The sequence below is a fragment of the Microchirus variegatus genome (assembly GCF_963457635.1).
Source record: "Microchirus variegatus genome assembly, chromosome: 7".
NCBI lineage: Eukaryota > Metazoa > Chordata > Actinopteri > Pleuronectiformes > Soleidae > Microchirus > Microchirus variegatus.
This window is the reverse complement of record NC_139808.1, coordinates 13,557,790-13,701,968: the sequence shown is the minus strand read 5'-3', so window position 1 is coordinate 13,701,968 and position 144,179 is coordinate 13,557,790. Positions and strand designations below refer to the sequence as shown.

The following is a 144,179-nucleotide window of genomic DNA, read 5'->3' as shown; positions in this document are numbered from 1 at the left end:
CATCTTTCTACACACACACACACATACACACACACACACACCCGCACACACACATACAGGCGTAACATCTAATCTGTGTTTTCTCTCCGCTCGCTGCAATAATACCATGGCCTAATTGTCTCTGACAACGTAGCCAATCCAATTCCAGCCTGTCTCGTCCGTAATGCCTCTCTGTGTCTCTAATTAGGTCCAATCAGAAGGAGTGATATTTATCGATTCACCTCATCCCTCTTTCTCTCTGTCCCTTCCACACACACACACATTGACTTTCTCTCCTTCACACCGGTCTCCCTTCATTCTTTCCGGTGTGCCTTTCTGAAGGAGACTGTGTTCTCTCTTTAGCTAATTTTAGTATGAGTAAAATAATTATGATCGATGCAGGTGCCTCTATTTTCCTTCAAAGCCCTTTAAATAGATAACTCTCCCTCCTGCAAAAGAGGCTTGAAGCTAATTACCATGCTAAGATGAGTAAGGAGAGAGGCCTTATTGAGCCGTTATCAGTTCACCTGCCCCACAGCTTTAAACATCATATTAGATATCTTAATCATTCAGTCTGACAGTAGCAGGCATAAACTTTCTTATTTTCACGACAATTTAATGTTCCTTACTCTTTCCCCCCCGCCCTCCTTGTCCTTTTCTCTTTTTTTCTCTCCAAGAGATACACAGCTGCCAAATACGTGTTGCGAATGCTTGATGCTTTAATTCATCCAAACAACCTTTTAGCCCAGCTCTGAATAGAATGCAATGTTTTAAGGAAAGTCGTGCATGCGTTGTTTTGGGAGCATTGATGTGCCAGCCTCATCTGCAGTGACATTGGAGCTGTGGGTTGTTTCGGAAAATGTCTGGACAAACTGTAGTTTTATATATATATATATATATATATATTGCCAATTCTGAACTTCAGTCAGCGGCAAATGTTTTTCTCTTTCCTTCCTGTTCATTCTTGCGCATTACATTTATGTGAGAACACAGACATCAAATAGAAAATACTTTTCTGTGGAATATCTCTGTTGTCAACCAAGGTTTTATTTCGATTAAATTTATTTGTGTGTGTTGTTTTGGAGCTCAGAGCGGAGTTTGGTGCAAATGCACCTGTTCCCTCAGCGAGTGCAGCTGCCTCTCTTATGACATGTTTGTACACAAGGTAAAATAAAGTCAGACTTGATTTAAAGTTTGTATCTATCAAAAAAGCCTTCTCAGGGTATTGAGTGTTTTTGTGTGGGAGAGTGCTGTGTGGGCATTTGATTCTTTCCAAACTTCCCAGTGCCGACCGTCTTTCAAAACACGATGCAAATTTAATAATGTATTTGTGGGTTTTTGTGTTGCAGCATTTGCGCTGTTCATGTAACTTGTTCCAAATCATGCAAAATTCATGTCTCCCCATGTCTTTGCATTAACTGTGTACAATCACATCATCTGAAAAATGTGCATAAGTGAATGTAAAATGAATGTGATTTTGTTCCAATCTCAACTCAACTATTGTTCCGGCTCCTGGAAAACCCAAGCTGGTGCAGACAAATTTAAAACACAATACTTCAGAACAGGAGTTACAGGAGTGTGTTGGCGCCTGTTATACACACTGATGGGGTTTCTTATTTTCAACATTGTACCTGCGAGAACATTCATATCCCTCTGATAGCCGTCCAGGACTGTAATGAGTAGAGTAACCCTTTAATGTATTTCTGCAGGATGATACAAAAGAGTCATGTTGTTGACCTCCGCGAAGGAGGTATATGTTCTCGCCGGAGCTCGAAAAGTCACGGACGGATGTGGATGAAACTTTCAGTAAATGTGGACCATGGACCAAGTGATTGAATTTTGGGCATGATCCGTAGACTGCACGCATGCCGGTAGGGTTTTTTTGTAGGCACTGAGCTGCCTTGGCAGAGGTCTGCGCTCTCCGAGTGCTTTTCTAGTTTTATAATAAAGCAGCAGGTTGCTGTCAACAACCTCTAACTGGGTCTCTTCTCAGACTTACTTACTCCTTCATACAGAGGTGAGTGAGGAGCAGTACTTGCTGAAGCTTTGACCTCCACATAACCCGACTTTAAGACAACAGAATGATGCTCTCTGATCTCTGCAGCACACCCCAAATCTCTCTCTCTTTCCCACTCTGCTCTGTGCAGTGTGTTTGTGTACCTGCAAACTGAGAGACTGCTTTGATCAAGTCCAAGCCCCCAGGGCAAACACTCTGTTGTCTGTGTACACACATGCACGCTCCCACGCACGCACACAGACACACAAAACCAACAGTCACACGCCCATTCATGCACCCATCACAGAGAGTGTGATGATGAGAGAGTTAGAAGGGGGGGGGGGGGGGGGGGGGGGTAGAAAGGGAGAGCGAGGAAGACAGCAAAGACTTTGATGTGCTCAGAACTTTCAGTGTTTTCAAACATCACAACACAGCAAAATGTAAGCGAAGAGGCTCAACTGAAATACAATTGAATGATGGTTGATTCATTCTTTAGACCTAACCAATTATAGCAGGGACTGATGGGGGGGGAAAAACAGAGGGGTTGGGCATGGCATCTCATCGTGGCATGTTCTTCATGACCCAGCTCTTGATCGGCCCTCAAACTGACAGACATCCTCTGCCAGGCTCTCAAAGTGAGCACCCTGCAACGGTGATTAGCAGTTTTTCTGTTAGACTGCCAGTGTGTGTTTGTGCATGATTATAAGTGTGTGTGCTTAGATACTTGGAGAGGTTCTGAAGTGCCCTGGCTCTGACCTCTCTTCAGCAAGCCAGCAAGCAGATGGCACTCAAGTGGTTTGACTGCCGGTGGATGAAGCGGGGATTAAGGGTGTGGTCGACACAATTAAGTGCCAGGTTATTTCACTCTTTCACAAATCCTTTTAAAAGAGGCATTTTTACTTGGGTGATTTAACTGTCTACTCCATGAACCAGTTGCATGTCTACCCCCTGCTGCGCCGCAGACATGATTACGGAGGTCCCATTTCTCTCTGTGGATCATCTCCGACTCATCATCTTGAGCATCCGCTTGAATATCATCCCTGCATCGTGCTCTGCTATCTGTTGCATCAGCCCCAAAGTGCAGATGTGTCATCTATTCCCCACCCCGATGCCTCGGCTAATGTAAAAATGATTTTGTGTCCAAGTAAATGTTTCACATTCAGGACATGGATCACTCTGGGGGAAAGCAGAGTCTCCCTGGGCATTTTTTTCTCCTGGCTGGTAAAACACTTCAAAGTTCCAATCAGAAATAATGATCCCCAGTGCTGTTTTGAGTTTACATGACGGTGATTCGGTGCTATCTATTTGCTGTGGAGAAATGCTTCCTCCCAGGTTGCAGGTTATTACCTGACAACACAGGGTGATGAGGAATGAAATATGGCTGTAGCTTCCACAGTGGATCTAGGTCAGGCTAGTCCGAGACGGAGAAGAACATTCTGGTACGAGATGAGCTGTGGTGCGACAGGGGGGTAGGCGAGGCCCAGAGAACATGGGATTTTTTTATTTTATTTTTATTTTACTTTATTTATTTATTTAAACATTTTTCCTGCTCAGTTACGCAGTTGCAGTCTGAAGGCAGTTGGAAGAGAGCCAGTGTATCCTGCAGAGAAAAAGCAGGTGTCTACTGTATGAATGCGTGCTGAAATAACAGACTACAATCCTTCTTGCTCATTCTTACATCCTATTTTGGTGGACTGCTTTGTCTTCTGACAATTAGCAATGAAGGGAGGAGGGTTTTCTTGTAGCGGCCAAGCTTTTTGTGGATATAACACTGTGCAGATAAAATGACATTGTCTCTGTGGATATTTCTGGACTTTTTGCTGACATTGTCCCCTGGGACAATGCTAACATCGTCCCCAAGGGACGATGTTAGCATTGCCTCCTGCCAGACAACTCATAACTTGAATATAATTGACCTGAGTTCCAACCTCAAACTGTTCCGCAACGGTTTTGCATCATATGCAAATAAGTGAAGGCCTCGTTAAAAGATGGTAAATCTTTGTAAAGTGGGAACATGATGCGTAGGCTATAATGCTCGTGTGATTAACATTACACACTTTCTTTTTTAATTACTGATATTTGGAACTTTTGTACAGAAAATATATGGTGACATATTTGCTCCTTACTTTACATGAATAATACATGGATTATATGAAGGTAGATTTGCCCCGAGTTTGCAAGTAGGAACTCTGACCTGGGATGCCATTCCATTGAATTTTCTTGGGTGATTTGGGTGAATCTTTTTTTTCTTATAGTAGGAGGATGAACATTTCCAAGTTCTGAGTTGTCTGTCAGGACGCAATGTTGGCCATAGTTGACATTTAGCGTACAGCTAATCAGGAGAAATCTATTAGGATTTGTGTTCCATGAATGACTGTTCAAAATGTTCAAAAGCAGCCATTTGAGAAAAGAGAACTGACCTGCAGCTGCCACTTTTCAGTCAGCAGATCACATCTGTCCAATTCCTTCTTGAAATCCATACAGACTTGAGACTTTTCTCCAAAACCCAACTGAATGACAACATTACAGGAATGGTAACTAAACAAAACAATCATGGTGATTTATATGCAAGTCCTATAATACGTTGTCATTACTATTCCTGTGCCTTGAGTCATGATGCTTCAAGATGTACAGATGTCATTTCAAAGATGTAATTATCCAAATGAGTAAGAAATAAAAAAGTAATATAGGTAATATAGGGTAAACCAATTTACATTTTTACAGCTGGTGCATAGTGAAGCATGTGATATGTATGATTTTTGGATTTTGACCAATATTGATACTGACCAACACTGATTCCCATGGTATTGCTTCTCTTTTATAAAGTTATTACCACAGTATCATCAACTATTAACATTGTGAATAACAGTTTGATTCCACATTTTGTGAGGGCCGCTGCCATTTTGGGGCTCTGTAATTTAGCTCTAGAAGTCATCTCCCTCTAATTGTGCTGTGTTTACATTTGTCTAGAGGTGTAAAGACACACAACAGTGAGCTGTAGCCCAGTTGCAGTTGGTTATCGTTGACTCCTGGGTTGCATCCATCTGTCACAGTTTGAGTTGGTCTACCACATGGTTGATTAATAAAAGATGCAGAATGCATGGAGTTTTAATTATGCAAATATATCAATATGTTATTTTTTTTTCTGTTAAGCAATGTCCTTTAACATTGACACAGTGTGTCTGTATGTATTACATGTGATTTGTATACATTTTACCATGTACAAAGTTTGTCATTTATCTGTTTAGATGTAGTCATAAATTCAGTATGTAGTCAGGGATACAAATGCACAAATAAACATTTTGCATTTGTTGTATTTGTTGTATTTTCATGGGATTTTGTCAATCATGTGCATATTTGCACAACGGAAGTCTCGAAAATGTCTTGTGTATTCACTGTGAGGCAAAAAGAAAAAAAAGAAAAGAAATGATGAAGTAATCACTGAGTGATTATTAAAATATTCTGTTGCAGCACAATAGCTTGTGCAATTGGATTTCTTTTTCCAGCCAGTGTGGGATCTCTTGGCAAACACAGATGCAGCTTTCCTGCCTAATTAGGTCGATCGATATGTTATACCTTTCTATTTCTGTCATCTGTTGTGATGTTCAGATGCATATGCTGCATCACAGGTTTCAAAGCCATTCGCCCAGCTGTGGAGCAGGGAGAAGGCTGAGGATGTCTCTGCCTTGGCTGACAGCTTTGGTCCTGACTTCATTACAGATGGCGAGTCCATCTGCAAAATAGCACAAATAGTCTCTTCAGATAACACTTGCACATGGCACTTGCACATGGAACGTGAGTTCGGATGAGACAATTCCAAATTAGGAAAACGTGTAACTGTTGAAAGATTATCTCTGTCTACATGATGCATGTTTGCGTTCCAATTTCCTCTGAGTTCACAGCTGACGAGTTCTCTAACTGCCCATTGCACCGTATTGCACACTCAATAGAGACTGCAATTAACCTACGTGAAAACCCCTTTATTTAGTTTAAATCATTTAACTGAAATCATATCATACATTAGAGACTCAGAGATTTCCCTCAGCACACCTGGCTGTGTGTAACCAGCCAAGGGACGTCACGTCCCTTTCAGGGTTCAGAGGTCAAGTAATTGAAGTGGAAATAAATGCCTGCATTCCCCAGCTTTAAGAGAAGTGGAAAGGAAAAGAACATTTCAAACAAATAAATAACATTTTCAAGGTGCCCTCCCTACTTCACAGCTGTGGATTGATCTAGCCGGTTTAACGCAGAGAAGGAGGTAGAGAATGGGAGCGACAAGGAGCTCCTCACACTGACTTGCTCTCTTTTATGGTATTGCGACTTTGTCAGCTTGCTGCCGAAATGCGTCGGAGCCATTGAGGCTGGAACTCTGTAGTCCGTCCAGAATAGAAGTGTAATCTACTTCACACACAAGGTGGGATACAGTGTACACTTTCATACACTCACATCAAACAAACGTTTAAAATGATTTCTTTTTAAGTTCAGTTAGTGCGGGAGACTTCGTCACAGAAAGTGAAAGGTAGCTGGGGCTTGCATTTCATCTGTGCAAGAAGCCTCGGAGGAAATATGTTTCACAGTTTTCTGGGACAATGAAAATGTAGCCGTCATAACTCGTTTATGAGTGATATTGGAATAAAAAGAGTTCAATTAAAACTGTTTCACAACACAGTCGCCAGAATCACATGTTGCCATTGTACGTATGTTTCTGCAAACCATAGAAGTCTGAACTGAAATTACATGACTTACAGTATTTACATATTTAATTAGGTGCATATTTAATTTGAACCACTTCTGGCACTTTTGGCTGAGATGCGTAATTGAGGATGATGATGGGTTTAGGCACAAATAGCACCTGTTTAGGGCTAGAATAAAAATCGGGATCAAGATCCTCCATAAGAAAAAAAGTGGAGCAGCAACTGTTGTGGAAATTCTCTGCTGCTGGTGAAGAATGAAATAGAAACTTCTGCCTGGCCAACAAGGTTTTATTTTCTTTGCAAACAAAAGGTCAATCTGCACACGAGTGATCCTAGCTGGAGAAAGACCCAGAGCATAGTGGGCCCTCCACATTTATACCTGCGCAACTGCCCTTTCACATTCCTGCAATAGAAAAAGGAGTCTCCCTTTCCAGGCCGTGTTTTAACACCCATTTGTCTATTGCAGGTATCGGGGAGCCAAATCACTGCGGATGTCGTAGGAAGGCGCAAGTTCAGTCTAGACATCCTAATTACACAATATACAATACACCAAAGGCCCTGGTATTCTGTGTTGGGCAGGTATAGGGTGATGGGCAGTTGTAGCTCTGAGACAAAGAAATTGAATTTACCATTAAACAACAGCATGGAATGCCATACAATTTGCAACTTGAAAAGACAGAACTGTGGTCCGCTACTCACTAGCCTCTCACTCAACAACTGTGACTCTTGCCTGAAATACCTGAGAACTGATAAGACTTATATGCCAAAATGTAACAGTGAAGTATTTTCTTCTGAACAAAAAAATGTAACAATTCTGGGAGACCAGGCTTATCAGAATTCAAATTTCAAACAAAACAAAATGAAAACAAGTAAAGAACAAGTTATAATAATGTATTTACTTATTTTACTTTTTAATTTTTCATAACAAAGCATTATGCAATCTCGAGAAAACAAAACACAATTTCGATGGATTTTTCCTTGGCTACAACCCTGATTAAGTGATGCATTTGGCAACAATCCCACTCAAAATCTCCTCACTGCTTTCATATGAATCTGGGTGCCATTTTCCCTGAGACTGTTCTTGTGAGCTATCTCTGATGTGTTATGTTATCTCCTTGGGATACATGCATAGATCAGCTTAATACCAGGCCACTGACCTTGGAGACCTATCTTTGGAGTGACATTTCTTTCACTGCTTGGCCTTGGACAGATACATTTCAGAGAGAACAAAGACCCTGTTTCTCATATCCGCTGTGGCTCTCGTGGATGCAGCACACCCCGGTCTCTCCAAATTGTTTTTATTTTTTGTGGCAATCCGTGCCCTTGGCTTCTATGAGCCTGCATGGGCAGAGTGGGGTTTAGTGTGGATTGGTATGATTATGGCAATTGGTAGCCTAAACTCAGACTCCAGCCAAGGTGAATGACAAAGGGCTAACATTCAGGAATAAATATTGGAGAAAGCTTAAATTAAGTTAATTTCAATTATTCCACACAGTCGTTTGTTTTTATTGAGAGTATTTTTTTGGTATTACTGACCGGTAACTCCATAATAAGCTTTCAACATAATGTAGATCAAGTGATCTGAGACAGAACTAGATTACTAAAACACCTCAAAATAAGGATATCTGGCCCTAGACGAAACTGACCAACTGTAGGGCAGTTTAGAGAGAGAGGCTCCTCCTTTAACTTCATATTCAAGTAAAACAAGACAGTGAATAAACAAGACAACTCTTTTGGGTTCCCACCCTCTTGATCAACTCTGATCTTAACTTGGAGGCCCTGTTCAGACATGGTATTAAAGCTCCCATAGAGTGGTCTTATCGCACACATACTGTATGTGAGTTATGGAGGTCTACTTACTTACATACATCAACTTGTTTTTATGGTCAAAAACTTCCTAGTTGCTGTAAACGAGCTGTAAATGAGCCTCCTCACTGAAGGCCCCAGAAGACAGACTGTGGTTGTGATTGGCCAGCCAGCGTAGAGCCTTTTCATCTGTCTTGTGATTGGCCAATACTTGGAAGTGACGTAATTAGGACATCAGCTCTCAGCTCCCCCCTCCGGAACGGTGGATGCACTGCTACTCATTATCAAAACATTGTTTTAACAATGTTTAAAAATGGGCTTCGTCACGACTCCCCGTCGCAGTCCCTTTTATGATTTTGACCCGGAGTCAGACCCAGAGTCAGTCAGTCTTCTGCGGTTCAATGTACGCAACGGGATGTGCCCGAAATAGTGTCCGGAGCAGGAGGATCTGCTGTTCAGGAGAAATGCTGTTTATGTAACCAAAACAGGTTTTTTCAGAGATCTCGCTGAGCCCGAGATTACAATAAAACACACCGTTCTCAGCAGTGGCTGAGCTGTTTGTTTCGAACCTTCGGGGTTTCATAAACAAACAGCGTTAATTGGTACTTCCGTTCTATGGGAGCTTTAACATATCCTCAGTGATCCGAACACATGTAGATACAGTAGCTCTAAGTATGACTGTTCAAGCTTGGCATCCAAAAACCACACAAACAACAACTGTGGGTCAGAGGACATCAGCTGAGGAGGTGAGCTCTAATAAGTCTTGAGGAAAAATGTGTCCTCAAACCACATTCAAACGTGATTTGCGTGATGGATTGGGAGCATCCAGACCTGTACTTGGTGCAATACTTGGTTGTCTGTTAGTTGTTCAAATAACATGGTTCTCATTTAACAACCTTTCTCCTTTTATGCAGTAGAACAATAACATGATTATATGATGAAAAAAAAGTACGTTTCTGAACATTTGCATATCTCTGTGATTACACAGTGTGCTATCACAGCTTGAGCTCGTCTGCTTTAATGACAGTTGACATACATTAATTGTACGTTCCTCAGTTATGGAATACAGGTGAAACTGAGAGCTTTTATTAGATGTGAGTCCTTGAATTCAGATTAACCCTGCACTTGCTAATGATACTGAAATTCATATATTGTCAACGGTATCATCTGATGTCATCTGATTGAGGTATCGCATGCTGAGGAGGTTTTTTTTTTTTTACTTTTTGTAATCATGTTTCAAACAAATGGAAAGAAAGTGGATACAAAAAATAAATAAGTAAGAGGGTATTTTGTTGGAGATGGTGTCATTTGGGTCACGTGTGTAGGTGTGTGATGTCAGTAGGGAAGGGAGATATAGATTGATCAAAACAATATTAGGTTATAATAGTATAATATTGGTTATAGTATTGGAAATAATAAATAATGTCAGTGGTGGTGATACAGATAAAGTTAAAATGCCATACAGTAGAAGGTGATAGAAAAAAACAATCACAAAACAGTGTCAATGGGCGCCTATGTTCTTAGCCGGTTTAAAATTCAAAAGCAATAAATGTTAGGGTTTGAAAAAGGAGAAAAAAAGACACAATTCTTCATCAATTATTTGTCTAAATGCAGCAGCAACACTGCATTTCTTTAGCTGTGTGGCCGACAGGTAAAGTATTCAGTTATATGAATCTCAGCGGAGCCATTTAGACAAGCGTGATGTGCCATTAAAGGGTGTTAGGTTATGTTATTACTCCGAAGTAACGACACACACCGGGTCTTATTTACCAAACCTATTTTACTGTGTATAAGCGCTGTCTCTTTACAAACACTGAGACAACACTGACCTTCACAACACATCTTCCATTTTAATTGTCAAAAAAATTCTGTTTCCTGTCAATCAATACATGCACAGAGATGTGATGACAGTTGGTCACTTTGGTCCAGAACAAATGTCTTTGCCAGCTGCTGCTGCTCAGTTATCAAATCTGCTGAAGGCTCCCAAAACAATACTCATAATAATGATGGTTATCCTTACTCTCGACCTTACTGTCATGAATGACATGGTATACACTCTTAGAAATAAAAGTGCTAAGTCGAACCATTTAAGGTTCTTTGGCTTGTCCTCATAGGATAACCCCTTTTGGCTCCAGGTAGAACCTTTTTGGAGAACCCTTTTAAAACACTTTATTCAGGAAAGGGGTTTTAAAGGGTTCTCTGGATCAAAATGGGTCTTACTGGAACCATTAGTGTTACCAAGAACCCTTGAAATGACCTTTTCTTTGGGAAAAGGGTTTTTCAGAAGCAAATGGTTCCAGGTAGAACCTCAGCCCTTGTAGAAGGACCCTTTTGGAACCTTTATTTCTATTTTGAGTGTAGGCTACACTTTCAGTTAGTAAAACAAAGAGAATAAGCCACACATGACATAACATCCAAGAGAATGTGTTCCTCTCGCTTTCTTAGAGGACACACGTTTGCTTGGAGGGATAATTAGTTTTTTTGTGTTATGGGTAACTGTTACACTGTCATAACATCCATTAATATTAACTTTTGAAAGCTATATGTGTTATGATATAAGGAAATTCACATCAGATCATGCATGCAGGGAAAATGCTGATGGGGGAAAAAAAAACAACAACTTTGCCTCGGTGTTGTGATGAAATGGTGATTCAGAAACTCTCATTAGACTTCAGTGAGGTTCATTCTCTCACCCTTTGACCTCTTCCTCAGGTTCCTCCCCAGTGTTGCGCATGGAATACGGATGTGTTTGCGCGGTAATGTCATGGTACAACATGAAAGTTAGCTGGATGAACTCCCTATCAACCCTATATATATATGTGTGTGTGTGTGTGTGTGTGTGTGTGTGTGTGTGTGTTGACTTTGCTGTGGTTCTTTCAGGTGTCTGCCTGCCTTTGCCTCATCTCTGTACCTCGCTGAGAGGAGACTTTGAATTAGTCTAATTATCATTGCCTGTGTCACGGAAACATGAGGAGGAAGGTGTCGTCCCCAGGAGGCTTTCATAGATTTAACACAGTATCTGTGTGTGTGTGTGTGTGTGTTTGTTTATGGTAATGTGCGTGTGCGAGTGTATCTTTTATGAATTGCCACAGCTGTGTTAGACAGCTGCTCGAGGGGCTGCATTCAGCCGAGGCACCTCCCCTTTTGTTGCTGCTGAAAACATGGCCTGTCTTTCCCCCGCACACAAACAATATTTTGGGCGCAGTCTATCGCACACACTCAGGGCTACACATAATTACAGAGTTCAGCGCTTACATTTAAGAATATGCAAATTCACTGTGATCACCCCTCAAGAACAGTTGTGCGAGGATGATGGCAGCAGCAGCAGCAGGCGATTGTTGGAGTGCATTCAGACCTGTGTGTTTTCGTCGTTGTTGTTGTTGTTGATGATGATATTTGCTGACGTTATGAAGACCACTTCGTCTTCAGCCTTGGGACAGTGTTTTTGACAGGGCACCAGAGAGAGTGCAGCGATGAGGAATCCTCCCTCTCTTGTAGCAGTTGTGTGACATTAGCTGTGGGGCAATGGTGAGCTGCTGTGCACTAACACCAAAGGAGTTCTTTTTTTTTAAAACCCCCCTGCTGTGATCAGAGACCTGCAGACTCAGCAGACAGCGCTGTCATATTGTGGCCCGGGAAAAGTTCATAATGTTCACACTACAGCAGCCACTCACACTGGGCCCTATATGAAAGAGAGGCGACATAAATTATCTCACCGTGGCGGAGTGTGAAGAGCTCTTTTGGGTCATGTGCTGATGTTGAAGTGAACTCGTAAGAGCTGCATGAAAACTGCATTAATGCCCAGAGACTTTGTGACCAAGTTAATGAAAAGGAGGTTCTCTCTCTTGTGTATAGCTGCTGGTTTTCAGATATGAAGTCAAATGCATTCACAATATTTGAGGTGGAAGGATGTTTGCACACTTGCTGTCTATGAATTATTCAGAATTATACCTATTTTATTCTCACATGGGCTAATTAGTAAACACTTAAAACATTTCATAAATGAATGGTAAGTGAAGTTGCAACTCTGTGATGTCAGGCATTGATGCTTGAACTGCCATTGAAACCTCAAATGTAGAATTTTGGCCACCATGTTGGTTTCTTTAAAATCAGGAGTAACCATATTTTGAAAAGATATATGTGTGTGTGTGTGTGTGTGTTTGTGTGTGTGTGTGTGTGTGTGTGTGTGTGTGTGTGTGTGTGTGTGTGTGTGTGTGTGTGTGTGTGTGTGTGTGTGTGTGTGTGTGTGTGTGTGCTTATCTACTACACATTCACCTAAACCTCCATTCATGTACCCCAACATGTCCCAATACATGCCATTTATGTTCCATTTGACTCACAATTGGACCATCATATATTAGTGAGACATCATGTCATTTTGAAGATGAACTGAAAGTGGAGATTGAGATTTTGAACTCTCCAGTAAAATGTTTATTGATGTTATAAATGAAATGAAAAATAGTCCCACTTTGTCATAAACTTACATACAAATCAGCCGTGTTGACCCCCGAGGTTAAAGGTTTCACAGGTTTCACATAATTTGGCAAACATGATATGCAATGAATGTATAGTACAATTTGTGTATATTCCATATGCCCTAAATATTTCACTCATGTGCATCCTGCCGTGATACCAATTTTCAGGTGGGACCATGCTGTTGTGATTTACGCAGCTATGAAGAATATCTATGTATTTTGGAAATAACTTTTTTAAAGGAAATTGATGGAAACAGGATTATATGAACCATATTTTCAGGTCCAGATATTGAATCCCTATGTCTCCTCTTTTTCATGATGAATTCAAATTTCAGGTCTGTCCCTATATATACATATAGGGACAGAGGGGGGGGGGGGAGGGGGGGTAGAGAGATTGTAAGATTTGTCACTGGGATTTTTTTTATTTGTCCCATGTTTTCCTGCAGACTTATCAAACCATTACCTGCAACACACTGATACCGACTTCTCTTCTACCATCTGTTATTTATATTCACTACTGGGCTGCAAATGACATTATTATCAAGTAATCCCTCTGTTATTTTCTTGATTACATGATTGAGTTGTTTGGTGCAGAAAATGTCAGAAAATAGTGTTTTCCCTGGTGTCCTAATGAACATGTCTGTGACATGCTTTGGTCAATAATGTTTCCCAAACCTCAGTGACAATGCTCTCAAATATGTTCACACTCAGTTAAAGGTGCATTATGTATATAAATCTAAAGCAACTGGCCATAAAATCCTCCTAATATGTCACAGAGACTCAGGAATAATGTTCATATAACAAACTGAACTCACCAACAACAACAGTACAGCCAGAATATTTGCATTAAAAAAAATATTTTGCAGACTGCAACTCATGTTTATGTTTTGAAATCATGTTTTGGCATGTGGCGCCACCTACTTCTGTCTACCAATCATTGCAGTCAGTAGAGTCTCAGCTGCCGAGCAACCACGGGTTGCCAAAAAACGAAACCTAAAAGACCTCTGTGTTTTGAAATTGAATGTAGTAACCGTTTTTGGCCACATTCTTACATATGGCACATTTATGTGAACTCTGAACATCCTTTAATTAAACTCAAATAGACTGATCAATTTTCAAAATAGTTGATTAATTCAGTAGTTCATTACTAAAAGGATAATCCTTGTGCCTTTATTTCGGGGGGGATATATTTAATATTGACAGTTCAGGGAATTCACAATAAAAGTTTGGAGTTTTGTATTGCACACATCTCAAATAAAGGCTGTATACGTTTGACTTTTGTGTTCCATCACACACTGTCTGCTGGTGAAAGGTGGGAGGGGAATTGGGGAAAACTCAGACAAAAGTTGAGATGAGACCTAGAAGCTGCATGTCCACGTCAGCCGCATGCCTTTCTCTCTTTGGTCTGACACTGTCTATTGTTTGAGTGGCAATATGCTCAATTTGGTCCACTTTACTTATGTTTCACACAGACATACACACAGACGCCACTCCCACGCGCCGATGCAGACACTCACACATACAGATGAGGCCGAGTCTCCTTTCCCTCCCAGTTCTAAAAGCCCTTGGCACTGCTTGTTTACCCTTCACTGTGACAGCTGTGTGTGTATCTGTGCGGTTGCGTGTGCGCGTGTGTGTCAATCTGAGGAAGGAGATATTGCGTGTCAAGTGCTCTCCAGGGCTAAACTATCATTTCTGAGTGTTATCACACCATCCTACTTCCCAGGGGCTGGCTGTCTTTCTCTCTGTCTCTCTATAACACACACACACACACACACACACACACACACACACACACACACACACACACACAGACACACACGCTCACACACACATAGGAGGAGCTCCAGACAGTGTTAGCCCAGTGAGGCGTGCAGTCAGAGAGAGGAGACTGGAGTAAGCTGACCAGTTGGTGAGCACACGCAAACACACAGACACACACACAAAGTCTTTCAGACAGAAAAATCATAACAGTCATGCAATGGGCCTATTTAGACACACAGCACTGCGAGACCTCTGACCTACAACTAACACGCAGAGTACAAATTCAAGTGTTACAACACTGATGTGCATGGACCATGAGTAATATATATATAAATACATACTTATATATTTGGCGGCAGTGTATTTCCCCCTGTGTCCCTTAAAGGATGAACCATATATGATGGGCTGAGGGATGGATAAATATATATATATATATATTTATATTTTATATACATATAAACAGGATAAAGTAGAGCTCCATTCATAGTCTAGCGCATCTCAGAAACTCTAACCAGAGTTGAAGTAGAGTTGAAGTCGAAGCAGATGCTGACAGTGCTTTACAGTGGAATCCAACTCTTTCTGCTCACAATGGTGAAGTTGAAATTATGACAGTCACATTCTCCTGATTCCATCATTTTGCAAGGCGATTCAAAATGATATGCATTTAAAAGTAATAATAATAATGATAATGAAAAATTACAGTGCCCATTTGAGAACTGTTGCCCTTTGGTGAGTAAGGTTCCCCCCTCAAGCTGAGACTCAGAATGCTGTGATCTCTCACCAACTTCCCATCAGTAAATCAGTAGTGCTGGATTTTTCCATTTTACCTTGTACTTTTTTTTAATTTCTTCTTTTTTTTAAAAAAAGATTGAAATCAAATAAAAAACTAAACACAAAAAGTAAGCTTTTCCTCACAGTTCACAAGATATTATTATTACTTTGTTAGCTAAGAAAGGCAAACGTTCCAATTGCTGTTCACTCAGAAAATTAAATGTATAAACTGTAAACGCCGGTACAGAGCACCCTTAGAGCCTCAGAGCCAGAGTGGGGAAGTTTTAAAGCAAACTTTGGTGTTCCTTCACAATAACTTTTGCGTTCCTTCACAATATCTTTTGTGTTTGTTCCCCTCGGCTCTCCTTGTGCCTCAGGCAGCCCTGCCCGGGCATGCACGGCACTTTCTCCTTGCGAGACCTCCCTGGAGCGCCGTAGACCCCCCCGTTGCCCCAGGCCAGCACTCATATTCCAGCCGGAGCGCCATAGCCACATGGCCAGCTCCACACTCCTCTGCGGCTCTCCAACAAATGGAGGAACAAATAAACGGCTACAATATACGGAGCCCAGTTCCCTAGCAATAGATAGACTGGGCCGCATGAGTGATTGAATGAGAATGAGAGGTTGACTTGGGGAGCCAGGAGTTCAGGGGAGGGAAGAAACATAAAAGTTATTACAAGGGAACACAAACGTTCTTTGAGGGAACACAAGACTTTTGCAAAAGGAAAATAAAAGAATTGTACAGGAAAAATCAAAATGTCACTCGAAAAAATGTCCCACCCTGACCCAAGGCTCTGTTTGTAGGTAACTACAACTAAAACATTGTTTCCCCCAATGATGTATGTTGTCTAGTGCTGGTGTAGCTGAATCACTTCCCGCAGTCAAGTGGCAACCCCCTGTGATGTCACATACCCATTTGTAAACTCCGCCAAATGGGAATATAAGCCACATTATTTATATATTTCGGTTATAACTGTGTTTGTTTGCTTTTTAAACCAGAAGTAACTATATTAAGAAGAGCAGTAAGTGCAACCAGGTTTCTAACAGACAACCAGGTACCCAATACATGCAGTGCTTTATCATCCGTTTGACTTTTGGCTCATGGTTACTGTCTTAAAGGAGTCATATTATACCCTATTTCTCCAAGTGAACCTAGTTCTCTGGTGTCCTAATGAACATGTCTGTGACATGATTTGGTCAAAATACCATGAGGATGAAGCACCACAGCAGTTCAATCACTGCGCCAAAATAGCCCTGCAGAACGCTCCGTTTAGTAGTATTTCTTCAGGTCCACCTTAAAAAAAAAAGTAAAACAAAACTTAAGGGACAGGAAATAACATCAGCCACAGAGGCTACTAGGAGCTAACAGCAGTTAGCATTTGTAAAAGTGATCATGTAAAAATGTTTTCACACTTTGACGACTGATAGGGCCTCCAGATTCCCACATATAAGGATTTAAATGATTAAAACGTTGATTTTGCATAATATGTGCCCTTTTAATCCTATAATGTTTTACTGATTATTATAAATCAAGTGTGTCATGGCCATTAAATATGATACAGGTTTCAGGCACTTCCACATTGGCTTCACTTTCTGGACCTGGTGACTATGTAATTTAATTACATGGCATGAAACAGACTTGCAGTAATACTGTCAGTAGAGTATCAAAGTCACATTAATAACACATTCATTTCAGGAAAGAAAAGAGACCAAGGAAATGATTATTTCATTGAAGAAATAAAATAACGGATCTCACGGTGGAGCCTCACCATCTGTCATTATATCACATCAAGGGTGAACAGCATAATCATTGCCTGTTTCTCAAACAACCACGAAGCCCGAGCCAAGAGATGAAAGGTAGAAAAAGCCCTACTGATTAACATTATGTTATCAGCTCAACAGTCTGCCCACTGTTTATTGGCAAGAAGGTCTTAATCCTGCTTTTAGCAGTCTGGAGGAGATGGAGGCCTTTGTGTTTTTTCTATCATGCCGGGTTCCAGGCTTGCTGAGTTTACTCTTCCTGCTGAATTTTTCTTCTTTTCCGACAATAATGACTTATCCGCAGCAAGCAGGACTGGAGTAATGCAAACAACATGGCTATTTTCTTTTGTACTCCAATTTAACTAACACTCGTCATAACTGCTGTGCATTGTCTCAGTGAATCCAAGTGAATCTGGCAACTGGGTTAAAACACTCGTTGACCCACGCACTCATGCGAAGTCACCAGTCTCAGCAAAGTTGCAGCGTAAGTGGGTTCTCTTCGGGAGGGACTGATGAAGCTCACTGCAGAAAAATAGCAGGCATTCAGCTCAGCATCAGACTGCCACAGAGAAGCACAGATGCCACTGTTTGTCCACGGACTCTGCGCACGCTGTTTGTGTGCATGTGTGTGTGTGTGTGTAGTTGCTCGGAGGTGTGGCAGATGCCTCTGTTTGAGGTGTCCTTGAACAGTGTCCCTAATCACCAGTAAGCTTTGCCTTATTTGCCCACTCCTATGGCACCCCAATTAGCAGCAAACCAATACCAGCTACGACCTATACTGGAACCACTGTGAGAATGTGCCGCACCTCTCTGCTCCACCACTTAAGGCATTAAGACCTTGGGTCACCGCTGTTTAATGGCTGTCACCAAGCATTTAATTATACTGCCGCTAAAGCTAATGGAGTGGCTGCCACTCTTATTTGTCGGAAATAAAGTGATGTGGTCACATTTTCTGGGGTTAGAGGGACGATCTGATTGGTCTGCATCCGCTCATTTATCCATCCATTCCTCAGTGTCCTATACACTGCAGAGATCAGATTGTGAGGAAACAATTATAAGTCATCTGAAAAGTGATTCCCCACAGGGGGAAGCAGGTGTAGGGAGGGGGATGTGCTGAGGCTGCAAAGTCAAAACAAGGGCATTCTTTTCATCATATTCACACACTCATTACCAGTAATTAACATGTCAGTCTCTTCCTATACTTCCTTGGGCAAGTGGGAAGATTAACAGCACATACTGGAAAACTAATTCAAGGTCCACACTAATACGGGAATTATTTGCCACATTACTTTCTTCAGTATTACCGATGTTCCCTTGAGACCTCATAATCGGGAATCAAGAAAATGTTGAAACGCAGTGATTTATTTTCTACCGAGAAAAACTATGTTAAGGAGAACCTGAGCACTGTTTGTGTGTCGACTAAAGGTGAAGGTGACAAGGTCCAGGAATGAGAGGTATGGACATACTGTATATAAGATAACAAAGCCTTCTTGCTCTCCTGAAGCCAACGTGAACATAAAAATATATCAAATGATCACAAGGGGGCAATTCCGCTGGTTGCAAAAAGAATTGGAATGGAAGTCTATCGGAAAATGTGTCCCCTTCCCACTTGATTTATAATGTGAGTAAAGGTTTTCCTGAGGAGTTAAAAGTTTCAATCACTACTTCTATTCCCATTTAGAGTAAAGTACACAATAAAGTATATAGTCCAAAAGGTTCCTTGTTGCAGGTTTATAAAACTTCAACATGGCACCGTTCAAATTGTAAATCTTGCGGCTTCAAAAACGGGAGGTCAGATTCCAAAGGGTGACATCACATGCCTGGTCACATTAGATAGACCACATGTCAACGGGGAGAGGGGGGTGGTTGCTTATCATTCATAAGTATCTGAGCATTTATATCACATAGAATTTACATTTTTAAGACTTATATTTGAGTATATATATTCTTGCAAGCTTTGACTGGTGAACATGGGTGCTGAATGGAAGCGGGCGGTGCCTCACAGCCATTTCTGACACATCCAAATTCAGTGTGCCCTTTCTGATATTATCCATCTAATGTGGTGCATCCTTCTGTGACCACAAAATAGGATACTGAAATGTTAATTATGGGCTAAATACATATCTTTATACTGCACTTTATTGTAAATGTGGTGGTATTTTTTAATGTTGTATATTGTCTTGCGCTTCATTTGTTTATAAGGTCCCCTGACTCCAAGTATAGCTCCTGTTTCATTTACCCTTCTGGTCACTGTATTGCCCAGTCATCTTTTTTTTAAAGACATGAACTAACAGCAATCTCAGCAACCCCCACCACACCCAACAAGAAAATGTCTGACTTTGCAATGTACATCTTTATATTACATGTGCCATCTGTAAAACATGTCAGATCATCATCACTTGAACGTGACATATAGAAGCTGCTGGGGAAAGTTGCTGACTACGATAAAGGAATGCACACTTTCTGAAGTTCGTGTACAGTCACAAGATATTTTATTTACAAAACCAGGAAGTTTCCCTTAGAGCATAAACAATACCAAGTCGTTTTTTTTGTTTTTTTTTCAGTGAAGACAGAGTGAGTGAAAAAGTTCAGCTAAGCACTGTCATGGTTTTAAAGTTTTCATCACTGATGCCTCAGCGAACAAAAATCATCATCATCTGTGTTGGATGTAACAGTATCTTTCTGTGCCATTTTGTATCCGGACATGAGTTTATGTATTATGTTTTGTTACAATTGCTCCATATCAGATAATAACATGTATTATCTGATATGGAGCAATTGTAACAAAACAATTTCCTCCAGGATAATAAAAGTATTTTGATTCTGATTCTAATTTACAACACAACCTGAATCACGTATACACACATATAACACCTCAAAAATACAATGTCATATGTGGATATATGGTTATTTGGCTTTTATGCACAACTGTCCATCGAACCACAGCTTCTTTTTAAGCGAGTGATGACACATACTCATTTTGTTAGGGTTATAACTTTTATAATATTTTATCTGGCAAACAAATGTGATAATGTGATAGGATGTTTGGGCACCTGAGAAGTGGCGTTTGTGCTTCGATGATGGTGCTGTGTGACAAGTCATATTGGTGAATAATACACTTCCATACACCAGAATCATTAGGATAATGACCAAAGCTACAAAAGCGTGTAGAAAAAGGAGTTTGCTGTAATGTGATATAATACAGTTCATTGAGCAAAACTTCAAAGTCAGACATTAATATTAGCATTAATGAAAGGATGTGGGTATTGCTTTTAGCAGCGATATAATTTAATAGTGATGTGAAAATATTGTGATGTCACAATATGTTCTATTTCTTCCTTTAAAAGCTCGTATTATAAGTCTTTATCATAAAAAAAAACTTTTTTGCTTTGGTTTATTTATGACATATTATTCTCTTGAACGTTCTGTCCCAGTGCTGCTGCTGCTGCTTGCATGTGTCTGTATGAGAATGCATGTCTGTTTTCGAGAACTCGTGACTTTGTCGCTGTCTGAACTTCGTCCATTCACCCTCACTGTATGCTGCACAGTGGGGGGAATATATTTCATTCATGAACATTCTCCCTCCTCTCTGCTCATCAAAAGCATGGCAGTCACGAAAATGAGTCATGCAGTCGCGTGCATGCATGCACGCATGCAGGCACTGGAATTTGAATGCATGCATATCTGAAGATTTATCTGAAGAACAGATGAATACAGAAAAGTTGTAGCACAATGTCTGTGTAAGCAAGATGTGATCTTCCATGTAGCAGGTTGTGTGTTTCTGTCTCTGTGCGTGTGTGTATGTACTTAAAATTGCTCATTAACACAATGTCACCCCTGAGGATAGCTTCCATGTCCTGAAGTCATGTTTTAGGGGCACACACACACACACACACACACACACATCTGGGCCAGTGCTTGCGTGCAGCACTCTTTAACCCCACATCATTCCAGATTAGACTTACATCCATTTCATGGTCAACGACAGGAATACCAGACACACACACACACACACACACACACACACAGTGTTAGTGAGCTCAGCTTGATGCATTTTTCAATGAGATATACTGCCTTAAAGCGTGGTCGACCAAATGGTTGAGTAGTACCTTAAATGGTTCAAAACGTAAATGCATGAAATGATTTGAATTATGGACATAGTTTCTAGTTTCTAGAATCAAGCAACTACACAACTTTTGTGGTGTAAATCCACAGCTTCAGAATGTTTTTTATGACTTGTAATTGTCAAAAGTTGGAGCTCTTTCATTCCAACTCTGCACCTGAACTTCGCTCACAGTGAGGGATGTGTGACTTAATGACAAACAGTGACTCAAACTGCCAGAATCGGCTCCAGCACGCTCAAGAGTAATGCTAAACTGAGGGTGAGATGAAATAATTACGAGTCATGAAAGAGACAGCAATCGTCTCTCATATTCAGCGAGGAAACTAACTCATGGTTGGTGCTTTTGTGTGCAAGGTGGGAGTAGAGCATGGGGATTATATAATGCCGCTTGCCGCTGTGGACGGAGCAGTTGCAGCTAGACTTTTTCACATTATTTTCATGAAAACAGTTAAAGCTGCACACACACAGCAGATTTGACACTTGTGTCCACAGAGGGCAGTGTGCAGAACACATTCAAAGTATTTCCATTTTTTCATGCACAATCACTTGCATGCAACAATGCTAAGAAGTCAGAGATGCTAACTAGTAGCCTGTAGGTTGCTGTATGTGGTACATTTAACAGTATATGCAGGGACTGACGTTTAGCAATGGTGTGTGTTGTTGTTGTTGTTTTAACTTCAAGGCAGTGGTAACTGATCTGTTTGCCACTTGAGGGCAGCAGAACAAGCTAATACATTTCAGCTGCATGTAGGTTTCCATTTGTAGTTGCAATCCTGGTAGTCTGATAAAAGATATAAGTAATATTTTCTATTTTCAATGCCTGTTGTTTGGTGCTGAGCTGTTACTTTTGCAATGGTTTTGACCAGGCTGCTGCTGCTGCTGCTGCTGCTGCTGCTGGAGAAGTGACAGTGACACAGTCACACATGAAAGTTGCAGGCAGGAAATAGCTGAACATTTCCAAAATGTCCCTACAACAACTCAGTAAATTAGTCATCTATATGTCACATAATATAAATAGGCTTCTGACGTACAAGCTTCAGTAGCCCACGTTGGCTGAACTCTAGTGATCAGCTTGATGGAGGAAGACTGGGATTCTGCTGATGTTGGTCAATTTTATTTTGGGAGCGATTAGTCCCCCTATTTGCATACGGGTAGCGCCTGATCTCCCTGGCACTTGTTCATTCATCCATATGCAATACATCTGGAAAGGAATAATTTTCCTTCCCCCTAGCTTCGGGGCTCCTAGTAAAGAAACACAACACCTCAAGAATTGTGTGGTGCTTGTGTTTAATGTATGAATTATATGCATGAAGACGTTTTTTGTTTTTTTTTACAGTTGATTTGACTTCCAAATTAACTGGAGGATATGAAAGGAACGGGTCAACGGGATCTGTACTTGGGGGGGAAAAAAGGAAGGCTTCAAAGGGTTTCTTATTGTTCTCCTGAGGTTCGGCGAGAAGAAAAGGTTAGAAAAGACAAAGTTGATCAAACGGATAATGCGACCAAAAGATGACTTGATCGCCGAATGAAATTCATTGCCTAATGAAGTGGGAACCTGTTTGCTTTGAACTGGTTATCCAAATACTTTATATACTATTTAGTTCAAGTAATAACTGTATTTGGATTAGATTTGTGTTCTTTTCATGTTTACATACTCTTTTTAATGGAACATAAAGTCAACTTCTGATTCAGACTCTCATGCTCTAGATATCAGATATAGGATTGTGGCCTGGCTTCTTTTCATAAAACAGTCAAACAGTTTTCAAGCCCCGAGAACAGACGTTTGGAAATGCTGTCCCATGTTAGTAAGACAACATGGCAGAGACATGTGCGTCATGATCACATCAAAATCTAAGGTCCCATTCTTTCTTCCGATTCTTGCCATTTGGCCCACGCCATTTTGAGGTTTTTTACAAATCGAAAACTCACAGACATCACCAGCAACCATGTACTTGTTGTACGATGTCATTATTGTCCAAGTTGTGTGTGCTGTACCTCATTTATCCATTCTTTGTTCATTTCCCTCTAAATGGGAACATCATTTACAAAAAGTACACCTTTGTTCTGTTGACAAAGAGCTGGAACTAGTGATTGAGACCGTTTACTCCTCAAGAAAATGATAACTGATGTAATCAATCAGGTTGATTTCTATTCAAACAGAGGGTTAGGGTTAGAGTGGTGATTATTTAACATTCTTACTTCCACATGACTTCTTCCAGCAAACCTGAATGTGTAGTTTTTTCTGACATTATATGGTCACAACATTTTCTTGGTCAGTCAGGACATTTTCTTGCCCGAAGTGTCCACTCCTATCAGCGCTGAATGTAACATAGGTAATGAAAAAGAAGCCTTGCTGATCTCCTTCATGTCTTTTTCCACCAGGTTACATGAGAAGGTGATGACCCCTGAAAAGCCACTATGGCCCAAAATCACATGTTTGTGTTTGCCTCTGCCATAGAGAGAACATCTCTTTTATTTCTAAAGCTATGAGGTGTCTCAACGAATAAAATGAAGCATAAAACACACCTCTTACAATAAATGTGACAAGTTATCACGCTCAGGTGTCGTATTATTATTATCAAGTGGCTATTGAAGCTTAGTTAAAAATCTTAAAAAATATATACGATTCCGAGAACATTCTCTTTTCACGATTGATAACATTTCAACTTCTTTCATCACTTTCCTGCCATTGTATTTCTCCCCCCATGAAAATGGATAAAAGATGGAGGTCAGAGATTGTGTGCATGAGAAAATGTTCACTGTTACTTTCCCAGACTGAAAATATTAAAATATCACTGCTTGTTAGATTATTCCATGAGTTCCAAAGGATGAGGGAAAAAACACACCCACTACTGCAACTATTTACACATATTATTATCATATAATATGTGTAAATATATATAAGTTATCTTATATATTATAATATTATTTCCTGTAAATCAAAAAAAATATTGCCAGACATATTACGGCCACATTGCACTATTGTAACTTCTCCGAGAAACTGCTCCATTTGGCACATTTTCCTTTCCCTGAACCTACTTCTCAGACAGCAGCGGGAGTGTTTGTATACGCCGTGAACCACCGGTGGAAAGATTGATGGGGAAAGTGGGACACAAAAAGCACACATGCACGGCTATACAGTGACGTGCTGATACATTTAAATATCTACAAACTTAGGCGCGAAAGTTGCACGCGTGACATGCAAAGTTGCTGACAAGGCAAACTCTGCAGGAAGTTACAGTGTCCATCTGTCTCCATAAACTACACGAAACGCGAACTCCTTTCCCGTCATGTCCTGCTTTTACTTGAAAAATGGAATAATCATTTTGTTATTGCAACTTTGGTATGAGCGCTCTACATCTTCTGCACGGAGTCCATCACGTTGCATTCGACGTGTTAAGCCCAAACCAAACACTGGTACCAGAGAAGGGTTTTTGTATTTGTTCCCTGAAGATCACCCACAATGAACATAGTCTCTGAATCTGAGGAAAGCAAAGCCAACTAGGAACTCCATTGTTTCTGAAAATAAGTTTGATTGTATATGTCTATTTTATTTTGTATAAGTCTGTGTGGGGTATGTTTAAGGATGTGCTGTTGGTTTAGCTGACAGCTAAAGGTCACACAAATTCACTTTATTTCAGAGAATCACGGGATGTGTAATATTTAATCTAGCTTCATGGTGAAAATAGTGGCTAACACTGTTGCCTTACAGCAAAAAGATCCAGGTTTCGCGACCTTTCTGCACAGAGTCTGCATGTTCTCCCCGCGTGAGACGACGAATAAATTAGTATGTAACCTCACCGCGAGATTCTGCCTCCAAATTCTCAGAGGCAAATTCAATCACAGCAGGTGTTGCACATTTGAAAGCACCACTGTCTTAACACACAGTGTTCAAGGTCAACAACCTATAAAAAGGCAAACCGGCACAGAACAAAGGAAACGGGTTGGACTCTCAGCAGATTCCAGGTGCGGATGATCAAAGGAGGAGGAAACACACGAGAGCAGGAAGTGATATAATAATCAGCTGACAAAGAAATGAATCTGACAATAAGACAAGTTACTTCACCTTCTCTTGTTGTATTTGTGACATTCAATGACATTCTGAAAATTCCAAGGGCAAAGTTAAACCATATTAAGTACAATATTAGGACACTGTAAATTAACATTTTTTCTTCTTTCTTCGTCTTTCTGTAATTAAATTGCTGTAAAGACAAGAGAAATTCATCAAAACAGAACCTAAAGGAAAACAGGGCAAATGTGACAATAAAGAATAAATAAATAGAGTTTTAGTTCATTGAAACATTTCCTATGATTTTGTTTGCAAAGAGAGCAATTTCTCTTTCAAATGAACATTACCTTTAATTTAAATCGATCAAACATTTACATTCAGCTTGTCCAACATTCGTATATATTTGTAATACCTTTTACTAAAAAAGAAAAGTTGTTGTTGTTGTTTGTGACTTGCTTGCAGAAGATGACACGTCCGCTTGTTTTCCTCTGCCCCTGCGCTCAACAAAACAACACACCATTCGATGGAATTCTGTCGCAGAAATTCTTATAATTGTATATAATTAGCATTGCATTTTTTATTTTTGCTGAGTAGTTTTTTTTTACGCATTTGTACTCGTCTCCTTCCTTTCCTGAACTCCTCCATTCTTTCCTCACTGGAAAGAGTTGGTTTAGTCAAGGCGACAAAATGCCGTCGGCACTGCTCGAAAATCAGGTTTCCCATTAAGCCCTGGAAAGTTGAATCTGGGGGCAGAGTGTGTGTGTGTGTTGCTCTATTTTAAAAAGGTTCTTAGCAGAGAGAACCAGTTTAACACCACTAGCCTTTGAGCCTCAGTTCAAAATATTGCATGAAAATACTTAGCGACTATAATTAAATTTACAGCAAACATGCTGTCTTTGATTTTTTTTTTTTTTTTTTATGAAAAAGAGCTAATACATTTTTTTTGGGGGGGGAAACCAAACATTCCACACACCTGTCACTGACCAGACATCATCTGTGTATATCATAAATAAGCAAGTAGCTTTTAATCCTCACACACATAATGATGATGGCTTTGCCCTCTAGCACTTTGGACTGCTGTTATCTGGTCCTGCACATCCAGCTTTTTAAATCTCTGCAGAGTTTTTAAAAAAATGACTGCGAGCACCAGCAGTCGTGGACGACACATCGTGAGATGACAGAGTCAGGGGCTCCTCTGTCTTCTGAGGACGTCTCCTATTATTTTTGGTGCAAAATAGCATCCTGGTTTATTGCAGTTTGCAGGTTGTGCCAACCCTTCATGTTTTTTTTTTGGTTTTTTTTAAGGCGGACCTAGACCGGAAGTTCCAATTAAAGCGTTTTTTTTAGTGTGTATCTGCATCGTAACCTCGTTTATGAAGCCCTGAAGGTTAGAAACAAACAGTTCAGCCACTGCTGAGAACACTGTGTTTTATTGTAATCTCGGGCTCAGCGAGATGTCCCTTCTGCTTACGTAACCAGCAGTTCTCCTGAACGGCAGATCCTCCTGCTCCGGGCACTAGTCCGGGCACTTCCGGTTGCGTACATTGAACCGCAGAAGAAGAAGAATGTCCGTTGTGGAGGTGTTTCACGAGCGACAGTGTCTTCTGACTCTGGGTCTGACTCCGGGTCAAAGTCATAAAAGGGACTGCGGCGGGGAGTCGTGAAGAAGCTATTTTTAAACACTGTTAAAACAATGTTTTGATAATGAGTAGCAGTGCATCCACCGCTCCAGAAGGGGGAGCTGTGCTTCTGAGAGCTGGTGTGCTAATTATGTCACTTCCGCGTATCGGCCAATCACAAGAAAGTTGGGAAGGCTCTACGCTGGCTGGCCAATCACAACACAGTCTGTTTTCTGGGTGTGAGATTTCAGTCTGAAACACTGAGGACTGAGGACAGCGTCAGTAAGGAGAGATTTACAGCAACTAGGAGGTTTTTGACCATAAAAATAAGTTAATGTATGTAAGTAGACCTCCATAACTAACATATATGTGGGACCACTCTATGTGAGCTTTAAGAGAGACTACCATGGTTCTCAAACTGTGGTACGTGCACCACCAATGGTCTGAGAGCTTACTCTGGTGGTACTTGCAGGAAATCAGAAATACTGTTTTACTGTATATGTAGTGTGTGTGACCGGAGTGTGTTTAGAAAATGAAATAACAAAATTAAAATAGATCAAATAATTAGAGTCACCTTATCTCTAATTTCACTATACCAGTGTGTGTATATGTGAAGAATGTTGTGGAGAATAAATCTGCCAACTGTGAAAACTCCATAGCCGACTTCGCTCGACTTATTTACACCACTGTATTTCAACGTCGGCGATAATGGTGTTAGACTTTTCTCAGGTGGTAGTTGATATAAAAAGAAGTTTGACAAACACTGGCTTTCTACAATCCCCAAAGCAATTTGTGGTAACCTTTCCCCAAAATGCAAAAGGAAGGTTAGACCAGAGCAGCTCTCTGGGCATTAATACACTTCCTTTACCGCACTTTGACGCCACCGACCAGTGATGGATATTTTCTCTGTTCATTTATTGAAAAAAAAACAAAAAAACTTTGAATGTCACCTTCTGTGTTTCATTTTCCTCCCTTGATTTTGTTCCAATCGTTCCAGACTTCTCATCAGACTAAGCATGCAGTCATGTTGGATGACTCCATGAAGTTGAACTTGTGGGTGTCTGTGTTATTGCCCGGAAAGGAACTCTATAGGCTTATATCGGACAAATGAACCTTGCTGAGTTGCAAGTTCAAAGTTTATCCATTTAATTTTCCACAGGCCGTTTCAAACCGTTGATTATTTTTTTTTCGAGTCCAAAGTTGTCTGCTGCAGCTTAACAAAACACATGTGGCATCATCTATGAGGCAAAAGTGAGGTGACTGGGAGGTCGACTCCTGCCTCTGCCTTGATAGGGGGATTTCAGCGCGTGTCGAGGAAAGAGAGGATGAGCAGGAGGCAGAACAGAAGCAGCAACTCTACAGACCAGATGTCTGACAACATTAAGATCTTCTAAACTTGTTGGCTAGTTTGTGTTTGTGTTGTAAAGAAGGGGTCCCAACAAAGAATCTCCAACTATTTCAATAATTGATTATAGCATTCATTATTGTGATTATTAATTTAAAAAAAAATGAAAACAAGGTCACTGGTTTTCAGCTTCTTTAATGCAAAAGGTTTCTTTATTGTATTTATTTAGTAGACAAACATTTGAGGATGTCCTCATTTTTTTTTTTTTTACATTTACTGCCATTGATAATAAAATATCATATGATAATAAAATAAAACAATAATAAAATAAATAAACTTTGCAGTATTTATTTAATTTTACAGCTCTCTCCATTATTTATCAATATATTTCTATATTGCATTTTAGTGATAATGTGTTTATTCTTTTAGAACTTAATTTACTATATTTTCCATATTGCACATGGTGTTGTTTATCATATAGAGTTGAGTATACACGGAGAACAAATTATTTAATTACTTAAGTAAGAATTTAGAATCTTTATTTTATTGATTATTTTTTCTGTTTATTTATTTATTATGCTTTTATATATTCACGGCAAATGCCAAACAGTAATCAGAAGAAGCCAAATAAGGAAAGAGAGAAATAAAACAGAAAAAAAACTGAATGTAAAATAGGAATGACACTGGATATAAATGACAATATAAGTTTTTTTTAAAAATGCCACTCAAAGATAATTAAAAGCACATTTTTGGAAATGTCTTTGGATGTGAAAATCCATCCAAAGACAATTTAAAAACAAAACAAAAAAAATACAAAAAAGCAAAGAAAAGGTTAAAGCCAAATGCCTGTTTCTTTATATACCGTATAAACTCAGTGGTTAACCAGGACCCACAATGGATTCATGTGCAGCCCCTAAAGCTGCACTGTAAGCTATGTAAAGGCTGACAAGCATCTCGTTAAAAATGTAGTTCCATGCTGGGGTTATGGTGCTACGGTCACAGTATGGACTGGAAGAGATGTAGTGTTTACTCCTTCACTTTCTAACGCTGGTGAAGATCACAGTGTGCACACAATGTAACCGACTCGACACTATTTCAGAATCACACGTTTAGCAAAAACACACGTTTCACCAATCGCACGCTTTGTACAGTGAAACGGCAACAAAGAGCATAAGTAAAGCACATTTTGCACGCCCTCTCACTTTGAGAAAGAAACAACATGCAGTTGCTAAGAGTCTGGTCACATAAGATCACAGATTTAATTTGGTGTTGCTGAAATGTGATGCTTAACTCTAAATGAAAACTCACATCAATCACGCCTGTCGTGTGGAAACTACTTCAGTATCAGCCTCCTCGGGGAAAAAAAAGCTTCTGTTTTAAATATTTCATGGATCTTAACATACTTTCTACAGTGAGGTCATTTATATCAGTTGCTGATTTACAAAAAGCGTTGCAGGCTTTATCTCTTCCTCGGCTCACGCACAGTATCATCCAGCGCTCCCTCCAACCAACTCCTTCCTGTTGGAACAAATCGCTGCTGCTCAGCTTATTACCTGGACAAAGAGGTATGAACACATCAGCGCCGTGCTCGCCTCTCAACACAGGCTTGTGTGCATTGATTTTGAAATTGTATTGCTCATTTTTAAGGCCTCAAATGGCCCCGTTTCTACAGTAATGCTTCTCAGAATATTGACCCTGCTGATGATTCCGGCTTCTAAACAGGCTCTTTGCTGTTAGAGCCACCACGGAATTGAAACTGTCTGACCACAGAACTCAGACAGCTTTGTATACGTTTGACAGTATTTTTTCAATTGACCCTATTACTTATATTCTGACTCTGTATGGAGTGAGTATGGAGGACAGAACCTGTAATAATACATATATAAATAAATAAATAAATACATACATAAATAAATAAATAAATAAATACATGCAGGTGAACAGAAATGTAGAAATAAATGTAAAGCATTTATTTATGTAGTTATTTATTTATTTATTGTTACGTCAGCCTGGACCTCCATACCAGAGGCTTGGTTATTGTTTTGCACCACATGTCCAAAATAACTCGAAAACACACAGGTGGATTTTCACCATAAAGGGGGGAATTTATTGTTAAAAATGTGAATCACAGTTACTTGGGAGAAAAAGAAGAAAACAAGTCAAGGTCATCACAAATAATACTAAAAAATAAAAAAACACTTTTCCCAAGTCATCTTGGCAAAATAATATCGGACAGTAAGACACAAGCTGAAGCTTAGATCACTTAAACAATGATTCTGATTATAGAGTTACATCATCATGATATAACCATAAAGTCAGAAAATGGTATAGTCGTAACATTTGTGTTCAATATAGAGATACAATCTTTAGATTGTTTTTAATCATGATGATATGATTACGAAATGGCATTTCAACATCAAAATGGTGAAGTCTCATGCTTTTTTATTGTTTTTTGTTTTTTTTCCTACTGTTAGTTTTATTTCATAGAGATCATTACGACACATCAGCACAACACATAAAACACATCAGCCCCCATTCAGACAGCCATTTTGGGGCGCACGTCCCTCTTGAGCCCTATATTAAGACAGGATTACCACAGCAGAGGGAGGAAATATTCACTGCACTCGTCTGTAATTTAACTCATTGTCTTGAATTACATTTTAATGACATTTTCAAACAATGGACGACAACATGGTATGGTTTGCTATATTATTCCAACTGACGAAGCCAAATACTTCCATACCCTGGGGAAGACGAGATGTGTCAGGGAAGTCACATCATCAGCAGTATTTCTCCAGACCCATATATGAAGCACATGCCTTTAATGCGGCCAAACCTAATATAATTAAAAATAAGACTTAAAAGGAACACAAATACCCCCTTCAGCTGCCAAAACAAGATCCAGTATGATTAACTTTTGTGGGATTCTGTTCTCCTGATAGCAAGTTTCACACTGAGCAAGGAGAATATCCAAAAAAAAGTAGGACAGCTCCGAAAAAAACCCAACATAAATCCCCCCAAAACTCATAAAGACACAGCTTGAAAAGGGAAATTAAATTAGTAATTGACTGGTGCATTTAATGTTAATCACCTCAACCCACCTACAAGGGAATAAAACCCACATGGTGTGCATGTGCTTGTCGTGCACTTGGTAGACCATGAGGGGGCAGAGGATGATAGCAGCTTGTTCCAGTGTCGAGCGGAAGTAAAAGTTTATTTTAAGAATTTCATTTTACTGTCAGATAAGAATTTTTTTCGGGGAGCAATAATCTCTGCTGTGTGCCCAGATGACGACTGTCTGACTCTTCCTGAAGATTGAAAAGACAGACTTTTCTATCCTTGATCCTCCACTCGATGATCACTGATGTTGTATCACGCGACGCAGCACTCTCCTTTGTTTCTCATCGCCGTGCGAGGTTTCGTTTGTTATTTTGCTGACCATGTGAACCACCACATTCTCCTAAAAGTCCTGCTCCATTCTCGTGTGTCCCCGTACCAAGTTTTCCTTTCACTTCTTTTCATTAGCCCCGGTCTCTCCCTGTTCTTTGTTTTGTCCCTTCCTCTGCAAGTTTCCTCTCCTATCTCTTCACTTCTAACCATGTTTGCCCCCCCCCCCCTCCCCAGACTTAGTGCTGCCCCCTTTGGCTGTGTCGCAGGAAGACTGGGTTTATCATCATTATTATCGGCATGTTAATTCCAGAGCCTTATCTTCCTAAATAAAGTGTGTGGTTTTGTCTCTTTGTGCTGACATCCTCAGGCTGCAATTGAATTGTGGCTCATTTCTATCTTGCTCCACTTAACAATCGAAATGAACCACTTCTTTTTTTTGGGGTGGGGGGGGGGGGGGGGGGGGGGGACTAGCGCTATAGCGTAGCTTGCATCAGCTCTGTGGAAGCTAATAGGGGTATCAGCAGTTGCCTGCATTGGAGAACATCAAAGCAAGCAATTCCCTCTGAACACAAAATCTGAGTGCATGCAGCGGGCATGCGTGCAAGAAACACACACTCAGGCATTCACATACACACACACAGACTCGGGTGCATACAGCGGGCATGAGGGATGGGGTAGGCACTTGTTTTCACAGTATTTCCATATATGTTAATCGCATTCTTGTTATTGTGCAGAAACAGCCGGTGGTGTAATGAAGTGATGAGCTGTCCTGGCTGTAGGGAGGAGGACAGATAGACAGACAGGGTTATAAAACAATTCTGTCTAAATTTGATTTGATTCTTTTCTTGTTTTCCCCACTGATATTGATTTTGCTCCAAAAACAATACCCATACGGACTTCATTTGATTCTGCTCCATAAAAAAAAAAAAAACGACTGCATGGGAACTGGGTCATTGAAATACGGACGCTGGAAAGATCATACAGCAAAGCCACATGAACAGAGTTTATTTTGAACGAGCTCAGCTTTTGACCAGCCAGCGAGTGTATTATTATGAAGTGTGACAGGAGCAATCCCTGCTCCTTTATCTCCGCGCCACTGTGACAACCAAAACACATCAGAGCTCCCAAAGTCCTGTAATCATATTTCTCCCCCTCACCATTTTGTTGTGTAATTTCATTTGCTCAGTAAGCAGCGACCGTGCGCCGTTCATTATCCTCTGAATGATTCATAATGAATTATGTTTGTGATTTCCGCTTCGTTATCACATCTCTTTGATGTCAGGGAACGTATACGTTGAACAGACAGAGGTTAATGTGCTTTTGACATTGTGTTTTCCTGCTTGTGGTGTCTCATTTTAACAAAATCTGGCGTATATTCTTTTTTTTTCTGTGTGTTTCATGATTTGGAGGCACTTAAACCTGATGGAGGCAACATATTTTTGGATTTTGGACACTGAAGAGGGCTCTGTCTCTGTCCTTGTCTACTGTGAGGGTCGCTGGAGACAAGTCCAGCTGACATAGGACAAAGGGAAGGATATAGCCTGGACAGGTCACCAGTCACCATTCACTGTCACACTCATACCATCAGTCAATTTAGACTGTTCAATTAACCACTGTATGTTTTTCCACTGTGGGAGGACAGTGGGGTACCCAGAGAAAAACCCACGAACATGGGGAGAACATGCAAACTCCACAAAGGAACGGTCAAACTGGTGACCTTGCTGTGAGGCAACAGTGCTAGGCACTCCTCTACTAGGCTGAGCTGTGGTGGCTGAGAACTTTGAGCATGATGAGGCTACGACTGAGGAGATAAGAGGAACTTTGAGAAGAATCCAGACAGATTAAGGAACAAGGATGTGGATAAAGGATGAGAATTAAGGAGAACTTCGAAATCTGATAAGAGAACTTTGAGCTGTGCCGTAGAACTTTGGACTGCAACGAAGAAGTAGGATGAGAAGACTGAGAAGTGTGCGTGTCTGTCCTTGCTTAATGGCTCAGTATTCATTGACCTGACTTGTATATTTTTTTAGTAATCCCTTCTTAGCCCAAATTTAAAGCGATATTATATAACCCCGTCTCTTGAGTTAGTAGTTTTATAACCAACTTACTAAGTCATCCACCAGGGAATCCTGCGCAAGCGGCGTCTATGAGCCGTTTGGTCTTCGCACAACTTTATAGACACAGCTGTGTCTGAAACTTCTGCATTGAAGTCTCGTCAGTTTTTCACAGTTTTCTCTATATGGATCTTCCCCCTTGTGTCTACCGTCATAAAAACTCAGTGCTGACGCTGAGCAGGGGGGGGGGGGGGGGGCAGAATTTATGTAAAAATAACTGCACCTGAAATTAGCTTCCCCTGTTTCACGACCGGCAAATGCCGCTGGTGGGAATAACTCCTCCCACCGATTGTACAAAATGAATGAAACGCAATAAAACACACAGTCAACTGAGAATAGAAAGAGACACAGACTGTCAACTGAAGGTGGTGGCTTTTCCTGAAATGACAAACAAAGCAACTGAGCAGGGAAACGACCACCTGTCTATGTAAGCTGATTGTTCTCAGCTGCACTGAGTAACAAGGAATCCCATGATCTGGACTCTGTCCACAGCAGTAAGGAACTCTGCACCTTTATTAGAGTGAGAGTGTAGAGGGGTCTTCTTCTTTTAAGTTACATAACTGAAAATGTTTACAGATTATATCTGACATAAAAAAAAAAAATGTTTTTATATATAATTACTATTTGGATTGGATCTGTTTATTCATTTGGTGTAAATCACCAATCTCCAGTGGCCGTACTACTGTTGTGTTGTTTGCAAATGACATGTTGTAAGATTGACTGTGGTGACCCAATTTAAATGACTGTTTTATATATTTTATATTATATACACACACACAATACAGTATTTTACCAAAGAGCTGACCATGCAGGAAAACCCTGCTGGTTGTAACTGTGAGCTTAAATGACAGATTAACTGCAGATACAGTTGTAGAAGTGACTTTAATTTGCAGGGTGGATGAGATGAGATGAGTGGCTGCTCCAGGTGAGAGGCAGCTCAGCAGCTGATCAAGACGTCAGCCAGATGTCTCCCTGTGGAGTTATTTCAGGCAGACTGGGAGGAGACCTCAAACAAGCTGGAGGGATCAGAATATAAACTCAAGCTGACCTGACAACACCTCAGGAGTCCCCAGGAAGACTCGGAGGCATTTACTGTTGGGGATAGTGATTAGTCTGCTGCCATGTGAGCAGAAATGGATGGATAGGTGAATGAGTGTGTAATGCACCTGAAAATACTAAAGAAAAAAAAAAAATCACTATACTGTCAGCATATAATGGTTCATTGGTCAACTAACTGCTGGATTTCAGTTGTTGCTATTATTGATTTATCACATTTTAGCTGCTATGTTTTACTATTTCTTCCAACTTAAGCTTTCTTGTTCTCAAGCCTCAGAACCAAAGCAATGTGTTACACTAAACTTTTATGGTCCGTAGGGGAACTGCAGAATTGGGTGATAATTCTATTTACGTTCATCATGAGCAATTCACATCACATTACTCAGTTATTTGAACCATCCACCCATCCATTATAAAGCTTATCCTTTGAGGGTCACGGGAAAAGCTGGAGCATGTCTTAGCTGAAATTGGACAAGAGGCAGTGCACTCCCTGGACAGGTCACCAGGGAGTATAAAGACAAACAACCTTTTCGCTCACATTCATACAATCGAGTTAGGCCCAATCCCAATTCACCCCTACCCCTTGCCCCCTTCATTTGGAACTGAGTTTCAAAGGGTAGTGGTCAAAATTGAGCTCTTAGAAAACAGGAAAACCCTTCGGGGATCCGATACATGATTATGTCAGGAAACAGCACAAGAAACGGGTTAATCTGGGAAAAATCTCTTAGTCCTCCATTTAAAGTGTGCTCCTAAAAAGTTTGAAGGACTAGTTAACCTTCACACTCCACCCTACCCCCCTCTACCTCCATCCGAATGTAGACGCCCTAAGCCTGCAAGTTAAAGCTCACATAGAGTGGTCCTGTTGCAAATGATGTTAGTTATGGAGGTCTACTAACATACATTAACTTGTTTTTATGGTCAAAAACCTCCTAGTTGCTGTAAACGAGCCAATAGAAATCCTTTTTTCTGACGGTGTCTCCCAGCCGCGAGATTTGAGACTCAACTCTCTCACCAAGAGTGATTGGCCAGTACCCAGAAGTACACCCACTCTCAGAAGCGCAGCTCCCCCCTCTGGAACGGTGGATGCACTGCTACTCATTATCAAAACATTGTTTTAACAATGTTTAAAAATAGTTTTGTCACGACTCCCCGCCGCAGTCCCTTTTATGATTTTGACCCAGAGTCTGACCCAGAGTCAGAAGACATTGTCGCTCGTGAAACACCTCCACAACCGACGTTATTCTTCTTCTGCGGTTCAATATACGCAACCGGATGTGCCCGGACTAGCAGGACGATCTGCTGTTCCGGAGAACCGGTGTTTACGTAACCGGACCGGGTTTTTTCAGAGATCTCGCTGAGCCCGAGATTACAATAAAACACAGGGTTCTCAGCAGTGGCTGAAATGTTTGTTTAGAACCTTCAGGGCTTCTTAAACAAGGTAAGGACGCAGATACACACTAAAAAACAGCGTTAATTGGAACTTCTGGTCTAGGTCCGCTTTAATGTGCAAAAGGGAGACGAGTGATAGGACACGGGGTGAAATGGGATTGCACCTAAGGCCAGGTTCACACAGATCCATGCAGTGCATAAGGGCAGCAGTGCTGATCTACTGCACCTCACGCAGGTCTATGACTCACACCAGGTGCATGTCTCCGGTTCACCTACCATGGAGCTGCTGTGCAGCCTCCGCTCTTTTTACATTTTTTGAAAATCGTTCAATATACCTGTACTTTTAAATATTCTAAATTCTCCTCTGTACTTGGTGCTGCACATATTATTTCACAATCAAATTTTGAATGGAATCATGGAACGAATCAGGGAAAAAACGCTTCAGTGCTTTTATTTTGAAAGAGGGTTAACAGGACATGCTCTGAAACTGTGAAGAAAGATTATTTTCGGTGGATGTTTTTGCAGTGAGCTGAATAATAGAAGAGCCTATCACCCAAAAAGAGCCGCTTGGGTCACTCATGGGAGACGCGTAGCCAGTGAGCCACTGTTAGCTCATGTGTGCTGAAATGAACACAGAGACACGAGACACGGCTGTAAAGCATGTCTTTAGACTGTGAGAGGAAACCAGAGTCCGAGGAAAAAACTAGAACAGAGAACTCTTTTGCTGTAAGGCACCAGTGTTAATCACGACCTCGCCGCGCCGCTCTCGTTTGATCCATTGTTAATTAAAAAAGTTTCAAGAAAGTAGCTTTTAATTATTGATTAAAATGTAAGCCTCCGCTTTATCAATATCACAGGCACAAAACTACCCTTCTGAAGTTCGCGAGAAAGATCTTTTGATGAGTACACATCTTCATATCTTCTTGTTACGGCTTTCATGACACGAACGCAAACCCAAACAAACTCAGCAGGCCGTCGTCTTTCTCCTCAACTGATCGGGAAATTGGGCTAGTATCTCTGGGAGTGTCAAGAGTTTAGACTCCGTCTTAAGGATTCCGTTTCTTCTGTTTTATTGATTGTCTACATTCAGTGGTTTTACATCAAAGCTTAATTTCAGGCAGATACTATAGCAAAGTATTTATTGCAAAGTAAATGATAGTGGCTGGTCAGATAGGTGATATGGACCGATTAAACTGTCATAGATGGTCAGCTACAAGTCATTCTCAAAGATAATCTTGATGATACGGGGTGAATGTCACCTCTGTCTCCCGCTGGTTTCAGATCTGTGCCACAAAACGACAGAATTCTACTCGACGACTTGACTTTCGCGTCTGATTATCGAACTCGTATGTTAGCCCAGTGCTGCCGGCCAAATGAATATTCAGTGAGAGAAACATCATCCAGCAGCGGAGTCTGTGATTGAAATCTCCATATTAATAAAAACGACTTCATGCAATTCACGCTGTGCAAACACACAAATAATTGGACTGGTGTTATCTGTTACCATGTGGCAAACATTTGCACAGTCATTATTGTTCATTCATCTGCATAAATATGTTATTAGGTAAACACTTATGTTGGTGACACTTGGAGAGCGCGGTGAAGGAAAGCTGTTGTAGCTACGATCTACAGGTTCAACAGACTCTTTCCTCTTTATCTTTATCTTCTCCCTTTGTGTTGAAATAACAACATGACCTGACCACATCTACACAGAATATTTAAGACTCAGCACTACTATGTTGAGACACGAACTTTAGCGTCCGTGTTCCTTTTTGAATTGACTTCTTTTGTCCGTTAGTGTGTACCTCATGAATTATATATGGCGTATTTACAGAGCAGCAGCATTAAGTTACGAATATATGCACAAGATAATAGTTTGTGCAGAATGATGCATGGGCAATATTTTCTGATTTGCTGTGACAAACACCGCTTCGGGTATGATTTAGCCGTTATTAGGGCCCCCAGCACAAATGGCAGGGGCCGAAATGGAACCTATTGTTATCCTTCAGATTATTATTATCATACCCGGGGCTTTACAGTCATTTTTGAGGGGGTTAACGTGCATAAACAAACTTGACACTGTGCACAGAGGTCGATAATGCAATATTGGCATAGGGCTCTTGCATTGCACCAGGGCTCTATAGCGAAACTTGGAACTTTGTAATAGCCCAGGGAATCACTTTGTCATGTCAAACAAAAAAGGATGGGATGTGTTGTTTCTGAGTAGCAGTGAGTATAATCTTGTAATACATGTTGAAAGGCAGTCAGACTTCTGTTTGGTTTAGAATGTAATTAACACAAATAGCTGTGAAGATCACCATCAGTTTATTTGAAGAATGCACTAATTGACACAAAACATTGTTTCCTTGTTTATTTCAAAGTCACCTAAAACCATCTATCTGGTAGAAATAAAACCTCTGTCCCTCTTTAAACATTTCCAGAGATCATTAATTTATTTGCCTCCATGTTATTATTGTTCTTTACTTTGTAAAGGCAGAGTGGCTTCATGCCGAACCAAGAGCCTTAGGCTTATACAACAGTTTACGATTGAATACGGAGCATTGTTTTTCTTGAATGGCTTATTAATCATATTTAGTTTTCAACAGCAGCAGGTCAGCGCAGTAAAATCCAGCTGGTGATTAATTTGCTCACTTATTTTACTTCCAATTCTGACAAATAATGTGATTTAAATAGTGGTGCTGAGAGACACAACACTGCATATATAATGATCAAAGAAAGGGGCAGTGACAGGAAAAGTGATCTGACAATTTCCCCAGTGACACATTTGATAAAAAGATGGACATACAACACCTTTGTACATATGTGTTATCCCAAGGTTGTTCACAAAGACTTTGGAGATTTACACTGATCCAAAGTTGTGTTAATGAATTTACTCTATAGTATTGCCAACATGACATTAAATACTTGAGTGTTTAAATCTGTTGGTATTGTCTGCTTTGGTGCCCGTTGTGAGGTGATAAGAGAAAGCAAATCCGTGCATTATTGCTGGCGTTATGCTCATTTCACAGCCGAGCGCAGAATATACAGGCGGCACAAGGATACGGACGTACCAGAGGCTCTGAGTGTTCCTGACCACAGATACTAACAGCAATGGCCACACTTCTCAGAGAAGTCAGTCAGGGGACAGTGTAGATTGTCATTAGTGATGGGGGGCTTTGTGTCGTCTTGGGGACAAGGCTGCAGCTGATAATTGGGCGTGGGACTTGATGGCAACAAAGCAACACGGCCTTGGTAATGAGATTAATGATGTTGTGTTAGGTCTTGTTTCACCAAGGAGAGGATTATCTCCTAACAGCCTTCCTAAGGTGAAGGAAAGGACAATTACTCAGACATAGAATCATCAGGCTCATTCCCTATTCAGCCTGAGCCTGAAATGATGTTTCAGAGCCAGGTCAGGCCTCATTCACACACACACACACACACGCACAAAGCAATTTACTCAAAAACTGCAATGAGAATTTAGGGATGTCAAAGTCAATTGTTTTCAACCCATGTTGCAGAGAGAGCATAATGGCGCCACAAAGTTCAGATGGACTCCTGATCAAACACCTCGAGGTGAATATAAATATGCTTTGTGTGTATGTGGCCAAAACCAGAGAGAGCAGCGGTGGTTTGCTCTGTCAGAAGATGTGTCTCAGACGAATATCCCTGAGCTCTAGCCGTGCTGCACACGTGAAAAATATTCATTACAAAAGACCTTTGGACCGTGTGAAGCACGAGGCTCATGATGCACCACAGCTCCAGTGAATCTCTCACCAAAGCCTTTTGAAGGTCCACATGTGCAGAAGCACACGCTTGTGGATTTCAGGGAAACACACACACGGGGAAACTGAATGCATCAGGGAATCAATAAATGAATAGATTTTTGTTTTGTTTAGTTTAACAGGAATTATGTTTGTATAGTCTAGTACTGGATTCAGCCCTCAATATAAAAAAAATATCCTTTGTTAAGTCATCACAGCACTAGTGCTTGTTACAAAAGCAAAATATTTAAAGGTTTTCTTGTTTAGTTCTGTTACAGCCTTGAGGACTGAGTTGATCCAAAAGGTGAGAGACTCTCAAGGTTTATTTTAAGAAAAACTAAAGACTCTTGCACTGGAAGATTATGTGAAGAGTGACAGGAGGCAGGAACTGAAACCTGGACCTCTCCGATCACACTGGGCGGCAGTTCTCTGGCAATGGAAGTCTGAGCTGGCTTATATAGTATGAGGAGAAGATAGGAGTCAGGTGTGTGGATTGCAGCCAGGTGAGCCTCGTTGCACTCAAGAGAAAGTAGGTCAGCCCCGCCTCTGCCACTCTCTAGACCTGCAGGAGAAACAAGGAGAAGAAACCAAACTTCCAAACCAGACTATCACAAGTTCTCTACTTTCTCAGTGTCTTGAAACATCTATAATTACCTTCCTTTTCTCTCAGTTTTAGACTCCACCACTCACCAGTGACTGTGTATACATGGCAGTGTATACACAGTTCTCTTGTCCCAGAGCCCATGCTGACGATTGTAGAGCAGAGCCACGAGATTTAAATCAAACATGACCGATTGAGAGTCACTCTCACTCCAACATGACATCTCAGCTGTTTCAGAGCATTGAATAACTAATAAAAAAATTATCTTGAACTTAAAGACTTGGCCATCCATCACTGTGATTTTTGACACACTCAAAAATAGATACCTAAAAGTGTACAAATGCTTGTCGCTCGGGTTGAACCTGTTTTTGTAACCCCTTACAATACTATGGTGCACAAATGTACCTGCTGAAAAGGTACAATTCAAATAAAATGACCAATAATTATAATTTAACCAGTTACCATAAAGTAACCATGAATAAAAAGCTAATGTTAGAAAAAAAAAATGCAAACATATGCACATTAACTGTGCAGTGATAATGCAAATAACATTTTAGGTTTTTTTACATTTTAAAAGGAATATGTTTGCCTGTAGCCTTGGTGTACACAAACTTGGGTACATTTCTGGTAACCCAAAGCACAATATTGCATTAACAAGGGAACCATTTCCAAATATGTACCTACAGGTAGAGGAAAGTTCCTGTTTTGAAATGTTGACTATCTTTTGGAATGTAATTGGCATCTAATTTGGATTTTTAGTTTGATCCATGTTACGTCCTCTAACGTCAAGCTCACATTATATGAGTTTCAGAGTCGTAGGATCACTGTGCAGTTTATGCATCAAGGTATTTTCATTTCACATTTGCTTTTTGTCATATTCTTCTCCATCCTAATACACAGAAAGTGGTCTTACTGTTTCCTGAGAAAACACAATGTCAGTTGCGTTATGTAGCTTGTTGCCTAAAGGGCTGCTCTGGGCAGTTTTTGGACAAGAAAACCAAAACAAAGAGCTAAAAGAGGCTAACATGCTTCATGCAGTTGCAGATTTGCAACAATGAGTGCCATCTTTTAACATCCCGGCATTAACATAATATGCCTGTATTCATCAGCACAGCTATGAAACAATCATAAAACAATGATCATTTTGTTTGCATTCAGCAGCTACAGCTCCCATGTGGTTTGGGGGAAGCATTCGTTAACAAGTGAAAGCTGGTGGAGCTGAAGGGCAGGATTTTCACTCTGCTGTATAATAAATGGGCTGAAAATCACTGTTGCAGTCACACACAAACGTTCCTTTATTGTGTATTTATGGACAGTTTGCACATTTATGATTTATCATAGCAACAAGGATGATGCATCAACTGTAATAAAACCCTCTCAGAGTTGTATCATTTGGAAAATAAATAAACATGAATAAACAATGAAGAGTGAATAAATCCGGTTGGTGTAGTTATTTTTTTTTTTCTTTTTCTTCTTCCTCCCAGTGACTGAACTTGCTGTATATATTATAAATCAATACATCTAGCAAAAGCATATCCTAACTTTATAAAATATGTTTTTTTTTTTCTTCAGTTCAAGTCCAGTGTCTTCAAAATCACCCTAAGGAAAACAAAACTTGAAAGCAGTAGTGAAATGTCACTATAATACATAAGAAATATGAGGTTCCTCGCTAATAAAAACTGACATCAACCATCTAGAGCAAAACCTACCGAGGTGCACAAGAAAAGACATTCTCTTGATGGCACAGAGTGGGGTAGAAATCAGGGGCTGATTATGTATTTTTTTAAGTGAGCCTTTAGATATTAACATTCAACTTACATGTTCGTCTTCACCTTCTTCATCAACAATGAGGCAAACAGTGTCACATTTCTTCAGAAGTTACACTTTATTTTACAGTCTGTGTAGCTTATGTGCATTGTATTTCCAGCATTCACAGGTAAAAATGTGTTCAAATATGAACTCTGGATTGCAAGAAAAAAAAAACAACAACTTCCAAATCATAAACAAGCTTGTGGAGCATGTTGTTCATAAATGCCCAGAGAGTAACGAACCCCTCAAATATTAAAAAAATATTATGCAGATGCTGAAACACTACCTTGGGGCCACTACCTTAATTATGTCTATTTTGGTAGAGGGCTAAAACAATGCACATCATATTAATATTGGGATTAAAGTTTAAGGAAATTTAAGGACTTTAGGGGTAAAATGTTCTTCATACTTCTCCAGGAGTGGCAGTTGTGGGCTGCTTTAGGCTAAAATGTGATATAAAGGGGTTATTGTGGAAAAAATATACTTTTTTGTTGTTATTTTGTTAAATGATGGTCACATCAGAGGCTTCAGCCAACACTGTTTACTTGGTGTAAGACTTTAACAATCACTGTCAATAGATTCTATTTCATTTCAAAACAGAAATGAGTTTTTTTTTTTTTTGCAAATCTTTAGCAACTTTAGCTTTTAATATTTTCTTTTATAAACCTGTGACTAATTTCAATTATGTACATGTATATATATCACCTGCCAAATCAACAGTGTAGTAAAAGCTAGAGTTGCTGCTGACTAAACTATGGTAACAAAACTTGAGATTCAGAAATGATCATTTTGGCCATCATACATAGTTTTATACAGTATTTGTTATTAATTTCAAAAATGCAAAAATGTATTTCTTTTTATGACGCTAATCAGCCTGATAACATAATATTCTTATATATTAGACAATATATTCATTTTGTCTATTAAAATATATCTGATATATAAGAACAAAATAATAATTAAAAAAAGGGTTTTTAACTGCTCATCTCATATTCTTCACTTCACTAACCATTAGTGCTAATGAGCGAGGGGTATCTAAAAAAAAAAGGCAAAGAACACATTTTCATCACTCAAGTTGAAACTGAATTGAAGTGTAAATTGAACTGCATTTAAAATATACCGTATGAAATGTACTATAAATTAGAGCAAATCTGGAATACATTTAAAATAAGAGCGCGTAATAAGCAGCTCCCCCAAACACAAGCGTACAAATGCACCAGATACATTTTTTATGATAATGTAATGAAACGGCCAAAATAATTTTGTATGCATATCTAAATACATCTAATTCAAATACAGATTCCTTTTGGGTCACTGTTACAGCGAAGGAGTCTGAGTTACTTACAACACGACTGAATTTCATTAATTAATCTCTTCTTCCTCTTCGTCTTTTTTTTTCTAATTATTTTAATCCGTAGGAATTTGATATGACGTTTTTTTTTGTAACATCTAACTTTTGTTTGAGTTGTGGCTGCGGCGATATTTGTGACACGACTGCAAAGCCTCCACAACTAAGAGAGATTGTAGAATAAAGTGCACTGTAACTGAATTATATACATTTTCCTGGCACAGCAGCTGAGCGCCGTGCAGCCGCAGACGGGGCAGAGGGTTCCAGGGCTCTCCTGGGGTTCATTCATCAAGGCTGGACCTTGGAGAAAATGTGCCTGTTGATGGTATTAATAGCCTGTGGTGATATAGGTCTTCTCCACAGCAGAAACGGTCTGGTAAACCGGGTGAGCCCCATCTCACTTTTCTCCTTTTTTTTCTTTTGATGTTTGACTCGAGCTTAATTCTCCCTCTCCTCGAGCTTTTTTACGACAGGAGAGGAGGCAAAGTGTCGTCAGTACATCCCCACCCTGTACGTCACGCCATCATATTCTCTTGCAATTGCCCAGTTTCCGAAAAAATCATATTACTCACGATTGATAAATTATCTTGTAGGCAAACATTTTAAAATAACCTGTGATCATTAAGGCAGTCTTTCCTTTTATAAACAAGACATTTAAATTCAGAAAATGTAATCAGATAAGGGGAAAAAAAAAATGTCACACATGTCCTTAAGAAGTCATGTTTACTCGCTCCATACTTAAATCCTTCTCATGTTGCGTTCCTTAATCTCTTGAGGATAAATAGTCTCGTAAAGTTCCCACAAACATCTTCTTTTCCCTTTTATCCAATCATTTTGTTTCCCATGGAGTCCTGCTAGACTTAAATAGAAGCCTGGTTTTCTAGATTTGAGGACCAAAACCTCAGAGGTTGGGAGTTATACGTGCACCGACGGCACGCTCTTGTTGAGGACCTGCACCCTCATCACCTGGACGCTGGTCATGATCTTCTTCTGGTGGCCCATCAGCGTCACACCGAGCCTCTGGATGTCCCTGTACAGCAAACGCAGAAAAGTCTCTGTCACTGATACAGTGTGTGGTTTTACCCTCAAATTCAGAGGAAAAAAAACAATTTATAATAATAATAATGCATTATATTTAAGGCGCCTTTCAAGACACTCAAGGTCGCCGAGACACTCAAGACCTAATCTGATTAGCATTAAAGTGTTTGCGGTTGAACAAATCCTTTGCATTTCTAAATTGTGGCTTACATTTACTGTGGTTCAAATGTAAAGAGTCATTAATGTATAGAAATATAATATACTTTCAAAGTACATTTTACCATAATTAACTTATGTGACACTCTAATGTGCAGCATCAATTCTATGATGATGAAAACACGTAAAAACAAGTCTTTTACCTGTGAAAGTTAGTTATTCACAGTTTCACCAGTTCACCTGTTCACACCAGGTATTAACATTCACATTTGGGGGGGTCATCTGGGACATAACTGTGTAAATAAATGATTATTCAGCTGACCTCCTCTAATGATTTATTATGTTATTGTGTTTGTACTCACTGATTCAAATAACTAACTATGTAGCTATAGACAGGAAATGAGAGGAGAGGGAGAGAGAGAGAGGAGGCTGTGGGGCAACAAAACATGCTTCTGCAGATTTTTCAAATTAAAAGCCCTCTGGTTTCTCCAGGTGTTACGATCTTCACCTCTAAGTTATTTGGCCATTCTTTTATACTCTTATTATTCCCTGTTTTGTTGTGATATCTTATAACCTGTGTCCCCGCCCGAGGTTCTACCTGTCTTTGTCTAATTTTTCTACTTTTTGTGATTTAAAGCGCCACCCTGAAGTGTTTTGTCCCTCTTAATCTACCTTGTGCTTCTGTTGTCTTCCCCTGGGTTCATTGATGCTTCTGATCCCCGGTGCTTTTCTCACTGTTCCTAAAAGCCTTGTACTGTGTGTGCATTTTGGTTCCTGAGATCCTTAAATCTCAACACCAGAGACAAAATCCAACTCGTCCCTCATGGGCTACTTAGATCAGATCAGTAAACCAGAAACAATCTGCATTCGCTGAATTTTTTTTTTATTGGATTTGGAGGAAAAGGCAGTTTACAAGCATGGAGAAACTAGGATTCACTTATGTTTGTCAGTCAAACTGTTAAAGCCCTCAGGTGGGGCTTGTTAAGATACTATAGAGCCCAGTAGTTAACCTCTGCGACTGTTAACAGCTCACTGTCACCTCCGAGCTGTTATCACTCTCTATCACAGTCGGTCCTCACCCTTGGTTCATGCTTATGACGTGTCCCAGAGTGTGGTAACCCCCTGCAGCAAAGTGATCCTTGTAGCGGCTCATCTTAATGGTGTCCAGCCACTCGTCTACTGAGTTACAGCTACTGAAGTCAGGAATAGCTCTCTCCATCAGCGGAGGACTCTTTAAACTGCGGCAAAGAGAGAGACAGATGGCGATAGATAGAGAGATAGATAGATAGAAAGAAGGAAGAAGATGAACGAGAAGACAAGAAGGAAAGTTGGAGGGAGTCCGAAAACAAGAAAAGAGTCAAAATGTGAGCAAGATGGAGAGTAACTGGGGGAAAGGGGGCTTTGAAATGCACTAGTAAGGGAGGCAGAAAATCAATAGCAGTTAAAATGATGGAGAAAAGGTGGCGGCTGAGGTTGTAAGATGGCTGCTTTGAGTAGATTAATAAAGGGAGAAATCCTTAACGCTGCTCCTTCTCCATGGTCTCCCTCACCTCACAGAAGCACATTGCTACGCACCACTGACTCCATACGACCTGGGCTCTGACCTGAGAAATTTACACTAGTTCAGCCTCAGTCTTGGTGTTGTCAAAAAAAAAAAACCCTGCTCCCACATTTACCACAGTTGAAAGTCAATATCACAGCAAGGCTTTTTTCTTAATACACAATGCATCTACTGTATCAGAGATAAGCTCATGGGAACATAAACACAACAACTTGGCTTCTTCTGCCATAAAAGTTTGAGGGAAACTTTACTCTGCAACTGTATCCCATGGTGCTCACATTTGATAGCAGCGGGATGAGACTAGATTTGCTTTGTCTCCTACACTGGGATAGTTTTAGATAATTGTCCAGGTCCACCTTCTCAGCCCCTCATAGGCAGAGACTTGCTTTGATTTGCAGCTTAATCCACTAATCACATGAACCAATATTTGACTAAATGCTGAAGAACTGTCTGGCAAAATTAAATCAAACGACTCCTCAGCGTGCAACACCACGCACCCGTGTAGCGTAACTGCAAATATGGATCCATTCAGCGACCCACCCACCTGCAGAGCGTTTCCATGGACTTCAGGTTTTCTGGGTTGCGGATTAGCTTGTCGAGAACAGTGACTATCTGGCAAAAGCGCGGCCTCTCATTGCGATCCTTCTGCCAGCAATCCAGCATGAGTGTGTGTAGAGCACCAGGGCAGCCCATAGGTGCGGGCAGCCTATAGCCCTCCTCCACAGATTTGATCACCTGCATGTTGTGGAGCAGAAACATGAATGAGACACAGATGAGTGGAAAGCAAACTGGAGTTTGGCTATGGACAACAAACAGCGCTCACGTCTCTGTTGGTGAGGTTCCAGTATGGTCGCTCCCCGTAGGACATCACCTCCCACATGACCACACCGTAGCTCCATACGTCACTGGAAGAGGAGAACTTCCTGTAGGTAATGGCTTCTGGGGCCGTCCAGCGGATTGGGATCTTCCCGCCCTTCAAGGAACATAAAGAAGTTCAACCAGGATGTATTAAAGGAGTCATATTATATCATATTTCTCCAAGTTACACTAGTTCCCTGGTGTCCCAATGATCATGTCTGTGACATGCTCTAAAATACCATAAGGATGAAGCACCACAGCAGTTCAATCACCCTGCCAAAACAGCTCTGTTCAGAACGCTCTGTTTAGTAGTATCTCTTAAAATAAACTAACAGCAGTTAGCATTTGGAAAAGTGATCATTTGCAGACTCTAGCAGGCACATTGCTGTCATATATAACATGTATCCACTGGACAGATAAATCCTCTGAGGCTGGAAGTTTGTGTAGAACTCTGTGCTGCACTGTGGAGCCAAGAGTAGAACTCTTCACGGACTTCTGGTTTTCAAATTTTGTTGCCCTCGCCAGCACTCTCGCATGTTTTAAGGACAAAGCGGAGTGCCGCGAGACAACAATTCCAGGAATTTAGCACATTGTGACGTCTAAATGAACACGGAAGTCAACATCACGTGTTTTATCTCCTGTACTTAAGACTAAGGAGGACCACAAAAACATGAGTGAGTGTTCTTTTTTCTCACTTTGCCGACTGATAGGACCGACAGAGTCCCAAATATGAGGATTTAAATGATTAAAATTTGATTTTGCATAATATGGGACCTTTAAGACATCCTGCTACACAGTGAGGTGACACTTTTCCTCACTATATTCTGTATTTTTTGTTATGTCACAATCCCACTGAGAGAGGTATCACGTGATGTGTGCGTGCATGAAAGAGTTGCATTGCTCCAATCTAACCCAGAAACTATGAAAAGTCCAGTGAAAGCATAAAAGTATTTAGATTCTTCTCATTATCAGAAAAAAAATGATAACTCACAATTTACGACAATGTTACAAAAACTTTATTGCAAGTGAAAGTGCAATCAGCTAAATGTCGATACAATATCATGAGTAAGCAGAACAGCTCTGCACGCAATGTTATGTCATTAGGTAAATTATGTAATTATTGCTTTATTATGTAAATAGTATTTTAACTGCTTTATATTCTGTTGAGCAGCTTCAATGTACGAACGTCCATCCATCCATTATCTGCATATACAGAGGGGGTAAGTGGAGCCAATCCCACAATGGCTCCAATTTGAATAAAGAACTGTATTGTTGCTGCTGCATTGTTGTACCAGTGCTAACCAACACACCACAATGGTACATAAGTAGTTTTTCATGTTTTCAACATATAGCTTTTATTGACTTAAAGGAGTTATAAATCCTCTGTGGCTGGAAGTTTGTTTGTTTATCTCTGTGCTGCACTGTGGAGCCAAGAATAGAACTTTTCGCGGACTTTGCGAACTTCCGGTTTTCAGGTGCCGTTGCCCTCGCCAGCACTCTCGCATGTTTTACGGACAAAGCGGAGCGCCGTGAGACAACAATTCCAGGAATTGAGCGCATTGTGACGTCCCAATGAGTGCGGAAGTCAACATCGCATGTTTTATCTCCTGTACTTAGACTGAGGAGGACCACAAAAACATGAGTTTTTTTTCGAACTTTGCCGACTGATAGGACCTCTAGAGTCCCAAATATAAGGATTTAAATGATTAAATAGTTGATTTTGCATAATATGGGACCCTTAAAAGTGAAAGTTTTCAAAAATAAAAAACAATTCCAAAAATGTGTACCAAAGGTACTTTACCTGATGTACTTAGTTACACTGCACTACTGTGTGAATGTCCACCAAAGCAGAAAGTTAAACGCTGCATTAAAGACTGAAGGAAGCCAGTGTGGACAAGCATTCGGGACAAGAATAGACTTGCAAATGTTTGCAAGTATGTGAACCACTTACATTATTTTGACATAAAACTGACACTTAATTAGGTTGACAAATGGATACATCACTCCTAAAACAAACACACACTCCCTGTGGGTAATTTTAAACATCTGAAGGTTACACTTACAATGCAAACCTGCTCTGTCCTGCTCAACAATAAATCCAGCAAACACAGGCCACTGGAATTCACTAGCCTTAATTGTTTAACATTGTTTGTAACAGCTGGTAGATTCTTCAAAGTGACTTTGCTGCCACTCTGATTCCACGCAATAAGCAGCATTATTTAGTTTATTCAAATGTGCACGCAGCCATGTGAGTCTTCAGCTGATATCGACCATTAATTTGAGATGTACTGTAATGACACCACGGTGTCTGTGATATCCCAATCTACAGCTCTGATCCCCCTTCACATTGTCACTGAGCGATGCTGCACTGTGTGGCGGCTGCTGTAATCTGATTGCTGTGCTTTAACAGAGTGTAACAAACAAATTTGTCAAATGCCACTTTCCATCAGTGTACTGTGGACTGATAGCATTGCACTCTGGAGGCGGCAGCATCTGCCTGTTTTAGTTAAGACCTAATATATCTGTCTCCATCAAGCTGCAGCTTTAATATCAGCCTCCTTTTTAGCACTCAGGACTTTAGCAAACAGGATTTTACATTGCTCACACTGAATAGAGTGTGTATATCACTGCTGTACAATTGTATCATGTCTTTCCTTTTAAGTTTGTGGCTGCTTAAATAATGATAATATAAAGTGCATTTAAAGCTGTAGCGTGTTACCTCTAAACATAAATACATATACGAGACTGATGCCTTGCAACAAATAGACCTGGGTTCACAGTTTGCATGTACTCCCCGTGTGTGCATGGGTTTTCTCCAGGTACTAAAGTTCCCTTCCACAGTCCAAAAACATAAAGTAAATTTCCCATCGATGTGAATGGTTGTTGGTCTCCATGTTTAGCCTTGTGATGGATGGCCAGACATGGTAGACAATAGATGGACGGACATTCAAACTATTGTCAAATGAGTTCAAACAATGCTGATAGAGCCTATCAGCTCGACACAACGCTCTCTCTACTTCTTCAGAATAGCCATGTTTACATTTTGTGTTACCCGGAAACATTCACAAGCTGCAGAACAGACATGATTTATGTAATGCCAAGACCGACCATCATTGCATTAGTAAAGTGAGACATCTGCACACAGGTTAGAGTATGATTGAAAACACCAAGAAGCACCCATGAAAAGCCACAGAGAAGGATCATGAATGTTGTGAATGAGGATATGAACCTGATCAGGTTAGTGAACAAAAGGCTGTAACTATAACTTTGACATCTAATACCTTTTACTACAAGTAGAAGGGTACAATCTAAGGGGTCCGCCTCCTTCAGAGACTACATTTGAAGGCTGAATGCCACAAGCTGTCTCATTTTAAAGGTCCCTTCAAATAAGTCCTTATAACTGCCCTAACCCTAACCAACAATCAAATGATTCAGTGTATGCAGAGATGGATTTTTGGATTTTAAGTATGTAGATGTACAGAACAATGACGAAATGTCAGACAGACACCCTTTTAACTACCAGGCTTCAATAGAGAGAAACAGTGAATGGTACATATCGTGACACTTTATTTATAAATTAAAATATTCATGTGTTACATTATATTCTGTTATTGATCTGCACTGTGTCCAGAGGCAGCTTTTTGGGAAATTGCCAGTCGTCCAAACTGTCTCATTTCACTTCAGCATCCGTGGACTATAAACAATGAAGGTAACCTGCCTTCATCAGTCACAGAGACTAGCTCCTTTGAAGGAGGCAGCCTTTGAAGTGAAAAACAGCTTATACTGTATAGGTCTTCTGTATATACCTCCTCCACAATTTTATGGTTTGTGTTGCACTCTCTCCACTGGCTTCCTGTTCGTTTTAGGATGGATTTTAAAATGTTATTGTTGGTTTTTAAAGCTCTTAACGGTTTGGCACCATCTTACCTCTCAGAATTTCTGCTTCTTCACGCTCCATCCCGAGCTCTGAGGTCTAATAACAGGCTGCTTTTAGATGTGACAAAATCCAGACTAAAAACCTGGGACCTTTTCTGTAGCTGCCCCTAAACTTTGGAACGGTTTACCCATGGAAATTAAATCTGCCTCCATCATTGGACATTTTAAATCCCTTTTAAAGACCCACCTCTTCTCCTTAGCCTTCACTTCAGGATAAGAATAGTCAACCCGGACACTTCTATGTAGTTTTAACCATTTTACTATTCTATTATGTCACTATTTTATTATTTTACTTCTTCTGTTGTTATTGTGCATATCTTCATATTCTTTATTACAAGTAATTCCTACCCACTAAACATGACCGTATCTCTTAAAGAACTGGGAATGAATTTGTGTGTGTCACTGCGTCAATGCTTGCCTCAATGTGAAAACTCACACTGGTGGTGTATGCAGCATCGGGGTCGTCCTCCAGCACTCGGGAAAGGCCGAAGTCGGAAACTTTACACACCAGGTTGCTGTTGACCAGAATGTTGCGGGCAGCAAGGTCTCTGTGGATGTAGCCCAGGTCAGACAGGTAGGTCATACCGGCTGCGATGCCACGCAGCAACCCAACCAGCTGGATGATAGTGAACTGGCCATCGTGCCTCTAAAGGGAAGGGGCGGAACGAAAAGACAAAGACAATTCAGACATGGGGAGGTGGTGAGAGACATTTCCAGTGACAGTATTGCAGCAAAAAAGATGAAGAGAATGACAATAGATAAGATTTTAATTGAGATAGTCAATAGAGTAAAGATAAGAGAATAAAACACGGCAGGGACTCACTTTTAAGTTATAATCTGTAATATTTTCATATAAGCACGTAATGTGGCTGTGTGACTTATGTCACATCCACCTACGGTATAGTTAATTTTAGGAAACTGTCACGTGACACACGAAACCACCAGTGGCTGATAGTTCCCTCCATGTAACAATCCTTTTTTACACAGGAACAGGTGTGTGAATATCACTGATTTTTACATTCTGACATAAATTAAAGACACACACACTCATCTGAACCTAGTTATGAATACAACAAGTAACCAAAGACTGAGGAGGAGACCAGAACATGCTGTTCAAGTAAAGGTATCAGTACTAACCCTGAGGAAGGAGTCCAGCGAGCCATTCTCCATGTACTCAGTGATGATCATCACTGGTTTGCCTGGATAAAATAAACAACAACAAGCTGGATTATTCCTACATTTCTTTGAATATTTAATTATTTAGATTATATGTATGTGTATTATATGTAGATTTGACACAAATATACTCTGAGTCGCTCATTTATGTGTAGAATAATTATGTTCTGTTTAGTTATTGATCTACAAATGAATCAATCCCTTTGAGAATCCATAGGCCTGTCATAGGGACAGTTTGTAGTTTCTTAAAAAAAGTAAAAAAGTATTACACAAATGGAGCATGGACCATGAGCATCACACCTAGTAAAGGATTGTTGTGAAGTTTATTACAAATATTCCTTTTGACAGGGTTTATAAGCTCAACTAAGACATGTTACGCAGCAATTTATTTTTATTTTTTTTAAATGAGGGGTCTTCTCAAATTTTATAGCATGTATTGTGAGATTTACAGCAAAATAGATGTTCATAATTATCACTGACCATATTTGTAATCTTTATATGATTCTTTATGTCAAAGTAATAGCACCCTGGCAATTCAGTGCTATGTATCCATTAATTTATTGTGAAATATTTGCAGAAGTGGCAGATGCAATGCTTCATACCACAGAGTGCTGGCATTTATGTCTGAGCAGACATATGAAAAAGAAAAACACCCTACGTATACATCCCATGTATAGCAGCAGGAGTGATGCAGCCATCTGCGCTCTCCACTGTGTGTGTTTTTTTTTTTTTTTAATTACACAACATTCTAAGTGCAATAATTGAAATATGCGCTCATAGAAGACAAAACCACCACCAGGACGACTCAGTTTCCCACATTGCCAATACAGTGATCCATATCACACAAAATGCCATAATTGCTGGGGGTAATAAGGTACTTCCCCAGAAAAAAATCATAAAAATATGTAATGTGTGTATTTATTTTTAGTTATGCTGCTCACACAGACAAACAAATGCCGTAACCTCATTGACAAGGGTTGATATACTAAAGAGATAAGTGTCTTCCTCATCACACTGCAACAAACGCTTAACTCCTTCCTGCATGGCTTCATGGTGGTTGCAGAGACATATCCACCCCTACAGTCATACAGACGTTACATTAGTGAGACTTCTAAAAAAGAGAATGGAGGTTGCATATGAAATGAGATCATATAAAATGATTTCTGGTTGATATACACCAGAAACTCAAAAATAATTGTATAATAATACTCATGGATCTTCTAAGTGGAACTGTAGCTTGACACAGTGCAAACTGGATCACCTGCTGCTTTCAGATCACTGTAAAACGTCTCCATAATGGAAAGCTCCCTCAGCATGTGACTGCCTACTAACTGTCACACATTACAGAGTTCAATAATCTTTATTCTGCCGAGCTGGTAATGAAATTGAACTGTAACTAAAATGAAAGGGAAGTGGAAAAGATGAAGAAGGGTAGATTAGTGTTATACGTACTCGATAAATAGGGCAATATAGGAAAAAAGCCATCTGTAGCATGACGTCTACACTCGGAATAAAAGCTCTATTGTGTTTTATTCCATTCACAAAGACATTCACATAGAGGTGGCATACTTTGGGTTACCACTCCTTCCAGGCGGATGACGTTGGGGTGATCAAACTGAGCCATGATGGACGCCTCAGCCAGGAAGTCCCTCTTCTGCTTCTCTGTGTATCCTGCCTTCAGAGTCTTCAAGGCCACTGGAATGTCTCGTTTCCCTGGGAGCCTCATTCGGCCATAACACACCTCCCCAAATTCTCCTAAACACAACAGCAGGCCAATTCAGCAAATTACTGTACATTCATCTTTAAACATCTTGTACATATCGTCCAGTACAAAACATATTGTTTGCGTTGCTGCACCTGCAGCCCCTCTAAAGACACAGCTGCAATGAGAATATGAGTTAAGTTATTTTACTTGGTTAGATAAGAGGAAACAAATCCACTTAGAGGCTGTGTGTCCACTGCATCTGCAAACTCGGAACTAAGCTAATCAGCCATCCATCATTTCTCATTAACTCTTATCTTTAACTTGGAAGAAATGTAATTGTGCTTGCTGTTATTTGCTTCCCTCAGCTTTGTACTTCATACTTGTCATTATGTCTGTAGCAGCAGTGTATTGTGGGCCTGACACAGTGTTAGTATTCCCTGCCAGTTGGAGGAGCTTTGAGTGACAGCACCACACAACGCTCTGATTCCACTCTGCCATCCTCCTCTCTGCTGCACATCACAGCCTTGACACCAGCCAATGATTTTAAGTTAGCTCAGCCGATAATTCTTATTTTCTCTCCTTTTCTCCTTTTCTGTGTATGTATATATGTGTGTGTCTGTGTGTGCATGTGTGTTTTTACCTGAACCAATGATTTTCTCTATTTTGATCCTGGAAGCTTCAATTTCTCGGGCAAACTCGTGCACCGCCTGGCAGGGGTCCTCGTATGTGTGTGGGTCGATATAGAACCTTGCATCAGGGAATGACACTAAGATAAACAACATTACCATTTGGTCACATATCAGAGAAAGAGAGCAACATCACATCTGAGCCCCTGCCACTGGTGTGTGGAGGGAAAGTTGATGAAAGGAAAGAGATGGCTCGGAGAAAAAGAGCAGACCGAGAGAGAAAGAGAAAGAGAGGGGAGACAATGAACAGGGCATTAGGCCTGTGTGCTCCCGTAATCACTCAGCATGAGGATGAACTTTAATAAGATCTAATCTATTACTGGTAGCAATTGAGGAATGGGTTAAACATACCATGACCATTCTGATAATGCATCTTCTCCTCGTCAGAGTCCTGGAAAGCTTTGCTGTAGCCACAGTGTCTGTACAAACCACACACACACAATGCCAGTCATCCAAACAGACACATGCACACACATAAACATACAGTGGGATGAATACAGGACAATAGAAGCTTGTACTATCAAACTGTCACCACCGCTCACAATTCATTAATCAATACTTTATAATGGAATATTAATTTCAACGTCTGTTAGTCGTTACATGAAAATATAACCGGTGGTTCTGTTTATTTGGTTTTCCACTGGCTGCAAAGGTGATCTTTAAAAGGGTCAGCAACACTCAAATGATCGATAAAGACATAGAAGCTGTGTCTCAATTCAGGGGGGAGTTCACATTTTGAAGGCTGATTGCATTACAGGCCCCCACGACTTGGCTGCTCCATCGTGAAGGTCCCTCAAAATGAGATCAACAAATGAGACAAACAGCAACCAAGCATGTGAAGAACACACATTTAAGCATGAGTGCCAAGTATAAACACTCAGCAGAACAATTCAGGGTCACATTAAGAAAAGAAGGAGCCTTATGAGATGTAATATTTTTGTATTTACTTGTTATGTTGCTGTTATGGGCCATAAGGTGATCAGCAACAGCAGTAACAAGACTGAAAAAAAACGTTATTTCGTTTCAGCCTCGATGATCTACACGTCCTATGGGGGCAGTCCCTGAATTAAGACACAGCTGGGGTCTACCGCTCAAGGTATGAAAGAACATCTTCTTATGCATTGTATACCCATTAAGTTTATTTGGTCATTAGTGTTTTAATACTGCCATTATCTTTTAACAGTAGGTTTTCAAAGTAAAAGCAATAAAAGTCAATATTCACGTTAAGGAGTCACAGTAAACACACCTCATTAGAGGAAGGGGGAGAGGATTTCACTGGCCAGAATTGAGACAGGCTGCTACTCATCGTGAATGAAGCCCTGTGGCGCTACAGTGGCTGCGTAAAGCTCGACTTTATGCAGATGAACTGGCACTGTGAGTAAACCAATCACACAGCAGAAACAAAAGCACAGAACTGTTTCTCCTTCCAATAAAGATGCGAAAAAGTGAATCGAGGAGGTTGCTGAGCTCCTCCGGCAAGACACCTTTGTTAAAGGTGCGTAACAAGTTTAACTACAGAAAAAGTAGCTTCACACACCTAAGCTTTGTCTGATTACTTGAAAAACAATAGCACTGTGAACTTCCAACACACAGCATGATTTCTGTCTATCTATTTCAGAGTTTAGGCTTTGTAGTGGACTATAGTGGAACGAAGAAGAAGTTGTGAGTAATGAAGTCATGAATTAATAATGTTATTGTTTATGCTTTCTGCTGCGTGCTATCTAAGTTACTATACTTTCTAGCATTTCCAAGAGATTCCTAAGCATTCCAAGTTCAGACGAGATATTGTACATAATCCCTCCGTGTCACTGGATCTACTCAGAGGATCTCCTAAGGAGGAATCCTGACTCAAAACCTGAACCAACAACCCAAAACTCATGGCCATAAGTATGGATTGAAACATACATTGAGTGATCAATTGAGAACTTTTCTTTGCTCCAGTTAGGGATGCACCGATTAATCGGCCAGTGAACGGAACCGGCCGATTTTCAAGTGGGGCCGCAATCTGATTTTAATAAGCCGGTCAAATGCACCCGCATCGCGCAGCATCAGCAACAGACGTGCACGCGGCTACACGCACATGTAGTAGAGTGTAGGGCTGGGCGGTATACCGGTTCACTGTTTTTTTTTTCGTTATGATATGCATTTTTAATATACCGCCATACCGGTGTATTTGATTACACAACATCCGCGCAGCCGCGGCGCTGCTGTCTGCTTTGCGAGTGAGCGTGCGCTCTGCATGTAAACGTTTCATTAATGTATATATATTTGTTTCAATCACTGAATGAAGCCTGTCATATTTGGGACAAGAGTCAGGATCTTAAATCACTTGCACAAAACTTTTGATCAGCACTCAGCATTTGTTTGTTTGTCATTTAAACCAGTGTGAGCAGAGAGCGCGAGGCATTGTTGGCACGGGGCGGGAGAGAGAGACAGAGAGAGAGCGAGAGAGAGAGCTCTGCGCTCTTGGTCATTAGTTAATTTACTTATTTGTGTGTAGGTACTATGTTGTGAAATATGTTTAAAAATAAACTAGACATACAGGTAGTGATTCGTTTTGTATTTTTAGTTGGATATTGGATGTGAACTGACTGTATTTCTCTGTTAAAATGTTCTATCAAAGAAAATATGCAAAAATATATATCTTTCTGTATGCTGTAAAGAGGTTTAACAAATTGATATTGGAATTTGCTAAAATCGGTATCGACAGGTCAAACTTCTTGAAAAATCAGAATCGGCCCCAAAAATGGCAATCGGTGCATCCCTAGCTCCAGTGCAATGTCCACATTACTGCTGCTCTGCTGCACCAATCTGCCTATCAATCTCACACTCCTCACTCATCTTCAACCCGAGATAATTGAACTCCTTAACTTGGGGCAGCAGGAAGCGATCCACTGTTTTCAAGATAAGAACCATGGCCTTGGACTTAGAGGTGCTGACTAACTCTCATCTCACAAACCACTTCACACTCAACTGCACATCACCGCAGCACAAGCTGGAGGTCACAATTTAATGCCACTATCAGAACTACATCATCGACAAAAAGCCAAGATGCAGGTCTAAAGTGCCCGATACTAGACACTCGCCTCTGCCCGGTTGTGGATCAAAGAAAAAAAAAAAGAACAAGAAGCAAAAGGTCTGTGCTTTAGTTTCTTGTGGACACCAATGTCTCATTGTCAGAGCTGCTCGGTACCATTTTCTTCTTGTTTTGGTGATGGAATAGTCCATCTCTAAACTGCTGGGGTTTCACTTTGTTTGACTGCAATCACTGTAATTGCATTTGCATCATTTATAACACAAGGACACTTATTCTGCCTGTTAAAAGCTGCTAAAAGCAAACTAACCAAACTCATTTGGTGAATTTAGACAAAACTAAAACCTTCCATCAGTCTCTAGAAAGTAGCAGACCCTATCTTAAATGATAGCAGGGAACTAAAATCTCTTTTAGACAGCATAGACACTAATTCATCAGCTGTGTGGTGAAGTATCCATTACCCCTCATCCTTCATCTACTGTGTACTCAGTAAAACTGTCTCTATAGTTTCTGTCACAGGGGATTTATGGTATTTTCTAACAAGTTCAGTTTTAGTGAATTCCCTAAAAAATAAACACAGTATTTTAATGTTTACACTTAAACAGTAGTGCAGATGGTCTTTATTAGCTTCCATTGCCATTGGTCTTTAATCTACTGGACATTGTAGTCACAATAACTGAATATAGATTGAAATGTAAAGTAATTATATACATAATGAACTATTCTTTACAGTTCTACATTACAGAGATGTAAAATGAGGACACCAAAGGCAGGGCGAGATAAATGGTTTGGTTTGAAAGTTACTGAGCATGAATCAGCGTCGCTAAAGCCATGATGAGGGGGACATTACAAGTTAGAAAATTAGCCTTGCAGAACACTGAAAAAAACAGATAAGGTATTATTCCCCTCTGCACGTCGTCTGTATTACTAATAGAAAACCATGCACTTATTTTAGCACACTGGCGCAGGAGTAAAGTAAAGATGCTAGGATGTAACAACCTTACTCTCATTTCACTGGCAGCAAAAACAACATATGGCACAAGCAGGAAAGGGATACAACAACATAACACAAGGAGAGGCATAGTAGAGTAGTGTAAGAAAAGTGTTCCACACACAGCAGCGATGGGTAGTGTGGTAAAGTGTAGCCTTGCCGTTTCCTGCAGATGATGATGGCCAGAAATGCGACCAGGCCGGACACCAGGGCCATGCAAATCCATATGATGGTCATGGTGTTGTAGCGCAGAGGAGCTGCAAACACACACACACACACACACACAAAACCATGTGTCAGCCGAATGACTGCAAACAGTTTACACTTAGAGACACACAGGAGGCAGGTAGAGAGGCCCTGGATAAACAAGATAAACATGAATTTGGAGCTTCATTAAAGGAGCTCAGCATTTTCTAATTACCTCCTGTTTGTATTTTGAAAAGTGAGTCTGTGCCATTTTGAGTAGGAAACATTCCATGCCAGTGTTGTCATCTGTCCTCAGTGATTGAGGTAATTAAGCCCCCATCTTTAAGTTGGCTGTTCTAGCGACATGTAAATGTAAGAGTCATTACAACAAATAGAAACAGCAACAACACAAAACACTGTTTTTTTTATCCGTTTTAGGCTCAATGTTTTCAGTCCCTGCTATGGTCAATGTGCTGCCATCCTGTCCCTGATGATGTGATCCTGTAGGTTTATCTTTTTGTACTTTTGTCATTGCGGCTAACGGATTGCTGTAGCTCAGTGCACTGCAGGTGAATTAATCTGAAGCAATTCTTTCACTGTCTGATTTGACTCTTCTGCTCTGCTCCTCATCCTCTCTCTCTGATTTGGCCTTCTCCGCAGCTATATAACCTTTCATTATGTCGTTCTGAATCTTTTATTTTGCTTTGCACTGTAAAGCAAAATGTGTGTATTTTTCAATTCTTTACTCAAACTTTACACCACTAACTGTACAGATTTATACATTTTGTGTTGTTGGTGGCAATGAAAAGATGAAATATGTTGAGAAATGTTCTGAAGAAAAACTGAATGTGCTTGTTGGTGCACAACAATGTAATCAGGAATTCAACTGGTAATGGTGATGGTTTATTACATTGCTGTAGTGGTACTTATGTAACAGTGGTGCTGTTGTAATGGGAAGGCATTTCTTTCTAATGTAGGCCTAAGTAAGTTATACAACGTTGCCTCAATCATGGTTCACTGCAAGCCCAAGGGTGGAAATACACAACCTTCATGACTATGTATTTCCACCTCAGGTTTGGGGTTGCCTCATTTTCACTTTGTATTATGTGTGAAAAAACAAAACCTTATGGACAATGTTCACTATGTTAAAATAATTGTATTCCACTGGATGGCATCCACTGGAGTAGAGAAAACTTGAGGCGTATGTGTGACTGTGGAGGGGCAGGAGACAAAAACAAGGTTAAATCAAGACTATTTTGTGATTCTAAATGAAGCCAAATGGGCAGACACGTCAAAAATTAATTGTTTTCTTAACAACTGAAATTGTCCATAATGTTATGGACACACTACTGTTCCTGCATTAATAGTCTCTCATGTATAAGTCAACACATGAGGTTTTCAATGTTCACTTTTCTTGACTCCTGAAAAGAAGTCTCCATATTATGTGTTGATGCCTGCAGTTTTTTTGTGCACTGCCTCTTTTTTTTCCCGCAGATATACTACCAAATTCCACAACTACCTTCTTCATCTTGCTGTGCCAGAGCCAGAAACCACTGCAAACGCACTGACACAGCTGAAAAAAATGATGCTGACAGCATGGATACATCAGTCACTGTACTGACTGGTAAATATAAAAAACAATACAACCTCCCCAACAAAAACCACACACATAAACAAAACATGTTTTTCCTTCCCCCTGAATATCCAATTCTAATTCTGCAATCACACAGACATGAACTGTACAGAAATGTGTTAATAGATGAGGACACAACCCAGTATCAAGTGCCTGCGGTGCTGTTTGTAAAGGAATACCAGACACGACTTAGGCTGCTGGGATGTGTGCGATTCGTTGTATTTCCCGAACGTGAACAAAAATCATAATCAAGAGGAAGAGAGCTGGGGTTAATCTTGCCGGAATTTGCATTGCTGTAAAAAATGAAGCAGATGAAGGAGAATTTAGTGTTTTCACCTGGGTCATGTGTTCCCACTAATGCTGATTGGAGCTGAAGCAGATAAAACCCCACGTGCATTGCAAAGTCAACTGCCAATTAAAGACATCCCCGCTGGTTAAAACCATGTTTAAACATGAGATTAAACTGTTTTTTTTGTTTTTTTTTACCAGTGGTAAAGGGGTATTTTTGTGACTGTGGTGAAAAGACTTGAAGCTGGAATTGGATGTGGTTCTGCTGACCCTCTAACAATGTACAGATCAGTGCAAAAGAGGGATGAACTGAGGTGCTTATCAAGCTCAGTGGTGCGAAGCCCTTTAGACCTGCACCATGCTGTTCAGTCTTGTCTGGCTTTGAGAAGCTTTCTTTGTCTTTTAACAGAACACATTATTTCCTTACTCGTCCATTTTTTTCCCCTCCATCCTACAACTGCAGAGGACAGGCAGGATTTAAGCAACAATGCCTTGTTTCATTGTCTTTTAGAGATCATTATACACACACACACACACCTGCTTTCCCGGTCTGAATCTCCACATTCTGGCTGAATCGTCCACAGCCTGCTGATGTTCTGGCTCGGACCTGGAAGATGTACTTGGTGCCCGGCTTCAGCCCTGACACTCGGGCACTGGTATTTTTAGACTTCAGCGTGGAGTAACTCTGCTCTTCATTATCCTGTGACAGAAAAAAGACATACTTCACATAAGCTCTACCTCTCCATATTAACATGTTAAATATAGAGTTATATATATTTTAATTTTTTAATTATTGTTTGCATTCTTTCATTGTCAACCCCTTTACCCTTAGGTCATGGGGGCTTACTGTTTGAGTGTGAGTGCTGCACCTTTGAGTAAAATGTGTATTATTATTTTATAATTACTGTTCCGTACACATCAGTGTACTACAGTGTAGTGAAAACGTATGGTTGTTTTTAACTCCAATAGTCAATAAGACACTTTCAGTGGGTTTGAAATTAAGAGACACACAAAAAGTAAGGCCTGATTTATACTTAACATATACATTACATAACGCTCATTAAATGTGTGGAGTAACAGAAGAAACTGCTCAACAGGTTCCTCTCATATAGCACATTTGTAGAATTTTCTTGTGTTGCAGATCTACCATTATATCATGTGGCAAAATGTGATGTAAGTAAGAAAGTATATTTTATTTATGAATATAGCACCTTTCACAGGGCAATACAAGTACAATACTGACAGGGTAAAAACATAGAAAAAAAACCCAAAAAACAGGAAAAACACAATAAAATATAAGTACAATAAGAACCCTAGTCTACATAAAACCCCGATTAAAAAGAAAAAGTTGTAACTGCTCTTTAAAAACATCAACAGTGTCCAGGCAAAGTTGCCTAGAGAGTTGGATCATTGTCGCATTGATCACTTCCACTTCTTGAATTAAATGTGCATTTTACCATCTTTCTTTTCATAATATCAACAACTTCATTAAATCCACCAAAAGTTTGCCATGAAAAAGAGAAATGGTTATGAATAATAAAGCTGACAGTACCAGTGAGGATGCTACATTGTGAACTGGTGGAAGAAAGGGCCGACTGGAGGTGTTTACATTTTATTGAAAGATAATTATCAAAAGTGTTGAGCAACAGAGTGTAAATCAGACTTGACTTGAAAAGTAGTTATTATTTATGGTCAGTTCTTAAAACCATAGAGGATTTAATCATTAAGTAATGTTAATAACTATTAATCACATGTCATAGAGTAGTTAATCAGTACAATTAGTTGGGGCAATATTTAATTAACAAAATAACTAGGGATTAATTAATAGTTCCTTAATTAGATCCAAGAACTGACCAAGTACCTTGCTGTGGGTGTATTGTAGAGTGTGATCAAGATGCCAATCTGATTTTTTTTTTAGTTCCAAAGAAAAGTCCAGAAGTAATATTGAACGCACCTTCATTGGAAAAAAAAAAAGCATCCATAAGCCTGATAAATATATGTATTAAGTCAATTTTTTATTTTTCCTCTGTCATATTATATATAATGTTATATACATGTACAGTATGCATTTCCTGTCTGGGCTAAAGCAGATGTTTTCCTGGCTGAGCATCAAATCACAATTGCTTTTGGTTCTATATCTGCTGTGATTGGACAGTTTTCCCCAGACTGCATGTTCTAGCTGTCAATCACTAATGTCAGTACGAGTGGATTCAGTCAATTATTTACAGGAACATCCTTTTTACATGGTGTATAGTAGGATAAAAATGGGGACGTATGGGAGCTTGAGGACGGGTTGAACCTCAGGTCTGCTGCCACTCTTGTTACAGCGAACAGACCTGGTTAGCTGGATGTGATGTAAGTGATGTCTTTTTGTTGCAAGTCCCAGTCTCAGCACCTTCACTGTGTGCGCTTAAACACGTCCACTACCATGAGATGTTTTTCCCGTTTTCAAGATCACCCAGATATTAAGCGTGTGTCCCATTGACTGTTTACAACATCAGAGGAAACTGTTATTGTGGTGCCACTAACTCTGTGTATGAGCACAGAAAGAACCCTCTTTAATCACATTTGCTATGATTCTGGAAAATATGACATTTTTTCTGCCATCATGCCACAAGTTCCATAAGAACATGGAGAACTAAAACAACATTGGGTAGAAGATCTACTATTATTATTATCACTAATTATTATCATTCACTCTCTTTTATAACCATTCCTTATTTAATTGTTTTATAAGATTAAACTAATAATACAATAATAATGCAGTGATTTAAAACTTGTTGAATCCTATAAGTCCATTGTTAGCATAAACAAATATTTGCCAGTTAAATGTAATTGACAGCAGCACTTTTTTTATCTGCTTCTGTCAGCAGGAAAAGTGACAGGTGCTTTGAAAAGTGTCTTGTGTTTTCTTTTCACATCACTTCTTCATTTATCATGCATGGTTTGTCTAAATGCAAATTGTTGTCATTATTGTTTTATCTGCTCACTATTCTAGGCTTTGTCGTTTTTATGTTCGTTTCACTAAAACAAAAAAGGAGGGGGACGCATTTTGAGGTGATGAGGTGTTTTTTTTTGGACATCTTGATTAGGGGTAAAGTTCATCATCATCAGCATCAGCCGCAGCATATTTTAATTCAGAGTTACTTAAAAAGTTTGGAAGTAAAAATATGTTGAACCATAATAGGAGGCACACGGTGCATCCAAACAGCACAACAAGTGAATCATTCATGTGTCCTTGCACAAGATAAGAGCCTAATTATGAAGGAGTGCTCGGTGAAGAAATGAAAGCCTTTTTTTTTTCATCTGCATTATCAACCTCTGCCCGAGTGCTGCTGCTGCAGCGGCGGCGTCTGACACCCTTGCTGTGACTCATTGTTGTAGCACAGTGCTACAGAAAACCCTAAGAAAGCACATTGCTGACTTGTCCACTTGAAATCCCCCACAGGCGTCTCGCTCCCCGAGCGAGGCCAGATTAAGATGCCGGTGCAAGAGACGAGTTAATCCTTCAGCTCTCCCTGCACTAGCCTGCTTGTATGGCTATGAGACTGCTCACTTGCTCAATGCTCCCTGTGCAATTAGCTGATCTCTACCATCTTGCACACACACACACATTGATGCACGGTAGCAGCAATTAGCTTGTCACAAGGGTTATGCACCTGCCATCCACTTTCTGTCACTTCTACTAAGTTGGAATCTACCCTGTCTCATCTTCTGTCTTGCGCTCCCTCTCTCGACCCCCGTTTCCTTTCAATTAGCTCAGCTGCTAGGAGGATCTTTTTCTTGGATTCATTTATCCAGGGGGCCACATGGTGGAATAGTGGTTAGCACTGGTGTCTTTCAGCCAAAAAGACCCAGGTTCACGACCCAGTCAGAAAAAGACCGTTTCTGCACAGTTCTCCCTGTGTCCAAAAACATGCAGAGGATGATTGGACACTCTAAATTGACCGTGAATGGTACCAGTGGCCATCCAACTGTCTTTGTTTCATTTTCGTAGTGTTTCAAAAAGTCATGTAAAATAACATGGTCGCGGGCCGCTACTGCATTGCCACGACGCCATGTTTCTACGGGAGCCTGTAAGGACAAGCGCGAGAGAACAAATCAAGCGTCGCTTTACTTGTAGCGGAAGTCCCGCCTCCTCTCTCTCCGCTTCGTCTGCGACGGCCGCGGTAGCTCGCCCTCTCCCTCGCCTCACGAACCTCATCTGCTGACACGGAGAAAGACGACGAGGACGACATTTGACTGGCTGAGGATACCGTAGCGCTCAGGTAAGGGAGGGGGTGAGCAGAGGAGCAGTTCTTTGTTGTAAATTTCAGCCTCTCCTCTAGATGTCACTATAAACGACTTACTTCAGTAGTTTTATGTTAACTGTTTCTAGACAGTAAACAGGCAATGTTGAAGCAATCCTAAAAGCAAAAAAAGTGATTTCAGTGTTTAGTGTCGGAGGTCCTTAAAAGCAATTTCTCAAGTACCTTCTCATAGAATTTAACGTCGTACTCCAGAATTACTCCGTTGGGCTGGTCGGGCTCATGCCACAGCAGAATCACACTGTTCTGACTGGTGTTCTCCTGGCGGATGGCTATCACTTCAGAGGGGGCTGCAAAGGAAACAGGAGAGTTAAATATAATCACATATACCAAGGTAAAGATAAACAGATACAATAGGGCAAATATATTACCGCAGTTAAAATGTTAACTATGAATAATTGCATATTTAACTTAAAGCCAAAATGTTTTTGGCTTTATTGGGCTATCATTTCTTTAACAACCTTTCAGCAGAATGTAAAACAAGTAATCTGAGAGGGCACTGAAAGAGGGGCACAGTGCAATGCATTGATACCTTAAATGTGGAACACGGCCCCCCTGGTGGACTATGAAGGTATCACAATTGAGCCATAAGGGGGCATAAAAATAAAACAAACTGAAAGCATTTTATGGATAAATTATAGAGCACTTTGTTTTGTAACGTATGCAAAGGTGAAATACACTTGCTGTTTGTAAATCACTTCACAAAATGATGCAAATTCAACAAAACCTTGAGTGAACTCAGCCAGTAAAAAACATGATATGCTTTTAAAGTCAAATGAACTTCATCTTACAGTTAAGATAATGCAGAGGCCTGATTCAAAGTTATGATGTTGTTTTCTGTCCATTATTGACACATAACATAAAACTTTCAGTAAGCCACAGAAGATTTTCAGAATTGACCATGATTCTCTTAAATCAGGGGCTGGTTGCTGTAAACCAGTCCTTCTCAAATAGTGGGGCGGGCCCCCCTGGGGGGACGCAGTGCAATGAATTGATCTGAAGATTGTTACAGAGACGCTGTGATGACTGACTATATTTCTGCTTTGAACAAAGTGTGAAAACAGTCCTGCAAAAATGGCCTGCATGTCCCCTATTTTTTCTCTTTCAATCTCCCTCTCTAGGGGTCACCACAGCAGAGCACCTGCTTTTTCAGTGATGCGCAAAATTGATTTGGCAGAGATTTTTTTTATGTCGGATGCCCAATACTCCACCATTTTATCCAATGGCAATAGGAGTACAGTGGATGTGCCCCTGCAACTTATGTATGTATAAATATATCATATAAATATATACATACATGTGTGTGTGTGTATATATATGTATATATATATATACTATATTCCTTTCAACTAGTCCATGGGCTGCATTTAAAAAAAGGAAACTAAATGTGCGAATACTTAATCTACTGATTAAATCAATAGCTTTTACAAATGAAGCTCTCTCTCCTCAGTGGTGACGGGATTTACCTCTGCCAGCTCAGCTGTAATTACCAGTGTGTTACTTTCAAAATTAAGCTTTTTAAAATAACCAGAGAAACAATCATAATCTAATAACTACCTCAGAAATTATGAATCAAAGTTATTCTGCAGGGAGAACTATAAAAAAATGGTTGTATGTGAAATATTGTAATTAAACCTTGCCTTTAAAAAAGAAAGAAAGAAAAAAAAGCCAACTTTTTTACATCTGTAGAGAAGACAGTGAGATAATAAAAAGATGGTTGAAGATGAAATCTATTCTTGCAGTAAAATACTACTTTTCTCATTAGGTTTCTAAAGGAACAAGGCTGTGACAGAATCACTGAGTACAGCTATAAAGTTCTCAGGTTACAGTTGACCTTGTGCAAGTAGTTCTCCCAAATGACCTCACAAGTTTTGATCTCCAAGATCCCTTTGAAACACAGACTGAGAGTCAATCACAACGGGTGTTATATCCTTTGATGGCAAGCTACATAATCCACATTAGTTAGCTCTTCTGACTCCATAACTGCTGAATCAACTTAAGCTATAAAATCACTGATTTATTGGTTGTGTTCAGCCCTCTCAAGTTTATTTTAATTGCTGGAAACTTTTCTTTTGTCAAACTAACTGACAAGCTGCAGCAATAAGTTAAGTTTAGTTTAAAAGTTTAAAAGTTAAGTTTGAGTGCAAGTTAGACTGAACACTTTCGCATGAATCAGAATGTAAATGAGGTTGTTAGTATTAAGCCAGTATGGAGCACAGAAGCGTCAGAGTTGGACATGAGTATTATTTGCTGACAGTGGCAGCTGCTCCATCGAGTCCTTATAGAAAAAAAAAAACAGTATATGCCACAAATTGTTTTTCATTATCAGCACAAAATGTCCTTGAGACAGCACATTTATATTAAAGATTGTTTTTTTTTCTTTCAGTAATCTGACAGCAAATAGATAGAAAGTGAGAAAGAGGGAGAAGGAGAGAGAAAGATGTGTGTGATCATGGACCACGACTCGATTCACATTTAAAATGATGTAGCTGCAGGTTAGCCATCGACAAGGCCAAAGGCTTCTTTTGGGTAACTCAACAATGAGTTATTCAAGGTCAGATTAATCCAAGAAGAGAACAGGTACTGTACATAGTATGTCATCAGAGCCATTTTGGATTGCCAGTAGCATAAACACAGGTTTTTCTATTCAACATTTTTTTTCCTGTCCTGTCTCCTAAAGTCATTTCATACTGCAGCAATCAGCGACTTGCAAACTGCATGTTTCTGTTGTTGTCAGCACCTCTGAGTCTGAGACCACAGTTCTCTGCTGGAAAATAGTGGATCGTTCCCCTCAGTTTGGAGGACGCTTTGCTGCTTTAAGTAGGAGTTTAAATATCTTTGGGTCTTGAACATGAGTAAGGGGGAGGATAGTACAAAAGACGATCAGGCAAATCAGTCGTAATGGGAGCATTGCAGTGGATCATTGTGATGAAGAGTGAACTGAGCCAAAAAGCAACACTTTTGGTTGGTCTTTGTTCCGACTCTTATCAATGGTAAAGGCTGAAAAAGTGGAGCCATTTTTCTCCATCATGCTGACAGCGGCCAGTTAAGGTACAGTCATCTAATTGGGACATCTCTGGGGTAACTTTTGTTGAAGATTTTCCTGGGCATGTCCAACTGAAAGCAGAACTTGGGGTATCCATTTTTGGGGAGACTTGAAATGCTGTGGGATCCCCATTTGAGGAGATGGACAATGTTGAACGGTAGGGGAATATTTGGAGTAACTTCCACCATAAACAATCCAGGATAAGCAGAATGGATGAGGAATTATTCCGATAACGATACACACTACTCTACACTGTTTTTTAACGGACAGAGAGGTACAGGACAGAACACAATGGGATACATCTTGTTTACTTTATACATTAGTATTGTCAGAGTCATGGGGGGGGACTCTCCTACACTATGTTGGTGAAGCATCGTAACTAAAGTTGCTGTTAATTATTAGTTAAATATTTATATGAATCCTACTATACATTATATTTCAGTCATCAGTGTAAAATAGCTGCATACTTCCATCACCAGTCTCTGCTCAGTGACATGGGTCTCTCGGTATTAGGGCTCTGTGAATCTATCAGGAACTTTTCCAGAATCCAACAGCATGTTAATAAGGTGCTTTAAATGCACTAATATTTGCTTCCATTTAAAACAATAACAAAAGACGCCAGCAAGCAGTGTAGAATCATGGGATTAGTTGTCTTGTTTGGATCTGCTGTGTGTTTGTGAGTTAGGGTGCGAATGTCCAGCAAATGGCAACAAAAGTTTGTGATCCATAAGTTACGAGCACACACAATAAATAATACAGACAAAAGACAAAGAAATTTAATTCTTCTGAACCCTACCTGCCTGGTTCGTTGTGATGTTGACCAAGACATACGGTGACGGCTCATTACTCAGGTGCGTCACCGCATTCATAGCCAGGATGCGGAAGGAGTAGTTGGTGTGGGCCACAAGGTTGAGAACTGTCACCCAGGCCTCTGTCAACCCGGACTGGCGGGGTATAAATCGAACCGCTGCGGTGCCCGAGCGCTCCACCATCGCTCCTCCACCTGCCCCGATACTCACTCCTCCACCTGCCTTGCCTCCACCGGTGCCTCCCGGAGAGGATGTGCAGTCCTCACAGGGCCCTCCTTCCCCAGAGCATTTCTGACACAAAATGCTGTACTGCAGGTCGCTGCGACCTCCTGTATCGAAAGGGCGATCCCATTCTAAGTTCACCGATGTCCCATTGACCGAGGAAATGACGCTTACTGGAGCAGATGGAGGCCCTGCAGAAAAAAAAAAGATTTTTTTTTCATTTACAGGTCCATTTATCGTCCAGTACAGTGATTGTATTCTTCAGGCATGGATAAGTTCAGCACATGATTCAGTGGTTGCTGTGGGTGTGTTTGTTTATACATGTCTTTGGACTACTTTGCCGTGTTCTTGCCTGTGGGACTGGGTGATCTTGTGTTAGCATGTGTTTGTGCTTACGGGAGCATGGAGCTGCAGTTGGGTCATCTGCCGCTCTGTAGTAATTGGAGTCGCAGGGGCAGGAGAGGGCGGCTCTGGTTTCTGAGTGGCTGTGCTGGGGACATTTACCACACAGTCCATTGCCTGCCACCGGCTTATAGAAACCCACCTCACAGGCTGCAGAGAGAGAGAGAGAGAGAGAGAGAGAGAGAGAGAGAGAGAGAGAGAGAGAGAGAGAGAGAGAGAAGACAGAGATAGACAGAGAAAGAGAATGAATACTTATTTTTTGTATATTATATACATCGAGTAAGTGGGGAACTTTCACAAATAGACCGGTGCACGTCCATGTTCACTGAAGCCATAATAAAAGAGAGAGTGAGTGCAGCCAGGAAGACATGAATCACAATTTCATAGTATGCTGTGTGCATATAGCGCACCGCTTCAACTTTTTTCAAAACTGTCATCTCCTCCGATGCATTCATTTTAGGATAGAGCTATCTATGTATAATTACAGGCCTTGTAACCGTAGAGACCGTGGAGCAGGAGAGATGAAAGTCTGTCCTTTCTGCTCAGATTTGGGCTGAAAAGACTCTGCACTGTTGATACTCCCAGTGAGACCATCAAAATCCAGACCGTGTTTCAACCTTATTCAGCTTCTCTGATAGATATTCACTTTTAACTCTGCACTGATTAATAATGGAGGGCACTCTGATAAATATATTCTCTTTCCAGGCAGTTAATAGGCTTCTGCTATGGTAAATGGGGCAGGGTTAAACCTCGGATATCGCAGTAGACGCGGACGTGCTTATGTTTGCTCTTCCTCGCAGGGTAGTTTATTTCTTTGTGTTCGTTTACAGATGCTGTGTTTCGACCTCTCCTTGGTAAGTTCATAAAACCATATTTAGCGTTCAGACTTCAAAGGTGCTAAAAAGACCCATAACATTGAATAATCAACACAAGTGAACTGATAAAGTGTTCAAATGTACTGTGGATTTATAAGATTAGTGAAATGTTCACATTTTTGTACCTATAAATATGGATTTAATTCAGTATGAATCACACATTTCATGAATGTTTAACTATTCTACTATATTTTATATTGCGTGTAATAATAATTTATTCCACTGTTGGAACCTGTAGTTAACCCCTTTTTTAAATCATTATATGTGCAAGAGTTAACACCATTCCCTCACTGAATGGTGTCATAGCTAAACAAAAAACAGGTTATGATTCCTCACTGGTGTCCCAACGGCAAATACCATCAGTTGTTTTTATTGGTACATAGTGTACAGAGGTGCCACTGCCTGGTTTCTATGGCAATGAGAAGTTGTCCTGCATAATGCATAAGTAAGTTTGAGAGGCATGTAAAATTGAAATGGATATTTTAAATAAAGAGACGAAAGGCAGATTGGATAGATTCAAAAATAGTAATAATAATAAAAATCCATTCAAAAAGAAACAAATACATTATAGTTAAGAGGTTATGTGCAAAGCAAGACTTCTAAGGTACGAGTATAAATGTGGATGTGTTGTGTTTTTGTCTTGCTTAATATCATACTTAAACATTTAAGACCAAAACAAGTCTTTTCCAGATCATTAATAATGCTAAATTGTAAATTCCATCTTGCTGTCTGTAGTATGACATGCACTTTGTACGAAAACTTAGTATGAAACTAGGAGAAGATGTCTTAATCTATGCGTATAGCACTGATAGTGGGAAATTGAGTCTTTAATTGATTTGCATTACATTTGCAAGGATTAAAGCTTCAGGGTTTATAACTGTGAGACTTACAATAAGAATAATGTTCGCGTACTAAAATGTTCACCACACCATATAATCATACTCTCACATATGGACAGAGATGCTCATTTATGCAAGCACACAAACACACACACACAAACACCCTACAGATAAAGAGAATGATGATGGGGTAGTGCTCCTCTCTTTCACTGCCAGACCCATGGAGCAATATTTATCCTAGACCGTTCGCTCTTCTTGCATTTTTTAAAATCCTGTTAATCCCTCCATGCTTTGATGTTTTTTTTTTGTGAAGCTCCCTAAGTTGAAAAGCAGGTCACGATAAACATCGCAACAGCTAGTTCATCAAGGAGGGAGGCAGCAAGAGCTTTGAAGTCTTTGACAGATTCACCTGGAGTTTTGCACACACACGCACACGCACACACACGCACGCACACACGCACGCACGCACGCACGCACGCACACACACACACACACAGAGGGTATATGGAAATGTAAGAGCTCAAACACAAAGGGAGGGTGGGAGGTTCTGATGCAGCCACAGTAACCACACAGACAATGAATTTATCAACACGTGAATATGCAAAGGGACCACGGAAGGCGGTCGATGTCAAGGCCAGCTATTTTAACCTTTCACTTCACTTCTGATGTGCTGTTCATTTTGTGGAAAATTAGATTTACAGTATAAAAAAAAGGTAGGAAAATAGGAAATGCAACAACTGGAGAGGATTGTGAGAGAGAACTGAGATAAAACAATGAACATGCTCTATAATTACCATCTGCCTACAAGTGATGTTGGTAGTGAAGATGAGCAACATTAAACAGGCTCTGCTGGACATTTACGATTTCCTGCATCCAAACTAGCTGGACAGCCCAGAATGCTTTTGCCATTCAGAGCTGAATGGCAAAAGCATCTGTGCAATCTGCACAGATACGTTTAAGAGAGTTATGTGACAATTTTACTGGGAGTAAAGGTGTAATAATTTAAATATTGATCAATAAAAGCACCTTTACCAATGGACATCAATATGATGTATAGGCATAGATAGTTATACCCTTAGTCTGTTCTCATATTGGCTGCTGTGTTATAAAGAAATCTTACAAATAACTATTCTAATAATAAATGATGATATGATGATATCTCACAGAGGTGAAGTCACGTCAGTGAAGAGGGTGATAATTAACCTCATAGAAGCAAAAAAAAGTTATCAGAGACATATCATATGTAGTTCAAAATCAAACAGTTGGCGAGACTGCAGAAAAGCAAACTTGGGGCACACAGGAAAACTAGTTCATGGTTGGATGTCACAGACTGTCGAGCACATTTTGTGGGTGACAAGAAAATCTATTTGCATAGTGAAGGGGGGGGGGGAAAGTGACTGTGTTACTGCACAGAAAGTCAAGAATTCTTCAGATTTTGATTTTGCTGAAGCACAGACCCTGAAGAACAATACATGTGTAGCTGTCCAGATAATCATGTTGTGGCCTGTATGTTTGAAATGTGGAGTGTGAACAGAAAAAGCAACGGACATAAAATGAGAGCTTCGGTGTGAAGTGAGTTTTAGTACACGCACTTTACACAGAATGTGTGTGTGCTCATGTGCAACTGCCTGTGTGTTGCCTGGCATGTCAGTGCCTGTCAAATGCAGAGCACTCGCTACAAGAGAATTTGCATTACAATTAATCTTAATAGCTGCGTGCAGCATTATGTGCTGACCTTGATTTATTCCCTGTAAAAGCAGGTAAATAAATACACTGGAACATGGAGGGAGTCGGGAGAAACAAGTCATCTTTCCACACGTGAGGAGACTGCAGTCCAGGTTGGCTTGACAAAGCTCACGTTTAGTGTACAATGTGGATGTGAGTTCAATCTATGAATGAAATAATGAGCACTAAATGCATTTATTTGTTAAAAAAAAAAAAAAAAGGGCAAAAACATGAACGTTCCTCTGTTCTATGGAAAAAATTAGGTCTGTTTAATTTCGAAGAAGCAGTCCAGGTAGATTTTAGCTCTGAACCTGCACAACCACCATTTATGGTATAACAAATCCAGCTGAATTACATACATTTTCTCTGGTGGTCATTAATTAACTGTGCTCTGTACTCGTTTGACTCCATTGGTTATTTATTAATGGCAGTCCAGTAGAGGCTGTATTGCGATTTCTTGGTCTAAGTTATTCTGCTTAACTTAAGGTTATAGCACAGTGCGTATTTTTCTCACAATGCAGTTTTCAAAGGTTTTGATGCTTTAGAATTGAACAAATGTGAATCAAAAATCTCTCTACTTTAGTATCAATTTGTGTTCCTGATCTAAAAGCTGTATGTCCAGTAAACTGTAGTCATACTGTACGAAATGTAAAATTTCATTCAAATTATTAAAGCTCCGTAAGCCAAATAGCACTAGATACAAAACATTTATTGCATTAGATACAGTCAGCCCACATCGCCTCCCACAAATTGACCCAGATCAGCAGCAAAGAAACGTCCTGATTAAAAAGTCCCCCCCAAAAAACCTCTAAAGCCAATAATCCACTTTAAAATCCCAAATGTTTAAAAGTAAAAGCCAATGAAAACTGTTGAAAGAATGTTTATTTTCTTCAACTTTTGCTAGAAGGCAGAAGCATTTCTCAGAAAAAAGGAGGTATTAGTGAAACAATTAAGAGAACCATGGCGTCATTAAACATTACTCTGCTTTTATATTGGTTTTTTTCCGACCTCAATGTTCAACACAAGTCCCGCCAATGTATGTGTACTATTAAAGTATAAATGCTTACTTGCATGCAAAACAGACACATGCAATGTTTCAGTTTTCTTTGTCTTCTGCCATGGAACCCCTCTCTGTGTGCCACAATATCTCTACCTCTGAAAGTCAAACTAAAGACATAGCACATGTATTTTATCAACTGGATGCAAGTATCAACACTATTACGCTGCATTGTTCAACAATAGAGAAGAGAGGCAGATATTTATTGACAAAATATCCTAATTTTGTATTAACCTATGAGCCTGATCTGTTGACACAAGCAAATATAAAAGTTCCATGTGGTCTTCAGCAACACATCCACTTCTGACGTCCTACACCACGTGCCGCGTTGACCTTGTAAAGGAAGTGAACACACACCAACATCTAGTGACAAAGTTAGCCAAAGGCTCCTTAGCCGGGCTCCCAAGGGAACGCACGGCACGACTAACGAGCCGCTGAAGCTGTCGGAATGATGGATGAACATGTCGGCAAGATCAGCTGTGGAAATGGGACACTCACCATCCACACTGTCCCTCCTCTTACAATACTAGTCCAGACACTAACAGCTGGATTGTTCCACCGCTGCAACCTGTTAAACAAAGGCCCTCCTCCAATTTATGGTTAGGTTGATTTGCTCCGTGCTGTGTGCAGGGGCATGGAGATAGATGACCTTGGCGAGAGGAAGGACGAGACTGATTAAGGGTCTTTACAGAAGGATATGTGGATTAGTTCAACATGAATGTGTTCAGGTCATTTTGTAGCAGCCTATTTTAAAAAGATATAATATATATATATATATATATATATATATATATATATATATATATATAATATAATCAAATGATGATAAAAACAATGGTGTTAATAATATTAAAGCAAACAGAGCATCCATATCGGAATAGTATCAGATTATCGGCATCTATCTAAAATCAGGTATCGGGATCGAATCGGAAGTGAAAAAAGGTGGATTGGTGCATCCCTAGTTCTGTCCATGTGAAAAAGCATTTGTTTAGTACCTGGAATGCTTTTGGCAATATGATTACAACACTTGAAAAGCTCAGTCTACCCTGAGAAAAAAACTTGACTGACTGCTTTTATCATTTCTAATTTTGCAAATTATAAGGAATATTGTGGTTAATAATAAAGGATATCAACACCCTCGTTTAGCCTCATGATTAGAACTTTATTGTGGGATAATTTTCTGTTAAATGTAAGGGCTGCAAAAGTTATGTTACGATGGTACTGTTCAAGAATAAATGTCATTTATACACAGGCCGATGCTGACATTTATATGATTTTAAGCCATTTACTTTACTAAAAGCTATTTAGCACTAATTAGCTGAAAAATAAAGTGTACCTCGCTTATTCAGTAGCTTCCTCAGCAAAAAAAACAATGCGACATAATGCTTGGTAATAAGCGACGTTAACGAGGAAGCTAATGTGCATTGTACTTCAAAGCTCTTTTTGCATTGTACGGCCAATTTGTGGCTGCTAATCAGTGTTAGCCACTCTCAAACACCAGGCTTTAAATGATCTGCTAATGCACGTTCACGTTTTTGCTTTTCACACTTTCACAGGCAGATCCATTTCCTCTGCTGCGAGTTGCTGTTGGCAAATCCAGCATTAAAAAAGCAATCCACCATGGTGCAAGCTGGCTTTTAATGGGGATAGGAAATGGCATTGTGATTTGGTTGTGGTTTATTACATGTTATGCTCCAAACAAACCTGCAATTAATTAAGAAGCTCAGTAAAAGCCTTTTGAATCATACACCTCATGCAGCGACATGTTTTTTTTTTTTTTTAATTGATTTGGACACACCAGGAACATAAGTCTCACTTATTTATGATCTGATAATTAATCACAGAGCAGATCTATGTGCAGGCTGTAGCAACAAAGCATGCAATTTAATTTGGGCCGATAACAATAATCACTTCAAAATGTATATGTGCTTTCTTCCGCATTTCAGCGATAAACACAGTTGTGGGGAGAACATCATATTTCATGGCATTGATTTTGAGGTAAACAGCATTTGTGTCTGCCCGACGAATCTGTCAGTCCAGATACAGACCCTGCCTCTGTGTGCGTCTCTGATGGCCTCCCTGCTGGGTTCAAATCAATTCCGTCAATGAAGCCATCACAAAGGAAACATTATCGTCGTGTTTTCCTGTGAAAAAGGCCTGGTAATTACAAATCAAAAGAGACAAATACGTCCCAGTTAATGAGCGTTAAACGGATGTTAATTATCCGATTGAATGGCTGTCACCATTAAACTGTGCCTGATGGAAGGAGTGGGAGAAGGAGCAGAGGAGGGGGGTCAGGAAGGGGAAAGGGTGGTAAAAAAAAAGAAAAAAAAAGACGGGGATCGAGAAAGGCATATTAGCAGCGGATCGAGAAGCTCAGGCTGCGGTGTGTTGGAAATTCAAGATGGGAAAGGTAAATGGGGAGAAGTGGGGGGCGTTGAAGATGGGTGGAGAAGGAAGGTTAACTTTTCACTTTTCCCTCTGACATTAGAAACTGCTGCGATGCATCGGAGGGGAAATTAATCAACTGTTTTTGAATATTTATAGATTTGAAAAGGACAAAGTATGCTGATGAGCGAGGCAGGAGTCACAATCCACTAATATGGCTGCAGCCTACACTCTTAGAAATAAGGTTTCCAAAAGGATCCTTCTACAAGGGCTGAGGTTCTACCTGGAACCTCTAAAGGGTTCTTGGTAACACTAATGGTTCCAGTAAGAATCATTTTGATCCAGAGAACCCTTTAAAAGTCTAATATGGCTGCAGCCTACACTCTTAGAAATAAGGTTTCAAAAAGGATCCTTCTACTAGGACTGTTCTACCTGGAGCCTCTAAAGGGTTCTTGGTAACACTAATGGTTCCAGTAAGAATCATTTTGATCCAGAGAACCCTTTAAAAGCCCTTTCCTGAATAAAGGGTTTAAAATGGTTCTTGTTGGAACCCTCCAAAAGGGTTTCAGGTGGAACCTTTATAAAAAGGTTCTACCTGGAGCCAAAAAGGGTTCTCCTATGAGAACAAGCCGAAAAACCTTATATGGTTCTACTTAGCACTTTTATTTTTAAGAGTATATCAGGAAGCTCCAGTCTTACATCAGTCTAAGAAATGTTCAGTCAGCATATGGATCCCTCTATAATTTACCGCGGCCCTTATATCATACAGGGAGAGTCAATATTTACAGACACTTCAACATTTATAGACACTGCCCTAAACTAAATGTGTACTTGAGAGATGTGTTCAAGACTCAGATACCATTGACTCTGGAGAATATGTACCAGTGCAAGTAAAACATATCAATTACTAGAAAGTGGCAAAACCCCATTCCACTTACACTGGAAGATGGGCTTTTTTTTTTTTTTTAATGGAAAATAAATAATTGAATTTACGACCCCAACTCAACCCCACTGAGTTTAATTTCCTCTTGCTCTTGATGGAAATGATGACAAGGTGAGTTCCCCTTGTTTGAATCAAGTCCCTCAAACTGTTTTGATTGGCTGTGACTGATTGGAGAGAATGCATACACACAGGTAGGCCCAAGCACATGTGGATCAATGTGAATAGGGATGTGTTAGTGAGAAAATGTGTTAAACCTGACAGTGCAGAGGACTATATAAGGTCAAATTCTCCTGAGACTGAAGAGGAAGGTCGAAAAGCTCCTGAAAGAACTGATCTATGAGACAAAAGCATCTTATCTTTTTCCGACATTCTCATTGTATGTATCGACATGTATATTTGCTATAAAAAAATGGAAAAGGGCATCATGTAAAACGTCTGCTGAAGAAGCCATTTAAAAAAAAAAACCTGAAAGAAAAAAAGTTTTCTTTGCTGCATGTCTTTTGTTTGTTAAGGTTGAAAGGATAAATGAGCTTTGTGGTCTTACTTTTGCAATCACTCACATTATTTAAAGTCACTGATATTGTTTTGCTTTGTGGCAGAAACAATCATGACTCAATCCATGGGCCATTCTGCAATCTAGAAGTTACCATTTTATTCAATAATGCTTGTTGAAAACATTATTGATACATCAATCCTATCATCTTGTCCCATCCATCAGTATGTGTTTGCACTTAAATACGTCCTTCACGTTTGGGGAATACAATCCTATCATTGCAACAATGGATATATATTTAATTTAAATCACATTAAAAGATTGAAGGAAGAGACCACAGTCTGTTTTACTGGCATTGAAATTTAGATGATAATTTCAAGAATGAAACAAAGCACAAACATGTCACTCCAAAGGGCCGGGTAAGATCCAGTTTTTCTTCACTTCCCTGGTCTTTGTGTTGGTTTTCGAAAGTTCTAGTGTGAGGTCATTTAGGGTTAGTGCCTCCTCTTACCTCCCTGTCTCTCATGCTCCCTCCACTCCATCACTGCTCAGTCTTTCCACATTGACCAGATCCATCCATTGATCAAAATCCTCATCCTCTATTAGACATTATTAAGTGTCTAGACTCAACAAGGGATTCTACTCAAGCCAGATGTCACCAAGCAAGTCCAAGCCTTTTCCACCAAGCTGTTCAGTTTGCCACATAATGGTTTGGAATGGTACACCCTGAAAATGCTTTCCATATGTAAACCATGCAGCTATTTATGGAAGCTGTGTCAGCTTAAAAAGTGTAATTAAAACACAGTTGCTCTCGCCGGGCTGTGTCCCGACAGTAGTTTAAACAAATTTGAAATGAGCAAAACCAGAAAAGGTCACCATTTATATACTTTGCTCAAACGGCATTACATTAACTGACTATAAAAGGCTCAACGTTTTAAATAAGGAATAAGAGACAGATGACATAATGGACCCTAACATTTCCGACACATTTCTGTAGTCTCAGTTTTATTAATACAAGCAGTCAACCGACGGCTCTTTAAGTCAAAATGCCAATTTGAAATGTCAACAGCAGTATGAGCCACACATACACACTCAGTACATTCTACCGTCCACATTCATACATCCTCCACTTCCTGCAGTGGATAGAGGCAGAAGTAATTGACAGCGTCCTGTGCACACATCAGTTTAACTCAACAAGAAGTCAGGGCAGAAAATCATTTGAAGACATCCCGCAGTCCCTTCAGATGGAGTCTGCCAGCTTCTCAGTGATCTGCTATCATGTTGCCTGTCTCTTTAGCGTCAGCGCTAATAGCTCATAGACACTGGACTGGGACATGGGTGGCTACTGCAGGCCAAGGGTGGCACACACTCAATCAATAATTTACCCGGCAGCTCTAAGCATTTGTGTGTGAATGTGTGTTTTCTGTTGTGAATTAAGCATTCACATGGGCTGCAAATAAGAGGATTTTTTGTGTGTGAGTGTGTGTCATATAGCTGCATGGGTATGCAGACGTGTGTGTGTGTGTGTGTGTGTGTGTGTGTGTGTGTGTGTGTGTGTGTGTGTGTGTGTGTGTGTGTGTGTGTGTGTGTGTGTGTGTGTGTGTGTGTGTGTGTGTCGGCAAAGTGGCTTTGTGTACAGATGTGTGGCACTCTCAACCTGCTGTGGAGATAGGGCTTTGGCCAATCACAACAAAGATTGGAGGGAAGTTTGAGTGACATAAAAGAGCTGTGTCTGACTGAGATATGATTCAGTCTGTTATCTCTCTTTCCCTCTCTCTCTCTCTCTCTAACACACACACACACACACACACACACACACACACACACACACACACACACACACACACACACACACACACACACACACACACACACACACACACACACAATCCTGACGGCTTAACAACATTAAAATGTGTATAATCATTACATCTCTTCTACTTTATTTTCTCATCTCATTTCCTTTCCTACTCTCGTTTTATGTCCTATTGCTGTCCTCTGCTCCCATCCTCGCTCTCTCGCTCCTTTCCATGCTCTGCTCTTCTTCTCCTCTACCCTTCCTTTCCTCTCTTCATCATTCCCGTTCTCATCTGTCCGTGCTTCCTTTCCACCTCTCCCATGTCCTTTATTAACCCCATCCTCTGTCTGTTTGCTTTCCCCAGACTGACCAATCAAAATCCTCAGTCTTGGACTAACCAGAAGCACAAACAACAAACACACCTGGCGTGGTAACAAGAAATCCCGTAGCACTTGCTCACTTTTAACACACGGATGTACACTCACATTGTCTGAGACTTACACACTTGAACATGGACACATGCACAGACACCACCTTTTTTTCCCCACTGCACAGTAGTAGCTTACTGGACATTCGCCAAGACAAGGCTACAGCAGCAGTTAGAAGACACAAAACAATCCTTTCTATCACTACCAAAGGGCACGGTGGTCACCTAGCCACACATTTAATATTAACATATCCTTTTATAATAAGACAGGTAAATACTATAAGAGCGTATGAATAAGCACAACCATTGTTTGTCATCATTCGGTGATTGATCAGACAGACTCTGAGTACATTACATGAGGTCACAAAAGACCTACAACTGTTAGATTATTTTTAGCCAAATACCATGAAAATAATTGTCATGAATGTTGGCTGCTTGCTCTTTGGTCTGACAAAACCAAAAATGAATGAGTCTGGATCAGATTGGGTCCAGCATGTGTGGTGTGTACCTGGACTGAGCCACCGCAGAGGTGGGACTGTGCTGATGGAGAATGAAACGGAGCAGATGATGTGAGGAAAATAATCGTAAAACTGGAATCAAAATACTTTTTTTTGGCTTATAAGCTTTTCATTCTAATGAAAAATAACACTATGCTTATTCATACTGATCCTGCGTGAGACTTGGTCTGCGTTATTCCCTCGGCCACTTTGCATGATGGTGGCAATAATGACTTCAGCTATGGGACAAGAGAACTGTGTCATCCCATATCCAAAATGCCACAAAGACTATAGTGCTCACCCAGTTTCCAGTGGTTCTTATTTCCACACAACATTCGCTCTAAGAAAAAAAATAAATAAAAGTGTCTGTTATCTTTTTAAATGTGGAATTTAAAATGATTGAGTCAGTCTCAAACCAATTTGCTTAATTTGTTTTAAGAGTGAGCTAAATTTAAATTAACAATAAATAAAATTAAACCAAATTGACCTGATCTTGACGTGAGTTTCTAGGGATTGTAATTACTGCATATATAGTCAATCAGACTGGATTGATTTTGTTCCCGTAACCATCTATTTAACATGTTTCTGTGTCAGACCTGAGAATTAAACTTAATGAGAGTAATCAGAAAATAGCATCCACCGAGCAATTAAGACAAATTAAAAAAGGGAGAGAGAGAAAAGATTACCTCTCTCAGAGTTGAAATAAAGTTGAGACATATCCCTGGTGACGTGGCATTAAAGGATCCAGTGTGTGTGTGTGTGTGTGTGCGTTTACATCCCGTCTTCATGAATGTGCTTGAATATGTGCAAATGTGTGCGCGCTCACGCCGGGCAGCTTTCCTTCCCCGAGGCTCTGAGTGTGGGTGTGTTTCTGCAGCCTCTGTGTCATTAGCCTTCAAACATTAACAATGTTGTTGATCAGCAGTTGTTTACAAACCGCCAGGAGGATGGAACTAATTTGATCACTCGCCAATCCCCTGTCTCCCCCTCTCTGGAGACCGCTTCAATCTGAGCTCCATGTACGGTCTCCGCAGCAGACTGCCACAAGTTAATTCTGACAGCAATCATGAACATTGTGTTCCACTCCAAGTAATTGAGAGTTGCAAAAAAAATAATGGATCTCACTGAATCATCTGTTCCCTGAGTCACTTAGTTGCATCTTCATTAGGAACTTAGAAAAATCATCACTATTTCTTTATTTGTCTGACTAACACTATTATTGTTTTTTTAGTTTTTTTTCTATCGTCTTTTTTTTTTTTAAATATCTAATATATCAAAATGAACTAAATCCTAAGCCACACAATTGGATAATACATAATAAAATGTCAGTGAGTGACAATTTCACAGCTAAAGGCACCAATCTGTAAAATAACTAAATCACAAACGTCAAAAATTCGTTATATAAAAAAATAAAAAAAATAAAAAAAGTTTAGTGTTTTTGTGAAATATAATGAAATGTCTGTTGGTTAAGCCTGAGGCCAGAAAATGTAAATTCTTTCTGCTCTATTTCATTCTGAATGTTATAGTTTTACTGTTTATGTTCAGTTACTTTATTTTATAAATAAAGTAAAATAAATAATAACAAGGCAATGAGAGATGGCAGGCTTGACCCCATTCACGCAACAAGTCTCTGGCTAGCCTCTGCTGGTCATGTTGGTAAGTGCAAGTGTGGAAGCACAAAAAACGGACGGACACACAGAGCCTCCAAAACAATACGTGAAGTAATCATTTCTTCTGACAGAACGAGATGTATGAAAACATTAAAACAACAGTATTATATTATATAATCCCAAAAGCAAGGTTTAAATTTCAAACTCCTCAAAGGAAGTATAGCAGATTGACTTCTTGGCTGAAATATGACACCATGACACTGTGGCAGAACCCTGTTCTTTTCCCAACAATGTCGTTTTCCACTGTGCACAAACAGATTTCACTGAATACTCGTTCTAAGACATGTCCACTGCCTTTAGTGACTCAGACCACTGCTGTGGTTTTGTTGCCTAAAGAAAAGACGAGACTGTGGATGTTTGTAAACTCCAGTCTCCAGTCCGCGATGTCGTTGTGCTTTGTTTGCTCGCCATTCACCCCGACCAACTCCTGGTGACTCGGGGGAAAATATCTGAACATAGTCCAACCAAAAATAGTCTGTATATATATAATGGAAAACTAGTTTTTGACATGTAATTCCCTAAGTCCGGGTCATTTTCCTCTTTGTCTCATCCGTTCACAGTTGTATAACTCTGCAAAAATCAAATACTTAAGCGTATCAAAATAGTTGATTGAATAAGCGAATAATTATTTCGCGTTTTCAGTGAAGAAGAGCATCAATCATATTTACAATTCACAAACAGATGCGACAAAGTAATTAAAAGGAGTTTAAAAATCATTTTGTTTTTCAGGAAAAAGAACTCCCTCTTTACACCATTTTCTCTGCAGTATTTAATGACATTACAATGGTCATTAATCATTCTGTATATAAGCAGACTATCACGGCGTTCTAACCCCCGTTTCCGCAGCTGAGTGTCAGCTACTTTCACCTGTGTGGACCGCAGGGACCCAGGGCCAATGAGGCTGCTCCACCCTGTCAGAAACTGCCACACACAGCTCTGTCTCTGGAGTCTTAATGACCCATGTGTGTGTGTGCGCGCCCTGAAACCACTACATATGTGTATATATATATATATACATTAAAAGCTGGAAAAAATAGCAACAGTGAAGAGGAGTGACAGCAGAGAGGAGGAAGGTGCTGAAACACCAGAAAGGAGAAAGTCCTCCGTTTCTTTGTGTGTTTACATGTATGTTTTTGTGCATGTGTGTGTGTGTTAATGGACATGTGTGCATGTGTGGACATGTGTGTGTGTGTAATAGAGGAATAATAAATCCTTCTTGTCTGTCTCAGATTTTTCTCCTCGGTGCCAATTGGACAGATAGTGATCACATTATGAGGCTGAGTGTCACACCTTCTCTTTTCATAACCTCTCCGGTTTTTTTTATTATTATTATTTCATTTCTCTTCTTCTCTCATTGTAATTCTCTCTGTTCTGACTTTCTTTTTGCCTGTAAGCCTCGATCCTTGTGGGGAGTTGCTGACGGAGAGTGAAACAGGCTCTGAACAGTCACACAATGTTACGGTCACACACATGCATGCGCACACAATCAAAGACCAAATAGATAAAAAAGAAATGTCCTCTAATTTTCTAAAACATTTATTGAGATTTTAAATAATACTGGGGGAAATATCCTTTCAAAAAATATAAATTACATTTAATGTGGTTTTTACCTAATGTAATATGTCACATACACAGCACTGCATTTTTGTTCATGATTTCACCTTTCTTTTACAGTAAATACAATAATTTTACATCAGAAATGTATTTTTGCAATAGGAACAACCTCACCTGAGTAAAAGTACTAATTCCACATTGTTAGATAAATGTCTCACTGTCTCACAGTGCAATCGGAATAATACTTCAACTATGAAAACTACAAGTCACCTTCTATTATACAGAGGGTTACAACCCATTGATATGTGTATTATGGATTCATCTGCTGATAATTGAATATTTAATTAAATGTTTAACATGTAATCATCCAAAAGTTCACTGTAATTTAAAATAAGGTAACACATAAAAACAGATAATCATCACCTGATCTTTTATATTGTATACTGCTGGATACAAATAAAAGTCCACCATTGTTACTTTTATTCTATTTTACATTGACTATAAAATATGCAGTACTACTGTATAGCTGATTAATGTAAAAGTAAAACACCACCTGTTTGTCATAGATGTAAACATTTCACTATGCATAGTGGCATTCATATAAATGACACACCACTGGATTTAATACTAAAATATACTTAATAATAAGACATAATCCTTGAAAATACAAATGGTTTCAGACATTACAAATAAACCTTTCTTCATACTGCCAGCTCCAACTGACAGAGCAATTTCCTGGATCTCATTATTTTTCTCTGATCATGATTTTATCTGAAAAAGGATTTAAACAAATCTGAAGGCTATAATCGTCCAGGAAGATGAAAAGTGTCACATTTATTTTCTCTTTTTTTTTTAACGCTTTGAAGAAAAACCAAAACAACGGTAGAAGAACAGAATGAAAGCACTTCAGACTTTAGCTAAGATACAGCAACGTGTGTTTGCTAGTTACGTTATTCTTTTTTCAAGTCCATAGTTGCGGGGTGATTACATATATATTTAAATAAATTCAAACCGGATTCAATTTTCAATTGCAATTCTCACTATTTTAAGTTGGTGTGTAAATGAGTAAGTGTTTTTATTTCTTTTTTGCTGCACACTCAAACATAAATCACAGCAACAGTGCAGCTCACAGAGGGGGGGAGGCCACGCTGTGGTCCATTGACTGAGCAACTGAGCAAAGGAGAAAACTAACCCACATGTACTCTATGCACCAATCTGTGTGTCTGTGCGTGCGTGTGTGTGTGAGGCACGGATGGGTCGGCTGAGCTGAGTAGATGTGACCAGCCTAAGTGTGTGTGTCTCATATCAGTGTGTCCTCGATTGCTCTCACTGTATGGAGCACTTGAGCCTATTCTTCAGTGGCACTGGGGGGCATGTGTGTGGGGCATGCACACACACACACACTACACACCTGCAGACACACACACACAAAGCTGCACACACACACATACACTCAGTGTTTTGATGTAAACTCAAGTGGACGAGGGGTCCAGTCGACCAATCCCGTCTCCCCCTCCATCGTTTCCCTCCCCGAGACACTTTTGATAACATGTCACGCAACCCTGTGCTCTCTCTCTCTCTCTCTCACGCACACACACAGACCCACACAGACACACACACACTCATGTCATGCTCTCAGCCTAAGATCTGCACCTTTGTCAGGGGAGAACCACTTAAGCACGCTCATATTCACACACATATTCACATCCATGCCTGACTTTCTTCTTCTTTTTTTTTTTTGTCTCCTCTCCATCTCGTGCAGGGCCCCTCCCCTCTGTGTCCTGTCTGGTCTCGTGTGTGCGTGACTGTGGCTGACTTTGGTTAGGACGAATTAGCACAGCGACCCAGTTTGGTGCCAGAAGAGACGAGATCAGCCGTGGAGGATATACAAGTTTTAGTTTGTTTGTTTGTTTGTCTATCCCCCCCGCCCTGTCACTGCAGACTAGCTTTCAGCTGTAGTGTTGTAACACTTATTAAAGGGTGGAAACATCACCTCCTGTTGTGAATTAACATGAAGCAAATATATGCTGTTCAAATTCTTTTATGTTTTTCCCAATAAAGGGTCACATTGTGTAACCCACACAGGCGTGTTGCATTTAAACCTGCATCAAAATGTGGGTAAAAACAGTTTCATAAATTGTGATTTTACCTCCTGCCCTTTCTTCTTCCTTTTCGTTACAGACTCGCTTTTGAATTTCTGTGCTCATACTAATCGCCTGCTGCTAATTATAAACAGTGTGCGAGTGGCCACCTGACACGCAAACACACACTCCACTTCTACACTTCCACACACATTTTGACAAGGAGCTCTCACTGCTGAAGGATGGGGATGTTTGCCACTGGCCTCAGATTGGGAAAACACAAATAGGCATTTGTTAAGTGCGTGTATGAGTGTGTGCGTGTGTGTGTGTGTGTGTGTGTGTGTGTGTGTGTGTGTGTGTGTGTGTGTGTGTGTGTGTGTGTGTGTGTGTGTGAAGGTGTTGTGAGGAAGAGGAGGAAGGCGGAGGAGGAGGAGGAAGGAGCAGAGGGTACAGGCAAACTGGTGTTGCGTGTCTCGTTCACCTCATTTAGCTGACAAACTGCTTTTAGTGTTTAATTATCCATCGCTCTGTGATTAATAGGTTTTAATTGCAGTAACCCACGGCAACCTGAAATATGTGCAGGTCTCCGAATGAGGTCAGCCCCTTCAAAACCCCGTGAAAAAAATTAAAAGAGGCAAAAGCAAACGCCGACTTGTTAAGAAAGGAGGGAGCGAGGATCAAGAATGTTTGCATTTCAAACATCTCTTTTATTATTCATCAGCATGAGAAGAGTCTCGAGCTCAGACAGATGACACACACAGCTGTTTTCTCAATATTTATCTACTTAAGAAAATTATTGCGCCTCAAAATAATAATAAAAAAAAGCTTTTGACCAGACCTTGAACTCCGTCACTTAATTTATTTATTTCTCTTTTTTTTTCTACAAGAGACACAGCTTCAAACAGACTATTTGATGAGGCAGAAGGGTTGGAACTTCTCCAAATTCTCACGTTGTTTCAAAAGGCTTCTTTCTTTCTGAAGACAGTTCTGCCGATGCTCTGAACTTGGAGACAACTTCTACCCCGTTTATTAAATGAGCAGCGCTGACGCTTATATGATCATCTTTGCTACTAAAGAGGACGACAGATTCAATTTGACAAACAAAAAGGTGAATAAACAAAGCTGCCAAATGTACCGTTCTGCCACTGGATCAGAATGCTTTCACACGGGCATCAAAAGAGATAAGAGTCACGCCTCGCTGCTTTTAAGTCCTGCTTCCCTGTTGGTCTTGTTTTTTACACCTGATGAAGACCAAAGAGGGACTTTGGTCTTCATCAGGGAGTAGAGGTTAAAGTAATGATGAAACAAATATGCATTGGAACTTTTCCCCTAGGAGGAATCAGAGTAAAATATGCAATTTTTAAGGTTCATTCAGTTATAAAACCTTTAATGGTTCTGTTTGGACTCTCAATGCACCTTCTGAGTGAACAATCCTGTTCTGTTTTAATATTGTTTTTTAATACAGAAAAAAATCAACATACAACACCTTTATTTGCATGTATGATGGCTGCTGTTTGCTCTGCAGTCATCCAAAATACAGCTGCTTTACCTTATTTCAAGTCATAATTTTGTTAATTGTGTTAATTTCTAAGAGACATGTGGGAGGTTAATTCAAAACAAAGCAGCAAAAGTAAATTTTTGCTTTTTGATGGCAAAGTGTGTCATTTGAGAATAAACTCATTAGACACAGAAATAACAGAATACATTTTTAAATGTAAATAAACTATTTAAATCAACGTAATTGTTCTTCTTCATTTTAAACACTGAATCCCTGCAGTCATAAAGGCAGGAGTTTTAATCACTAACATTACCTTACACTAAGTCCAAGTTTTCCCTTAGCAACAAATGGCCACAAGTTAAAGTGACTTGGTTCCCACTTTCTTTATGCAGATATTGTGAATCTGCACCAAGATACGGGTCTGCAGCACAGAGCAGACAGACACGATGATATGTTTACAGACCACTCTCAAGCAATGGACACAGATTATTGATTATCTCCTTCACCTGACACTGAGACTGTGCACACTGATGTCACTCTCTCACCTTCTCACCCTCTCATCTGATGCTAACTGGAATGTCTCACTCATGTTTAACACACTCTCATGTTCAGCACTGTCGTTACAAATTATATATATTTTTATACATACATATATATATTTGTAAATCCAATGTTTCAAAACCACAAGAAACAAATTCATAATTTTATTTTATTAATAAATGTTTTCTGCATAAGACAATAACTTAACCAACTCAACTAAAACTGAGAACATGACTATGCATTTCAATGCTCATGCTTCAAATTATTATTATTATTATTATCATTATTATCATTATTATTATTATTGTTGTATGTGCAGGCAAATGTCAACTAATACAAAACCCATAACTCGCCCTGCTTTGAAAATACTGTGTAATTCATGACTCTGGAATTAGAACTGTTGGATGTGTGAGCAAAAACAAACAAGATAGGATTAAAAACTAATAAATAAAAATTGTTCAAATATGGAGAGCAAACAGAAAACTGCTTATCAGGTTGCAGCTCAGAACCACAGCTCGGCTGAAGTTCACCTCTCTGACCTCCCACTCTCTGCAGAGTTAACACTTTGTGTTGCTCTCCATCCTCTGCATCACCCATGGTTTTTGTTTCTTCTTTCAGCAGTAATGTATCATTCTGTTGTGGTACAGAAACACGGTTTTGTGGTAGGGGAGTCGAGACTGCAGCCTACACCTATACTGTCAGTGAGAAACTGTCATAATAATGATACTTATTAAATACTTCTTTTCTCGCTCCTTTTCAATTTAATCTATTTTATGATAGTTCATTATTTTATAGCTCACCTCAAAGAAAAAAATCCGTTAACAGTTCCCACAAGCAGCATGTGGATTGAGTACATTTGATTGAAGACATAAGAGAGAAGAGAAATTGTCCATAACCCCAATGATGGAGGAGTATGGCGTCCATTCATTCCCATTTCCTCCCAGAAGCCAATTCTGCTTTATTACAGCTGAACGGGGAAAAACTGAAACAGTTTTGACTGATTTGCAGCTGATGGATAGTATAACAGGATTACAAGATGTCAGTGCTCTGAATTGAACTATTAAAGAGGTTGTTGAAGTAAAAACTTCTATGTGCATTATAGTAGAATACGCTCTGGGGAAAAAAATGGTTTAAAACCTTATTTTGGGACAAATTCAAACAAATATTTGAAACATTTAACGGTGCAGAGTCCATCTATGTAGTTCTTATGTCCTGTATGTCCTGTATAGGCAAAAGCTGCATTGATTCCAATAGAATTATTCTCATATATATATATATGTATGTATGTATGTATAGATAGATAGATAGATAGATAGATAGATAGATAGATAGATAGATAGATAGATAGATAGATAGATAGATAGATAGATAGATAGATAGATAGATAGATAGATAGATAGATAGATAGATGATCTAGGACCATGACTTTGTTTGAAAATTTGAATTGGCGATCTGATTTCTGTGTCCTCAAATGTGAGTCACATCAAAAGATAGGGGGGAAAAGGGAAGTCACCTCAGTAGGAACTGCAGCTTTTGCAAAACCACAAATAAAAAGAGCACAACAGAGAAATGTCGTGAATACAACCCCAAGCAGGTCAGATATGAAAGTACATAAAGTTAACTCACCGACGCAGGAGTCTCTGTGCTCCTCAAATCCGGCGGAGCACACGCACCTCCCGATGGGCACCAGCCACTCGCCCTCGGCGCTGCAGTACATCTTGGGTGTGTCTCTCTCTTCGGCGTGATCCAAACACTGACCCCTGACCTCGACCAGAGAAGAAGAGTCGGCGCCCGTGACCACGTCGGTGAACACGGCCAGGTTCCGGCTGACGCCCACGCAGCGTTTGTAGTATACCCGCACTGAGGTCAGCGCGATGCAGGCGCCGATGTCCTGGAACGCCAGGTAGAAGCCTCGCTTGTTGAGAGGTCCGACGCCACGTATCTGTGAAGATACCCAATGATTTACAGCATCATTTATGTTGATTACTATTTACATTGTTCGCTGTATTATTGTAAATAAAAACAAGGGAACATATATAACAAATGAAAATGTATGCATGTATTATGACACTAAAAACCCTTACTTTACCATTTTTGTCATTTCATTTCACACTAAAAATAGAAGTTATTGTTCTGTACTGACAGTGCATACTCTCCTTTCAGTTGTATAATACACAGGACACTTTGCATATTTATGAAGCCTCCCTAAGATTGTATAAACACGCAAACGTTCAGAAAGTTTCATCACTTTTTTTCTGCTAAAAGCTCAAACAGTTGGTTACGAAAGAAAACACAATGACTTTACACGCAGCCTTGATTCAATCTCTGGACTGGTGTTCTGTGTTGTGCCTTGGCAGCAGTCATTAATCAACTGCTACGCTTCCAAACAACATCCTGGGAACATGGATGTTATTACGTTTTTATATCCTTGTTTTGTTTCAGGGTTTTTTTGTGTAAAATACCACATCACAGTTGACTGTCTTGTTAACACCCAGTAACTGAATAAATGCATTATTTAAAAGTGTGTTGTGGAAGCATCTAAAAATATAAGGAGGACACCGTTTTCTTCTGGCACTTAAACACCTTACAAGATCCTGACTGAGAGTAGGAGAGAGCTAAGTTGTTTCTAACTGACTCTGATTGACTTTAAAGCCCCTGTAAATTCAGAGAATATCATAAAATTACAGCTGAAAATGTGTGACAACACTGGGGGCAATGACAAAACCAGCAAAGGTAAGTCATAAATGATTCAGTTGTAGCTGTGTTCTGTTTAAATACAAACCAAGCATTGTTTCTAAGGTTTGTGAGTTAATTAGCTTACGGCAAAATGAATTCACAATTATTCAAATCACAAACAACCAACAACCGTTTCTCATTTGTAGAGCCGTTAATAATGCAAAAGATTAAGAGCAATAAAGCAGATTGTACAACACAGCTAATAATTTACAATATCTTCTTCTTTGCGTGCCCTGAAAGGTCAGAACGGTACATCAATAACACCCCAAGATGATTACATTAATCTACAGCAACACAACCACCTCTATTCTAAGATCAGCTTTTGAAGAATTCAAAAACAAATTAAAGTTAAAAACCTCCTAAAGGTTTGGTTCTTTCTCTAGGGCTCCAAAGTCCCATGAAAAATCCATCCCTGCTACAGAATCAGTCTGTGTTTACACTGTGGTTTCACTCGTATACGATAACATCTGTGGAAGAAAATGAAAGGGACACACACGCACTCTGCTTGGGTGAGAGTTTCCTGTACGCTCCACTGTTCATTGCTCTTCACAGGATGTAATCTGTTTACAGACAGATCTATTTACGCCTTTGAAGGAGCCCGCTGAAACGCCATTACCATCACCTAATTAATAGCTTTGTTAACAAACCGAGAGAGTGGATTGAGTAGACTTTTCAAACAGCGTGCTAATTAGACAGCTAATTACTATTACAGGAAAGCTTTTGTCTCAATTTCAGGTAAATGACAGGAATTAAACATATGCTGTGTAATCAAGCTCGGCACTTGCCATTTAAGGTGTCCCAGTTTGTTTGTTTGTTTTATTTTTTCCCCCATGCTCTGCGTGCATTCAACATTTTTTTTTCCGTTATGTACAGGACACCGTTTTAGCTAATTTGCCGAAATAATACAAATAATAAATGTAGCTGAAATGCAAATACTTACATCCAACATTTATGCGTAAATGTTTCAAGTCAAGTAAATACATGAAAAGCTAAACAGCTTTAGGACATACAATACCGTTCAAAAGTTTGGGCTCACTTAGAAATGTCCTTATTTTTTAAGGAAAAGCACTTTTTTCAATAAATATAACATTAAATGAATCAGAAATACACTCATTGTTAATGTGGTAAATATTCTATTCTAGCTGCAAACGTCTTGTTTTTAATCTCCAGTGTTCTAATAGTACATTGTGTTTGATAATGCCATTAGAAGGCTATTGGATGATTAGAAACCCCTTGAAAACCCTTGTTAATTATGTTAGCACAGTTGAAAACAGTTTTGCTGGTTCTTTGACGAAAGCAAAGTTTGAAGGGCAAAATTATTATTTTGAATAAAAAACATTATTTCTAATCTTGTCAATGTCTTGACTATATTTTCTATTCATTTTGCAACTCTTTTGATGAATATAAGTGTGACATTTAATGGAAAACACAAACAAATTGCATAGGTAACCCCACACTTTTGAACAGTAGTGTATATGTTCATCTTCAAAATGAACTTTCTGATTTTATTGTATTTATCATTTAGCTGCAAGAAATAAAAAATAACCACCAGTAATACAGCAACTCAAACTGTTATTTTTAAAACTGAGTTCAATCAAAGAGTTGGGGACTCAGTTAGAATTTTAAGTACAAGATTATGCACAAACATTTAGCCAAGTATGTTTGAGCCAGAAACATTGAACAGTGTAAAGAGGCTCCAGGTTTCATCGGTTTTTTTTTATGGAAATAAGGACATAAATTTGGAATGCTGGTTTTGATTACCTGCACTAAACTTAATATGACAAGCCAATATGATATGAATAGTTTTCCTCGGTGTGTGTGTGTGTGTGACTGGAGGGACTGGAGTAGACCATTACGACTCAATGATGTTCTTTATTGTTGGAAAATGAAAAGACCAAACTCTGGAATGGTTTGAAATAAATTCTGGCATCTAAGAGCCACATTATCTGTGGCAACCAACCATAACTGAAAGCAGCTCTGTTTTTAAATACAGGTTCAGCTGGAAACTGTTACTGTCTTCCTAAAAGCAGAATAAAATGGTGCTTTTCTTGGGGACTGTCAACCGGAGTGTGTATGTTGGACTGAGTCGAAATAAACTACATTATGTTCACTATGTTACTGTCCTGTCCTGCCAAGTAGGGTATTGGCTCGAAGAGCCTGAATGAATGCTCACTTGTATGAGTCAGTGTTCTTGTGTTCTTACAGCAGCACGTACCTCAGTGTTGAGTTTAAGCCGGCGTACTCCAAGGTCCACTCCTGTGAAACTCTCGTCAGCAGCAATGGTGTCAATCTTTATGAACTGGTTCTCCCGTATGGTTGAGCCCACCGATCTGTCAGACTCATAGTAGAACATGTTGAAGGTTTCCTGTAAAAATAAGAAGACAAAAAAAAGACCTTCAGCTCATTTGAGTACTGTGTGTGTTCATTACATGAAACCTAAATCAGAATTACCTCTGAGATAACGTGATCTGGGTCACCCAGGAAATAAAATCTGGTCTGGAGTGACATCTTTAAAATGTATTTTAAAGGATGTTAAAATGTTTCACTATTTGTGTTCAGGCCAAATTTTCTTCTGCTCATTTTGAAATTAAGACTTTTGTTTAGAGAAACACTTAAATACTTTATAGGACTATTTGAAAACCAAATAGTCAATAATGTCTGTAACAACTAATAACCAAATATTTTTCTGTAAATATTGATTTACATTATCTCACAAATTAGCTAATACAGACAAAAGTGTAGGCTTTGAAAGTCATGTTCATGTTTTTTTTTTCATGTGTGTACATAGTCAAATCCTTCAGTTCTGAATAAGCCTCTTAAAATGAAGTAAAATGTCATCAGGAAACATCCGGTCCAGTTGCCTACATCTCTTGAAGAGAGTACGACCTGGAGGACTTGTAACCTTCACACATAATAGAGACTGTCGATTTTCAGGGGCAAAATGCCATCTAGAACAATGAGTTACATTAACAAATGCAGAGCAAAAATATTAAATTTAACCACATCCCCTTATAGTTTTAATCCGAGCCCTATGGGGCTCAAAAAAGTGTAAATGCAAGCTGGAAACATTCCACATCCTACACCGTTGTTTCAATAACAACTGTGCCTGTTAGCAGGATGTGGCCACTCACATGATTTTACCCCTGTGACTGCTGCCGAATTAAAGTTGCACTATTACTACTATATAATGTAAAATACAACTTCTACTTCTAAAAATAAATCTTAAAACTTAAGGTATTTTCAGTTTTTTGTTTTTTTTTCTACATTAGTTTCTCAGGCTTTGCTGTCAGGTCTATGTTTGGTCATTTAAATCTGTGGCACTTGTTAAATAAGATGTGCACAGGGAATAAAACTGACCAAATGTCACAAAAGTCCATGAAGCAAAGAATTTTTAATTATGTTTAAAGGCCATGCACAGTAAATGTAATCATAAAGAACTTAAACTGCAATAAAAGATTCCTCTTTTCTTTATTCTTTTTTTTTCTTTTACTTTGGGTCTATGTTAGCAGCTAACTAGGGCTGAAACAGTTACTCAGTGTATCGATTATTTATGGAAAGAAAAATATATATATTCTCTGGTTTCTTTGCTCCATGTAACAAAGAAAGGACGTCATCATTAATCAGGTTTGAGAAACGCTTATTTAACATTTTCTGACATTTAATGGACCAAATGATTACTCGGATAATTGAGAAAGTAATCAACACATCAAAGATCAGATCAGATCAATTATCTGAAAATAATTGTTAGTTGTAGCCCTACAGCCAACACAAAGCAGTGCAAAATTAAAACTATATTTAACAAAGTATTTGTTCATTTATCTACATCTACATACATACATATCTAAATTCACTATCTCTTTACCCCAACCGTCTTGTCCCACCTCAACCCTGACCTGAAGTCTTAGTCTTCAAAGAGACATTTCAATAAGTGAGGACTAGACAAAATGTCCTCATATTCACTGAAAGAGATGCACACACACACACACATACACACACACACCTTGCAGGTGCCCAGTACTCCTGGCATGCTGTTGCAGTCTCTCAGGGTGAACTTGACCTCGATGTAGATTCTCCTGGCTCCATCCCGAGGGAGCCAGCCGGTCCTAAGCCAGTTGTTCTGGCTGGGACTCATCACGTTACAGACCTGATTCACAGTAACATAATCAGCAGCAGCAACAACAACAGCAATAAAACACAATATACAGAGGGAAAATAAAGATGCTATGTGAATTTATCTCAAAGGTTTTGGATGTTGGCACCATGGGCATTTGGAACTTTATATTCTGCAAAATAAAAACTAGGCTACGACTGAGCATTTATAAGCTGACTCTAGTAATCATGTGTTTATTTGATTATTAATCTGATTTACCTGATTAATAACAAGACATGCCCATCTCCATTTAACTTTGATTCAAAGTTTCCTAACCATGTCATTTTTGTCAAACCAACTGTCACGATTTCAAGTGAAGTGTGAGGCACTGGAACTTTGAAATGATGGCACTTCTGCATTAAAAAGGACTCCGCTGACACTCATTAATCTACATTTCATTTCAGCTCAACCACAAACAAAATGATTACAGAGGAAACTGATTAATTATATTGTCTGTAATACAAAATGTCCCTGGGGACATAAGTGATACAGCATAGTATATTTCACTCAAGTTGATATGATAATCAATTGTAATGAAACATTCCAGCCTACCCCACAAAGAGAATATTACAAACCTGGTATGTGTGAATGGGACTGAAGTACTCGTCCATCTCATTAATGGCGTCCCACTGTGCAGGGAGAGCGAGAGTGTGTGTTAAGTCACATGTTCACACGTCTACACATTTTACAGATTTATATACAGCAAATAACTCAGCTGCTCTCTATATTTCCCACATGATTAGCTGTACCTGAGTCTCCCTAACCACACTGGAAGATTATTAGCTTTGACTTCAAATGAAACTTGTGACGACTCCTGTCACACGGGCGGCAGTCGCATTAGTGCGACAGGTGTACGGTCTGCTACATTCAAATATCTGAGAAAAAACACGCTCCCCCCCCCACACACACACACGATTGGTAGTGATTTCAAACCTTACAATGTATTCACTTTTATAAACTCTTGGTAAACACATAAACTGCTGTAAAATATGCTGATGCATTCCACTGCGGTGTTCCCGGTGAGCAGCAGTTAACACATGCAATCATGTGTTCTACATTTTCAGCATGTTGGAATTCACTTAATGTAATTCCGACGGGACACATTCCCCCCTTTAATGAGACGCCCCTCATGTATATGATTAGATTTACATTGTTTCCTGAATGCCGCTGGCAGCCAATATAGCACCATGAGTAAGAAACATTAGGTGAAATGTGTTGGTATTTCTAAATACGATATAATGTGTGCGCACCATGTACCAGGAGAAATCACAAGACCATTTCACTCTTCCGCCGTGTGTCTGGTGAAAGCATAAGCTGCACTTCTGAAAACCTTAATCTACATATGCCGAGAAAATGCCCAGGAGATGACACTTAAAATTCCCTGTATTCTGTTTTCTGTATCAGTGTGTATGTAAACCGGAATACTTTTGCATGATTGGATATACTCTCAGCCCCACCTCCTAATGTACCAGTCAGTCTATTTTTAACTACAAGATATAAAAGTAAGCAAGGTATTTGCACATGCCATGCATGCATGTATTAGCATTGTACACTGGAAACATACACTGTCTAATTAGTTGTAACCATCATGCAGATTTTAAATAGTCAAATCCGCAAGAGAAAAAATTCCATAAAGAGACATTCTTCTCTTCTCATGAGGTTAGGTTGTTTATCTGTGAATACAAGCCCCGCCTTAATGAAACAATTTTTTTTTTTGATACCCATTTTGTTAAAGCCTGGCAATGTCATTTTCTTGTCAGTAAAACAGGGATCAACTCTCTGCTCTCATATTTATTCCGTGCACTTTCGATTGTCTTGACATCAAGCCATTCATTAAATAAAGCACCTGCGTCTCAAAACACAACACAAACATGTTATGTCCCGTCTTCTCCTTTGTGAGCACTGTTAGATCTTGGCCAAACTAAATGCTGCATGCTCATTGGCTCACTGACACTTATGATATTAAGTCTTTAAGTGAAGTTATTAGGTGAAACAAAGGGAGTTCAACACCCACTCGATACCGCAAAAGTATTAAAGTTAGATACCCAGCCGTATTCATGAGGTGATGTAGCAATCATCAAGAACGGCAAAACTAGTGTCAAGTGGTTTGAGTGGTCAACAAGGATAGAAAAGTGCTTTTCAAATACAAGCCATTTACCGACTACATTATATAAGCTGGCAGAGATGATATCAGTTGGTAAATTAGCGTCCATGTTTGCTGAATCTCTACAATATAGGTGTCGAGAAAGATGACTTATAATGGACCAAAGGTAAAAATAGCGCAGTTTCCTTTTACACACATTGCAATTCAGCAATAACACTTTCCCAACCTCTATTCATGGTTTTCATTTGTGAGTGCAAATCCACTTGCAAAGTTACATGGCAGATTTCGATGTGAGGTTCCTCTTTAGTGTGCTCCTGTATTTGAAGAAGCCAACCACTGCATAGTCACAGAGGAAATTGATGTTCTTTCGACTGGTTTATTCATGGTAACATGTAGACACAATTACAGGGTGTCAAAAAGTTTAGGGCAACATCTTAACCTAAAGTGCAGGGGAATAGATTTTGAAAGTACCTGTGTTCCCTCTCTACTCCTGTTGAAATAAGAAATTGACTTACAGAGGTCATTGAAAAGACAAACAATAAAGAAGATATCATGGGTTAACAAAAAGAGCACATGATTTATTTAATAGAAGGGGAAGCAGAGCAATATTCGTGTTAGAATTTTGGTATGTGCCCAATTATGTAAGACTCCAGAGCCAAACCTGGCAATTTCCTATTGTCGAAGGAGGAATCTGGATTTGATCGTTTAAATCCAATGATCATATTAAGCAGGTTAATGACATGGGAGAGGGCAATCTAAATTACATAAAGTTAATAACTGTGTGTACTGTACACTTGTGTAAGTGCATGATGAGTCATCAAACAAAAAGTGTTTTACTGAAGAAGATTCTAATATGGCAATAATTAAAGCATTATTACCTCTGCCAAGGAGGTTAATTTTTTAGTGCTGCCCCCTTTAACGTGGGAGGACAATGCAGAGCACTTTCTAGTTATTATCGTTATGCACAAACTCTATTTAGCAGATACCAAGCGAATTAACACAGGGACGCAATTAGAACGTGGAGAATTTATTTTAGATTCAAGCACGTCCTTAATGGTGACCTAATCCTGCATGAGGACACGAACATACAAATCAGACCAATAAAGCCATCACAGCTCTTTTATTAATCACAGCCTCCTACACTTTCAGTAAAATCATACAGCTTTTACTCCTTAGCTAATATTCTATTATGCAGTTTGACCTCATAAAAGTTATAGTCGGCATAACTTTTATAGTGTTATGGCATTATTGATGAATAACTCCATGCTAACAATCAATCCATCCATTTTCCTACCACTTTATCCTCCACATGAGGGTCGCAAGGGGAGCTAAAGTCAATCCAAGCTGACATAGGGCAATCACATAGGTCCAACAAATATAGAGACAAAGAACTCTCACACTCACACCTATGGCCTGATTTCATGGACTTTTTTTGGACAAAAGTGACCTTTATGTACCAGCAACTACATCAAGTGCCTGCCCAAGCAAACTACATCGGTCAGCTAACACACTGATCTGATGAACTACAACAAATACAGGCCAATCTCTAACCTACCATTTCTTGCCAAAGTCATTGAACCCGAATTGTCACCAACTAGCTCCAAAATCATTTGACCAACAATAAGCCCTGGGGAGAGTTTCAATCATGGGTTCAAGGCAAATCACATAACTATGCTTACAATAGTCACAAATGAAATGACCGACTCATTGCTGCTCACTCTGGTTACCTCGGTCGACTCCTCCTTCTATAATGCTCCCCCACCCCACCCCTTGATGGTGTCCCTCAAGGTTAGATTCTAGGTCATCATCTACATCCATCCCCTTGGTCAGATCATATGGAACCATGGCCTCAATTTCCAATTCTGGACATCAATAAACAGATCTACATCCATCCTCTGTCTGTTTATAACCAACATCAACACTTGGATGATCAGTACAGAGCCGTTATCGTTGCCTCCCCATGCTACACTTCAATCTCTCCCTCCCTGGTTTCATAATGTCCTCCGTCACGAAACTAAAGAACCGTGGCATCATTCTGGATTCCACCCTCAGTTACAACACCCACGTTATATGTACTGCCGAAAAAAACAGCTTTCTCTGATCTGAAGAATTCTGCTAGATTCTGACCCTCTCTCTCCCACTCTGTTACTGAAACCTAAACACATGCTTTCACTACATCCCACCTGGACATTTGCAATTCCCTTGTCTTCAGTGCATCCTCACACGACTTAAACAGATTTCAAAATATTCTCATTTCAGCCGCAAGAATCTCTCGCTCAAACATTCCCATAAACACTTCATCATAATAAACACAATCTGGCACCTCCATAGCACTGAGTCCTTCTCCAGCCCTACATACCATCATTGCCTTACTGTGACAACCACCACCCCCATCCCCCCACGCCAACCCCATCCCAATCATGTGTAAATTACTAACACCTAACATTCAACAACATCGTTTCTATGAAGCTGTTGCAGGAAGAGAAAATGACAATTATGGATAACAATAATGAAAAAATAATCATCTCAACAGATGTAAACAGAAATAGTGACTCATTCAGGGAATATGGCTTCCTGCTGCTATACCAGGAGAAAAGGAGCGCTCTTTCAGATGAGCTATATTGAGGAATACTGCTGGGTATTGAGAATCATTTGTATTCATCTTATGCTCCTTTGAATCATGGTCACAATAAAATTCAACCTTCAACAATATACAGAACTGATTATTTTGCAAGTATTACACGAACGAGTCAATTTGTATGCCTGTGTGCTTAACCCCAGTGTTACCCATGATCCTGCTGAGCTGAGGATCCTTACACAAGTGGCAGAGTAATTGAAAGAGAAAGTGTCGACCCCAGGAAGCTTTGTGCCACTCCCTGCTGAACTCTGCCCTGGATAAGACAACCGGGCTTTCCATGGAAAGCTTCTTCAAGTCCTCTCCTGAGCCCCAACTCGCACACACTCACACAACCCACTCGAGGCACCACTACCAAAAAAATCATTGGGATAATTAAGATGTAGGAAGTCTCACCCCTTCCTTCCCGTCATCATCTTCTCGTCTTTATCAGTTAAATTGAAACCGTCCTTGAACTTGTGAAGACCTCATCTAATTAGTGGGGTGTATAACCTCTCTAGCGCTCTCATTATTCCTGTCTTGTCATGACTGCACCCTCAACCCCCCCCCCCCCACTATATATATAGAGCACTGTGCAAAAGTCTTAGGCCACCATTATTCTCTATCACTTTATTGAAACACATCGAGAAAAACAGGAAACTTAAAATAGAGCTATTTTTTCAGCTAATAAAAACAGCTTCTACAGGTTAAAGCATCAAGTATTCAGTGTAACCGACCTTAACACAGTGATTCTCAATCCTGCATGTTTTAGAAGTTTCCGTGCTCCAACACACCTGAGTCAAATGAATGGGTCGTTATCAGGCTTCTGACCATTTGAATCAGTTGTGTTAGATCAGGGCAGCGGGTCCTGAGGACCAGGATTTGGAATCACTGCCTTAACAGCACAATCCTGGCTCTCTTAAACTTGGAGTGGAACCCTAATTTAGGGTGTTTTACAACTATTTCATGTCAACAAATATCTTCTGTGAATAAGGTCCATTATGCCAGGTTTATTCAAGACATGCTTGAGCATTACATCTCCGCGACAGTCCAATCTAAATGCGAACAATCACTGAATGTGACAGACATGTGCACATACCATAATATCCTTGTAATCTTTTCCATAGGAGTACAAAATAAAAAGTCACACGAGCAGATTGTCAGATGTTTGGCAGCCGTACAGCACATATAAGGGGGGATGAGATTCTACCAGATTGGTTGCTGTTGAGTTGTGAGAATAATGAAAGTATTTCTTTTTTTTTTGACTGTCCTCAGCAGACAGACGGGGAGAAGAAGGAAAGTCAGAAAGATTCAGCGTGGTACGTTTATCTTCTGAGAGCACAATAAGAGTTTTCAATCCTGACGACAACAGAAATGCAGTGCTTCCTAGAGTCACATCTAACAATGCAGTGCATGTGTGTGTGTGTGTGTGTGTGTGTGTCAGGCAGAAAGTGACAATGAGACAGTTAATTGGCAGTAAATTGAACATCTGTTTCCTTCCTGTCAACTCATCAGATCCCTCATCAGAGGAAATCAAACGTGGCAGATAAGAGCAAACACAATATCGTGTGCACACAGTGCAAATACAAATATACACAAAACACAATATGCTGTATTTCTGGTACACGTCAGTCCGTATATGAACAGTCTATTTTGTTTTCTGAAAAAGTTTTTACAGAAATTATCTTCAAGCCCTCATAGCCTGCAAATCTGATCGGCTGCTACCTGTGCTCTCAGCGGAAAGCTGGTGAAGCATACACTGCGAAAACAGAGACAATGACCATTGACGTTCACCATTGAGTCATGGTATCAAGCCTCTTTCACACCAAATTTAAGGACAACGTGCAAAATTACACACAGAAAGGCCCTCGGTTGAACCACGATCCGAACCGGCGAACAATGCTCGCCACTTCACCACCGTACAATTGTGATGTCACTGGCATGGCTTTACCTGCAAGTGCAGGAACAAACTAAACACTGCTACACAGAGAAAGTTATATGAGGCTGAAACAACATTGAGTCGACTCATCTGACAATGGCATAAAAGTAACTTGTTCCTATTTAACACACTGCAATTTTTAAGTGTACTGATGTACTGACGCTGTTGATGATGATGTTTCATTTGGGTTCTTTCTCGTCATCACATAATTTTAAAACAGATGACATGAGTTACATATATTATGTAACTTGTCATGTCATCCGTTTTTGAAAAAACCTTGGGGAACAAAAAGTAGGAACAATTTGCGATAAATGAGGAGAGGACAAGCTCAAGTGAACCGAATGTGAAACTGCGACGTCTGCACCTCTGATCTCACTGACTGTTCTGAATGAGTGAACTGATACGATCCACTTTCATCATTACAGGAGACAAAAAGAGAGGCTGCAAAATCATAGTTTCTTCTCTCGTTTACTGCTAATTGTGTTTCTGATCTTGACCTTCGGGGGTCACACACCCAATAGCTCACTCGATGACTCTGATCCCCATTCCGCGATTTCTTCACATGCCTTTCTCTCTTTAATCTCCCTTGTTTTGTTCAACCCACGCTTAGCATTCCCCACTTAGACAATGAAGTTGTGGTCTGAGCTGCCTTAAGATCAGAGCAGCTGTTGTTGAGCGGAATAAAATTGCGGTCGCTTCTTAAGCTGGTGTCTAAATCTTCGGGTCCATTTTCATAAAGAGTCTGACGCCCTGTAGCATGAAATCAATATCAGTCTATTCATAATGCATGATATGAAAGAGACTGGATGCCAGAAAGATGAAAGAGAGAATGAAAGATTGATTACGAATACAGAGAGAAAACTGGTTGAAAAGAGGTAATTATGTGGCACTGGTATGAGGGACAATAGAAAAGGAGTCGCCTGTTTAAAGCTCTATTCATCATTGTTGTTTCAGAGGAAACTGAAGGCAGCTGCAGTTATAAACACCCAGATTCTGATGGAAATTATTTCCTGCTCAACTTAGCATTTCTAATAAGATTTGCTTGTTTGCTTACGGTTTTGGTTTCTGAACCACAAAAACACAGAATTATATGAAGTATACCAGTTTTTTAAGCGACAGAAAAGATTACCCACAAGTTACTCTGAATGAATGAATGAATGAATGGTTCTATGCTGATATTTATGGTCTATTTATCTCCTTCTGCTGGAGACTTCTTACTGTCATTAATAATGAACAATGGACAAAAATAAATCACTGCTGTGAACACGAAGAATAAATCATATCTATTACTCTTTAAACTGTCTGCGCTCTCTCCAAACTTTCTCTTATTTTCACTGGATTTGTCAAAATGAAATAACTTGATGAAACATAAATAACTTGATCATTTATTTTCTTAAAAGTCTATAATTGTCTAAATTTGCATTTCTGAGCTGGACAAGTGTGCCTTGGACATTAAAGTAAAGTGAAACTATTAAACAATATAATAATACTAAGAAGAATAAGAAGAATGTAAAATGAATGATGAAGGTGGTCTATGGAACATTTTTGTTTTACTTATCAATCAGATGTAGGTAAAATTATACTTTGCAATAATTTTGTTATGTTCAGTTCAACACAGTTGAATCATTTCTTAATAGTGTTGGTTAAGCAAATTAGAGATTGAACGCTTCTCTAAAAACTTTTTTCCTACATAATATAACGCTTTTATAAGACAGTGCTAATTGAAAGGATATAAAGAACAATGGGGCACAAATGACCCACAGTGTTTACCGCCGAGGATGTGTCCTCTGATTAAAGTCAACAATAAAAACACTTCCAGCCTTGTCATTATGGGAAAAGAAATCTGATCCACACAATTCACTGCCTTTGAGCTGTTAAACTTCAGTCTGACTTTATTCCCTGAAAACCTATTTTAGTCAACCCAACAACAAGCAATGTGGTGCTTCATAAACACAGCGGTGATTCTTTCATATGAGAGTTTGGTTGATTGGTTGTTTGTTGTTGATTAGGGCTCTGGTGGAAGAGTTTGTTTGCGTACGTTTCCATGTAGTCCATATGAAGCAGATGTTCACCGCTTACCCGTAGAATACATAAAAAAATCAAGGATTTTTCTTCAAACCTTGCTAATTTTATGTAGATTTACTGAAAACCTTGAAGGGATGTTCTAAAACGGCAGAACATTTTTCTTAAATGGTATGTTATAGAATGTATTAACAATGTAGAATATATGAAAGGTGTTTTATTTCCTGATGTATTTGTTTGTAAGTTCAATTATTTATCATTTATAAGTTAAACGGGCATCAGGCAACTTTCATGTCCCTGTAGTTCAAGGTGTTATTAATATTTGTTTATTACTTTCTATTGAAACTGTGAAGAAGTAGATGCCTGTGGGGATGACGGTGCTTAAGCTGTCGTGCCATATAGATGAATCCAGCAAAGTTCCTGAGGAAAGCAAGGCACCGTCACTGCAGTAGCAGTAGACCTGCCACGACTGTCATGGCTGTGCTATCGGTTTTTAAAAGGGGTCATATTATACCCTATTTCTCAAAGTTAACCTAGTTCCCTGGTGTCCTAATGAACATGTCTGTGACAAGCTTTGGTCAAAATACCATAAGGATGAAGCACCAAAGCAGTTCAATCACCCTGCCAGTTCTGAACAGCCCTGTTCAGAACACTTGGTTTAGTAGTATCTCTTTAGTTCCACCTTAAAAAGCCACAGAGGCTACTGGGAGCTAACAGCAGTTAACATTTGGAAAAGTGATCATTTGCAGGCTCTAGCAGGCATATTGCCGTCATATATAACATGTATCCACTGGACAGATAAATCCTCTGAGGCTGGAAGTTTGTGTGTGACTCTGTGCTGCACTGTGAAGCCAAGAATAGAGGTTTTTGCGGACTTCCGGTTATCGGATACTGTTGCCCTCGCCAGCACTCTCGCCTGTTTTGCGGACAAAGCTGAGCTCCGCGAGACAACAATTCCAGGAATTTAGAGAATTGTGACATCCCAGTGAGCGCGGAAGTCAACATTGCATGTTTTATCTCCTGTACTTAGACTGAGGAGGACCACAAAAACATGAGTGAGACATCTTTTTTCACACTTTGCAGACTGATAGGATATAAGGATTTAAATGATTAAAAAGTTGATTTTGCTTAATATGTCCCCTTTAACACCATCATGACAAATTTAACCCTTTAACATCAGGCATATTGAAGACGACACGTTTGTGCTGAAAAGTTCCAAGGCAAAGTAAATATGTGGTTATTACGGTAATTCGCTTTCACTTCAATTTTAAGGCTTAGGTATTAAGGTTAAGGGTTAAGCCAAAAAAGTGATGTATTTCAACTCGCTAAGATGTTGAAATATCCATCTAAAAGCCTCAGAACTTGGGTCCCATTTATATGGACAATAGAAAGTTACATTTTTAAATCAACATGGTAGAGGTAGAAGAGAGAGTACAGGGACTTCAGCCATCTTCATCTGATGAAGACAGTATGAAAGTTAGGTTTCAGTTAAGGCTAGTAAGTGGACCTTGAGTTGGATATCCTTTGACTAACGTGTGATCCTCAAGAACACAAAAACTGAAATTTCTTTTCAGCCTCACATTTCATTGTAAGAATCTAATATGAAACACATTACCTGGCAGACATCAGCACATAATGATCAGATTATACTGTAAAAACCATGAACCACATCATCCATTTAAGTGTGGTTAAGCAGCGGACAGATCACAATTTAGTAGAAGGGGTGTGAAAAGAAAAAGATCATTCAAAGCCAGTGAGTGTATATATAAATATATATATATATATATATAATTAGTATTATATATATTAATACTGGGCTCTATGGAAAGTAACAGGTCTGCATATTAAATCGGTAAAAATATCATGCTCTGGCCAACACCTTTCCACCTCGCATGCTAGCCACACAAGCTGAACAAACTTAATAACTGTGCTACTATGTGTGTGCATGTCTGTGAGCGTGTGTGTGTGCGGGGGGGCTCTTTGACAGCGATAACCTTTCTGGAATAGAAGTGTTAATTGCACTGGTCTGGGATCAGTGGGAGAGATGGTGTAATTGCCATCTATTCTAAGATGCAATTTTTACTGGACAGTGTGTGTGTGTGTTTGTGTGCGACATCAAAAAGATGAAGACATACATAAAAGAGATTTTTTTTTGTCTTCTGGCATTTGAGTAAATTAGAATTTTACACTATGTGGTAGATGATTTAAAAATATATACAATGTGGCAGTGTTTCTATAGTATGTGTCCACAGTGTTTGTCCTTTGCTCCAGGCCAACAGAGCTGATGGTGAAACATTTAGTGAAATGTTACTGATTTGAATTATCCACCTGCATTAGTACAGGTGTCATATCTATGTAGATGTATACAACGAACAGTTTCATCTCTTCAGCATGAGCAGAAAGTAGCACCAGCTAAGCATTTGAAAGGAAACTGGTGTGTCATGTTGACATTAACTGGTACAGTATGTAACCAGTTAATTTCAGACTAAACTCACTACTTTGTTTTCACTGCACAGTGGCAGTTTATGCTCCAGCTTAAAGTGTGATTCCAGTTCTGAGGAAAAACGTTTCTTCTCCCCGTGCACTGTTTATTATTAAAGCCTTGCTCTCCAGAGTGCAAGAGAGAAATATCGGCAAAGGGTTTTCTTTCTGCTCATTCAGGGGCAGAAGCTGAGGAAAAACACTAAAACAGGCAAAACAGAGTTGAATAATTTATCTTCAGACAAAAATAACTCATTTGAAAAGCTAAGTTCATCACAGTTACCATGGTATTCTACTTTCAGGACAGGTAATTTCATCTTCGCTTGTGGGTGTATATAAGTAATGGTCCCTGTTAAGACGATATGCAGCCAGTGATACAAAAAAAGAAGAATGCACATAAGTGATACAGATCCTTGTCTTTGCAGGTTAATTGTCCATTAATCTGTTGGTAATGCCTTGGGGCTTTAACAGGATTGAAGGCGAGAGCTATGTGTTGTTCTATTCATCCAACTCTCACTATTCTTCCCCTTATTTAAGGTAATGACTTAGTTGTAAGTAAAGTGCAGGTGTAGAAATAAGTTAATGATAGTTTTCTCTCTATATAAATGTCTGTGGATCTACATGAATGACATTTTGATGAACACAGGTTCAGCCACACAGCTTGAGTGTGCTCTCCACTGTCACTGTTGGCATTTAATCGGCACAAAAAATACAGTATGTTGATGCTTTTCACTGTATGTTCCAAGATCGGGAAGGGCATGTGTTTGTTTCAAGGTTTCAAAATGTAACTCAATAATGAGGGTGCGATTTTAGTTGTTGTTTCATTCCCATGCTTTTAGTTGAAAATATGAAATTATTGCTGAGCTCTGTGAAATGACTTGGTGTTAAATAAGGTAATTCAGAGGCACTGGTTCATTTGAAAAATATGTAATGCCAATAATATTGCCGTACAACCCCCCCCCCCCAGAAGCCGACCATCTGCTTTAAACCAGCTGAGCCAGGACATATATCTACCACTTGTGTTGTTACACTGGCATAAGCACACATTTGAGCTTCGCAACAGTTCAAAATGATATTGTTGACAGACTTTTTAAAAGCCTGAAGGAGGAGGACATCAAGTTAATAGACTGTTACATAAAGCTACTTGTTTAGGTGCTTAGGTTGGTGTTTACGAAACCTTGGGCATCAGGCTTTTAGCTAAGATTTTTTTAGAGGGTGTCCCCCCTTGCCCTCCACAAATACATAATGATCTTTATGACGAGGATCGAGTACAGTCGCGATGAAATACAGGGGATCCAAGCAGATCTTAGAAAATGTGTTGACGGATTCTGAAGAGCGCACTTTTTGTTGTTTTCACGCCGTGGTCTCATTCTTTCATCAGAAGACGCTTTAGCGCTGTAATTAAGGGAATAACAGATGCATCAGATGAGCTGATCGCTTTAGTTAACTGCTCAAAGGGCGAGAGAGAGAGAAGAGAGTTCTGTTGAAGGGAGTTCATAATCAGCGATGCGCTGCAGCCAAGTTTCGCTTTTACGCAAAGAGACTCCAGCATTTAATAGGTGCCGCTCCACCGTGTACTCACATCTTGTTTAGGGATGCACAGATTGCCATTATTGGGGCCGATTCCGATTTCCGATTTTTCAAGAAGTTTGACCTGCCGATACCGATTTTAGCCGATTCCGATTTCAATTTTTTTACAACCACTTTACAGCATACAGAAATATATATATTTTTGCCTATTTTCTTTATTAGAACATTTTAACATATAAATACAATCAGTTCACATCCAATATCCAACTAAAAATACAAAACCGAATCACTACCTGTATGTGTAGTTTATTTAAGTTTAAACATATTTCACAACATAGTACTACACACAAATAAGTAAATTAACTAATGACCAAGAGCGCACATCTCTCTCTCTCTCTCTCTCTCTCTGTGTGTGTCTCTCTCTCTCTCTCTCTCTCTCTGTGTGTGTCTCTCTCTCTGCGCACACAGGTTTAAATGACAAACAAACAAATGCTGATCAAAAGTTTTGTGCAAGTGATTTAAGGTCCCGACTCTTGTCTTAAATATGACAGGCTTCGTTCAGTGATTGAAACAAATATATAAACATTAATGAAACATTTACATGCAGCGCGCACTCACTCGCAAAGCAGCGGCGTGGCTGCGCGGATGTTAAATACACCGGTATGGCCGTATATTAAAAAATGAATATCATAACGAAATAAAAACGGTATTCGGTGTGAACCGATATACCAGCCCTACACTCTACTACATGTGTGTGTAGCCGCTTGCACGTGTGTTGTTGATGCTGCGCGATGCGGGTGCATTTGATCGGCTTATTAAAATCGGAATATTTCTGTCTGATCGGCCGATCGCCGATTGCGGCCAATCACGTGAAAATCGGCCGGTTCCGGTCACTGGCCGATAAATCGGTGCATCCCTAATCTTGTGGTATACACGTGGGTATAGACAGGCGTGTGCTGGCCGTAGTTTTTGCGACCAGTACGCGCCTGTCTATACCCGCGCGTCATCACAACATCGTTTCGGTGGTTACCGTAGGAAAATAGGGCGTCTTTAGGGCGTCCTGCCTAAAAGTAGGGCGCCCGGACGCCCTGCTGGCTAAAAGCCTGTTGGGCATGCCTCGTAGAAGAATACCTCCATGGAAAAAGGCTGTATTGAACCTTATTTTGGGGCAAAGTCCCTGATCATTTTTAAGGCGGTTCAATCAGATTCAAATGATGATTGATTGAGGATTCTATGTTTGTTGATTGTAATGTGCCAGGCATTATTGAAGTCAAGATATGGCTCTTTCATAGCAGCCTTGTCTTGTGCATTCACACACCAGGATAGTCCGGGGACTCATTCCATTGGGCGGAGCAGAGTTTGCTTGTTTGGTCCGCAACACGGTTCAGTTCGAATGAGCTTTCACACCTGCCCAAAAGAAGCGGACTATCTGAAGTAAAACAAACACTGGTCCATTTTAAAGCAGACCAAACAGCTCTGGTTTAAAAGTGCCCTTACTTGTCCCAAATGGCTGCTCAGAGGATTAACAAGATGGCTCCAGAGTGGTAGTGATTTCCTGAAAGGATATTTTGATTATTTACTGTCTTTGTCTGATCCCTTTGTTTATATTGGAACATTGCAGGCTCAAGGAAATGTACCACAAATGTTCCATCTGCTGTTTCATGAGTGACAGTGTAGTTAACTTGTTCTGTCACAACAGGAACACTGTTCATTCTTTTTAGTCAAATGCTGGGGAGACCAGTCCACGTACAAAATCCACAGGTTTACTCAAAAGATGCTATAAGGGAGATGGTTCCTCACTTAATTCCAAACAGATTACCACTGCTGGGCCTGACAGTAAAATGGAGCTGTCTGTAAAAACTCAGATGAGGCCGAGTTGGTCTGTCTGTCTGTCTGTCTGTCTCAACTCTCTCAGATGCTGAGGACTATACAGGAAACCTGGATTATGCAGACCTCAGCATCCTTTGGGGACACTTTGGCATCAGATCTTTCAGATTCAACACACATACACAAACACACACGTTATGGCTCTTACAGGTGCAACATTGAGACCCTGTGGTGATGGAGCACCTGCAGGACAACTCCACCTGGTGTGTTTATAAAGTGAGAGGCTTCTGAAGAGCAGCTGCAGAGGTGCGTTGGCTCCACCATCAACAGCAGTATCTGTGCTGCGTCGGCCATGCCGTCGTCTCAAGGGAGCTTGTACGGCCAATTACACTGTGGCGGGCCGTCATTGAGAAAGCAACAGAGGTTCAAAAGTTCAAAGAGGAGCTGAAGATGTGTTTTTAATAAAGTGTGTCATCAGAGCTGGGGGATGGTGTTGCTGATGGCAGCAGAAAAGAACCCACAGCATTGAGGACAAAATTGTTGGCATCCTTGCTCAAAAAATGGCTTTAAAAGCTGTGTTTAAGTAAGAATAGATTATGTCCTATACATATAATATTGTTTTTAATGTTTAAAACTTCATATTGTTACTTTTCTGTGAACTCATACAACAACTGGATGAGTTTATTTCTCTTGGAAACTCACTTGCAAAACAATTCATTTTAATAATAACAGGATGATAACGATGTGTGGTAGATCCACTCAGCTGTCATATATGAAGAAAAACAAAAAAATAATAAATATTTGATGAAGTAAAGGCAATAGAGTGTGTCAGTTAGGATGACTTGATTGATGACAACATGATTTGAATTTTATGATTTGAAAAGCATGGCTTCTCGTTTAATTGTCCAAGGACATCCTCATCATCCTAACTCAAATGAAACATTTGCTTATGTGCATATTTACATTATAAAACGTTTCAATCGTAAACGCAAACACATTCAAGAATATATCTTACATACTTTTAAACACAGGGTGTTTTTATATTGAGTCTTCCTCAGTAGCTTCCAGTTTTGCTCACCCTGAGTGATAATACTTTATTTTACTTTATTATTTAATTCTTTGACTACTACTACTTTGCCTTTGAGAGACAATGTTCTACAGTATATTTACTTTTTTATTTTTTTAGAATATGCAGTGATGCGTATTTTATATTGAGTCAAATTATTATGACACATTCTCCCTTTTCCATATGGTATTGGTTTCTCCCTGAGGTTTTACACTCTGCTGCACGTGAATGCTGGAGGAGGTGACCTCTGTCTTCTTTTCTCTAATTTACTGAAGAAAATGTTCTAGCCCCAGGTGAAGTTAGTTGAAGAGCTCTTTATTATATTTTTACGTGATCACAGAGTCACACACAACTTTCCACCTCCAAAGTAAATGGTCCACAATTTCCCCTCGCACCACAGTCCAGCTTATCAAAGTGGTCAGCAGCTCATTAGTTACACACATTAAATCCAGGAAGGGTTTAATTTGAAACAAACATTAGTCGACTACAGTAACACAGTTAATTTTGGCTGTCATCCCACTGGCTTGGATTAATATAGGTGCAAGAAAACAGTTACCTGCTATTTTTGTACCACCACTATTACAGGTTATAGGCTGTAGAAGACTGAAATGACAGAATGCCACTGCTCTGTCCTCATTCGGAGGTTAACAGCAACAAGTGGCTCCATCTCCAGATTTATTATGATTGGATATTTATGAAACCCCAGGTAGTGGCAGACAGAGGTGGTTCAGACAGATTAGAAGTGTCCATCCTGTCGAGTTATACGAGTATGGACTTGCTGTACGTAGTTGCTATAAAAGCACTCGTAAAAAAACACAAAAGAAACTCAGTTCTAACACAAAGTTCAATAGGCTGCCAAGACATTCCCTGATACATGAACTATGCTGTGTAACATTCCGCTAATCTGTCATGTATTATGTACAGTTTCCAAAAGCTTTCACATTGTTTTTTCCTAAATATATACAGTATGGACAGTTATTGCAACACATAAGTATAATTGTTATATATATATAATTGTTTTATTAAATATCACAGCTGCAGGCTACAGAAGGCCAGAGGTTCTGTTGATCCACAAGACTGGAGTATTACCACAGACTACTGTATAATAAAAATAGAAATCAGCTCTTCCACAATATAACACCTGTGTTGTATCACCTATATTGTGGCCAGTTCACCCATCAGACAAAAATTATCTCTAACAACATGCAGTGGAAGGCACTGTCAGACGGTGCCAACAGCAATATGCAGAAAAAAGAATGTAAGCGTATGCATGTGTATGTGTATGTGAGTGTGTGCGACAGTATGAGAAGTAACAAGGAGTTTGCAGACATAGTTAGTAACGGCTACAGACGATGAGGTTTTGACACCTCAGCTCAACACTTGCTCATCCACATCATGACTTCCACAGGACATGTTAATCATCACACACACACACACACTCACACACACACTACTGTCAGCTGTATCGATTGTAGGGTGGCCGGTGGATGAACCTGTCATGGCCAACACAGATCGGACTGGAGGATAATGAAGTCTTCCTGCCCCATCTGACAAGCTCCGAGAGGGATGGAGAGAGAGTGTGTGTGCGTGTGTGTGTGTATGTGTGGTTGAGGGAGACAAAGTAAGAGAGAGAAAAACAGAGAAAGATGCTCCTGGGACAGCCCACGGTGCTAACCATTGCCTGAATAAATTGGACGGAAAGAAGCCCCTTGAGTCGAAGACGTGATCCGTCATGATGTCATCTAAACGAACCTCACACAGAGGGAGAGGTCAGGCTGCTAATAAAGACCTCACCCACCAACCCACCCACACACTACACACACACACACGTAAAATTGATTGAACAGTGAATGCCTGAAACATTTTAATCTGGCAGTTACAAAATTAGGCTTTCCTCCTCTCTCGTCACCTCTCTTCATCATTTCACCAGTTTCCCTCCTCACAACTCAATACTTTCCGTCTCTTTTGCTCAGTTCAGTCTTGTTTGCAACAATTTAAGGGCCATCTACTACTGTGTGTGTGTGTGTGTGTGTGGCTGAGGGAAACAGATTAAGAGTGAAAAACAGAGAAAGATGCTTTTGTAGCTACAGGGTTTTTGATAGAAAATCATGACTTGCTTTACAGTACAAAGGAAGTGTGTTCCGAGTCTCATAACTAAAACAATGAACACAGCAGCGTTCACCTCTATCTATGACCCGCGATAGAAATCTCAAATGGAATTGAGAAAAACAACAATCTAAAAGGACAAAAACAAGTCAGTGATGAAGGAGGAGAGTGATTAAATAAAAGATGGAACAAGAGTAAACCTCAGACTGGCGTTCAAGTAACACAACTACTGTAGTGTCTACACGGATGATTCAGCAGGAGCAGGAGTTGTGCCGTAATAAGAATTCCCACCGTGAAAAACACCACTACTGCACACAATGAAAATGTGTCTTCCAGTGACATGGGTGTTTTTCAAACAAAGTTTTTTATGAAGACAGAATACCAATAGTGCCCGTGTCCTTACTGATTTCTTTCAACTGCTGTGACTTGAAAGTTGTCTGTTGCCTTTATAAATAGTTTAATTGGTAAATGTGTGCAACTGTAAATGTATAGGTGAAGACAGGGAAGCAGTAGTAATTTTATCTTTTATCAATACTTTTCTTTTGAACTACAAAGCACTCTAAAAAGGCCTGCATTGTTGTTAGAAGTCCAACAACAATGATATGTTTACTGAGCTGCTATTAGTGAAACAAATATGTGGAGTGAAGAAGCACTACTGTGTGTCTCCTCCAGAAGAACCAAAGTGCCATGTTGACTTCCATAATTCGTAGCATAGTTTTTTCACCATGTTAGAATTTGTTCTAGTTTCCTGCCTAGTCAGATATTTCCTACGACGTGCTCCTGGACGTTGACCAATAGGAAAAGAGAGTGCTCTGACACGGCATAAAATATACAGACATTAACATGGTGAAGATGAAGAGGGTGGAACAGTGACACCTAAGGCCCTCTGCCTCTTTGACGTCTCCTCAAGGGACTAGCACGACAAAAAAAAAATGTAAATGCTGGTGAGGAACAGCGAAGGCATTTAAGAAACCCAGTTACTAATGACTGACAACTCCTTTCCCCACCTCCCCGATGACCTATGAACTTGCGCAGTGTTGTGGACAATGATTGGTCAGGGTTGCCAATCCTAGTGTTGCCAGTCCCCCGAACAAGAAACGGCAAGAATCCGTGCCACTGTGATTGATTATCTGACACGGTGACCATCGTGAAAGAGAAAAATATTGTGTAGTCTGATGGGAGTGTGTGCGAGTCCGTGCAATGCACCATGTGGATGGGAATGGCAAGTGGGGTGATGGCGACTGACAACACCACTACATCACAGTATAGTATAGTAAGTATAGTATAGTAAAGTATAGTAGTAGGGATGCACCGATTGCCATTTTTGGGGCCGATTCCGATTTCCGATTTTTCAAGAAGATTGACCTGCCGATACCGATTTCAGCCGATTCCGATTTCAATTTTTTAAACCACTTTACAGCATACTGAAATATATATATTTTTGCATATTTTCTTTAATATAACATTTTAACATAGAAATACAATCAGTTCACATCCAATATCCAACTAAAAATACAAAAACTAATCACTACCTGTATGGGTAGTTTATTTAAGTTTTAACATATTTCACAACATAGTACTACACACAAATAAGTAAATGAACTAATGACCAAGAGCGCAGAGCTCACTCTCTCTCGCTCGCTCTCTCTCTCTCTCTCTCTCTCTCTCTCTCTCTCCTGCCCCTCTCTCTCTCTGCGCACACAGGTTTAAATGACAAACAAACAAATGCTGAGTGCTGATCAAAAGTTTTGTGCAAGTGATTTAAGGTCCTGACTCTTGTCCCAAATACGACAGGCTTCATTCAGTGATTGAAACAAATATATAAACATTAATGAAACCTTTACATGCAGAGCGCCCACTCGCAAAGCAGAGAGCTGCGCCGCTGCGCGGATTGTGTAATCAAATACACCAGTATGGCCGTATATTAAAAATTCATATCATAACGGAAAAAAACAGTATTAGGTGTGAACCGGTATACTGCCCAGCCCTACACTCTACTACATGTGCGTGTAGTCGCGTGCACATGTGTTGCTGATGCTGCGCGATGCGGGTGCATTTTGATTGGCTTATTAAAATCTGAATATTCTGCCTGATCGGCCGGTCACCGATTGCACCGATGCACCTAAATTTTGTGCTGGCGCAACTAAATGACAAAATTAGGGTACACCAGTGCTAAGTCTGGAGTGTTGTCTGCGTATGTGTAATGTAGATTGCTGGCAATGGCATCAAGATACGTATCACATCAGCCCTAGTGACTCACAGACTCACATCCCTGGTGGAAATGTGTTCAGGAATCGAGTCCCTCCATCGGAAAATTAGTAAACATTCAAAAAAACTACACTTTTTGGATCCATCTTCCCCTCCAGTGTCAAGTTAACACTTATGCTACTTGTATTCCCCGTGGGCAACCTCTCTATCACCTTTGCCTCACTTACTTGCTCATGTGGGTAGCAGAGCCTGTCTCCGTCAAGTGGGTGGAACACTAAATTTAGCGTGATATTACTGAATCCGAACGTGAATCAAAAACAGCCTGACGACACACACACCAGTCTGTGTCAGCATCAAATGATAAAGGCTGTTTGTGACTTACAGTAACTGTGCGGTGGCACAAACCTTGTCCCTCCACAGCAGCAGCAATTGCTCGACATAAGTCCATCAAAGAGCTGCTCCTGCCCGGAGTAGAGGGCAGCTGAAAAATTGATGCTGCTAGCATGGCACTTTCTGAACACAGTAAATTGTCAGGATGGCAAAAAAAAGATATAACCTTATATGGATACGTGCTGTGTGTGTGAATTGGTTTGTGTAAAGTGAGAGTGTGTCACAGTTAGGAATTGTCAAAATATGCATTCATCAAAAGAACCCACAAGGTCAGCGCTGTTTTTCTCCTACACACACTCAACAGACTCGACACATTATACTGAATTTCATATCGCTCACGTTATAAACAAAGCCTGTTTTTACATCTATCTTAATGTGATACTCACAAGGCATTAAAATTGATAGGTCACTGTCCATTGTTCACTTGCTGCCTCGAGTGGATCAGTCAAAAATGTATCTGTATGCAGCAACAATACATTTTTTAACGTCAAAATAAAAAATGGAGACACAGGACAATTTGTTCTGTAACACAGAACATTCAGTATAAACTTTGAAAGGACCAAATATACCAACCAACCAACCAGCAATCATCTCAACAAACTAAAACTTCATCACACTGTTCTCCCAAGTGCCCCCCAAAAATCTACTAGCAGGTTTCTGCAGACATAAATCTTAAAACACTTCAGTATATTAGAGCAATATAAAACAATAATGTATGATAATATAATAACTAAATTATTATTATTCAAATCTGTTCCCAGATAACAAAGGACTGAGCAGCACCAGGGGCAGGGTGTTTTAAGGAGATGAATGAACAGAACGATACGTTGTGCAAATCGCATTGGGAAAAAAATGTGATTCTATTGGCACACTTTGATCAATGTATGGGAAACTCTGGAACTGTTGAGTAGACTGAAATGTTGATTTTTTTCTTTGAAAATCCACAAAAGGTTTAATGTTTATTTGGAACGTCAGTTAAAAAATTGTATGCTAAAAAAAATTATACTTGGAGCCTCAAAAGTGACATCGCGATACTTCTAAATATCGATTTTTCCCACCATCCCTAATTCAGACACTGAAGATTTGTTGTCTGCAACCAAAGCGGTCGCTCTTTTAGAGCCCTGTACAAACCATTACTTGTAGTTTCATTTGAATGAAAGGTTTTATTTGAAGATTAAGTTCACGTATTCTGGAGAAAATGTCTATAGCAGTGCAAACATGGGTGTTTGGTAGTCAGACTTCAGACTTTGGTAGTTTCCTGGTTTAAGTATGGCTTAAAATATGGAGAGGCAGGGACTTATAAGTCCTGTGGCGGCTGTTGCTGCTGCTGCTCTGATAGCTTTGCTGAATAATTGTTGTGAATGCCTCAATGTCAAGCTCAGAACATACTCAGTCTACAGTGGCACTTAGTTCTCTAAGTAAATCAAACCTTGGAGGAGTGCAGCCTCTTCACTGCTGTGACTTAAACCCAGCAAGCCAGCCAAGCTTATTCTTATTCTGTGTATCTATCTGTCTCACTCTTATATACACACATACACAAATTAATGTCAACACGCTCTGTAACTGTCAGTGGCCCCGATAAATAATTGTGATTCTGTGTTACCAGTAATGCAGTAGCATAATAATTAAGTACAGTATACTGTTTTTGAATGTTTACAACATTCAGCTTTGAAAGATGTTGGGAAACAAAATATTACCTGAAATTGTGGTTGTTGTTCGCCATATTCATGATTTACTAACCTTTTAGTTTTGTAAAAGCTCAGTGAGAGTTCAGTGATATACTATTTCCCTAATCGCAATAATGAGTTCAGAAGTTTAACTTGAACGCAGCACTAAACACAGGAAGTAATCTTTGAAGTAATTCAATATATAGATATTACAAGTCATTTTTTCTTGACGCTATGGCCAACACATGTGCAAGCCTTAAAGCTCCCATAGAGTGGTCCTATCGCACATATATGTGAGTTATGGGGGTCTACTTACATACATTAACTTCTTTTTATGGTCAAAAACAAACCTCCTAGTTTCTGCAAACCAGCCAATCTAAATCTCTCCTCACTGAAGCTCTCGTCAGCTGCGCTGTTTCAACCCAAAATCTCAGAAGACAGACTGTGTTGTGATTGGCCAGCCAACAAAAGCTTTCTCAACTGTCCTGTGGCCAGGTACCTGGAAGTGACGTAATTAGCACATCAGCTCTCAGAAGAGCAGCTCCCCTTCTGGAACGGTGGATGCACTGCTACTCATTATTAAAACATTGTTTTAACAATGTTTAAAAATGGTTTGGTCACAAACCCAGAGTCTGACCCAGAGTCAGAAGACACTGTTGCAAGAGAAACACCTCCACAACAAACTTTCTTCTTCTTCTGCGGTTTAATGTACACAACCGGATGTGCCCGGACTAGTGCCCGGAGCAGGAGGATCTGCTCTTCAGGAGACCGGATCCTTACATCACGATTCCTGGCTTTTTCAGACCGCTTGCAGAGTCCGAGTATACAATAAAACGTGCAAAACTTAAGGGCTTCATAAACAAGGTAATGGTGCAGATACACACCAAAAAAGAGCGTAAATTGGAACTTCTGGCCGGAGCTTTGAGACAATTTAGACAATACATACAGCTTACTCCGTTCTTTTAGCATTGGATATACAAGCGTGCCACAATAAAGCTGAGCCAGTGAAGGTATGAATGAATATATTTCTGCCATATTGAACCAATTACACAAAGCACCACAGGCTGCGTGTATGTTATCGAGATGTTGTAACGCGGCTCTGTCAGGATGGAGCAGATTCACCTCTCACGCTGACTTTACACCGGAGGAGTCATTTTGCTCAAAACTCTAATCCAATTCTTTCACCCCTTTTCTTGGGGACTTGAAAGACAATCCATCTGTTCCTCCTGGCTGCCGTTCAATCACCTCACCTTCTGTTGTGTGGGCTGGAGGTGAGTTAAATGTTTCTACCACTGCAATGACAGCTGGGGGAGTCAGGGATGGCGGTGGCATCTCACCGCTATAAAGATCGCGGCTGGAGTCCTAATTCATCACCCCAGGCATCATCGGGTGGCATTACAATATGATAATGTAGCGACGCGGTGCCCGCGCCGTCACCTCTCTCTCCCTCTTTCATCTCTCTCTTTCTTCCCTCCATCCCCTCCTCTCATCTTCCACCCCCTGGAAAGCCTGTAAGCTCCCCTCTGTGATATGCACCTTGCTGCCAGCATGTGGGGTCGAAGCTAATGCTGGAATTGGGTGAGGATTGCATGTAGTTGCATGTTTCTGGCTGTTTCTGACATATATATGATTAGCCTGTATTGTTGACAGCGTTGCCACTAGGTCTTGTTTAATAAGCGCATGCAGGCTTCCCCCTAAACTGGAGTATCACGTTCTGACATTGCTTCAGATGGAATAATAATAACTGGAAAAGCTGGTGTTGCTATTGTGGAGGAAATGTGTTGGGATTTCACAATGAAAGGTAATAACTGATGATGTATAGATATTGATTTGAAAATCTTAATGCCATTGGCCTATTCCTAATATATCGTACTTTCTAACCTTACCCCATGTGACGGATACGTCAGCCATCCCCAGTCTCCTGAGATTGTTGTGGTGTCCAGAAGATTCACTGTGGAGAGACGACAAAACAGCAGAAGTTAGTTGTGAACTTTCAATTATATATGTTTTTTTTTTTTTACCATCCAACTTCCACATATCCGTTCCTTCCTAACCATTCTCTGTGGGCTCTGGAACTTGACAGAGTCACACACATACACATACACACACACACACACATACTGTCTGACAGGTGTGACTTATGAGGTGGGACTTCGCAACCCAGCAACACTGAGGCAGATGCCACAGCGCATGGTTTCACCTTGACCTTGTTCACCTTCTGAGCTGAGACCTCAGCAGTCCACACTCGGCGTAAAACAGGAAACAAAACATTACCATTAAATTTGCAAGTACAAACTTGGCGGCAACAAGCTGGACGTCATGGTAAAATATCAAATGTGCTGCTGACTTTCTTTTTTCCTCAACTGCAAACCTCCACCAAGGCCGCTGAATTTCCCACATCAACAACAGAATCTAATTATATCTCCCTTTGGCCATAACCTACATCCCAAGAGAATGTCCTCAAATTGTATCTTTTCCTTTTGAGTTAAGCTGCTCACAGACAGACACACATACAAACGTCAGACTGCAACACCAGCACCGCTCTGTGGACGCACCATTTTTGATCGTTTTTTTCCAGAAAATGTTGGAAGTGAAATATATTCCACACATTTAGCCAGTTTAACACATTTCAAGTCAGATAAAAAAGGAACAGTAATGCCAGATATAGCAATACAACCAGGCAGACAAGAGCAATATAAACTATAAACAATACAGACTGGCATTATATTGCCAGTTGGTTAATGCAATCCTGTTATTACTTATCCCAAAGAGGCGATATGTGCAGTTAAGATGTTTGGCAGCAATATACACACTGACCATGCTAAATGACCACTGATAATATTCGGTCTATGATTGTCTTCATTTTTTATGTCTTATCTTAGATTATTTAGATTCATAAAGTCCTGTAATATGTGCAAATGTTGGCTTAAAGATACATTTATTTTACATTTGTAACAGCTTCAGAATTGTGTTGAAGGCTCACTGATTTGTTATAGAGAAAATGAAGCCTTTTCATTCCCATTCTGCAGCTACATTTCTGTCCTTGCACTATGTAAGTTTAGTGAGTGGGTGGGGACACTGAGAGAAAACTTCGTTTTTTTTTTATTGAGTAGTTGCATGCCAACATTTCCACAAACAAACCTGAGACCTGGACACCTACTCAGACTGAAAACCTGTCTGGGACAGAAGGAGAAACTAACTGTAGCCAATAAAGACTCACCTTATACAATCTATAGCTGCTTATGAATAAATCTTCCACTTTATCTCCCCATTAGGTAGCCTTTTTCAGGTAGAAACTGAAGGTTGTAAACCACTCACTGTCCTTAAAGAAATCAGAATTTTTAGCTCACACACCATTCAAAAAGTTTTACGTAGCTCCGGTAAATCCAAAGAAATTATTTCAAAAGACGAGGTACCATATTATTATCAAGGCATCAACTACACCTCAATAAACCTAAACTATCCCCTTGAAGATAGTGCGAGACTCGAACTGGGAGAATCTGGCACATCTTCATCTTGCTACGGTGACAGCATGTCTAGAAAAGGTTCCACAGTGTTGTTTTAAGTTGTACCAACTTTAATTCATACACATGCGTGTTCTCTACACAGAGCTATTTTGCATCTGTATGCACCCACAAGTGTGCTTCCACAAACTTTGTATGCATCCGAAATTCAGATCACATCCTATGGCAATGAGTGATATTACATGAAAGGATGGATAGATGAGTAAAAATGTATCTTATCTCAAAGAACTTAGAGAATCATTAATTCTGCCCCCCTGGCATTGTCCATATCCTGCATAATAACAGGTGTTTGTGAGTGTATATACAGCATCTTTCCCATTCAACCCTTAATGCGATCTCTGCCCCAGGGCTGCTTGTCAGGCAGCCAAGTGATGTTCCTCACATTAGAATGAGTTTAACAAAATGTTTCACACTTCTCAGTTTCCCATCTCTCATCCTTCTTCTTTCTGTCTGACATTTGCTCTCTTCCCATCTCTACTGCATGTTAAAGCTCCAACGTGCAACGTTTTTAGCCTTAAAGCGGGAAATGAACTGTGTGGCCTGGCCTCCTCTCTCTCTCTCTCATTTGGCCAACTTCACGTCCACATAAGTTTTTGCATTTTATTGATGCTGACGAGATTTCATGTCAACACTTAGAGATCATCAAACCTCACTCTGTGGCAACAAACAAAACAGAAAGTTAAAGTTGTAAATGTTGATTTTGAAGAGTTTCATGGATGTTACGCAGTCCACGGGCAAGAAAGGGAAATTTGTGACATATGTTTCTATGTTGATAAATATTATTCTGATTTAAACCAAATCACAAGAACAAGAACCACCCACGGAGGTTGAAAGGCAAAGTATTTTCACTTTTAAATTCTATTGCATATATTGGGCAGATAAACAATAACTTTATTTTTCTCTGACTGCCTCAGTGATGCCTCAGATCATTCTATGAGGCAGCAATTCATATCATACTATTGCCTTCGGACTGAACTGACAGTTTAACAAGCATCTGCTTGATCATACACTTTGCTCAATGACACTGGTCTCTGAGTCTTAGGACTCTGACAGTAAATGAAGAAGAAACTTTTGCAGTATCCTACAACACATTTATCCAATGAGGAGCCAGTAGTCCACACAAAATGTGGTCCTCTCCCCTCATAAGTTAATGCTGTTTATACATATACTGTAGAATAAATGGTAATGTACAGAGAAGAAGACATTGTAAACAGCAGCTTTCAAAGAGTTGGTAGCTAAAATAAGATGACATTAAATGCTTAGATTAGCTCAACACTGCCAAATAGCCCTAACTTCAAATTTAGGCCAAATAGAAATGACAGAGTGACAGAGAGAAACAAAATTATAGAATGAATACACAATAACTATACTTTTAGTAAAGGGATTAAACAAACCACAACATAGACTGCAAATTCAAGCAAGTTTAAGTTTGGTGACTTTAACAAACTCTCAGCCAAGCTCTGCCCTAGGAGATCTAATTAGCTCCAGTAATTGAAAAATACCTACGTGGGCTGACGGAGCTTTAACACAAATGATGTTCTACAAAAAAAACAGCGATTTTGCAGATCACTTAATTGAAACTATTCCAGGGAGTGGTGATAGATGTCAGCCCTTCTGATAATAATGAACTTCCAGTGCTGAGAATCTTGTTAACTTGACATACTCCATCTTTAATGTACCAACATATGCACAAGCACACAAAAGAGACGAGATCCAAACTGTGCTTGTTGATGAAGTTGAGGACAGTTATGCTTTTTCAGTGAATTATTAATTTGTCATTTTTTATGGATCAAGAACTGGTAGGTTTTGAAGGTACTGCAGATGAGCCATGGGAGATCATTAAAATAGACAAATACATTGTCCTGCAATTTTGTAATTAAGTTTCAAAGTGACGTTTTTCTTTATACTTCCCTTCTGGTTCTTCCTCTTATCCCACCCACACTGATTGAAAGATACGCCCTAATTAATTAAGTAAGATTGCACTCGCTGGCAGATCATCTAACCAGTTTACTGCAAGTGTTCCAGTTTAGCTCTCATAACCATCTGTTTTTTTTTATTTATTTCTTAGTCTGCTCTCTAGCCAAGTGATTTTGTTTTAAATTCTGCCCTATTTGACTTTCCAGCCACAGATTTTTCTTTCCTGAACCTCAATGTGTCGTGTCCTGCATTTGCGTCTAAATGTACACGGTTGTTACAAAATAATAAAACTGGGTTGTACATGATGAGGAGGTGGGGTCAATTGAAAAAAATTCAAAAAGGTTGTGCTCTATACTGTATATAGAGCATAAAGATGCAAATGTGGTGAGTGTATACTAGGGATTGGACTTTTTTGTCGACAAATCGATCGACAATCGACACGTGCGCATCTCGACAAAAAATAAAATTGAAAAAAGTCAAAGTGTGATCCTGTACTCTGGTGGACACAACAAGCGCAGGTTCAAAATCCTGAGCCCTCTGGCGACACACCTGTGCCAGCGGAGAGAAAAAAATCGACACATGGACCTCGACAATCAACTCTCAAAATGGCGTGAAATTCCCATCCCTAGTGTAAACTATAATACCAAGTATATTAAGATTTGATTGGCTTTTTTGCTCTTCAATTCAAATAAATCCCTCCACAAAGATGATGAAGCAACACTTTTTTCTAAACAGCGAGGTTTTTGAACAGGTTTCTGTGGGACATTCATGGTGATGTTAATATAGTATAATAAACGCGGCAAGTTATTTCTCTGAGCTAAAGGAAGAAAAAAAAACTGACTAGAAGAATCTCAGTTGACTGCAGGGTCTGCGAGGGATGATACGAGTCATGGACTTTCAGGGAGCAGCCACAGTAAAATGTTGTAATGGGGATGGAGTAGTCTTGTCTGCTGCAGCTCAACTTCATGATTCAGGCTAATAAGACAGGAGTAGTTTTTCCATGAAATATCTCGCCAAGTGGAGGCTAGTGATTTCGTAATTCCTCTGTGCGGAGACTGTCGCTCGTCGCAAACACACACGCACATGCACAAACACTCATGTGTTCCAATTAGCTGGTGTGTCACTCCTCCTAATTTGGGCACTGGGCCACTGAGGAGGGCAGTGGGTCAGAACACACAGACAGATGGCAGTGCCACCATCCTCTCATCCCTCCCCCATCAACCAGCCTTCTCGCTGCCTCTCCCTCCCTCAGGGCGCCGACGTCCCGTCGTCTCGTATTGATGATGCAGTGGCCCCTTGCGCTTTTACACCCAAGGTCACAAATGGATGCCGCCAATTACACTCCTCTGAGTGCTCTTCATCAGCCCAGCAAAGTGACATAACAAAAGCAGTGTACTGACACGAATGGATTTAATAATTCTTCAACACACCCAGGGAATTTTGCTCTGCTACACTGTTATTATTAAAAGATGAAAAAAGGACAAACAGATCCCCCTCTGAGAATCTGCAGACATGTAAAGTGATGTGTTATCACCGCAGCAAACCATGTAATGACTCACAAGCCAGTCCCAGTGGTGTTAATTTAATCTCCACTCAAATGAGAAATCTCTGTCTTTGAGGGTGGTGGGAGTCATTTATCTAATTTGCGCTACTTGTCTAAATTGTGACTTGTGTACAGGCATTAGGGTTGAGAGGATTGTCTGGAGCTGTGCTTTATTTGGGCAGGAACCGGTTATAAAACAGACAGCAGGAAGTAAATTACACTTTAGCCACCATCATCTCCCACATCACTCTTCTTCTTTAGGTTTTCTCTCATGGCAAGGGTTTTGTTTTTGCAGCTTAACCATTTATTAGTATTTCAGGTTTTGTCATTTCTAAAAACTACATTACATTCTAATTACATTTTGTAAGGAACATATTTTTTGAACAAAGTTTCTTATTTCGATGTCAGACATGCATATCATCTAGTACGTTTTCATGCATGTTAAAAGTCCAATTTTAGTCGGACTAAGACAAAAATTTGGTTTACTTAATGTAAACCGACAAGGACCGACTAAAAATAAATACACTTAGTTGGACTGGAGTCAGACTCCCCAGTCTTTGACATTGAATGAGGAAAAGACAATGTATAAACTTCAGTACTGTTGGCAGAAATCATACCGCAGCGGCATCTTTCTTCGGACAACACAGCAACCATGCTCCATCTAATTTGTAAAACGATTAACATGTACAGCAGGTACGAAACATACAGAACAGCACGATCCATCTCACCGTCCATCTCGTGGTCCACTGTTTGTTTTTCTGTGACGTTAAGGTCAACTAATTCAACTTACATAGAGATACAGCGAGGTGGAGTCAGACGAAGTTTTCCGATTGCCCGTCTTATTCAGACTACAGCCTTAGCTCTATTAAACTATGCATATAAAAGGGCTGGGTGTGATAGTGTTTTAAACCAGCAGTAATTAAGCAATATTAATATATAATATGATATAATATAAAATAATATTAATATTATTTTGTGAATAGTCCTTAGCTCCTCTATTCAGATGAGCATGGAAAGATGCACTTGATTCATACACTTTTGGAAGACAGGGTTGCATAAAATCTGACAGATTAGAATGCAGAGATTATGTAGTTCTGAGGTGACAGGGTGCAGAAAGAGAGCTCCAACTATAAACATCTTCAGCAGTGAAGAGGTTAAAAAGTCTTCATTTGGTACTGGAGGTGGGCGGAGGGACCAAGTGCTTCTCCTTGAGGACACAGCGCTTGAAATTGAGTTTGTTCCCATTTCACAACATTCTTTTTATAACAGAATCACAAACAACCAATACCAGCCCTCCCCCTTGTCCCCAACACCACCTCCTCCACCAATTTCTTCTCTCACCCTCTCTACCCAGCGCTCCTCCACATCTCAGAGCGCGGCAAATGAAAAAGCTATCCACCAACTTGAGGGCTTGTTTTTGCCCGCTCAGAGACTCGCTACATATTTCCCAAGGCAGCGGTCAACGTTCCTCCACCATTACTTCCTTGTCCTGCAACTCAATCAGGTCAGTAGGTGAGCAGGTGTGTGGACGCCTGTGGCCTGGCATCAATGTCTTAGACACCCATCAAAATCAGACAATTCTTCTGAAATGCAGCAACACACACACACACACACACACACTGTTTCTCTTGAGCAGTGGTCTGTGCACATTGCAACAGAGAGTGAGCATGTGAGTGTATTTGTCGGAAGTCAACAGAGAAGAATTATGAGCTGTCTTGAAGGAAGTGGAGTTTGTCTGCAACACCTGCAGTGAGTCCATACAGCCGACAACATCGCTTTGATAAAATACAGCGGGAGGGGGGATAAAGAAATGGCAGAGCAGATGCTCTCAGCCTCATTTCCACCCGAAAAGACATGGCCATAGATTCTAAATGCGGGGGGTATGTATGTATATGCACACACACACACTAATGGCACAGCTCTTGGGCTAGACAGGGACTAGGACAGGAGTGTTATTATCTCATCAACACCTCCCGTCTCTAACAAGCTTCTTCTTCTCTTCTCTCTCCTCTTGCTGCCTTTCACACTCCTCGTCAGCGCCACAAGCAGAGTTGATGATAAAAGCCTTCACAGGGATTAGACAAGACCCACCGAAACACCAGATCCTCTCTCTCTCTCTCTCAGTCACACACATACACGTACAGATGCCGACAGCCATCTTTGATCCTTGCTAGTCGTGTTTTGCATTTAATCTACAATCCTAACAGCCAATTCCCAACTCTGCGATTTCTCTACAACAAACCCACATGCCTCCTCAAACAAAAGGAAAATCAGCCCTTACTTGTTTTAGGTCAAAACAAACCAATACAAAATGAACAAGAAATAATTGTTTTTATCACCAGCTGTTGCCCCCCTCCCCCCCCCCCCCCCCAACAGGGGGGCAATTTTCAGCGAGCGTGCATGTGAAATAAAAAGTGGAGTATAGATTTAAGGATGTCCAATGACTCTCTTGAATCACAAATTGTTCATCTGGCACCCAAGAGAAAACAGGAGATTAAAAAGAAGAGCGCAGAAGAACTTAATCATGTCATTACTGAAAACAAAGACGCACAGGTGTTGCTGGAGCTTAGAGCAAGACTCTCCAAGCGTTTTCCACATCGGAACCATCAAGTGAGGAAGGTGAGATCATGCGTCCACCCTCAGGCATGAATGTGCAGCATGGCAATATTTAAAAAGGATGATTTGTATTTTTGTATAATAATGAGGGCATTACTTCCTGGCATATGCCGAGTATCAGTGAAACATTAGAAAATACATTCGGATTTTGACAGGAAATATCCAGATGCTTTTAGAAACTTTTTCCAACAAAACCCAACTGTTACACAATGCCCACTTTCACCAAACTCCAAAAAAGAACTAAATAAAATATAGGAAGATTTTTAAATATGTTTTGAGTGTTTGTTTTAATATTTAAAGCAACTTTTCTGATTTTTCAGCTTCTTAAATGTGAACATTTTCTGGTTTCTATGCTCTGTGTAAAATAAATCATTAAAAGTGAATTATTTTGAGAACATCGAAAACATCATAATTTTCAGGTTTGGTAAACACCAGTCGACATTTTACTGACACTGTATGGGCCAAACAAGTAGCCAATTAATCCGACAGACTAATCGATTATGAAAGCAAGGCAATCAGAGATGGCAGACATCATACCATTCATGCAATAGGCCTCTGGCGGCCTCTGTTGGTCATATTTGCAAGTGCAAGTGTGGAAGCACAAACAGACAGACAGACAGACACACATAGCCACTAAAAACAATACTTCACCACCACCCTTATCAAATGTTCAAAGTGGACTGGCCATAGAGGGATCAGCTGATCACAGTTGAGCAAGACAGTAAAGCAAACAAACAGTTCACATTCACTGTGCAATAGTCTGTTTTGTAACTATTTTGTTTATTTGTATATATATATATATATTGTACCATATATTTACAAAAAAGTAATTTTATCAAAATATAAAGTTGTTACCTTTTGTTAACTTGGTGTGTTCAGCAAACGCAAACGCATTTCACTACTTGTCGTACTGTGCATGATTGTGCATGTACAAAAACATGACAAATACAGAATGTCTATTTATTGAGAGTAAACTCCAACTAATTTATTTCCCCAGCATCTCCCAATATGAGACACCATGGCTCCACTGCCCACTGAATCCCTGAACACGGTAAATCTGATTTTCATCGCAGCTCCTCCGACTTAAGAGGATGGATTGTGTGTGACAACATGTAAATAAAAATCAGTGAAAGCAGAGCCTGAACTGATTCTGGCGGAGTTTACTCAGACAATTTTTCCTTTTCATGTTACAGACTCGTCAATAAAAAAAAAAAACTGAGCAGCTCTCTGGACAGGCTGGAAATAAACCACAACACACTGAGACAAACTCGGATCACACCCAACACACGACATTTGTGTGGTGTCTGTGTGTTGCTACAACTGCTTACACACAGCCTGACGTCATGATGTCGTGACACAGTGTTCAAGCATTTTTACATAAGGCTTCATCCTGTATGTTTTGTTGTTGTTTATTTATCAGAAACTGAAACATGGAATGAAGCCTCCATAACTAGTGTATAAAATAAAATCATATGAGTTTTGTTGATTTGGTGCATAAATACTTAATAAAAGGACATTAATCGCTGGCGTATACATTCCATTATGATGTTAAAACTGATTGCACAGTGTTCTTTAACTCTGTTAGTCTTTTTGCCACACAGGGTTTTTGAAAAATTAATGACTGCTCAGCTTACAGCAAAAAAGAACTCCATTATTCCAGATCCAAGACAAAAACAAAGAAAACACCGTCCATACTGTATCTGTCATGTTTTTCCATGCAGGGGTGCCATGGCACAACACGACACCGACTCTTAGGAAAAATACCTGTGCCCTGATCATTGTTTGTTGCATTTTACGACAACGATCAAAGCGTAATAAACGTGGAATCCATGGGGACATGACAGTTGTTTGTAAAGGAAACCATGTGGCACAAATTTAACTGGACTTTAGTGAATGCGATCAGGGATGTATAACAATTAGACAAATCCCAATGCTCCACCAAAACCCTAAAGCCCCGAACACCAACAGACTTAAAGCAGAACTTTGCACGTATAATTGTTTTTTTTCCCATATTTTTCTCTTTGCCATTTCCTAGTACATATTTTTAAGACACCACCGTAAAAACATCCACTCATCCATTCAGTCACTGTCTACCGATTTATCCTCACCGTTGTAAAAAATCACGGCTGATGTTCCCCCCCTCTCTTCCCCCTTCCTGGCCATGTGCATTTATTTTCAATGGAGCCGGCAAACACAAGCCACGGAGCCATGTCAATGCCGGTCGGCATTGGTTTCACAATGCTTCTCGCCATTTGAAAAATGATGCATTTTCCTCGCTTCCTTTACATTTATTTTCCTGCTTCTTTTTCGCCAGCTCTGCTATGATGAACGTCATAAATAATGCTGTGGCTGTCTTGACCTTATATAGATTTAAGTAGTAGGGGGAGTGAAGACAGCCCCCAATCTCCCCTCAATACAAAATTTAACCATCAGAATGAATCAGAAGCTGCTAAATTTAAAAAAAGAAAATCCTGCATAGTTCTGCTTTAAATGACATCACCTGCTCAGTGTGATAGCCTACTCCGGCTAAAAAAATTATAAATATCAATGGGACAATGCGCAATGCTTAATTTGGTGAGTTTTGTATAGTTTATTTATTTTATTATTTTGTTTGCAGTTGGCTTAAGCGGATGAGGGTGTTTTTTTTTTGTTTTTTGTTCAAGTAAATTCTGCAAAGCTGAAAATAAATTGTTCATTTTTATAACTGACCAATTTGGTCCGAATAGAAACTATGAATACAGCTATTTTGTGACATTCAGCACAATGTTGTCAGCTATCTGCATACAGGATATGTCAGGAATAAACACATAATAAATGTAATGAAATAGAAGGGCCAATAAGCTTACTTTATCAGTCCTGTATCTGCATAATACTTTTTGAAAGTTCAGCATGTAGCAACACACACACGTCACATCAACGGTACATTCACAACGGATGCTAATGAGTACAGTTTTAGCAAACAAGCAACTCTATGCTCTAAAATAATAATATTAAAACAACACATGGACATAATATACAGAACATTGTTGCTACCATGGTTACAGTAGACTTTGTAGTTTGGTTATGCAACAACTGTGTTTAAGTCTGACCCTTTGCTGACCCAATCATCCATCGTAGTTTTGGTAGTTTTAATATCTTTTAATCTGTGCTATAAACTCTTTCTTCCTTTCTTTCGTATCATTCCTCTGTGTATCTGTTGCAGCAGTGGCCTATTTTCCCCACAGGAATCACTAAAGATTCATCTCATTACCTATACACCTACACTCACCTTCTTCCCTTCTCCCCCTCCTTCTCTTCCTCCTGCTCTCATCTCTCTTCAAGCTCTCCCTGAAGTTTTTCCCTCCCCAGAGGCCCTTCTTTTCTCCCCATGCCTCCATTGTGGCGTAAGCATTTTGTCCTTGGTGCAGAGAAAGCAGCACAGATGAATAGAAGAAGATGTCTGCTGCGAGACTTATTATGACACTCTGACATGGATGATTCCCACAAAAAAAAGACACTTTGTTTTTTCCACTTTTCATTTACTCCTTTTTGAACTCGTCTCAGTTTGTATGGTGAAAGCAGGGAATGAGAATTTTTGAAGATTTAAAGCATAGAAAAAAAAAAACATGCAATCAACAGAAAACCAGCCAGAGCCACAGAGACAGAGAGAGAAGCATGTCTAGTTTGGGTAATTTTACTGTTTTTGTTAAAGTTCTAACATCATCAACTCATCTGACATGTGTCTTAGAATCCATTTCAGAATGAATATAAATATGAATATTTATAACACATGATAAATATTAATGAATACAACAGCTATACAACTGAATATATATGACATAAATATAAATATTATCTACAAATTCCTGATTCATTTCATGAAATTTAAATAAAAGTTATCCGTGTGATAAAGGAAGTTTGTGTGTGTATCCGGGTGTGTGCGTGGAGGGGGGATTATTATATCCAACCCATCGCTCACATCCATTTTGTATTTAATCGCTTACCAGTTTTGTGGCAAATAACTATGATTTTAAGAAAATTGGTTGATAATTTTTTAGTAAGTGAAGCCCTGACTTACACATGATTTTCTGTACAGACTCATGAATATCTGTCCACGAAATATGCCTGATTTTTAAGAAAGTGGGTGTACATTATTTCACAAAAATTCAAATAATGTTTAAAAAATGTTGCAATGTCAAAGACAAGACTGTATTTATTAAATGGTTCATTCCAGTCCAGACCACTCCACTATGTTTGGTAGAAAGAAATTTTGTGTGGTCCTCCTGCGAACAAACAAACCCACAGACTTGGGGAAGACAGTGGTTTCTATTGCACATATCAAATATCAAAGTATATGTGGCACTACACACACACATGCTCAGCCAGTGTGACCGAAACCAGCCTGAACTCGATTACATTTTCAAACTATAAGTCTGAACCCCAGCTTGACTCCCTGCCCTTGTATATGTAGCACTTTTTCTATTTCGTATCAGTCACTGTCAGCACAGCCATTGGGGCAATTTGGGGTTCAGTTTTTTGCTCAAGGACACTTCAGAATACAGCCGAGGAACCAGGGATCAATCTACCTGTCCTTCTCCCGGATGACCCACTTTATCTCCTGAGCAAACAAGTGATCACTTTCAATCAAGTAGGTAGAAGAGTCATCCATTTAATACATGCCCGCACCCCAAGTATTTTCACAGCGAAGACACAACAGCCCACAAAATCACGGCCAGCGCATCTAAAATTCTTATGGAAATGAAGCACGGAACTGTGCACAACACAAACTTTTTCCATAATATCAGCATAAAATGCAGTAGAGGCAGCACTTTTTTTCTCAATACACTCAATAAATAAAAACACACAAGTGTAGCCATTTCCAAAATCAAAAGTTCAGGTCAGAAAGAGTGGGTGGGTGAGCGTCTGCAGGAGTGGTGATGAGATGATTCAGTTTATGCTGGACAGCGTGCCTCGAGCGCCGCTACCCCTTATTTTGTCTTCTTTTAGCAGGTGCCCCCGAGCTGGGGCACGGGACCCTGCTTCGTACGTCCCTGCAAGGCATCATGTTAGCTGCATGATGGAGGGTGGAAGATACTCAGGGCCAGCGAAGCTCATCCTTCCCCCAGGGGACAGGCGTGAATAGCAGACTATACTGCTGCCCAAGCCTGCCTGCCTTCCCCAGGGAAAACATCCGGAGGGGTATAGACGTAGTGGAGGAGAAGCACGCAGAGCTATTAATAGAGCAGGTAAAGAGGAGACGTGAGAGGAAAAAAAGGAGGGTGCTTGAAAACAAGGAAAAACAGAGGCAGAAGAGCCTAAAAGCAGATGACAGTGTGATACCTGCAGACGATAGTATCACACATCTGGGTTGACGACATTCGGGGCGCTCAACTTTCCCCATCCATGGCCTGCCACTGCAAAAACTAACAACGAATGCCTCGACCTATTGATTTGCGGTGAAGAGTTCACACAGAGGTTAGCCGCGCTGAACTGAGAGCGAGCCAGCGAGCTCGAGCACAGAGAATATTTGAGTCAAGATGACAGCGATATTTTATCAATACAGACTTGACTTGCAGCCCAGAGATTTTTTTTTCTTCCTCTTCTTTGTGATGTTCCTGTAGCAGCCCCAGTTCTCACTCTGCCTTACTCTTTAATAAATAAAATGACTTTTATTCTTTATTTATTTTCCCTCTCCACCCACAGGGGGCCCTGCTTGCTCGTCTGCCCGCCCTGTCAGCTCATCTCAACCCTCGTGCAGCATGTATGTCTCTATTTCACACTGATGCCCTTTAATCATTTTCATCGTTTCAGCGGGCTGACATTTTACATAAAGAGCTCTTATCATCTCTGGCTTATGGTTAATGATGAATGGTGATAATTACTGTCAGTCAGTGTGTCTAACCGGCACTGTGTCTGCCCTGGAGTATGCGAATCCAAAGCTGTAATATATAATAAAGTGGGCCACATACTGCACTGCACCATACAGTACACGGTCATGGCTCCATTCTATAGAAGATCACTTAAAGTATGTGTGGTGCATTAGTGAGGTCAGTTAAAACAGTATAGTTACTGACCACAGGGGCTGCACAAAAGAAACTAAACACAACTCCATGATGTTACATTTACTATTATATTTGTGCAGCAATTACCCCTTTTCTGTCAAGACACTGATTTTGTGCCGCTTTAGCTTAACATGTAACTGAGCTAATTGCCGACATTGCTCCTTGTTGTAGCGAACCTATTACAACCTACAGTTTTCTAATAGCGCTGCCTCTGGTTTGATCTCGGTACCACCATAGCATAAAATGTTAGAAGAAGCAGCACAGAGCCAGTTCTCCTCAGGGGACAACAGATGATGATTGTGATTAATGACTAAGTTTTCTTATCTCCAACAGTTTTAATGCACTCCTTTTAGGTGTTTGTGTGTGTGGTGCATGTGTGCATGTGTTCCTGGTTAAAGTCCTGAAGCTGTACACCTGACTGAGCGACGCCATGCAGCCACCAGCTGTCTGTGCACTGACACAGCGACACGCCACACTGATTCTCACCATGTTATTAGCGGCGAATATAACAGAATCGTCACAGTTTAAGCTAACTAAAAGCCCCAAATTCTTAATGTGATGAGCACACTGCAGCACTAACGTGTTTGTTTTTATTAGAGAATGGCATGTCAGTGTGGTTGAAAGATGCAGCGATGAGCTTTTCATCTCTCCCGTCGTCACAACCAAGACAGAGAAGCCTCTCTGGGAGACACAAGCTTTGTTGTCAAATCTAGTTCAAGTGTGAGTAGATGAATGCATTTGGCTTCATGCATTTGAAAGGGCCGGGTATGAACAGAAGACAGATGATGAGAGAGAACAGAGAGACGAGTAAAGAAGTGTTTGGACTCCTTGCTCGGCTCTGTTTGTGGGTAAGCTGCCACAGAAATGTCCCTCCTTTAAAACCTCACTGGAACAGATGTCCGTAAGACCTTCGTCTTATCTCTAACATTCTAGTCCTCTTCCTATTCCTGACGTTATCTCTCAGGAAGATATTTATTTTAGCCATATTATTTTATCAGCTGCAAACAAGTCCAGGTAAATTCTTGGAATTAACTAATGTTAAAATTAGCTTTCTGTCATTGTTGTTGTTGTTTTTAAGGATTACTCACACGCTGGTGTTTGCCATAAAACACAGAGTGAGTGTTGTTTAAAGAGAACAGATAAAGGAATAATTAAACAACATTTTACAGGCAGTAATAAACAAAATAAAATACATGCAGCTGGCACAGTCTGCAGTCTGGCAAATGCTGCTGTAAATGCAAAAAAATGCAGCCAATTTTTAACCTAAGACATTATATCACTAGTTTTAGAAATACTACCCTATCTCTGAATGTATCTTTAGGTGCCGACTGTTCATGTGCAGAGTAAAGGTCAGGAGGTCAGGACAGGCAAAGGTTCTTTTTACGTTTCCTTTCAAACAGTCCTGTCCTCCAAACAAGGAGTGGGTGCTTTTAAACATTTTCTTTATGGTAAATGCTGTGGTTACTTCAGCGGGGGGGGGTAACCCAGAGGCTAGCTGCTGATGCAAGACACTGAAACAGACGTATACAAACCGCTTCCCACAATACAACAGCAATATTCACTTTCTCCTCTTCATCCCCCATGTGTATGGTTAAGTTTTAAGTGCCTCTGTTTTCTATAGATGAATGTGTCATATATATAACGCATTAATATTATTGCCACAGAGATAACTCGATTAGGAGCATGTGTGTGAGTGTATTTACATACATGTGATGTGTGCCCTTGTGCATCTCTTTGAATTGTGTTTGCATATGTTTATACAAAAGGATTTTAATCAGATATATGATGAGTTACCTGCCCATTCCCCCATTGCCATATATTAATTACATCCTGCCTGTGATAGATGGAGAGATTAGTGTGTGTAGAACACATTATTTCCTGATGGAAGCAGGCTCAGGTGTACAATATGGCCAACCCGCACACAAATGGAGCAAAAAATCATAACTGTGAATCGTAAAAAAAAAAATAACATTACCCAAACATGAGAGTAATTACCCAAACATGAGAGCAATTCACTTTTCAAATTCCCTGATAAAGACAAATTTTCTTTCGTCAATAGAGTCAAACTATTTAGATAATTAATTGATTTGTGTGTGAGTACCTACTCTTTAATTACACTGATTCAGATTTCAGGTAACATTTAGCCTTTAGTTCATTTAAAAACACTTTATTCTATTTTGTTCTGAGGAATATAAGCATTACTCCGAGGGAAAAAACGACAAAATAACTGATGACATCCACAGGATCTTCCAATTATCCTTTTAAAATATGTCATATTTATTGCCCAGACTTTGATTAATTTCAAACTATTATGTCAACAATACACATCTTTAGCATTTCAGGTCATGCTGGATATAGAAACGTCTCATGCTCATTACAGAGCACCACTGGATATCTTAATTTTAGTTTTTCTTATTATTATGATGACAAAAATCCAAAAAATAAATGCAAATGGGTTTTTCCATTTAAAATTCAAACATTCGCACTGTATGCAAAAACTCAAGTCAGAGGTTAGAGCAGCCATGCTGCAAGTGCGAGCCACACATCTCAAGCACTTCTCACGCTAGTGATTGGAAATCGGACTCTAAACGTGAACCAGATCATTATAAAAGTGAGAAGTAATCTAAATGAAGGGTTGTCTGGAAGAAGAAAGAACAGACTCCTTATGAATTTGCATATCACTTGAGCTATTCATTACGTTAAGTTTGATGTAAAAAAATATTAGTGTAAAACACTTTTACATATGAGTATTTAACATTTCATTTGTAGTATATATGCGTGCCACGACGAAAACACAACATTAATAAATAAATAAATGCATGCATTATACTGTATGTTTGGACCTTTATGGAGAAGGGAGAGATGAGGGCGAATACTCAGTGTGTCAGCGCATGTACCGCGTAATTGAGGCAAATTAACAAACAGACAAAAAAACTTGGCTTTGGCTCCTATTGTTCAGTTAAAACAACCTGTCAAAATCATGCGAGTTGCGGTGCTCTTCTTCTTGAGCCGGCCTCTTGCCTATTTTCAACACGTATCGCACACAGTTCACACCGAAGACTCTATCTGTCGCAACAAATATTTGCAGGCTATTTGCTAAAAGCTGTACCACTCCATATCTTCCCGACAGTTAGTGGAGTACATAAGCACACTTGTTAAAGACCATTTCGAGAGGCAAACCCTAGTAGTAAAAAGTAAAAGCGCCGCAGCAGACACTCATCACACATCCCAGGCCACAACAACAACAAAGTTAGTTTTCCCACATTCCAACCAAAAGTACTTTTATTCAGGACAAAGAACATGGTCCTGCCAACAAAAGCAAAACAATCTCGGATGAGTCATGCTGGACTCTTAAGATATGTGAACAATTTGACCTATTTTGTCAGTTATTTCAGAAGACTTACTGATGAATATCTCCACTATGCTCTCAGCTTGCTGCTGCTGCACGAGCTGCTGTAACTCGGAGAAAACACACTTCACAACATGAGCCGAGCACAAACTTTGAGTTTGACCTTATTAGTTGGATGGTGCTTTGTTGCCGCAGCAATTGGAACAGGTTGGCAGGTTTGCCAGTGTTTATCAGAGCATATTAGACCTCCAATGGGCTTCTATTAAACTTAATGAACATTTAAATCCTATAATGGATTGAAGGGAATTGAGTGCTGCAAATTATCAGCGAGATGCTCTCGCTGGTGCTGATAAAGACACCCACCAACAGAACTTGAGGAGACACATCTGAGACAGAAGCCTGCCCCTCTTTCCCTTTCTTCATCTCTCTTTGTTCTCCGCACCGTGATCGTCTTGCTCTCTCCACATGTCTTTCCCCTGTCTCACTCTCTGCCCGTCTATCCCTCCATCACACAGCCTCTCTGTTGTTTTCAAACACATGCTGTGTTCCTCTGTCTGCGTATGACAGAGAGGAGGAGAGGAGACCGTTGCTGCAGAGCCACATCTGCGTCATTCATCAGTCCCCACAACGGAAACATCATAGCGAGATCTCTTTCCAGGAGGGATGTGCCAACACAGCCACAACCCCGACCCATTACAGAACCATCGAGCTTCGCCTACAGCCCTTTCTCCGCCTCTCATTCTTTCAATTCATCCTGAGCCCTCTCTGTAAGGGAACTTCGAACCTACCTTGACAGCGCACAGGACCATGAATTACCCAACGATGCAGCTGCTATCACAGAGGCTGCTGATGTTGGGCCAACCCAGCATCAGGTCCTGCTAATGGGCGTGCGGAAAGTTCTCAGGAGAGGCCCGTGCTTTGTGCGCCTTTGTGCGCTTCTTGTGCTCACTCATGAGGACTGGCAGACTCGGCAGTATTGATCAGGTACTTCCTATATTCCTGTCGACAGCTGGCTAACAAGGCTGATGTCTCAATAATGACCAGAGCCTTTGGGGAGGAAAATGGGAGCAGTCATAACAAAACCTACGTTAGGACAAAGCAGGAGATACAGGGAGAAGAAAGGTTCACGCCCTATCTGTTTTTTGTTTTTTTTAAAGCGATCCCACAACACAGGCTTCACACTGTGAGAATGAGTCATGTGGACTCTTTTTACAATTACAGACATGAAGTGCTGTCAATTTCTGTAAATGTAATTAATATAACCGAGTAGCTGCAAGATCATTTTGCAGACCCAAGGCCAAACCTTACGTGAGCGAAACCCCTCACAGGCAGCCGCATCTCCTCACACTGTACGTCCAATATTGACAGCGATCTGACAGCTGTAAGTGATTGGGCAAAGCAAACACAAAAGAAGCGAGGGTGCGTGTGAAAGAAACACACCAACAGACTGATTGATGAAGATGGTGATCTATTTTTGATGTGAGAGACTTGAGAATATAGTTTGGCCGTGCAATTGCGGTGGGGCGGTGGGAAAAAAAAGAGCAGCTCTTTCAGTCAATAAAAGCTGAAATATGAATCCACATCCAGGAAAACATCTTTCCTTGTCAGCCAGCCTACTCATGTGTCCTTGAGCAACACAGACTGCAGCAACTTTAGTGTTTAGTACAATTATGTGGCTAAAATATATTAGTTTTTTCCTTCCCCCTCTGAGCTATTAATTATGACAAACTCATGCATGTTTCTCACATGATGTTACTAGACGACGAGCAGCAGGTACTCTGTGGACTGTGGAGACATCAATACAAACAGCAGTGTCAGAGCCCACTGTAACAGTGATCAAAATCAAAAGCCTCACTCTCTCTTGTTTTCTTTTTTACCCCTACACAGACAGAACATTTGTTTCATTTGTTTGCCTTTTATTGCGCAAAGATAAAACAGCAGCTCCCAGCAGTACGGCTCTCTTCTTCATTTCCTGTTTTCCCAGTGATTTTTTTCAGCCTCAAAATTAGGTGTTCGATGATAAAATAATGTAATAATAATGGTAATAATAATAATACCATTCCCTGCCTCCCTCTCGCTCTCTCTCTGCTTCTCCTGTTGGTCGTCCTGCAGCAGCAGTAAGTGGTAATAATCATCCACCTACGACCAGCTCATTAGCAGCATGCCCTTCTCTCTGTGTGGCTCGTTTTTATGTTCCTTAGAACTAACAACAACGTAAAGCAGCGCTCCAGGTCCCCAGTGGAAATAAGGGCCGGTGCCCACAGACAGGAGGAGCTGCTCAGGGAAACCACCACCTCTGTACAAGCGTGCACACACACACACACACACACACAATAAATGTTCGAGCTGCTGAAAACACGACAAGATTGCTCTTCATCTGGAATCTTCTGAGGCCTGATTCACAAATTGCCGTTTCATGCCAACAACTACGATGTGGCCACTTTTATTGCCATAAACTCACAGAGATTGTTTGATCCTCAAATTGTTTCTTTGAAAACATAATTTCTGCACGACCACTTGAAGGACTTCTACCGCGGCACTGATGTTTTGAGTTTACAGCGTTCACACTGACTTAACGGGCAAGAAAGTTTGCTTTGTGTTGCAGTCAGCGCAGAAAGTGGCATTGGTGTTACTTTGACTTGTGTGTGCGTTGGTGTGTGTGTGAAGAGTTCTATCCCAGTGGGAGAGAAAGGGTTACTGTGTTACTTTTACGTGAAGAACCACTGAGGTGGTTGAGACTATTTTGTCAGGTGCTTACAGGTGTGTCCATGATGTGCATAAGTTTCTCCAGAGAAAGTTGTCACAAACCTGTTCAAGATACAGGATTAAAAAAAATTTTGACCCATAAATACTCATGATAATATAATGTCTCAGGGATCAAAGTTTTAACATTGTCACGGTTCATGTAATTCAATCATAGGTTTGTTGGTTACTTCAGCCTGAGCACACAGCCAATCAAATAACTGGCTGTTTCAAGTGTTCTACAGTATGTTTAAAATGATAAATTAAATATATGTAAAATCAGCCTTGTAAATTGGTTATTTAAGACAAAAGACTTGCTTGAAACATATGTGTCATATTTGTTATGTGATTAACTGACATACCTGATTTAGTTTTACAGATCACCTTTTTTTTTACTATTTTTATATCATGATATATATAACTGTCTTTAAATAATCTCAACAGCCAACAACGCAGCAAATCCACGATGTCTGTGAATTTGCCCAAAGAATTTAGAGCTTTCCATACAGGGCGCTTACATCCAAGCCCGTATATGAAATATATGGGTAAGCTGAGCTGAAGAGGCTTTTACTTTCCTCCTCCTCCTCCTCCTCCACATTCCCCGCAGGTCTGTCACTGACTTCAGCTCCTTCTCTTTTTCATATGATTCTACAGTAATTATCATGTCTCTCACAGCGAGATTCACTACTTCGCATCTTTTCCTTATGAAGAAATACACAAACATGTTCATAGAAGTCAACATCATAAGACGAGTTCTCCCTTTGTTCCTCCTTCACATACTTATACACATATTATACACACACACACGCGCGCGCACACATACACTCACTCACTCAATCTCTCCGTCTCACACACACACACACAACGCTCCAATACAAATAAATAAACGACATGGATTGAGGAGAAGTTGAATTCTGTAAAGGATTTACGAATCACATATAGTTATGAATATAAACAATCTCACTGATGTCAGTGAGTGTTGGGATGCACCGTACATTCACCCCCATAGAAATAAAGGTGTCCATGTTAAGATGAACATGACTGCAGACAATAACAATGCACAAAAAGAAAATGGCTGACTACGACTATGGTGTACAAAATTAAGTAGTGGCGTCCCACGTAAATACTAAGTGCCATACATGTATGAGCCCTGCCGGTGGTTTTGCGAAGAGTTACCTGCTCCTCCATGAATTTAATTTTGCAGCTCTTCATTCACTCCAAAGGTTATCTCGTCTATTTGCATGTAATATTTTGTAATTGCCTTCGAGGCGGACTACTGCCAAAGCAAAGCAAGGAGGTGAAATTTAATTTTCTGAGCCATCATTGTGGATCGCAAAATGTTATCTTTCAGACATCGACTGTGTTCTTGCACTAAATTACACACAAAACTAGCAGTCGTTAGTGGTTTTATTTATATTTTTAAGGACAGTTTGAATCTGGGTTAAGCTCATAATCTTACTTTGGGGAACATTCACAGGTCTGTGACTGACTGTTTGAGTGAGAAAGTCTAACTGCTGTGAATACAAGTTAAAGTCGCATTATGACTTTTTCTCACCTGCAGTTTTCATCTTGTGACATAATAAGGAGAAACAGAATGAAGAAACATAGAGAGCAAACATTTCTACTCACAAATGTCTCAACAGTGTGTTTAACATCAATTAAAAAGTATGTGATGTGTGTAAAAAATATGGTATTTTTCCACTATTTTATTTTGGGTTGGAATAAGTGCTTTACGTCTGACACTTTTTTTAAGAGCATTTTCAGTTCGTAATATATATAATTTTGGCAGCAACCTTGGGTGAAAAAAAACAAATAAATAAGGTGTGATATGGATAATAATAATAATAATAAGTATTAAGGTATTATTGTATATTACTGTATTATGGCTATTGTAGTTTTCATAAATGACAAAGAAAATTCTCAAAGCTTTCAATTTTAAATGAAAAAAAGTTCAGTTTCTTCTTTTTTTTCTTCGAAATAAATTACTTTATAATACTAGCGATTATTCTATACTTTCATTCATTTACAAGTTTACAAATTAAATCGTTTAAATCTATCTCAGCTGCATTTTTTTATCCTATACACCTTTATACAGTCAACCATTTTAATGAAGCCAAAAGATGTGTCAAGAGTTAAGTTACACTTATGTCGGTCAAGATTTGAATCCACTCATTTAATAAATCTGTCTATCATCTTTCCACATAAAATGACCAAAGTAGAAATTAATTGACATGTTTTTGACGGGTGTTTGTGTGTGAGACCTGCAGACGAATGATGAACGATCTGTTTTTACACCTGGATTCTGACTGCCAGGTGAGTTAAGTCAAGGACTGGGATTAAGAATTTTAAACCAATTTCTTTTAAATTTAGCGAGCAGGGAGTAGGCAGTAGATTTGTGTTCGTCAGAGAAGGGTAATAACGATCACAGGAGAAGCTAAATGAATTTGAACAGTGAAGACAAAAGACAGGGACATATGAGGACAGTCAGTGACAACAACTTCAGCGATGAATAGTGGACAGACCGTCTGTCTCTGCTCTGACCCGAGGCAGCCCAACTCTCCTGTCTCGACTTGACACAGCTTAGTACAGGATAAATGTTTGCCCTCATCTCTCCACTGCTGAGGTAATACCAGCTGAACCACACGACTTGATCTCTCTCTTTCTCTCTCCCTCTTTCTCCTTTTCCCCCCACAATCTTTTCTCTCTTCCTCCGCTGCCTCTTTTCCCCTGCAGTGGTTGAGCTGTATGTTGTTGTCAGGGATGAAGAAGGCCCTTTACACTGGAATTTCCGCTGTCACTCAGTCTCCTGAGACTAGACCTATGTCAAGGACCCCGTCTCCCTCTCTCTCTCTTACTCACACACATACACATCAATATACTGAAAGGTACCAGGGGACTTTGTAGCGTGTGTGTGGCATCAGCTGAACAAGTGACAACAACAATTTTCCATCTTGTGGTGGAAAGACGAAGGGCAGGAAGAGGGAAGTAAACAAACTCCCAACTGTACCCATAAGGGAACAAAGTGTGTGCACATTTATAGACACCTGTGCGTGCACACACACAGACACATTGTTTAAGAAGCTCAAAAATACACACACACAAGTGAAATCCATGAAGATGTTCATCTCAGATCTTGGAGATGGAAAGAGAAAGACACGCTCACTCTCACTGCCTGACAGGCACATGCATTACAGCAAGTGACACGCAACCTGGACACAATGTCAAGTTCAAACACACACACACACACTAGCACAGAGACCCACACTACAAACTTTGATGTCATGCACCAGGATACGACACACACTCTGCGTGTATGTGTTTTCCAGGAACTCCACATGTATGAAGTTAATCCCTGCTGTCAGAATAGATGCAATATTTAACTCTGTATATTTAAATGAGCTCTCTCTCTCTCTCCTCCCTTACCTTCATTGCTTTTGGTTCCCGCCGTGCCCAGAGCCTGGAGAGATATAGTCCACAGCAGCATCGCGGTCAGCCCCGGATCTGAAACCATGGTGTTCTTTCTAAGACCCCGCCAGTCTCCCGCTGCCTCTCTCTCTCCCTCTCTCCACTATTACTCCCTCACTCTCCCTCTCTCTGCCACACTCTGTCTCTTCTCTCTCCTGCTCTTTTCTCTTGTCTCCCAGGGTTGAGGCGTGTGTGTGTGTGTGTATGTGTATGTGTGTGTGTGTGTGTGTGTGTGTGTGTGTGTGTGTGAGAGAGTGTGTGTGTGTGAAGGCTGTGAGCTCATTGGGTTGGAGTGTTGGAGCCTGCCTCAGTGGCTCACTTCAGACTGCCGGTTCCCTCACACGAACACACACATTCATACACACACTTTCAGCGGGCATGAGGAGAAAGAGGGAGGGACAAGCACATCAGTCAAAGCGTGAGCAGCCAATAGGAGAGCAGCATTGCACACTACACGCTCCACCACAGCCACACCTTCTCGTCACACCTGCCGGGCCAACTCCCATCACTTTCTGTTTGTCTCCGTCGGTCCGGAGCAGATACTGTGCTCCACCCTTTCCGTCATGTGCTCTGTTTTCATTGGCTTGCCTCTTGCATGCACACACACACACTAACCTACCCAGTGGCAAATAAATGACTGATTGGATGGATGGAACAGGAGCATGCCTGCAAGGCTCAAGTACATTGATACTTTATCGATGCACTCCGCTGGTAATCACTAAACTATTATATACACAGTTTGTTCAGGTACAGTTGAATGTACATATCTTTATTTGGTCGTGGGGAAATATTTTATGTTTGAAATCCATTCAAGATCCTACTTTTCAAAAGGCTTTTTGAGAATTTAGACTTTTAAGGTTAAGTTTAGAATTAGGTTTAAGTTAAGGTTAGACATTTAGTTGAGACATTTAGTTTGGGTAATGCAGTGTCGCAACACGGATTTGTCGCAAGACAAGTTTACATACAAAGTCAAGGCACATATACACGATTTCCACGTTTTTGAATGAAAGATTGAATTTTGTTTGAAAGGGACCATGTGCAATTAAAAACATAAATGTCGCCATTTGATGCATTGCACCAGAGTTAGCCTTAGGCTAATTTACATCTGCAGTCCCAATCTGCCGGGCCAAGCGGCGCCATCACGTCTGATCCGAGAGTTTAAATGTTTCAATTGCGAAAAATCATGCTGACGCAGAAGGCGCAACGGCCATTCAGTCATGAGATTCTCTGAATGACGTCATGTTCTTTGCAGTGGCCTGTGTTATTTTTGTGTGTGGACCCTCTCAGCTGACATTTTATCTCTTGTGGAAACATCTGCAGAGAAGAAAACATTGCATATGGGGCTATGGATTTTCTGTGTCCTCCTCACAACTATAAAAACACAAAAATTATTAAGTTTGTCTCTTTATCGTGTAACCCCTACTTGTTCCTGTTATGTTGAGGCAGCGTAGTATCAAACAGTAAAATTAGGGTTAACTTTTATTCTAGACCCACTGATATTTACCAGGCTGATTGCTGGACCAGACCATGTAACATCTACCCCAAAAATTACATGGAACACAGACAGGTTTAAAGGAGTTATATTGGACCCAAGGAATATTTTTTTGTCAGCACAGTATATTAAAACGGTAAGTAACTTAAAGTGAATACTGCATAAAAAAAATCAACAGTACCTAGAATGTAACCATTACAAATTGGGTTCACAGTTATTTCAAATGTCTTTGTTTGATTTGAACCAAAATAAATGAAAATAACAAAAAAAAACATCTGAGGTATCAGGTAATAAAAGTAAATTGTCCCAAAAGTTCAAATGAATAGGAAAGTAAAAAATAAAATTAGTGCACTCAGTCCTACCGCCCTCTTAACAACGAATGTCCAATGGGGAGTCTTGCAGGGGGGTGAAGATGGGG

The 144,179-nt window shown here is 40.0% G+C and overlaps 1 protein-coding gene across 1 annotated transcript; it reads right to left on the bottom strand.

Moving 5' to 3' along the window:
* Positions 1–44,728: 44,728 nt before the first annotated feature.
* epha8 (eph receptor A8) lies at positions 44,729–142,315 on the bottom strand (the record flags this gene model as incomplete). Its single annotated transcript, XM_083892158.1, has 20 exons — positions 44,729–44,843; positions 46,087–46,245; positions 47,113–47,303; positions 47,392–47,541; positions 51,799–52,008; positions 52,500–52,561; positions 54,108–54,293; positions 54,884–55,009; positions 55,281–55,348; positions 59,115–59,211; positions 61,599–61,761; positions 65,534–65,658; positions 69,211–69,636; positions 69,842–69,997; positions 89,859–90,174; positions 93,184–93,333; positions 94,969–95,112; positions 95,694–95,747; positions 118,959–119,023; positions 142,228–142,315. The coding sequence occupies 20 exons, from the start codon at positions 142,313–142,315 to the stop codon at positions 44,729–44,731; spliced, it is 3,051 nt and encodes a 1,016-aa protein (XP_083748284.1).
* Positions 142,316–144,179: the final 1,864 nt, after the last annotated feature.